We start from the raw sequence: 144,179 nt of genomic DNA on the forward strand, positions 1-144,179 counted from the left end.
AAGCGGAGCAATCGCGCTCCACTTCCACAAAACCGGAAGTGGAGTGCGATCGCTGCGCTTTCACTTTTTAAGCTGCGGGGAGCCCTGCAGACTCGCACAAGGCTCCCTGCACCCCCGACAGGCTGCTGCAGGGACTGGGGAGTGCATCTCAGTCCCTGCAGCCTCCTTAGTGATGCGATCCTAGTGATGTGATCCTAGGGATCGCATCACTGCATCTCCCCTGCCCCTACCCCTAAAGGGGAAAGTGGCCAGGGCGCCCTGGCTGGGGTGTCGTGATGCCCCAGTTTGAAAACCCCAGGGTTATAGGTATGACTATTTTCCTGCAATTGTTGTTCTGTAACTAGAATAGGCCTATACAACATGCAGCATAATGTCCCTCTCCCTGTCTATTTGCTGCCCCTTTGGGGAATTCCAAATACTCATTGTTAGAGGCTCTTTCCATACCTTTGCGATTACATCTATGGCTTACCTAAGCCCGTCAAGAGTGGAAATGCCAGTTTGCCCAGCCTTTTATAACCAGCCTTGCTCTACTGCCTGCCTGTGTCTGGAACTCCCTCATTATGTCAATACTGCAGTTTGGCAGAGTTGCAGAACTCAGCCAGAAGAGTGGAGATAAGTGAAGAGGAAAACTGAAACAACAAAAGCCAAAGACAAGAAAAAAAAAAAGAGGGGGTATGGTTAGGGCTGCAGAGAAGGTTAAAAAAGAGGGAGATAGCTAATAATGGAACTGAAGATTTGGGGAACAGGATACCTGGAGAAAAGGAAAGGTAAGATTTCAGATAATACTTTTTCATCCAACCCAGTCCCATGTGATGAAGGCACTCTCATGATATATACATGCGAGAGAGAAGGAAAGTGAGAATGAGAGTGTTTGATCTCAACCATACCCCTTCCCTGATAAAGCTACTTTAAAGAATTGAAAGCAATGAACCTACCACCAGAGTATAAGTAAATGAACAGATAGGAGGATGCAGATCTTTGGTGCTACAGAGAGAGTGCACACTATGGAATTTACAGAGAGAGCACAATGAAGTAAATGGGAAGGGAGTTTAATAGGGAGTAGGTTTCAGAGAGAGAAAGATATCACTATAAGGCACAGAAAAAGGAATTTAACAAAAAATGGATAAGAAAAAAGCAGGCACCTTATTGAGTTAAAGATGGACCAATATACTTTTCTGTGATTAACGTAACATAGCAATGCAGCTCTCTTTAGTGAAATAGAAAAGTGACCCTCAAGTGATTTGAGAGTTGCACACCTGTGAATAGGTCACCTCAATTCCCACTTATTCTGCTTTTGACTGACACTGTGACACCAAGATATGATGAACAAGTAGAAGTAGGCAGGAACAAAGCTGCATGCTGAATATTGATATTGACTCTTCTGAAGGCAGTTGAGCAGCCTGAAATATATGCAGAGTTTATGATAAATGTATTTGTATTACATATCTAAATCTAGACTGTACACACACACACACACACACACACACACACACACACAGAGGCTACAAGACATACATACACAGGCTACTAGAAAAGAATAAACTCAAAAATTCTGATGGAGTTTCAGACTATCCCTGCAAATGGAGATAACTTAATTTTTTTTTTTTAACCTATGGCTGACAGTAAAACATACTAAGCATTTTTGTACTGGAGCTGCTGCCAGAATACTACAACACAAATAGAAAATCTTCTGCATAATAGAAACTTTATTCTTTTTAATAAAACGCACATGTTGAAATAAACAGTTTTTAGTCTTTAGGTTTTAAAAAAAATGTGAAGAGACCTTTTATATTAGAGTTTTTCTTAAAAATATGACGTATCTTCAAATTTGCCTGAAACAATTTAGAAGAAAAAGTTTTCCCATCTACTTTTCACCAGAGGTGAACATTACAACCTATTCGCCAATTCCTTTTTATTAGGTCTATATGCTATAGTCCTACTATGTTGGCGATTGCTATTCTGGTGTAATGTCAATCTAACGGTTTCAATCCTATGCAATCCAGCAGTAAAGTGGGAACAAGACAAATTTAGCAAAATTGATAGCTGCTCCCACAATGACCCTGGCAACTCTGCCACCAGTCACCAATGTCATTGCACAACAATGCTCCTACTGGACAAGTGTAGAAGAAACTTAAGAACATAAGAACAGCCCCACTGGATCAGGCCATAGGTCCATCTAGTCCAGCTTCCTGTATCTCACAGCGGCCCACCAAATGCCCCAGGGAGCACACCAGATAACAAGAGACCTCATCCTGGTGCCCTCCCCTACATCTGGCATTCTGACTTAACCCATTTCTAAAATCAGGAGGTTGCGCATGCACATCATGGCTTGTACCCCATAATGGATTTTTCCTCCGGAAACTTGTCCAATCCCCTTTTAAAGGTGTCTAGGGTAGACGCCAGCACCACATCCTGTGGCAAGGAGTTCCACAGACCGACCACACGCTGAGTAAAAAAATATTTTCTTTTGTCTGTCCTAACCCGCCCAACACTCAATTTTAGTGGATGTCCCCTGGTTCTGGTATTATGTGAGAGTGTAAAGAGCATCTCCCTATCCACTCTGTCCATTCCCTGCATAATTTTGTATGTCTCAATCATGTCCCCCCTCAAGCGTCTCTTTTCTAGGCTGAAGAGGCCCAAACGCCGTAGCCTTTCCTCATAAGGAAGGTGCCCCGTAATCATCTTAGTCGCTCTCTTTTGCACCTTTTCCATTTCCACTATGTCTTTTTTGAGATGCGGCGACCAGAACTGGACACAATACTCCAGGTGTGGCCTTACAATAGATTTGTACAACGGCATTATAATACTAGCCGTTTTGTTCTCAATACCCTTTCTAATGATCCCAAGCATAGAATTGGCCTTCTTCACTGCCGCCGCACATTGGGTCGACACTTTCATCGACCTGTCCACCACCACCCCAAGATCTCTCTCCTGATCTGTCACAGACAGCTCAGAACCCATCAGCCTATATCTAAAGTTTTGATTTTTTGCCCCAATGTGCATGACTTTACACTTACTGACATTGAAGCGCATCTGCCATTTTGCTGCCCATTCTGCCAGTCTGGAGAGATCCTTCTGGAGCTCCTCACAATCACTTCTGGTCTTCACCACTCGGAAAAGTTTGGTGTCGTCTGCAAACTTAGCCACTTCACTGCTCAACCCTGTCTCCAGGTCATTTATGAAGAGGTTGAAAAGCACCGGTCCCAGGACAGATCCTTGGGGCACACCGCTTTTCACCTCTCTCCATTGTGAAAATTGCCCATTGACACCCACTCTCTGCTTCCTGGCCTCCAACCAGTTCTCAATCCACGAGAGGACCTGTCCGCTAATTCCCTGATTGTGGAGTTTTTTCAGTATCCTTTGGTGAGGGACCGTGTCAAACGCCTTCTGAAAGTCCAGATATATAATGTCCACGGGTTCTCCCGCATCCACATGCCTGTTGACCTTTTCAAAGAATTCTATAAGGTTCGTGAGGCAAGACTTACCCTTACAGAAGCCATGCTGACTCTCCCTCAGCAAGGCCTGTTCATCTATGTGTTTTGAGATTCTATCTTTGATGAGGCATTCCACCATCATACCCGGTATGGATGTTAGGCTGACCGGCCTATAGTTTCCCGGGTCCCCCCTCTTTCCCTTTTTAAAAATAGGCGTGACATTTGCTATCCTCCAATCTTCTGGCACCGTGGCTGTTTTGAGGGACAAGTTACATACCTTAGTCAAGAGATCTGCAACTTCATTCTTCAATTCCTTAATAACCCTTGGGTGGATGCCATCAGGGCCCGGTGACTTATTGATCTTTAATTTATCAATGAGGTCTGAAGCATCTTCTCTTTTAACCTCTATCTGACTTAACTCCTCGGTCAGGAGGGGCCGTTCGGGCAGCGGTATCTGCCTGAGGTCTTCTGCCGTGAAGACAGATGCAAAGAACTCATTTAATTTCTCTGCCATCTCTAAGTCTCCTTTTATCTCCCCTTTCCCTCCCTCACCATCCAGAGGGCCAACCGCTTCTCTGGCGGGTTTCCTGCTTCTAACATATTTGAAGAAGCTTTTATTATTCCCCTTAATGTTGCTGGCCATGCGTTCCTCATAGTCTCTCTTGGCCTTCCATATCACCTTCTTACATTTCTTTTGCCACAGTTTATGTTCCTTTTTATTCTCCTCATTAGGTCACGACTTCCATTTACAGAAGGAAGCTTCCTTGCCCTTCACAGCCTCTCTAACTTGGCTAGTTAGCCATGCGGGCACCCTCCTGGATTTAGTGGAACCCTTCTTTCTTTGCGGTATACACCTCTGCTGGGCCTCTATTACTGTTGTTTTAAGCAGCCTCCATGCACTCTGGAGAGATTGGACTCTTTTTACCCTCCCTTTCAACCTCCTTCTAACCAGCCTCCTCATTTGAGGGAAGTCTGCCCGTCGGAAGTCAAGGGTTTTTGTTAGAGATTTGCCTGGTATTCTTCCCCCAACGTGCACGTCAAAACGGATCGCAGCATGATCACTGTTCCCCAATGGCTCAGTAACGTTTACATCTCTAACCAGGTCCTGCGTACCGCACAATATTAAATCCAGAGTCACCTGTCCTCTGGTGGGCTCCGTGACTAGCTGATCTAAGCCACAGTCATTTAGCACGTCAAGAAATCCGGTTTCCTTATCGTGACCAGAACACAAATTGACCCAGTCAATATGAGGATAATTGAAGTCCCCCATGATTACAACCCTGTCCCTCCTTGTCACCTCCCTGATCTGTTTCCTCATTTCAAGGTCCCCATCAGATTTCTGGTCTGGAGGACGATAGCACGCCCCCAGTATTACATCGCTGCACAAGCCTGGTAATTTAACCCACAGAGATTCTAAGGTGGAGTCGGACCCACCTTCAATCTCTACTTTGCAGGATTCACATACATCAGCAATGTACTAATTCACATATGTCAGCAATGGCACCATGATGATATAATGGAACTTAGTACTTATTTCCTCCACCCTCCCCACAAAACCATATGGAACAAGTTCTTCTTGGCAGAATGTTCCTATCAGAGGCCTTTGTGGCCCAACAGCTAGGACAGCCGGTGACCTTGAAGCAATAAGCTCCAGTGTTTTCATCAAACAATGCCTTTAATCATATAGCAGCCAAACACAACTAGCTACAGCAGTCTGTAGCACTAGTAATGCTTGACTGCAAAATAGCCAATCAGACAGGGAAGGAAAGATGGCCGTTTTTCCAGTCGCAATAATATCAACTCCATAGCCCAGTGCTATTCAAACTGTGAGGCGCGACTCTTTAGGGTGGTGCCAGGAACTCAAAGGGAAGGCTTGGGATGTCCTCTCGCAGCGATACAGTCACACCCCTCGCCAGAATACAAGTCCGTCTTCTGCACTTTTTTTTAAAGCAGAAGAAATGGGAGTTGCTCAGCTGCAAGAGTGGCTGCTGCCGCCCCGCCCTCTTCTGAGCATGCTCAGCTTGCAGTCCTTAACCCTCGCTGATCCTTGTCTGGTTGGTTCCTAGTTCCCAGCCTGATCGCTTCTCATCAAAGTGAAATCTCTCTTTTCAACCCCCTCCCTCTTCCACTCCCTCCTTTCAATCTCCAAACTTTCCAGCTTTCCTCCCCCTCCCCAAATAAAATGCTTCCCAGGGGTCTTAAAGTTGCTTCCATGCAGTTGGCAAAGGGGGAGGGGAGAGACACGCACACACTTTACTTGGCCAGGAGCAGAAAAAGGGTACTGTTTTTAAAGGGATTTATTAATCTTGTTGTTTGACAGAAGAGGAAAGGCTGCATTTTTAAAGTGATGAATCTTGCTGTTTGAAGGGAATACTTATCAGCCATTGCTGAAGTGATTGCCAGCCCAATCCTATCCACACTTTCCTGGGAGTAAGCCCCATTGACTCTAATGGGACTTACTTCTGAGTAGACATGCATAGGCTTGAGGTGTGCATCTCCTAGTATAGGAGACAAATCAGCTTCCTAACCAAACCCTTATCAGCTCTGATATATTTTCAGGGTCTATTTTTGTTTTCTCCACCAGCTGCTGGAAAAATTTAATTTCATTAAATTAATAAAGGGTTCAATCCTATCCAAGGAGAATGGGAGAAATGACTAGTTGGATTGGGGTCCACAGGGTTGTGTGTGTGTAATGTTGGTCAGACTGGTTGTTCCCAAAGTTCATTTGATAAAACAATTCTATTGGTATGCTTACAAAGTTTAAAAAAATGAGTCCTCCTGGACCAGACAAAATCTACCTACTCCAGCATCCTGTCTCCAACAGTGACCAGCAGCTGATCATTTATAAAGCATATATATTGCTGTGTAATAATAATATATTTTTAAGATCTGCATTAAATTAGATATTAATATAATTATTGATATAGTTAATAGATACTTATTATATTATAATATTATTATATATATATATATATATATATATACATAATATAATATTATATTTATATTTAATATATTTAATATAGTTAATGTTTCTGGCCACTTCCTGTTTAATGATGTCACTTCCAGACCTCAGGAACAGACCTCAGGATGGGGAGTCACGGCCAACAGCCACAGGGATCAAGGGAGCCACTGGCCGGAAAAGTTTGAATACCACTGCCATAGCCAATGGGTATGGGGCCTACTACAAACACCCAGCAAACTCAGCCTTGCCACAGTTCAATGATTCACACATAAGTACCCAGTGTATCTGTATTAAGAACATGTTATCATCTATGTTTGTTCCTCTCTATGTGAGAAAAATAAGCATTTTGCAAAGGAGAGGGACACATGAGCAAAGAAGGAAGAACATGCATGCACAAGCTTCCAGCAGGCAATAATACATAATGGTAAGTAGTTCAATGAACAATAGCAGTGCATTTGGAAACAGCAGAGGATAGTGCAGGTTCTACTTCTGGAAAATATCAAAGTAGCTGCTACAGGAAGATAGACAAGATAAAAAACTACAGATAGGGCAATCAACAGATTCATCAGCTAACCATAATAACAGCAGCAAGACTAGATGACATACCCCACTTTAAATGACAAGTGTTTTGTTGTGAAGCAAATTCTGACAGAACAACAAAGGGATTAGTTTAGCCCCTCCCCTGATTCTAGTGGAAGTGTTTTTATTTACATAGAATAAAATGTTTATTTATTATACACTACCTTTTTCATTGGTGTAACATTATAGTATCATTGCAGACAGGACTAATCCCTGTGCAAGCATAAGATTCTGGTGAAGCCTTGCTCTTTCCTTAATACATTTCCAATTCTACGCATCTTACCCTTACCACTGTCTGCATCTGGTGTCCATCTGGCATAGCAGTTATGCTGATATAGTGTTGTGTTCTGCCAGTGCAGGAATCCTATGCCTCTCCAGTAGGCATAACTCAAGGACAGGATCACACTGTTAACCTCACATTACCACAATGCCATGGATAAAAGCATCACATTTTGGTAGTGGTAAGAAGTCCATAGAACCAAGTTTAGGCCAGGAGCCCTTTAACATAAGAACAGCCCCACTGGATCAGGCCATAGGCCCATCTAGTCCAGCTTCCTGTATCTCACAGCGGCCCACCAAATGCCCCAGGAAGCACACCAGATAACAAGAGACCTGCATCCTGGTGCCCTCCCTTGCATCTGGCATTCTGACATAGCCCATTTCTAAAATCAGGAGGTTGCACATACGCATCTATTTTATTTATCTGAAAAATTTATATCCCAACTCTCTCATGCCAAAGCAGGTTACAAAGCTCCATAATAAAAGTACAATGTATCACAACGTAAGTAGAAAACATCTTCATGTTTTTATCTACCTCTGTAAGAATAGCTGTTCATTTTTTTCAATTGCAGTCTAGTTTGGTGTCCTGCCAGCACTATTCACAGGTGAGTTGATCCAACTCCTAGACAGCCCAATCCTATTGGGCATCCCAAACAGCATCAGCTGATGAAAAGCAGTTATAAAGTATATTCCGACAACACATCCTGCAGGAACCACTACCAGGTTCAAAAAAGACCAAAGATTAGGCTGTAATTTATTCATCTATTTATATGTATCCCGTTTTCCTCTCTAAAGGGCGCTCAAAGTGGTAACCCTTACCACACTTAGGGTGCAATCCTAATCCCTTGTGTTAGGGGTTTTCCAGCACCGACATAAGGGCAATGCAGCTCTGAGGTAAGGGAACAAACATTTCCTTACTTTGAGGAGGTCTCCCTGAGTGACACCCAACTGCAGGATTGCAGCACATGTCCCATTGGCACCGCTATGCCAGTGCTGGAAAGCATTGACATAAGGGTTTAGGATTGCTCCTTTACTTGAGAGCAACTTATACTGCTTTCATCTGGAGTTACTTTTGAGTAAACACACACTAAAGATTACATCAGTGGTTCCCAGCCTTTTTACACTCATGTACCCCTTGGCAACCCATTTCCATAAACTGTACCCCTCATATTACCAAAATGTTTCTAATTAATATAGTTGCTATTTCAAATTTATGTGTTTTTAACTACTGATCCAGATCTGATAATACATAATTTAATGACCAGTAGCTAGCAGTTGGAGGGGCTTTTGCAGCTGCCTCCCTTCTTGCCTTGCAAGCCCTACAAGGCATTCTAATACAGACCTCCCTTTTCCTGCCATTACGCAACCCTTTCTCCAGGTACTGCTAAAGGTCCTGACAAGTACCCTTGGGGGCAGGGATGTGTGGTGAGTGGGGAGGCAGGTGAGGCAGAGCCTCCCCATGGAGTCCTTTGAAAAACATCACCACCCTGTGAAGTGAGACAGGTGAGGCAGAACCTCCCCACTGGAGCCCTTCGAAAAGTGCCGCCACCATGTCAGGTGAGGCAGATGAGGCAGAGCCTCCCCACCAGAGTCCTTCAAAAACTGCCACCACTGTGTGAGGCAAGGCAGGTGAGGCAGAGCCTCCCCACCAGTGTCCTTTGCCACCATGTCAGGTGAGGCAGGAGAGGCAGAGCCTCCCCACCAGAGTCCTTCAAAAACTGCCACCACTGTGTGAGGCGAGAGACAGAGCCTCCCTACCAGAGTCCTTTGCCACCATGTGAGGTGAGGCAGGAGAGGCAGAGCCTCCCCACCAGAATCCTTCAAAAAGCACTGCCACTGTGTGAGGTGAGGCAGGAGAGGCAGTGCCTCCCCACTGGATTGGAAACCGCCACCACTGTGGGAGGTGAGGCAGAGCCTCCCCACTGGAGTTGTCACTATGTGAAGCGTCCAAGCACTCACGTGCTTTGTGCGTGGGTTGTGCGTGCCTCACATGGCGGCAGTGCTTTTTGAAGGACTCTGGAGGGGAGGCTCTGCCTCACCTTCCACCGCATGCCCTGCCTGGAGGGGGGCACACGTACCCCAGGTTGGGAACCAGAGGTGGCAAGCCTTGCACTACTGCCAAGAAAACATGGAAGTCACGCTTGCAGAGCTGGTCTGCATGTAGACAGGACTAGCTGCTGCTTTGGTGAGAGGAGAAAGAGGCCACCAGGAGACTCCAGGCAACCCCTGCACACGTTCTTCTTCCCTCCCCCACAACGGCCTCAACCGGAGAAGCCGGCCGGCCGGCCGCCTCCACGGTGATTCGCCATGCCTCCTGCCCGTCTTAATGGTAAGACGAGTCTTTGAGCCTCTACCTGCGCGTGCGCCCGTTGGCCCCGCCCCTCGCCTCCGCCACGTTCCCTGAAGCCCCTCCCATCTCCCCTCGCGCCAGCCACTGAAGAGCCGGGCCGCCCACTTCCCCCCCCCCATAGATTTCAATTTCCTCCTCATGGCCGGCTCGCTATGGAGGCCCCGCCCCTTTCGACAGGCCCCGCCCTTTCCCTGCCCGATGAGCCGCTGCGGCCGTTGCTTGTACGACGAGGGGGCGGGGCGAGAACGCTGGGCCAGAGGGAGAGTTGCTGACTGAGCCGGAGCCTCCCCCCCTCCGTCCCGTCAGGCTTCGCTCTGCCCATCTTCCCGCGGGCAGAAGAAGAAGGAGGAGCGGCAGCTACGACGCACCGTTGCTGCCTTCCTGGACTCCGAGAGCACCTCCCCCCCTTCCTCAGCAGACCCGGAGCGCGGAGGCTCCTCCCCTTTCCTTCCCCTCCCCTCTCCCTGGCTGCGGGTGCAGCGCAACCGTCCTTCCTCCCCCCGCGCCCGAGGCACCTGCGCCCTTCCCCCGCCGCTGCCACGGAAGGACAAGGACAAGGCCGAGGCCGAGGCGGCCGCGTCTCCCTCCTCGCCCGCTGCCTCCCTGCAGGTAGGTCCCTCGGAACGCGGCGCGGGGAGAGACGGCGGAGGAAGAGGAGGGTCTCCTTCAGCGGTGCACAATGGAGAAGCCTGGCAGACGGGGGGGGATCGGGCCCTACCCGTGGCTGGGAGGAATGTTGTCGCTGGGTGGGTGGCGGGTGGTCGGTCTCCTCCTCCTCCTCCTGTCACAAGAGAGCGAACCCGGAGCGCCAGATCTGGCTGGCTTGGGGTGGGAGCACAGACGTTATGTGGTGCTGCTTTCCTTGCTGTGAGTCAGTCTCTGGTGTTGTGGGCAGGCTGCGTGGAGGGGAAGGGACCATGTAATACAGGAGGGTGGAAATCTCACATGTTAGCACACGCTGTCACACACTCATACTCATTCACACTCTTGCACTCATTCTCACACACACACAGACTCACACTCATTTACTCTCTCACACATTCACATACAGACTCTTGCTTACACTCACTCTCACACACTCTCATATTCACACACTTGCTCCCTCCCACTCATTCACTCTCTCTCACACACACACAGACTCTCACACTCATTCTCACACACTCATATTCACACATTCTCCCTCACACTCATTCACTCTCACACTCATTCACACACAGACTCACACTCTCACTCTCACACACACTCATATTCACACACTCTCCCTCACACTCATTCACTCTCACTCATTTGCACACACTCTCACTCTCACACACTCATATTCACACTCATATTCACACTCTCCCTCACACTTTCACACACAGACTCTCTCTCACACTCACTCTCACACACTCATATTCACACACTCTTCCTCACTCATTCACTCTCATACTCATTCATACACACATTCACACACACTCTCCCTCTCACTCATTCACTTTCACACTTGTTCACACACAGACTTATGCAAGCACACACACAGACTCTCACACTCATTCACACACTCTCTCCCTAATGCTCATACTCACTCTAATGCACACACACATCTGCCCATCTTCTTGCAGAGGAGTGTTAATGGGGTGGAAGGAAGGGGTGAGGGAAAGGTTCATGGTTTGGCTCCTCCAACCAGAAAGCAGACAAGGGAATCACAGTGATTCCTTTTTCCCCTATGAAAAGATGAGGCTCCACAGTTGGGATTTATTATCTGGATAAGAAGAGCATATGTTGCTGCTGATGCTTGGCCCTTCTCGTTCCCTCTGTCTCTATGGAATATCAAGGTAGAGTGGTCTGTTTGGATCATTACAGTACTGATTTTTTGTACTCACTGGAGAGCCAGCCGTTTCCTGTAATGCCACATTACTCTCTCGATTGTTAGGCATTCTTTTGTAGCTGCGAATAATTGACTGCAGCCTTGCAAACAATACTTAAGAGGTCTATTTTTGTAGGCCTACTCCTATGTTCGAAGGATTGGCATTACTAAGCTTGCTGCTGCGCTGGCTAATGCATCCTGCAGTCCCTAAGAGTTAATTACTTACAAATCAATGTTGTACTTTGAAAGTGACAATTTAACTTGATTTTTGTTCTGAAGAGTTTGGTAGAATGAATGCTTTAAAATACAGCTTTTATTTATTTGAAACTGTCATATCCAAAATTGTTTGATTTAAAGAAAAACACAGTGGATAGTTAATTAATTTATAATGCAATCCTATGCATATCTGTTCAGAAATAAGGTCATTGAGTTTAATGAGACTCACCCCCAGGTAAGCATGTATAGTTAGCGGCCCTGGCGTTGTTATAAGATTACTATCAGTTGTGAATTTTCACCTTATGTTATATTTTTAAGCTTATCAGAGGCTAGGCCACTTTCATTTCCTACTACTTGACACTCCTGGTTTCCGTTTTTCTCTCTCTAGCCGTGCATGTACAGTATATGCCTTCCTACTTTATGCATCTGATGAAATAGATTGTAGTCCATGAAAGCATATAATACAATAAATGTGTTACAATGCTATCCTATTGGTGATTACCCAGAAGTTAATTCCATAGTATTCAGTGGGGCCAGGTAAGTATGTATAGGATTGCAGCCTCAGTCTTAAGATGCCACAGGATTCTTTGTTTTTGTTTCTACATACTAACACAGCTATCACTCTGGAAACTGCAATTTTTGTGTGTCATGTCCAGATTATTTGGCATGCCTTGGTGCTTGACACTTTGGATTAATTCCTTTTTTCCCAGTTTTCACTGCTTTACTCAAAGGAATGTGTGCAAAGTTAAGAAATCTGCAGTTTTATTAAATAAGTTTTAAGTTTTTTTAAGTTTTTTAAAGAAGTTTAAAGAAGTTTGATTTCTCATAAAGGAAAATCTTACCACAGGTATATATGGGATCTCAATCACCAGAAGCATAGCAAACTTACCAGATAGTTATACAACTATAGTTTCAAAATGGATAAATAATAATGCTAGGCCATCTCCATAGATCTAATCTTTAGCCTATTAAAACCGTAACATTTGAAGCAGGTACAGTGTGTGCTCTCTCTCTTTAAAACAACTAAGGGTTGTATCCTATGCTTCTCTTTTGCACCTGGAAGCATAGGAGAAGGGGAAATGGAGGGTGCGTATGCATGTGCAACAGTTGCCAGTCAGAGTCCTCCATGTTCCACATAATCCTGCTTTGTAGCGATTCCTGACCCTCCATGGCAGGGGCATAGAGGACTATTGGGTGTAAGAGGGGATGGGGAAGTTTGCTTCTCTGGCACCTCTTAAGATACAACCTAAGGATTCCCACTAAAAGTGTATGCTATGGTCATGAAGGTCATGGTATGATCATGCTATGGTCACGAAGTGTATGCTATGGTCATGGGCAGGAGGTCTGGCTCAGTTGGTAGAGCTGCCGCCTTGTATGCCGGAAGATCTGAGGATGCCAGTTCGAAACAACTGGAAGTATCCGAGAACTGACAACACGCTGATATACTGATGAGCTGACCCTCGGTGGCAGAGAGGAGTTGCTGTCAAGTGGCGCGTGGGAGGCCAAGGGCCAGAGAGAGGCCAGACCGGGAATCCAGCTGGAACAAGGAGTTCTATGAAAGACTGGAACTATTTAATTGTAAAAATCCCTATGGGGGTTTAGAACAGCCTGCCTATGTAAACCACCTTGGATTAAAGTCTGAGGAGAAATCTGACAACCAAGAAAGGCAGTATATAAATATCTGTTGTATTATGATGATGATGATGATGATGAAGGATCACATACTTCAGTAGAACTTAACCTGAATCAGTAGATAAAATAAAATATAAATCTTGAATTAATATACAACATCCAGTGTATAATATTTCACTGTTTGCAGGAAAATTAACCAGTCCTAAAATGTTTATGATAACTCTTATCAATAATAGTTTTTATCAAGTTCACTTCATGGTCCCCTGTGTTCTTCCCATATTATTTAAGCTAGTCAGATTTGATATGGTTTCTTAGTAGGCCAGGCTATGTGACAAATCTTGAAACAGATCCTGCATTATAACTTGTGCCATGTAATAACTTTTCATAAAACTTTTTATGTATTTGTTTACAGTATTGAAAAAAGTGTAGTTTTGCACATTATGGTATGTGTAAATTGGACCTAGAACAGGAAAACACTTTTCTTGTTGTCTGTTGAAATAACTGTTTTAAATAGCTTCAGATGTTTTCTGTGCTGTGCCTGTGACACTCAATACATTTTAAAAGTAGGTAGTGACAAAGCATGGGTCAAAATAATTCTTGGAAAGTTATGGTGTAACAGCATATACAGTAATCTTACCAGAATCCAGCCTATTGATGTTTTGATTCCCATGGTTAGTAGAATTGCTCAATAAATCCTTTGACTGTTCTCAAAACTATTAAAGTTTTGAACAAAGCATTGTTATAGCAGCCATATAGCAGCCATTTTCAACCACTGTGCCATGGCACACTAGTGTGCCGTGGGTGTGCCACAGGAATTTGGGGGAAGGTCATTTATTAATAGGGCCAATGGGAGATGTGAGCCCCCACTGGCAGCATGGTGTGCTTTGTCAATTATCAAAAACCTGGTGGTGTGCCTTGACCATTTTAGTGCCTTGTCAGTGTGCCATGAGATGAAAAAGGTTGAAAATCACTGGTATATAGCCTTAAATATTTTTTCAAGGGGCAGAGAATAGACAGGGTACACTTTTGTTTTTCAAGATTAGGACAATCCTTTGATAATGTTGTACTGTTAACTTTTTACTGTCATGAGCAGTCAATGTATGCATGTGTATGAGGGTTGGGAAGGCTCACTCTACAAGCCAGTGTAAGAAGAAGCCATTTGGATAAGACTACAGGTTCATCAAATCCATCTTGTTTTTAAGAGTGTACTGAGCATTTTTGTGATGCCCACAAAAGAAGGGCACGAAGGCAGTAGCCTCTCCTGTTTGCTATTTAGCAACTGGAATTCAGGGCGAAACTGTATTAGAACATGAAGATTTTATCTCACTATCAGGACTTTGAGCAGTTAATATTTGAAATAAATTTGTTCTGTATACTGGGCCATGTGTGCAAACTTCTGTGTTATTAGATTTATAAATGGATTCAGAGACTAGAAATAGGTCAGTTTTGACAGAGAAGATGCAGGTTGAATTGAGCACTGCCTTTTTGAGTTCATGATTAATATAGTCAAGATTTACAACATTGACTACCTACTTTGTGGGTATGCCTACCCACATTGCAATAATTTTTAAACCTTTTTAACCTGAGTAAAATGGGAAAATCTTTGCATGTTAGTAAGTGTAAATATATTACTTCTCTGCCTCAGCTCCAGCTTGCTGTTGTGATGAGACTCTATAATGAGTGCATAATCACCTGAGACTAGTAGCGGTATAGATGTGCACTAATTGTGACACAGACATCAGTGGATAATGAAGATGTCTTTTACAGTCTGATTTTCTGATTAATACTTTAAAAGGAATCGTCTTCTGTGTGATAATGTGGTTGCTTTAGTCTCCAGTCGTATTTCATTATATATGAAAGCAATGGCAATTACCTTGTAGAAACTGGATACTTTTACATGAGAACATAAGACACTATGATACACAATAGTATCTAAATTCACACATTGTTGATTGAATCAATTCTGTGTCATACCTTTTAGGAAAATGTGAAGACTGTGAGAGAACAGTGCTCTTAATCTTTTACTCAGCTTTGAAACAACTTCAGGTCATCAGCAATATCTTGTTAATGTTTCCTTTAAAACATTTCAGGCAAAACTTGAGTCTTGTCCTGCATTCACTGTCTGTGGTAATTTGCTTGGTTTTTGTCTGGTTCTGATCAGTTAGTGAGATTTGATGTCTTTGCTTGCCAAAGTGGTGGTTTTGTTAACTAAACATTTTTGTGTGTGTCAGAATTACATTTTGACTCCTGATATCATTAGATAGGCACAATAATCTTATGTATACTAAGTAATTTGTATATGTGTGCACAAAGCATAGAATTACTTTTTACTAGATTCAGGTCTTCTTTCAAGGAGTGCAGAGTGGCAGAGTAACTTTACATCAACCCTGTGAGGCAGCTTTGGCTGAAAGGTGGTGACTAGCTCAAAACTATCAAGATAAATTCAAAGTCCTGAACTGTGAAGCTGATTTGTTGCATATGATCCTAGCTCACTATTCACCATTCATTTGGTCAAAGTGAATGTGGTGAATGAACTGGTCAAGTGAGCAATTACTGAAAGCATTACTTATTCCTGTAACGTCGTGAGAAGCTTATGCTAACTTAAAACAATAACAGCCCTAAATTAACTGTTGTGAAACAAGGGACATCTACGCTGTTATCATAATTGATAATGTAGGTAAAGGTTTCCCCTGCACAGTTGTATCCAACTCTAGAGTGCAGTACACATCTCTGTCTCCAAGTCGAGGGAGCTGGCATTGTCTGAAGACATCTTCCGTGGTCATGTGGCTAGCTTGACTAAATGCTGAAGTGCATAGCATGCTATTTCCCACTGAAGTGGTACCTATTTATTTACTTGCATTTATGTGTCTTCAAACTGCTAAATTGGAGAAGCTGAGGCAAGTAACAGGAGCTCACTCTGTTCCGCAGCACTGGGGTCTTGAAATCCTGGGCTGCCGACCTTTTAGCTGACAGTCCAGTGGCTTTAACCACTGAGCCACCGCACCTCCATAATTGATAATATACTGTATAGCAAATATGCAAAAGACAGAGCCGTTCTTACTGACTTTTATTCTGGCACTCCAGAGAGAGTTCACCTGTTCCAAAAGTTGCCCAATATTAAAATGAAGCAAATAAAATGCAATTGCTATAGGACAGAAGATGCATGTACATATGCACCCAGGGATCTGTTCAGCTGTATGAACAAAAGATAAGCTCAGCTGGATCAGGCCAAAGGCCCATCTAGTCCAGTGTTCCTTTTCCTACATTTGCCTACCAGCAGCCTCTGGAAAGCTCACAAACAGGAGAGAAGAGTGTACTTTTCTTCCACCATTGCTTCTCTGCAGTAATATTCAGTGCTATTGGATCTGGAGGCAGCACATAGACTTCATAATTAGTAGCCATTAATAGACCTATTCTCTGAATTTGTCAAAACCCCTGTTAAAGGCACCTAAGCTAGTTACCTTGTGGCAATAAATTCCAGAAATTAACAGTGTGCTGTGTGAAGATGTACTTCCTTTTGTATGTCCTAAATCTATTGCTAATCAGTTTCAAAAGAATGACCACTGGCCCTGGTATTGTGAGAAAGAGAGAAAAGCATGTCTCTATCTCAGTGGTTCTCAAATTTCCCAGAACTGTGACCCACCATGTCGTCCAGTGGGTCACAATGCACTGCAAAGTCTTCTTGGCAGGGCCTGGAGGTATTTCCCTCATCATGCCGTGCTGGCGACCCAGTCTGTTTGCCTCCGTGTGGCCCATAAAAGTGTCTAAAAGTGACTTCCCGTGAAACTGGAAGTTGCATTGAAGAACTGGAAGTCACTTCTGAATACTTCCGCAGGCCATGTGGAGGCCAATAGACTGGGTTGCAAGCTGGGTGCAACCCAGGAAAGACCTATGGACCTTCCCAATGCTTCTGGCATGACTCCAATTTGGAGCTGACCAAAAGGAAGGCAGGCCTAAGCCGTGACCCATTGTGCATAGGGTTGTGACCTACACTTTGAGAAACCCTGCTCTATCTTCTCTTTCCATATCAGGCATAGTTTTATAGGTCTGAATCATGCTCCGTGCTGCCTTTCTTTCCAAGGAAAAAAATCACAAATGTTGTAGACCAGGGGTGCTCAATAGGTGGATCGTGATCTACCGGTAGATCGCGAGGCAAAATGAGTAGATTGCGGAGTGCCGACCCCCCCCTTCAGGTGCCTCTGGGAGGAAATGCCGGGAGTAAGGCCCATTGTACTCAATGGGGCTTACTCCCAGGTAAGTGTGGCTAGGATTGCAGCCTCACAGCCTAATCCTAGGCATGTCTACTCAGGAGTAAGTCCTGTTATACTCAGTGGGGCTCAAGGTACACCAACATACATTGTACACATAAATGTTATATGTTATGATGGCGCGAACATTGTAAAAAAAAACTCTGGTAGATCTCCAGGCCTTGCTGGGTTTCAAAGTAGCTCTCAAGCCAAAAAAGTGTGAGCACCCCTGTTGTAGACTTTCCTTGTAAAGAGGATGTTCCAGACCTCTGATTGCTTTGGTTACCCTCTTTTGCAACTTTCCAGCTCTATAATATCCTTATTAAGCTGTGACAATTCCAGCTGCAGACAGTATTTCAAATGTGGCTGCACCATAGATTTCTATAGAGGTAATATAACATTAGTAGTCTTAATTGATCCATTTGCTGATGGTTCATAGCAAGGAATTTGCTTTCTTTCCTGCTTGACCTTTTCATCGAACTATTTGCTTATAGCCCCATGATGTTTCTGTTTTGTCATCAGCAGCTTAGACCCCTTCAACGTATATGGGTTGGAATTTTTTGCCCCAATGGGCATCATTGGTGTGATGATACTGAACCTTATTTGCCATTTGGTTGCCCATTCTCCTAGTTTGATTTTTACCACTGTGAATAGTTTGGTGTCATCTGCAAACATGGCTACCTTGCTATATATCCCTAACCCAAGTTTATTTTAGGAATAAATTTTTAATTTAATTTAAATTAATTTTTTAATTTTAATCAACAAATATAGTGCCAGTTGCAAGACAGATCCTTGGTGGATCTTGTGTCTCACATCTTACAGTACAGTAGATTACTATTTATTCTACTCTCTGCTTCCTGTTCTTTAACTAGTTACCAATCCATAAGAGAATCTGTCCTCTTATTCTATGACTGCTAAGTTTGCACAAATGCCTTTGGTGGGGGGCTATGTCAACATATTTTTGAAAATGAAAGTATACAGTCATTGGAATCTTATCCACATGCTTGTTGACATTCTCAGAGAACTGGAAGGTTAATGAGGCAGGAGTTTTGCAGAAAGTCTTTTGCAGATTCTCTTTCAACGAGACTCATTCTTTAAAATGCTTCATAGTTTTATCTTTATAATTGTGCTTTCCACTAATTTAACTTAAACAGTTTTTAAACTGACCAGTCTGTATTTTCCTGGATCTCTTTTGAATACTTTCTTAAATATGGTGTTGGTTAACTTCCAGTTCTCTGGTATGGACACTGATTTATAGACGGCTTACACAGTTTTGTGAAAGGATCCACAATTTCACATTTGAGTTCTTTAAGAATTCTTGGGAAGATGCCATCTGAACCCACTAATTTGTTAATGTTTAATTTGTGAATATACTCTATCTTATCCCTTCTCAGTTCTATTTGACTTAGTTTCATCAGACTCTATCCCTGAGAAGATCAGTTTAGGCATAGGTACCTGCCCTTTGTTTTCTGTAGTGAAGATGGAATCAAATAATTCATTCAACTTCTATGATCCTTTAAGATTCCATTTTATTTCCTCATTATGTAATTGTTCAACCACATCCCTGGCAGGTTTGCCGCTTTTGTTGTATTTGAATATGTGTTCATTGTTTGCCTTGCTATTCTTCGCTGCGCTCTGCCTATTTGTTTTTGGTGCCCATTACTGTCTGCTTACATTTCTTTTACCAAAGACTGTGTTTGTTTTTGTACTCCTCATTTGGGATAGGCTTTAATTTTTTAAGAAGTGGACTTAACTATTATAACTTCTTTAATGCCACTTGTGAGTGTGCTGGACACCTCCTGGACTTGATAGTAACTATCCAGCTTAGTAGTGTGCATTCTTGTTGCTTTTCCATTATTATGGTTTTAAATGAGTTCCATGCACTTGGGGAAGAGTTGAGCCCTCTTGACTTTCCCTCTTAGCTTCATTTTTACAAGTCCCCTCACTTCTGAGAAGCTGCCCCCCCTTTTTTTGGCAATCTAAAATGTCTGTCTTGGATCTCCTTGGTAACTTTCCAATTGCATGTATTTTGACCAAATAGTTCTATGATTACTGTTTCCCCAGTGGTTCAGTGGCACTTATATCCTGTGTGCCATGTAGGAATAAGTACACTAGTGGCTTCCCTCAGGTGGGTTTCTGAGGTGCAGTCATTTTGTGTATCGAAAAATTTTGTGTATTTAAAAACTTACCTAGTATGGGCAAGGACCAAGCATTACTACAGCACCTTTTCTCCTTTGATCTCTTCCTGATTTTTCTCCAAGTCAAGATCACCCTTAGCATTTTGGTCAGAAAGTTTTGCACCTGCATGACTACAAAAGGGGGAGAGCATACAAAATTGGCATCCTGACTAGTGCTTTTGCTGTTAGGAACTTCCTCTGCAAACAAACTTTCAACAAAAAGAGTATTTCCATTCATGGAAAGGATACAAGTGCAAGCGCAAGGACTCCATTCATGAGCAAAATGCTCCTTCCATTAGTGGTGGAAGCTCCCGTTGGTGGAAGTGCTAGCCAGAAGGTATACTATTGTGCGGAAGTGTCAAACCAATGTAGAGAAACCTCAGGGCTGCTGGGGCAATTAGTGAACATATTCCTTAGGTCTACATGGCTGCAGGGGTGTTTAGCCATCCCATTTTACTAGCCTTGATATATTTCACAATAGTTCAAAGTGCTTCCTAGTGGGTGAGACTTGTGAAAAGAAAGTGCAGTTACAGTCTTGATGAAAGTGATGAGGAAAAATGACTAAAATGCAGTTTATAACTTCTCATTGTCTGAGAAAGCTGTATTTGTGTGAACAAAAGCAATCCTCATGCTTTACTTCTGTAATGTTTGTGTTTGCTTCTGTCTTGTTAATGTACTTTTTAAGAATTGAGGATCATAATCCTGTTTTCCTCAAGAGGATTGCTTTTAACAAGGTGCTATAGGAATATCTCAGAATTCTTCTTTACTTACTCCCCTTGTGTAAATAGCCATTGATCTGTGGTGCACAGAGGTACCTTGGGGAGTGGAAGAGAGATCTGATTTGCTCCCCTGAGCAGTCACATTAATATGCAATTAAGGAGTAAGCTTTAAATTTACTCCTTCTATTCCTTTTTCCCCCCAACTCTACACTGTGTGAACAGGAAAGGATGTCAAGGGTGTTAACGATATAGTGCGTGTGTGTGTGTGTGTGGCCCAAGTTAGAATGTTCAGAAGCTTGTGGCAGGGCAGGGCTCTACAAAATTGAGGGTTGAGGGCACAGAGATAAAATGGAAAGCCTGCAATTTTGGCATACTTCTCTCTCTCATATATGTCTGTCTGGATCGCTGTCCTTTCTCCAACTGAGAAACTTGCTATTGTCTCAGACTGGGCTTTCAGTAGTAAATTTCAGAGATTAGCAACTCGATGGAAATGACTGCTGCTGAGATAAGAGAAGCCTCCCTTCCAATCACAGTCTCCAATGTAAAATGCTTCTGTTCTTGACTTTTGCTGCTTATTCGTGCTGACATGCCCAATGAAGCACTGGGGTGTCTGGCAGGTATGCATGAACTCCTGGAAGTTAAAAAGCATACCTGCATCTAACTCTTTAACTACTGATTTTAGGATGCAGAAGTCAGACCACCACCACCAGTAAATCCGAAAGCTACCCACCCATCCATTTTTTGAACAATATGGACATCAACTGAGATGAGGGAGAAGAGATAGGAGCTGCCAGTGGACAAGATGGACAACTCAGGAAGGGACTGCTGCAAAGTGAACAGGGATAGATTGTCTCTTGAGATTTACTTTCACCACCATGACAATCCGGCCAACCCTTTTGTTAGACAGAAGGAGTGCGAAAGAGCTGGAACCAAGAAGTGAAATGGTACTCTGTACTCTACTCTGGGCATAGCTTTGGTAGGTGGGCAGTAACATGGGCAGAACTACAGAGAGGGCATGTCCTAAAGCCAGATAAGAAGGAACTGCAGAGAGAATGGTTGGGATACATGTGATGCTCATTCTCTAGGACTGGAGAGACATCAAGCACCATAAGAAAAGCGTTTACAGTGGTGCCTCGCAAGACAAATGCCTCGCGCAACGAAAAACTTGCAAGACGAAAGCGTTTTGCGATTTTTTTTGGTGACTCGAAAGACGAATTTTTCTATGGCCATGCTTCGCAAGACGAATTTTTTTGCCTTTTTTTTGTTTGTTTGCAGTTTGCAGTGATGCCTCGCAAGACGAAATTTTCGCAATACGAAACGACTCGCGGAACGAATTAATTTCGTCTTGCGAGGCATCACTGTAGTAGCAAACTTTGTGTGCTGTATCCATTATTGTATCTGAAGGCAGCTACTGACTCCACATACGCACTGTATCTGAAGGCAGTGTGCTTGTGCTGTGGGTGTGAAGTGGTGCTCTCCAAGCTACAAGGAACTGAACTGCAACTGCAGGAATGGGGAGGTGGAGGTTTGCACAATCAGTGCTTTGTATGGACAGCCCAGTGATGGTAAGAGGCATACTGCAGCATAGGCAGTGGGGTAACTTGCCTTCTCAAGAGTCTACTGCCTGAAGTGACGAACTCACTATACCTCTTGGAATGGCCAAAATACCAGGTGTCATGACTGTGGTGACTTAGTGCCCAGAACTTGTCATGCCCTAGGCCAGGGGTCGGCAACCTGCAGCTCTAGAGCTGCATGTGGCTCTTTCAGCTGTCTGCTGCGGCTCCTCCAGGTGAAAGTGGCAAAGTGTGTGACAGGAGGCACCTGTGTTGGGAGGGCAGGCTGCTTCCCTCCGCCCCCTGAGCTCACTGCCCTCCTCTCCCTTCACCCCCACCTGCCCCGCTTTGGTTTCCCTTTTCAATTTTGCCCCCTCTGCAGGCTTAAGGTCCCCGTTTTTCCCTTCCCCAACTCTCCAGCAGGCTCAGCCAATCAGCATCCAGCAGGCTTCTGGCTTTTTCTGTTGGAATGGCTCAGGGCCCTTCACTGGTTGAGCACTAGCCAATCCTGAGCTGCCTTCCTCCTCAGCCATTGCAAGCCCTTGCAGCCCGCCTTTCCTTGAGCAGGTCCCCACTCAGTGCAAGGAGAGGCTTTTCTCCACAGCAGAGGAGACATCCTGTGTGTCTACTCAGTAGTAAGCCCCATTACAGTGGATGAAGCTTGCTCCCAGGAAAGGGTGCCTGGGATGGCAGCCTTGGCACCTGCTCCTATGTGTGTCTACTCAGTTGTAAGCCCCATTACAGAGGATGAAGCTTACTCCCAGGAAAGGGTGCCTGGGATGGCAGCCTTGAAGCCTGCTCAAGGCTAAGCGCAAGGACGGGTGAGTGGGAGCCCACGCAGGTCTGTTCCAGAGTAAGCCCTGATGTAGTCCCTGGGCTACTCCCAGGAAGGTGTGGAGGGCTGTAGCCTCAGCCTCCTCCTGTGCAGGTCTACTCACAAGTAAGCCCCGCTGTAGTCAGTGGGACTTCCTCCCAGGAAGGTGTGGAGGGCTGCAGCCTCAGCCCCCTCCTATGCAGGTCTACTCACAAGTAGTCAGTGAGGCTTCCTCCCAGGAAAGTGTGGAGAGGACTGCAGCCTGCAGCCACTACTGAGAAGGCCCTATTTCTTGCTGCCGCCCCACGTACCTCCTTAGGCGGCGGCGGCACTTGTAAAAAGGCCTTCTCTGATGACCTAAGAGGACGAGCCGGATTGTACGGAAGTAGGCAATCTCTGAGATACCCTGGCCCAGAGCAGTATAGGGCTTTAAAGGTCAAAACCAGCACCTTGAATTGGGCCCGGAAATGAATGGGCAGCCAATGCAGCCCCCGGAGAAGCAGGCTGACAGAGTCAAACCGCCTAGCTCCAGTGACCACACGGGCCGCCGCATTCTGCACTAATTGCAGTTTCCGAACCATCTTCAGGGGCAGTCCCACATAAAGCGCGTTACAATAATCTAACCTCGATGTCACCGTGGCATGGATCACCGTGGCCAGGTCTGCACGATCCAAGTACGGCCGCAGCTGGCGCACCAGCCGAAGCTGAGCGAAGGCCCCCCTACACTTCGCTGGCCTCGGGTAAAATCAGACAAAACTATAGTCAGACACCCCCCTAAGTTTAACCCCTGACTTATCCGAGGGTTGTAGAAAATTTAATGATTTTTGGCTCAAAATTGCTCTCGACTTATCTGTGGGATTGACTTATAGGTGAGTTTGCGTGAGTTTTACATGAGTTGCTGGTCATAACAACATTGTCTAATCTATCTGTATATTAGTATTTTTTAAAAAAGAACTTCATAAAATTTTAAATGAAGAAGTATAGTGTGAAGAACCACCACATAATAAAATCCTGCTTATGGTTTTTAAAGGCTTATGCTAATTTTGGACAGGTAATTGCTTACTCTGGAGAGGAAAAAAGTATCCCATTTATCATACACTGCTTGAAATTGAGACAAGGGGTCAGAGCTTATACAGAACAAGTGCAGAAATGATTCATCATAAAGTACAAGTAAATGACCTGTTTATTTGGGAAGAGGACTAAATTTCTTGTTGGTCTAATCCAGGGGTGTCCAAACATTTTGACAGGAAGGCCATATCAACTCTCTGACACTTTGTTGAGGGCTGGGGAAAAATGAATTAATTTACATTTAAAATTTGAATAAATTTACATAAATGAATTTATTAGAGATGGAACTTGTATGAATGAATCAAGGTCTTGCAGTAGCTCAAGGACTATAAAAGACCTTGCACCAAACAAGGCGGACCTTTCCTTTGCTGCCATTGCTTGCATCACAGATGTGAAACAGCAAGTAGTGGAGAGGGCCCTCGTCCCACAGCTCGAGTGAGAGGTCGAACAGTTGCCCTCATGCAGAGAGCAGTTGGGCCAGCATGGGCTCCAGGAAGTTTCCGGAGGGCCAGAGGCTCATTGGAGACTGGGGGCTCCCTGAGGGTTGGATTGGGAGCCCCCGAGGGCTGCAAGTGGCCCCCAGGCCGGTGTTTGGGCACCCTGGTCTAATTTGTGAAAAAACTGTATGAAGATGGCAACACAGTAGTATTTAATGTCACTTAATATCTAAGAGCCCAGTTCTATGATGGGACAGCACTGGCGCTGAAGACACAGCTCTGGCATTGAATGTTTCCTGCTTTTATTAGTCACTAAAAGAATGAAACTTACAAACTCCATAAGCTTCATGCTTACAGCGACTAGTAAAAGCAAGAAGTGTCCAAACTTGATGCTAGTGATAATAAAAACAAAGTTAATGGGTGTGGGGCTGTGGAGATAGGGTTTCCCCATATCTGTGGTTCCTGTATCTGCAGGGGGGGGGGAGATGGACGGACTGGAATGCATCTCCCGCAGATATGGGGGAGCTCCTGTTTAAGAACTGGTGGCCAAGAAGTAAAGAGTGAGATTAATAATTGTGAAATAATGATTACCTTGGCTGAGATATTTGAATCTGTAAATCCCATGTAAATCTTTAAGCTTGCCCAGTATTATACTATGATCTAATGTACTCTGTGGATGTAATTTTTTTTTTTATAAAGACATCCAGATTTAAACATAGATTTCTAAAACTCATCAGTTTTTAACTTTCCTATTGTTTCAATGCAAACGTGACTAGTTCTGGTGTGCAAGGGTTTAATATGAATCTAGACTTTCAGGTCCCTTGTAAAGTGGATAGCATATATATCTTTACTTGAATATGTTCCCCACCTTACAAGGGATCTGAAAGTCTAGATTCATGTTAAAATATATTTTAACTTATCTAATATGTTTTTACTTGTATTATGGCCAAATCCTATACAGCAGTGTTATTCAAACTGTGAGGCGCGGCTCTTTAGGGAGGCACCAGGAACTCAAAGGGGAGGCACGGGATGTCCCCTCGCAGTGATACAGTCACACCCCTGGGCAGAATGCGAGGCCATCTTCTGCCCATCTTCTGCGCTTTTTTTAAAGCAGAAGAAACGGTAGATGAAAGCAGAAGAAACACCCCACCCTCTTCTCCCTCCACTCCGAGGCTGCCGCCTTCTGTGTTCGCTGCATGTTGTTTCCAAAGCTCCTTGACTCCAACCCCCATCTGGCAAGTACCGAGTATGCTTACTTTGCAGTCCTTGCCCTTGCTGACCGTCAGAAATAAACCCTCCTTGATCCTTGTCTGGTTGGTCCCTAGTTCCCAGCCGGGGATCGCTTCTCATCAAAGTGAAATCTCTCTTTTCAACCCCCTCCCTCTTCCACTCCCCCCTTTCGATATCCAAACCTTCCCGCTTTCCTCCCTGTCCCCAAATAAAACGCTTCCTATTTTACTAGTCATCAGGACTCTTAAAGTTGCTTCCATGCAGTTGGCAAAGGCGGAGGGGAGAGACAAGCACACACTTTGCTTGGCCAGGAGCAGAAAAAGGGTACTGTTTTTAAAGTGATTTATTAATCTTGTTGTTTGACTGAAGAGGAAAGGCTACATTTTTAAAGTGATGAATCTTGCTATTTGAAGGGAATACTTATCAGCCATTGATGAAGTAATTGCCAGCCCAATCCTATCCACACTTCCCTGGGAGTAAGCCCCATTGACTCTAATAGGACTTACTTCTGAGTAGACATGCATAGGCTTGAGGTGTGCATCTCCTAGTACAGGAGACAAATCAGCTTCCTAACCAAACCCTTATCAGCTCTGATATATTTTCAGGGTCTATTTTTGTTTTCTCCACCAGCTGCTGGAAAAATTTAATTTCATTAAATTAATAAAGGGTTCAATCCTATCCAAGGAGAATGGGAGAAATGACTAGTTGGATTGGGGTCCACAGGGTTGTGTGTGTGTAATGTTGGTCAGACAGGTTATTCCCAAAGTTCATTTGATAAAACAATTCTATTGGTATGCTTACAAAGTTTAAAAAAATGAGTCCTCCTGGACCAGACAAAATCTACCTACTCCAGCATCCTGTCTCCAACAGTGACCAGCAGCTGATCATTTATAAAGCATATATATTGCTGTGTATTAATAATATATATTTAAGATCTGCATTTAATTAGATATGATTAATATAATTCCTTGATCTGAAAGGTGCCTTTGATTCTGTGGATAGGGAGCTTCTTTGGTCCAAGTTGGAAAACATGGGGATTGATAAAAGATTGTTGCTGCTGATTAGGTCCCTCCATCTAAATACTTCATGCAGGGTTAGACGCTCCTGGAGTGGGAATATAACTCATTCCATTGCTACTAACAAAGGGGTCAAACAGGGCTATGTCTTGGCCCCCATGCTTTTCAATCTGTTTCTAAACGATCTTGCCCCATCCCTGAAGGAAGTAGATAGCCATTGTCCGAAGCTTGGCGCAAGTCAAGTGCTGCTACTTCTGTATGCGGATGATGCAGTACTGATATCCCATACTAGGATTGGCCTAAAACATCTGCTGAATCGCACTGAAGAGTATCTTTTGTCCAACAAATTGCAAATCAATTATGCTAAATCTAAGATAATGATATTTGCCAACAGATGGAAGGCTTTTAAATGGTCTTGTAATGGCAATAAAACGGAGCAGGTTAAGCATTTCAAGTACCTGGGAATCAACTTCCATTACAGGCTCACTTGGGCTTTTCATCGTAAGGCAGTGCAGAACGCATCCAAACTCAGCTATTTCCCGTTTCTTTTTTACCTGCGACAATGGTTATTTTCCAGCCGCTCTGGAGGCTTTTAAGGTGAAGGTTCTTTCACTGGTTCTTTATGGCTCTCCCGTCTGGTATAAGGCTATTAACCAACCTTTAGAACGCATTCAAGCCTCCTTTTTGAGGAAGATTTTGGGTTTACACAGGTGCGTTCCCTACTCGGTTCTGTGTCTCGAGGTGGGATTAATTCGGCTAAAGACAACTGCTTGGCTAAGATTACTGAAATTTTGGTTTAGGATTTTATTTAACCCTACTTCCTCTGGTCTAATGCACCAATTATTGTCGTATTCAGTCCTGCCATTAGAGATCACTGATCTTCTAGCCAAACTCAAGTCAATAGGGCTGAACACTGCAGAGCTAGGCATGATTGGCTGTGATGCTGCTTACAGAATCGTCAAAGAAAGAATTATTGATATTGAATAACGAACTGTTTAGTGCCACCAGAACCACATGCTCTCCACTCTATCTCCATGTTCCAGTCAGTTTTGGGGAAAAAGCCTCCTTCTTTTATCACCTGGTGTACCCACGGGCTCAGAGAGCATTCACACTTGCAAGATGTAATGCTCTTCCATTGGCCGTGTTATTGGGCAGGTTCAGTGGTATTCCCTACTCGGAGAGGAAATGCAAGTGTGGTAAGGATTGTATTGAGACCATAACACATACCCTTTTCTACTGCCCACTTCATGACGTTTCACGCAAGAAATATCTAGGCCCTTTGCTAACTAGGATGCAGGGCTGGGAGGACTCAATCATGCTTCAGTCTCTCCTTTCCACACCTGACTCTGAGACCCTTGATAGGGTTGCTTCCTTTTTATCTGGGGTAATTGCCAGGCAGAGCTCTGGAACTCTGGGCAGTATGTGAGGAAAAGACTGATGTCTATGTTGTGTTGTCTTTGTATATTTTTGTTTTGTTTTGTTCTTTCTCTGTATTTTATGCCAATAAAGGTCTTACGGATACTGATACTTATTAACATAAGAACATAAGAACATAAGAACAGCCCCACTGGATCAGGCCATAGGCCCATCTAGTCCAGCTTCCTGTATCTCACAGCGGCCCACCAAATGCCCCAGGGAGCACACCAGATAACAAGAGACCTCATCCTGGTGCTCTCCCCTACATCTGGCATTCTGACTTAACCCATTCCTAAAATCAGGAGGTTGCGCATACACATCATGGCTTGTACCCCATAATGGATTTTTCCTCCAGAAACTCGTCCAATCCCCTTTTAAAGGCGTCTAGGCTAGACGACAGCACCACATCCTGTGGCAAGGAGTTCCACAGACCGACCACGCGCTGAGTAAAGAAATATTTTCTTTTGTCTGTCCTAACCCGCCCAACACTCAATTTTAGTGGATGTCCCCTGGTTCTGGTATTATGTGAGAGTGTAAAGAGCATCTCCCTATCCACTCTGTCCATCCCCTGCATAATTTTGTATGTCTCAATCATGTCCCCCCTCAAGCGTCTCTTTTCTAGGCTGAAGAGGCCCAAACGCCGTAGCCTTTCCTCATAAGGAAGGTGCCCCAGCCCCGTAATCATCTTAGTCGCTCTCTTTTGCACCTTTTCCATTTCCACTATGTCTTTTTTGAGATGCGGCGACCAGAACTGGACACAATACTCCAGGTGTGGCCTTACCATCGATTTGTACAACGGCATTATAATACTAGCCGTTTTGTTCTCAATACCCTTCCTAATGATCCCAAGCATAGAATTGGCCTTCTTCACTGCCACCGCACATTGGGTCGACACTTTCATCGACCTGTCCACCACCACCCCAAGATCTCTCTCCTGATCTGTCACAGACAGCTCAGAACCCATCAGCCTATATCTAAAGTTTTGATTTTTTGCCCCAATGTGCATGACTTTACACTTACTGACATTGAAGTGCATCTGCCATTTTGCTGCCCATTCTGCCAGTCTGGAGAGATCCTTCTGGAGCTCTTCACAATCACTTCTGGTCTTTACCACTCGGAAAAGTTTGGTGTCGTCTGCAAACTTAGCCACTTCACTGCTCAACCCTGTCTCCAGGTCATTTATGAAGAGGTTGAAAAGCACCGGTCCCAGGACAGATCCTTGGGGCACACCGCTTTTCACCTCTCTCCATTGTGAAAATTGCCCATTGACACCCACTCTCTGCTTCCTGGCCTCCAACCAGTTCTCAATCCACGAGAGGACCTGTCCTCTAATTCCCTGACTGTGGAGTTTTTTCAGTAGCCTTTGGTGAGGGACCATGTCAAACGCCTTCTGAAAGTCCAGATATATAATGTCCACGGGTTCTCCCGCATCCACATGCCTGTTGACCTTTTCAAAGAATTCTAAAAGGTTCGTGAGGCAAGACTTACCCTTACAGAAGCCATGCTGACTCTCCCTCAGCAAGGCCTGTTCGTCTATGTGTTTTGAGATCCTATCTTTGATGAGGCATTCCACCATCTTACCCGGTATGGATGTTAGGCTGACCAGCCTATAGTTTCCCGGGTCCCCCCTCTTTCCCTTTTTAAAAATAGGCGTGACATTTGCTATCCTCCAATCTTCTGGCACCGTGGCCGTTTTGAGGGACAAGTTGCATACCTTAGTCAAGAGATCTGCAACTTCATTCTTCAGTTTCTTAATAACCCTTGGGTGTATGCCATCAGGGCCCGGTGACTTATTGATCTTTAATTTATCAATGAGGTCTGAAACATCTTCTCTTTTAACCTCTATCTGACTTAACTCCTCGGTTAGGAGGGGCCGTTCGGGCAGCGGTATCTGCCCGAGGTCTTCTGCCGTGAAGACAGATGCAAAGAACTCATTTAATTTCTCTGCCATCTCTAAGTCTCCTTTTATCTCCCCTTTCCCTCCCTCACCATCCAGAGGGCCAACCGCTTCTCTGGCGGGTTTCCTGCTTCTAACATATTTGAAGAAGCTTTTATTATTCCCCTTAATGTTGCTGGCCATGCGTTCCTCATAGTCTCGCTTGGCCTCCCCTATCACCTTCTTACATTTCTTTTGCCACAGTTTATGTTCCTTTTTATTCTCTTCATTAGGGCAAGACTTCCATTTACGGAAGGAAGCTTCCTTGCCCTTCACAGCCTCTCTAACTTGGCTGGTTAGCCATGCGGGCACTCTCCTCGATTTAGTGGAACCCTTCTTTCTCTGCGGTATACACCTCTGCTGGGCCTCTATTACTGTTGTTTTAAGCAGCCTCCATGCACTCTGGAGAGACTGGACTCTTTTTACCCTCCCTTTCAACCTCCTTCTAACCAGCCTCCTCATTTGAGGGAAGTCCGCCCGTCGGAAGTCAAGGGTTTTTGTTAGAGATTTGCCTGGTATTCTTCCCCCAACGTGCACGTCAAAACGGATCGCAGCATGATCACTGTTCCCCAATGGCTCAGTAACGTTTACATCTCTAACCAGGTCCTGCGTACCGCACAAAATTAAATCCAGAGTCACCTGTCCTCTGGTGGGCTCCGTGACTAGCTGATCTAAGCCACAGTCATTTAGCACGTCAAGAAATCCGGTTTCCTTATCGTGACCAGAACACAAATTGACCCAGTCAATATGAGGATAATTGAAGTCCCCCATGATTACAACCCTGTCCTTCCTTGTCACCTCCCTGATCTGTTTCCTCATTTCAAGGTCCCCATCAGATTTCTGGTCTGGAGGACGATAGCACGCCCCCAGTATTACATTGCTGCACAAGCCTGGTAATTTAACCCACAGAGATTCTACGGTGGAGTCGGACCCACCTTCAATCTCTACTTTGCTGGATTCTATCCCTTCCTTAACATAAAGGGCCACCCCACCTCCAACACGCCCCTGCCTGTCCCTCCTGTAGAGTTTATAGCCCGGGATTGCGGTATCCCACTGATTCTCCGTATTCCACCAGGTTTCCGTTATGCCCACTATGTCAATATTTTCCCTTGTCACCAGACATTCCAGTTCTCCCACCTTTGCTCGTAGACTTCGGGCATTCGCATAAAAGCATTTATACACGGAGTGCCCCAGGATGGGCTGCTTATTCGCTCCTTTGTCCCCGCATCCTCTCATTGTGCCAAACCGTCTATCACATCCCATCACCCTACCTTTCCCAATTTCTTCTCCTACCCTGCCTTTGTCTTGTTGTTCTCTAACCTCCCCATCCTCATCCCATAGGGATGAGGAGTCCCGAACCGGATGCCCCTCGGCTCCTGTCGGCCTTCCCCCAGGGATCAGTTTAAAAGCTGCTCTGCCACCTTTTTAATGTTATGCGCCAGCAGTCTGGTTCCATTCTGGTTCAAATGGAGCCTGTCCCTCTTGTACAGGCCCCGCTTGTCCCAAAACATTCCCCAGTGCCTAACGAATCTAAACCCCTCCTCCCTACACCACCGTCTCATCCACGCATTGAGACCCCTGATCTCTGCCTGCCTAGCTGGCCCTGCGCGTGGAACAGGTAGCACTTCAGAGAACGCTACCTTTGAGGTCCTGGCTTTCAGCTTCCTGCCTAAAAGCCTAAATTTGGCCTCCAGGACCTCCCAGCTACACTTGCCCACGTCGTTGGTGCCGACATGCACCACAGCCGCTACCTCTCCCCCAGCACTGTCTACCAGCCTGTCTAGACGAGAAGTGATGTCCGCAACCTTCGCACCAGGCAGTTATTAATATAATTATTGATATAGTTAATATATACTTAATATTATATTATAATAAATATAATATTATAATTATTATAATATTATATTTAATATGTTTAATATAGTTAGTATTTCTGACCACTTCCTGTTTAATGATGTCACTTCCAGACCTCAGGAACACAATGGGGAGTCATGGCCAACAGCCACGGGGATCAATGGAGCCACTGGCCGGAAAAGTTTGAGTACCACTGCTATACAGTGCTATGCTGCTGGGCACTGGGGAAATATAAGATTGGGCTAATAGATTCAGATGGGCAGATGCATCCGTATGTTCCCTTTGTCCCATTGAATTGACTGGATGCATCTTTTGATGTGGATCCCTAGGTTCCCCAATTCTTGTACACAGCAAGCGCCTTGATTGGAGGTGAAAACTACAATTTGAAGGACCATGTAGGTCATTTCACACATGGCAGACATTCATCAGTGATGTAGTGGTCATGACAGTTATGTGATGGATATCACTAATGTAGGAAATGGCTTATAACTGGCGTCACAAACCCATTTCATACAGTGGGATGAATAGCATTCATGATGCCTGCTGAGGGCTGAAGGTTCATTAGGCAGGTAGTGATGTCATTAAACAAGTCAATACCAGAAATAACTATTTTTTTCTCACTTAGGAATTAGCCTCAAATGACAGAAAATATGCAAATTTTGATCATATTTCAAGATATGGAAGAGCTCAATTATCAGACTGCCCTTTTAGCAGTGTCACCTCAGCAAAACTCAACAGCTGAGAGCTTGAGGGCCAGATAAAAAGCTTCAGTGGACTGCATCCAGCCCCTGGAGCTTGTTTGACATCCCTGGCATATAACCTGTAGGTCTATAGATGAGTGTTTTTAATTGCCTATTTCATTGCATGTACATGCAATAAGTTCCTGCATTAGATAATGATGATATAGTGTGTTTGGCAATGGTTCCTTAGTACACATACCTCTAATTGTGTGTGTGTGTTTCATGGCATTTGTTTCATTCTTGGTTTGATATCCATTCTTGTGGATCAAAAAAAGTCCATTTGAAATACAAAAGTAAAAACGCGTGGTGATAAACAGCATGGCAATTCTACTTCTATATTCACCTGTAACAGTTGTGTTTTACAAATGACCAATATGCATTCTTGATGATGAGAGGAAAAGCTATAAAAAGAATGAATGAGGTGTTTAGATTTTATAAGACTTTTGAATTGCCGCTGTTCATCTTCAAATAAAGACTTGAATTAAACTTGGCTAACTGTGCAGTTGAGGGGACAATAGATGGTTTTGGAATGGTTAACTATGAAAATTTCAATATTGGAAATTTGGTCTAATACATTTGGGAAACATTAAATGAGTTATCTTCAGTATCTCTATTGATACAAACATATAATTTCAGCATTTTATTACATAGCTCTTTGCTAGAGGAAATCTCTGCCTTTTTGCATTTTTTTGTTCTCAAAGAGACTTATTTGTGTTTACTGAAATAAATTAGGAGTTAATTTCATTTTAGAGTTGTATATATTTGTAATTCTGTATTGTTAGGTTTGTATGAATATTTTTATATTGTTGGTTGGATGATGTCTTTAATATGATACAGGTAGTTAAAAATTGATTCATCCAGATTATTACAGATAGCTGAAATATAATTTTGAAAGCCCCAGGTCCTGCAATAGGCTGTTTTGCCAGCACACATGAGAGAAGGCCCATGTTGGGTTTTGCAGCCCGATGTGGGGGACAGGATCTGGTGGAGGAGGCCTCTGCCAGCCCTGCCCCCCTCCTGTGCTGGTTCCTCCCCTGTCCTGCTCCCTGCCTTTTTACCTTACCCTGAAAAGCCACACCGTCACCTAGTGGTGCTATTACTACCAGAGGCTGGTTGTCATCCTTCTGTTGCTGAGTTCCAGCACTGGCACTCCCTCCTCTCTGGGTGCTGTGACCATGCTTTGCAGTTTGCGACACTCAGCACTGGTGGTATGAGCCTACTGCTGGCACTAGAGCCCTTAGGCTTGGGCTCTTAAAGAACTAGAATGGAAGAACAGAATTATCTGTAGGATTGTGTGTAGTTTGCATTTCACATTTAAACTACTAGGCAATGGAAAAATAAAAGTGAGTTCAGATATTCAGGAAATCTATAGTATGACAGTCCCACATAGCCTTTCAAAAATAAATTGCTGTTAAATTGTGTACTGCTCAATATCTTCTCACATGTTTGGAGCATGCTTATAGAGGATGGAGCATGTTTATAGAGGCATAGTTTTGAATGAGAGTAAAAAAGTTATCGCACCAAGATTTGAGTACTTAATACTGCGCCCTGTGAGTGTGTTTGTGTATATTTATCTACTTTATCTCCCAAGTAGGCATTCAGAGTGGCTATTAAAATGGTATTTTGTACTGCTTACTAATGTTAAATACATTTTTTTATTCTCAGAATGCCATCTACAAATAAAGTGAAGCGTGAATTGTGATTGGAGGAAAAAAGCTATGACTACTGGAATTTTTCTCATGTAAGTGTTCTTGTTAATTGTCTTTTTATTTGAACTATTTACAAGAAGGTGAGTGTAGTGGGTTGGAGTGTTGGCCTTGGACCAATATGTTTGCTTAACCATATAGTTTGCTGGGTGACTTGGAGCAAAAGATACCTCTCAGTCTAACCTACCTTTCACAGTTGTTCTGGGGATGAAAAAGGAGGATGAGTAGCCACATGAATGGCTCTGAGCTCTTTGGGAAAAGGGCCATATATAAATGTGAAATATGTTGTAAATTTTAAGCACAAACTTAAAGTCTTTGTAGCATTTAGGGTAAAGAGAATAAAAATGAACAGCCAGCAAATTAGGTAGATTTATTGTAAAAATGTGAAAGATAAATGGGAAGTATATGAGTAATGAATTATGTAATGTTTCTAAAGACTAAAAAATCTTTCTGTGGAGTCTTATAGTCCCTGCTTTGCTTATTATATTTTGGTGACTCATTTCTGTAGATATTGAAGCTCTTTTTTCCTTTCTTTAAATGCCTACTGCTTAGTTATTCAGGTAGTAGTTTAGCTCAGGTGGGATTTGGTATATACATTATACCAGGGGTGCTCAATAGGTGGCTCGCGATCTACCGGTAGATCGCGAGGCAAAATGAGTAGATCACGGAGCCCTGTCTCTCCAAACTGTTAATATGTCAGTTTCGTCTAGTGACTAGACGAAACTGACATATTTAGCTGACATGTGTGCTTCCTGAAGCATCTGGTGGGCCACTGTGGGGCACAGGAAGGTAGACTTGGTGGGCCTCCTCTGACCTGGTCCAGCAGGGGCTCCATACATCAAAGGGGGTGTCTGTCAGACGCTTCCTTCCCCCCGGTAGATCTCCGGGCCTTGCTGGGTTTCAAAGTAGCTCTCGAGCCAAAAAAGTGTGAGCACCCCTGCATTATACTAATGTTCTGGCATGCTCCCAATTTAAAAAAAATGTCCAAATAGAGCTGAAAGTATCCCATGTTCCATCCTAGGTTCTTTAGGTACATAGGATTTTTCCAACTTTTGCCAGAGATGTTTCTGTATGTTTTTTTTTCCTGCACAGATACATAAGATAGCAAATGAGTCCATTCTGAGGATTGGTTCAAATTGGGAATTAAGGAATTGAACCTTTTAACCTCCAGCTTGATGATTGAGGACATGGGGAGAATCAGTGGCAGCCTTATGGGTGACATAGAAATGGGGATGACAGATGTCATGCTGGCACCTCTGAACAGGAAAGCAAGACACAGGAGGAACCATGATGGAAACAGCTATTATAATAGCTCAGGTTTAGGGCTACCTCTAAGCCAAGATCTTGTCATCTTGACCAATTTGGTAGAATGTAGTATATGAAGTCGAAAAAATTGTAGCGAAGCTGTTTTTACAAATATGCAATTATACACTGTTATAGCTTACTGCATTGTAGTGTAGTGCACATGGATGTTCTGTGATGTGGAGCATATGCACAGTGTGTTAATTCATTCAGTTCTGTTTTTGACATGACTTGCTCCCTCTTGCCAGCTGCTGCATGCCAGCTGCATGTGTGTTGATCTTTCACAAACTGCTCAGCCCAGAGTAGAACTGGAACCTCTTCTGCTCAGCCCAGAGTAGAGCTGGAACCTCTTCTGCTCACTTTAATTATTAGCTCCTTAGTATCTTAGCCCAGGTCACAAAGCACAATGTCAGTGGGGTAATTGACACCCTAAACTGAAAAGTTGAATCCTAGGCAATCACTGACTCCAGTTACTGTATTAATAGTTGTTTTCCTTTTAACTTTGCACATGCTCAGTGGTATATTTGTCTTTAAATGGTTTTAGAAAGACCTGTCCTCTTGAGGAAAGTACTTGTCCTAAGATGGCAGAAGTTTTGTAAGTAAATACTAGAAACTGTACATGGTTCATAAATGCCCAGGAATCGGAATTATAACTAACAGCATTTGCTGTGGAAGGAGGTCCGGGTGTGACCTGCCACAATTCTCTGCGTCTGGGAGGGACTGAACTGTGGAATCTTCATGAAAATGTTAGTACTGGAATTGGTATGATTTTCTCTGCTGTTTACTATTGTAGTCATTATGACCAAATTGCATATTAATATGTAGTTTGGCTTGGTGTGTGCTTTAAGAAAAAAACTTAAATAACCCCAGAGGAGGGAAAGATTAGGATTGTACTGTGCAAGCTTTCTATAAGTTTTCCTGCTTATAGCATACTTTTAAATGAAAAAACATGCTTGACGCCACCAGTAAGCAGAAAAACAAAGGTAATGGGCATACGGGGGGTGGGGCCAGCGGCTCTAGTGGTGTGGTGTTGTGTTGTGGTATGTTATGGCTTTCATCCTAAGATGCTGTTGTACTAGTGGAAGCTCAGTTTTTACTGAACCCCCCTCTTTTTGCTGCAGCCCACTATGCTACATGTCATCCAGTTTGAGAGTCTTTCTCTTTCCTTATGGGGGGCAGTAACAGAGGGAAGGGGGAATGAAAGAGCATAATTTCCTGAGTGGAACTCAGAGACTGAAAGTTAGGATCCAAGTGTATGCGAAATATATAGCTTGATCGGAGGCATTTTCATTTAAAGTAAAATCTCAGTGCTATGTCACTAAAAGAGTTATGTTAGCAGCCCAGTCTTTGCAAGTTTAGAAGAGCCTGCAAATTGTTATTGGCAAGAATGGGAAGTGCATATTTTATTTAGGAATTAGCAAATATTTCAATTTGTATACCTTTTGGTGTATACTAATATGGAGGTCATTAAATTGTTGGGTGAATATGCACAACTTCATATAAGTCTGTTTAAACCAGTTAATAAAATACTTTAATCATGCATCCAGTGCTATGTATGATATACACCTGTACTGCCTAAGATAACGTCCCACTTCCTATGCCTATTTAATACATTCCTTTTGTTATTACAGAAGCACTTTAAATACTGGTAAATGGTGCTTATAGAAGACCTACTGAGAACATATTTTGCTATAACTGCCACCAAGGAAAAAAACTGCGAATGGGATGAATACACAAGCAGTGACTGCCTACAGCAGCTTGCCAACTCAGAGTAACTAGCTGGAGCACTTACCTAGTGATGTTTCCCATTTGAGTTTGCCTGTCTTGACTGGAAAAAGAAGTTCAAAGTGGAGTACCGTAAACTTGATATGGATAGCAAAAAGAAAGACAAGGACAAACCAGATGATAGAATGGCAAGGCCTAGTGGGCGATCAGGTCACAATCCACGGGGCAGCAGTTCTTCAAACTCTGGAGTCTTAATGGTTGGACCTAACTTTAGAGTTGGAAAAAAAATTGGATGTGGCAACTTTGGAGAGCTACGATTAGGTAAGAATGTTTTATTTAATTATTCTATTTATCCACCCATTTGTATTGTGCTTTTGGTCTTCAAAGAGGCTCCCATGATGGCTTACAACATGTAAACAAATACAATGCAATAATAAAACTTAGAAGTCTACAGCTATAAACAAATTCCAACCAATCCAGCTGAATAAGAAAAACCGCTATTAAGAGCAGGGAAAAACACATACTGCAAATGAGGTTAAACTTGCATAATGTCTTTCTTAAACAAAAATACTTATATTAAGCAACCATTGAGGTGTATATGTCAAAATTTCCCAAACCTCTCTCACCGCACTGTTAGTGTCTCAGTAATTTTTTCACGATACCTCAGGCCAAAATAAGTGCAGTCATCCCTCCTGTCTGCAGGGGATATGTTGCCACTCCTCCCGTGGATACCAGAAACGGTGGATAAAAGCAAACCCTATTTAAAAATGATTCATAAATCACCCCATTGTGTAAATGATTTATCAGCCTCTGATTAAAGTCCTCTTGTCTGTCTCCTGTGTCTCTATGCTGTTTGTGCGCTTTACAAAAATTAACAGGAAGCAAGTTGGAGGGCTGAAAAGAACACAGCACTAAGCTTTTTGAACTCTGTGATAAGTGTTGCATTCTTTTGCACTTCGTGCTTCTTGTTAACACTTCCTGATTCTTATTAGCGTTTAGTAGAGAGCACAGAGACATAGGAGTATAGTGTCAGAAGGTCTGCAGTCAGAAACTGGCAAGTCATTGGTGCGATAGGTGGATTTGTGAACCATGGATAAACTAATCTCCCAGTACAGGATCTGTGAATATAGAGAGATGCTTGTACCTCAGAAATTTAAACTATTCCATGATACTCCTATGAGTTCGCCAGGGTGCCATGGTGCATAGTTTGGGAACTGTGAATGCACTTTATGATGTAATTTACAGTGCAGGTTGCAGTGTATGAACTAGTGAAACTATGTAAAAGTGAATATTATGGTAGCTGACTCACAGTATTAGCTGGGAATGGTATAGAAAGATGTTCAGTTTGGACTATGATACACACAGGAAGCTGGACTAGATGGAACTATGGCCTGATCCAGCGGGGCTGTTCTTATGTTCTTACAGGTAGCATACACATGTCCAACATTATGCTTGCAACACAATTTTTCCTTTTTGCTGCCTAAAAAAAATGTAGTGTGCTAACTTTTTATTCACCTGAATTATGTTGTGTCTAATTTGTGATGGTGGCATGAATCCAAGAGTACAGAGATTGTAGGCTGGCTCTTTTTGCGATTGTGAGGTAGATTTTCTTTTGTCATAGTATGACTTGGATCCATGAATGGAAGGCCAAAAGTTGGCATGATTCTGTAAATGATTGCACTAGTGGTAATTGAAGACTTATTTCGCCTTGCAGCATATTGAGGGTTGCATTACAGTATGAGAATCATTGTGCATGCAGAAGATAAAGAGTTTTGTATGTAAATTACTGAGCCATAAAAAGTTCTTGGAAGACAGCTTATTTAAAAAGTAACCAATAACTGTTGAGGGAAGAAATGGTAATTAATACATTCTATAATGTTTTCTATAAAGACCTGGAAAAAGAACTGATCCCTTGATATATTGGCGAAAGATGGCACTGTAATGCATGTGTAGTCTAAATGCTTTCTCCTATTATGTCTTTCTGAACAACCCACAGATACTGAAAATCTGGATTTTTGGCAGAGCCTCTGCAGGCTTCAGAAAGCTCTCTGGAGGGGACTGGAGTGTAGCTCTGGGCTCCTTCGGAGGGTTCAGGTGGGGTCAAGTCTGGCTTAACGTGGGTACGGGGGACCTGCGTTGAGCAAGATCTGTAGATGTAAAATCTGCTTATAAACAGACTCCACCTGTATATCATTTCTCAGATTAAGCATGGCATTGTTGCTTTGTAACTGGTACATTTCTCTTTTGTTGATTACAAAAAAAAACCCAAGTAAAACATATTCATTCATTTAAATTTTATTCATTCATTTATAAAACTGTTTTTTTGGCCTGCAAAAATGTTCAAAATATACCATTGCAGATACTCGAGTATAAGTCAGTCTCACAGATAAGTTGAGGGCAGGGTTTTGAACCAAAAATCCGGGAATTTTCTATGAGCATCAGATAAGTTGGGTGTTAAACTTAGGGGTGTCTAATTTTACTCAAGACCAGATTCTGAAAAATAACCTGCCAGTAATTGTAACCTAAGAACTGTACAGTTTCTAAATTTATAGTATAAGATACATTTTTATTCAACTTTTTAAACTCTTGTCCCCCCCCCAACTATTTTGCAAACACTGTCAGAGTAAGTGCACTGTAAACAACTTACCAGTAGAACCATTAATAAGATCCTTCTTTAAGGTGCCTAGTGTGGTAAGCCAGAGGCTCAGCATATAACACATAACTGAGAGTGTGCAATTCAGTTTACAGCAGAAAGACAAGCAACAAGGAATGAGTGTGAGCAGGCGGAACTACACATAGTTGCAACCTGATTTACTCAGGAGTAGACCATTGCTCTCCATGGGTGTTATTCTTAAGTAATGATGCACTGAATTGTAGCCTCAGACTATTTCAGATGGAAATGAGGATTACATCCTGGTGTTTTAAAAAACAAAACTGGATCTCTGCTAAACATTTGCAAAATGCAACAGGGTGCAGAAGGGTTGGGTGTGATCCTGCCAAAGAGAATGAGGTATGCTGATTTAAATGGAAGTGTTGAACCCTGGCTTACTTTTTTCTCTGAAGGAGTGAAAATGTTAACTTTGACTCAGCTTGCCCTGGAGCCTTGTTTCCCTGGAGACTGATTGCCTTTAACCTGTTTGAAAGGTGGGGGGAGATTCCGAGTCTTGCCCCTTTTTTTGCATAGATTAACTAGGTACTTATGCAGTACTATGTGACATTCCCCCTTCTTTGTAATGGAATTGCCAGGAGGGAGCAAGGAAAGAACTTACTAATGCTCTGCATTCTCCTCCATGTCTGGGGATTCTCCAGGTTGCAGCGACATGTCTGAGCAGCCCTAACCCATCAGTGACCCCTAGATAAGACGAGGAGATGATCTGTTGGCAGAAATACCTTGCCTTATAGGCAAGTATCTATAATATGTGGCCCTTGTACTGAAAAGTTTAGAGACCCTTGCTTTAATACATATTGTACTGGGGGGCCCATATCCGTGGATCCTGTATCTGTGGTTTAAGGTATCCATGGATGTGGGGATGCTTTCCCCCCCGCGTGCCCGTTAAGTCATTTTTAAAAGTTATTGGGGTGAAAATTGGCTTTGTATATGCTGTTGCAGCTGGAACGATTAAAGGGAATGCCAGTGAGGTCAACAGGAAGACCTCACTGCTGTTCCTTCCTTCCTGCTGGCTGAAAAGCAACCTGTTTAAGCAAGAACGTGCGCCCAGTAAGTTTTAAAAATAGTCTAATGGTCTAGGGGAGTGCACAGGGAGCATGTGCGGGGAGTGAAAATCTACTCGAAAATCGGGGTGGGTGGGAGGCATCTGCAGTATCTGTGGATCCCCAGTATCCTCAGGGGTCCAGAATGGATCCCCGCGGATACTAGGACACTCCTGTACTTTGCCTGTTTCAACTTCTTAAAAAAAGGCATGATCCAAGACACTACTTTTCTGATAGATATTATTTGACTGAAGTACCTTTTACCTGCCCAAAGAGAAATGATTTTCAGCATTTCAACTGTACATCACAGTGGTTCCTAAACATTTAGCACCGGACCCACTTTTTAGATTGAGAATCTGTCATGACCGGAGGTGACATCATCAAGCTGAAACATTTTGAACAATCCTAGGCTTCCATCCTAACCGCACTTACCCAGGAGTAAATCCCATTGACAATCACTGTTAAAAGTATGTACATAGTAACCTGTTAAAAGTATAGATATGTAACGTTTCCCAAAATGCAGTCATATACCATGGTAGTATCAAGCATAATATATTAAAAATAAAATATTGAAATGAGTAGGGACCCACCTGAAGTTGACTGGCTACTCACATTTTGAGAAACAGTGGTACATCACATTAGTAACATATGGGTATCCATTCTGATCATATAACTAATCCAGAATTTGATTATTTACCATAAGTATGTCAGCAGCATTTATAGATACTGGACGCTGACACAAGAAAAAACTGCATGATCAGAGGAGAAAGATGTTACTGATGCAACAGTCAATTTTTTGGCAACTACCATAATGCAACAGAAGTATGTTAATTGGACACAAATCTGGGATTATGGTTTAAAGAAGAAATGTATGTTTAGGAACAAGTGAGACTCTCCTCTGGATGATGTGGGCTCATCAGTAAGGTGTCTCCCTCTCACCTCAGTTCATAAGTATTTTGCTTCTTTCTAAAGCAGTGGTTCCCAACCTGTGGTCCAGGTGGTCTGTGAGACCATGAGAAGTGGTCCCTGAGGTCTCAGGGGAAAAAAAAGATGATCACCTTTGATCACTCCAGTGTTTCACCAAGTGACCGCTCCCCCACAGACCAGCATCAGCTGTGACTGTAGGTAGTCCGTTCTCTGTCCTCTTTGGTCCAGTACTTGCTGAAGTGCCAGCTGTGGGAGGGTCCGTTCTTCACCCTCTCTGGTAGTTTGGGCACTTACTCAGTGACATGCTTTCCCGTGGACCACCAGAGAGGGCCGAGAATGGACCCCCGCTAGTAGCTGGCATTTTCAGTGTCTTGCCGAATGCTTCTCTCATGGGCTGCCAAATTGAACTGTATTTTTTTGTGTGGTGGGGATGGAGGGGCTTGCACGTGGTCCATGACAATTCCAACATTCGCCTGAGTGGTCTGTGGTCTCCTAAAGTTTGGGAACCACTGGTCTAAAGCAGGGGTCATCAACCTAAGGCTGCAGTTTTCAAGCTTTCTGGGAGTATGAAACCTGCAGTAAGTGCTTACAGGGTTGGGGAAGGAGGCAGCAGGGGTGGGGGAAGGCAGTGATGTGATCCCCAGGATTGCGTTGCTCAGGGGGGCTGCAGGGACTGGGATGCACTCACCAGTCCCTGCAGCAGCATCCTGGGGATGCGGGAAGCCCTGCGCGAGCATCTGTAGGGCTCCCAAGCGTGCTGAAAGTGAAAGTATGATTTTGCAATTTTTCCACTTTCACTTTCTGCATGCTGGGGAGTCCTGCAGACGCTCGCGCAGGGGTCCTTTGCTTGCACAAAGCCTCCCATCCAATTTGCCACATTCTGAACAGGGCATGGCAGAGCTGCCTGCCAGGTTCATGATGTCTCTCTGGGCACCACAGGGACTCCACAAGCCTCTGCCATGCACTTCTCAGCCCCTTCTGGGAGCTGAGCAATATCATTGCCAAGCATCCGGCTCCTTCGCCTGAAATGGTTGCTAACCCCTGCTTTAAATCTTCAGTGTTGCCAACTCCTGATTCATTTCAGAAGTAACCTGAGAGACTGCTATAATTGCACAGCAAGATATGGTTTTTTAATCTTTTAACTTGTTCTCCAAAACCTCAAGGCAGCTTCCAAAGTTTAAAGTACCTCATCCGTCTTTTATTCGTGTCAGTTCTAAAGTTGGATAGCTCATGTCATAGTTTAGTGTGAATGAATTTCATTGGGTGTATGATTATATGCCTCTGGGGCATAAGTCATGGGTGTGTCCTCGGTGCAAGGAGCTCCAGGGTCTCAGGGAACGCGTCCGCTCCCTTGAAGCCTTGGTGGCCGACCTGGAGAAGCGCAGGCAGGCAGAGAAGGACCGTGGGGAGACTTCCGGGGACGATCAGTCTTCGTCCCAATCTCAGGCGTGCAGCTCCTCGGCTGCCCGGGTGGGAGGTCTCGGGACTGGAGGACGTCATCCTGGAGAGGAGGGAAACAATCCCCTGGGGGGACCCCTTCTCCAGGGCATGGGCCCGTATCCGAACGCACTCGGGATACTCCTCGGCGGGAGGGGGGTCGGGGGCTTCTTGTAGTGGGGGATTCGATTATTAGAAACATAAAGAGGGGGGTTTGCGACGGATGTGAGGACCGTATGGTGACTTGCCTGCCTGGTGCGAAGGTTGCGGACATCACTTATCGTCTAGACAGGTTAGTAGACAGTGCTGGGGGAGAGGTAGCGGCTGTGGCGCATGTCGGCACCAATGACTTGGGCAAGTGTAGCTGGGAGGTCCAGGAGTCCAAATTTAGGCTTTTAGGCAGGAAGCTGAAAGCCAGGACCTCAAAGGTAGCGTTCTCTGAAGTGCTACCTGTTCCACGCGCAGGGCCAGCTAGGCAGGCGGAGATCAGGGGTCTCAATGCGTGGATGAGACGGTGGTGTAGGGAGGAGGGGTTTAGATTCGTTAGGCACTGGGGAACGTTTTGGGACAAGCGGGGCCTGTACAAGAGGGACGGGCTCCACTTGAACCAGAATGGAACCAGACTGCTGGCGCATAACATTAAAAAGGTGGCAGAGCAGCTTTTAAACTGATCCCTGGGGGAAGGCCGACAGGAGCCGAGGGGCATCCGGTTCGGGACTCCTCATCCTTATGGGATGAGGATGGTGAGGTTAGAGAACAACAAGACAAAGGCAGGGTAGGAGAAGAAATTGGGAAAGGTAGGGTGATGGGATGTGATAGACGGTTTGGCACACTGAGAGGATGCGGGGACAAAGGAGCGAATAAGCAGCCCATCCTAGGGCATTCCGTGTACAAATGCTTTTATGCGAATGCCTGAAGTCTACGAGCAAGGGTGGGAGAACTGGAATGTCTGGTGAAAAAGGAAAACATTGACATAGTGGGCATAACGGAAACCTGGTGGAATGCGGAGAATCAGTGGGATACCGCAATCCCGGGCTATAAACTCTACAGGAGGGACAGGCAGGGGCGTGTTGGAGGTGGGGCGGCCGTTTATGTTAAGGAAGGGATAGAATCCAGCAAAGTAGAGATTGAAGGTGGGTCCGACTCCACCGTAGAATCTCTGTGGGTTAAATTACCAGGCTTGTGCAGCGATGTAATACTGGGGGCGTGCTATCGTCCTCCAGACCAGAAATCTGACGGGGACCTTGAAATGAGGAAACAGGTCAGGGAGGTGACAAGGAGGGACAGGGTTGTAATCATGGGGGACTTCAATTATCCTCATATTGACTGGGTCAATTTGTGTTCTGGTCACGATAAGGAAACCGGATTTCTTGACGTGCTAAATGACTGTGGCTTAGAGCAGCTAGTCACAGAGCCCACCAGAGGACAGGTGACTCTGGATTTAATATTGTGCGGTATGCAGGACCTGGTTAGAGATGTGAACGTTACTGAGCCATTGGGGAACAGTGATCATGCTGCGATCCGTGTTGACATGCACGTTGGGGGAAGAATACCAGGCAAATCTCTAACAAAAACCCTTGACTTCCGACGGGCAGACTTCCCCCAAATGAGGAGGCTGGTTAGAAGGAGGTTGAAAGGGAGGGTAAAAAGAGTCCAGTCTCTCCAGAGTGCATGGAGGCTGCTTAAAACAACAGTAATAGAGGCCCAGCAGAGGTGTATATCGCAAAGAAAGAAGGGTTCCACTAAATCCAGGAGGGTGCCCGCATGGCTAACCAGCCAAGTTAGAGAGGCTGTGAAGGGCAAGGAAGCTTCCTTCCATAAATGGAAGTCTTTCCCTAATGAGGAGAATAAAAAGGAACATAAACTGTGGCAAAAGAAATGTAAGAAGGTGATACGGGATGCCAAGCGAGACTATGAGGAATGCATGGCCAGCAACATTAAGGGGAATAATAAAAGCTTCTTCAAATATGTTAGAAGCAGGAAACCCACCAGAGAAGCGGTTGGCCCTCTGGATGGTGAGGGAGGGAAAGGGGAGATAAAAGGAGACTTAGAGATGGCAGAGAAATTAAATGAGTTCTTTGCATCTGTCTTCACGGCAGAAGACCTTGGGCAGATACCGCTGCCCGAACGGCCCCTCCTGACCGAGGAGTTAAGTCAGATAGAGGTTAAAAGAGAAGATGCTTCAGACCTCATTGATAAATTAAAGATCAATAAGTCACCGGGCCCTGATGGCATCCACCCAAGAGTTATTAAGGAATTGAAGAATGAAGTTGCAGATCTCTTGACTAAGGTATGCAACTCGTCCCTCAAAACGGCCATGGTGCCAGAAGATTGGAGGATAGCAAATGTCACGCCTATTTTTAAAAAGGGAAAGAGGGGGGACCCGGGAAACTATAGGCCGGTCAGCCTAACATCCATACCGGGTAAGATGGTGGAATGCCTCATCAAAGATAGGATCTCAAAACACATAGATGAACAGGCCTTGCTGAGGGAGAGTCAGCATGGCTTCTGTAAGGGTAAGTCTTGCCTCATGAACCTTATAGAATTCTTTGAAAAGGTCAACAGGCATGTGGATTTGGGAGAACCCATGGACATTATATATCTGGACTTTCAGAAGGCGTTTGACACGGTCCCTCACCAAAGGCTACTGAAAAAACTCCACAATCAGGGAATTAGAGGACAGGTCCTCTCGTGGATTGAGAACTGGTTGGAGGCCAGGAAGCAGAGAGTGGGTGTCAATGGGCAATTTTCACAATGGAGAGAGGTGAAAAGCGGTGTCTTCATAAATGACCTGGAGACAGGGGTGAGCAGTGAAGTGGCTAAGTTTGCAGATGACACCAAACTTTTCCGAGTGGTAATGACCAGAAGTGATTGTGAGGAGCTCCAGAAGGATCTCTCCAGACTGGCAGAATGGGCAGCAAAATGACAGATGCGCTTCAATGTCAGTAAGTGTAAAGTCATGCACATTGGGGCAAAAAATCAAAACTTTAGATATAGGCTGATGGGTTCTGAGCTGTCTGTGACAGATCAGGAGAGAGATCGGGGTGTGTGTGGATAGGTCGATGAAAGTGTCGACCCAATGTGCGGCGGCAGTGAAGAAGGCCAATTCTATTCTTGGGATCATTAGGAAGGGTATTGAGAACAAAGCAGCTAATATTATAATGCTGTTGTACAAATCTATGGTAAGGCCACACCTGGAGTAGTGTGTCCAGTTCTGGTCGCCGCATCTCAATAAAGACATAGTGGAAATGGAAAAGGTGCAAAAGAGAGCGACTAAGATGATTACGGGGCTGGGGCACCTTCCTTATGAGGAAAGGCTACGGCGTTTGGGCCTCTTCAGCCTAGAAAAGAGACGCCTGAGGGGGGACATGATTGAGACATACAAAATTATGCAGGGGAAGGACAGAGTGGATAGGGAGATGTTCTTTACACTCTCACATAATACCAGAACCAGGGGATATCCACTAAAATTGAGTGTTGGGCGGTTTAGGACAGACAAAAGAAAATATTTCTTTACTCAGCGTGTGGTCGGTCTGTGGAACTCCTTGCCACAGGATGTGGTGCTGGCGTCTAGCCTAGACGCCTTTAAAAGGGGATTGGACATGTTTCTGGAGGAAAAATGCATTATGGGGTACAAGCCATGATGTGTATGCGCAACCTCCTGGTTTTAGAAATGGGTTATGTCAGAATGCCAGATGGAAGGAAGGGCACCAGGATGAGGTCTCTTGTTATCTGGTGTGCTCCCTGGGGCATTTGGTGGGCCGCTGTGAGATACAGGAAGCTGAACTAGATGGGCCTATGGCCTGATCCAGTGGGGCTGTTCTTATGGGTAATGGAAGGAAATAAATGTAGAGAGCAGGAATGCTTTTTGATAGGGTTAGATAACAAGAGAAGGCACCTGGATGCAAGTCTCTTGTTATCTGATGTGCTCCCTGGGGCATTTGGTGGGCTGCTGTTAGATACAGTAAGCTGGACGAGATGGGCCTGATGGCCTGATCCAGTGGGGCTGTTCTTATGTTCTTAGATATATTAATAACTTTTGACTATATTACCTGGAATATGCAAAGAAGTGTTTGCTGGTACATCTGCTTCCCATCAGATTAGTTTGTGGGAGAAAACCCCTACAAGCAGCCATTTTCAACCCTTTTCAGCTCACGGCACACTGTCAAGGCACTAAAATTGTCAAGGCACACTCCCAGTTTTTTACTTACATTAAATTACTACATTACAATTAATTTTTAATTAATATAATTAATACAATTAAATCATTACATGGCAAAGGGCACAATCCTAACCAGGTCTGCTCAGAAGTAAGTCTATTTTGTTCAATGGGGCTTACTCTCAGGAAAGTGTGGTTAGGATTGCAGCCAAAGACTGGGGGTGGGGGGAATGTGCCTGTGGGTTTTACTTCTGAGTAGACATGCCTAGGATTGGGCTTTTGGTTGCACTCTTTTTTCCTCAAATACAGGCAATTGGCAATCTCTCCCCCACCCACAGGCACATCCCCCCATCTCATAATTGCAGTTGGCACCTCTTCTGCTGTCCCTCCCCTCACTTCTCTGCACCTTCCAAAGGTCCAGAATCAGTTGCCTCACATTCTCCCCCCCATTGCCTGCTCCTGTATTTCAGAAAAAAGTGTAACCAAAAGCATAATCCTAGGTATGTCTACTCAGAAGTAAGTCCCATTATAGTCAATGGGACTTACCCCCAGGAAAGTGGGGCTAGGAGAGGAACGTGAGAGCCCAGCCCAGCTCAGACATGTCTACTCAGAAGTAAGTCCAATTTTAGTCAATGGGGCTTACTCCCAGGAAAGTGTGGATAGGATTGTGGCCCAGTGTCCTTCCTCTGAAAGGCAAAGGCAAGGCAGGGAGGGTCCGGCTGGGGAGCTGCAGGCAACTGTGGCAAGGAGAAGGGACTTTTGTGGACCCTCAGCCAGCCCATTCTTAGGCTGCTGCCCTCAGCAGACTTGCTGGCTTCCTACCTGCTTGCCTGCCCCTGGCTCCCTCACTCTGCCCATACCTCCTCTAGGCTTCTCTCGCTGCCTCCTGCCTCCTCTGCCGCCCCTCCCACCCAGCACACATAAGAACAGCCCCACTGGATCAGGCCATGGGCCCATCTAGTCCAGCTTCCTGTATCTCACAGCGGCCCACCAAATGCCCCAGGGAGCACACCAGAAGAGACCTCATCCTGGTGCCCTTCCTTCCATCTGGCATTCTGACATAACCCATTTCTAAAACCAGGAGGTTGCGCATACACATCATGGCTTGTACCCCATAATGCATTTTTCCTCCAGAAACATGTCCAATCCCCTTTTAAAGGCGTCTAGGCTAGATGCCAGCACCACATCCTGTGGCAAGGAGTTCCACAGACCGACCACACGCTGAGTAAAGAAATATTTTCTTTTGTCTGTCCTAACCCGCCCAACACTCAATTTTAGTGGATATCCCCTGGTTCTGGTATTATGTGAGAGTGTAAAGAGCATCTCCCTATCCACTCTGTCCTTCCCCTGCATAATTTTGTATGTCTCAATCATGTCCCCCCTCAGGCGTCTCTTTTCTAGGCTGAAGAGGCCCAAACGCCGTAGCCTTTCCTCATAAGGAAGGTGCCCCAGCCCCGTAATCATCTTAGTCGCTCTCTTTTGCACCTTTTCCATTTCCACTATGTCTTTATTGAGATGCGGCGACCAGAACTGGACACAATACTCCAGGTGTGGCCTTACCATAGATTTGTACAACGGCATTATAATATTAGCCGTTTTGTTCTCAATACCCTTCCTAATGATCCCAAGAATAGAATTGGCCTTCTTCACTGCTGCTGCACATTGGGTCGACACTTTCATCGACCTGTCCACCACCACCCCAAGATCTCTCTCCTGATCTGTCACAGACAGCTCAGAACCCATCAGCCTATATCTAAAGTTTTGATTTTTTGCCCCAATGTGCATGACTTTGCACTTACTGACATTGAAGCGCATCTGTCATTTTGCTGCCCATTCTGCCAGTCTGGAGAGATCCTTCTGGAGCTCCTCACAATCACTTCTGGTCTTCACCACTCGGAAAAGTTTGGTGTCATCTGCAAACTTAGCCACTTCACTGTTCACCCCTGTCTCCAGGTCATTTATGAAGAGGTTGAAAAGCACCGGTCCCAGGACAGATCCTTGGGGCACACCGCTTTTCACCTCTCTCCATTGAGAAAATTGCCCATTGACACCCACTAGTGTGCTGCAGCACAGCGGTTGAAAAACACTGCCCTACAGAGTTACATCTTTTAGTAGGTGTCTACTAAGCTGTTTCTGGTGACACATATGTAAGATTTTTGAGTGCCACTGTAACCGTTTTGAACAAGTTTGCTCCTCTCTACCTTCTTTAATGAAATTTGCATCTTTTTGTGATAATACAAGTTTTGAACAAAACTAAATGTGACTTTACAGTTTAAGAATGTTTATAGTCATAAGTGTGGCATCCTGACTTCTGCTTGTGCTTTTGGGAACTGGGAAGGAAAGATCACTGCCTCAATGGAAGGAGCATTTGGTTCATGCAAGGTCTCTTTGTGTGAGTGGAATGTTCCTACCATTCACAGAAAGTGTGTCCAAAAGTGGAAGTGCTAGTTTTGATGGATACTACATGAAATCAGTAAGAATGTTGGACATATGTAGATTTACTAAGCATTATGTTCAGTATTTATTTTTAATAATTAAAATTGGAGTGAAGTTTGAGGCTTCCTCAAACTTTTGGTATAAACAAACTTCCTATGATTATTTTTACATGAGCTGTAAATTGTGTAGTTATCACAATGTTAACATGTTGCTATTCACTTTCTAGATGTGCATTATAGTTTATGTATGGTGTAGCTAAATTGTTCACTGTCATGAGCTATCCATTTTCAGATAATACATTTTAAATATTGAAATAGTAAGGTACATTAATAGCTCAAAGTAGCAAAAGAAGCTTAACATGTTTTCTTATTGGACACCAAGTTTTTTATTGCTTGGCAGCCCAATCCTATGCATGTCTACTCAGAAGTAAGCCCCATTATAGTCAATGGGGCTTACACCCAGGAAAGTGTGGATAGGATTGGGCTGTAAATTATCTTTCTGAGATCCCTTATAGTTTGATATTTGTACTGATGAAGTTCTGACTTCATTGTTTGGTAAGGTGTTTGACAAAGTGAGGTGAATTGTAATTATGTGGCTTCCTAAATGTTTAAATGTAGGTTTGGCTAATACTGTACTTCCATTATTTAAGAAAATGTTATAAAGTCTTACATTTATCTTTTGTCTTTTAAGGAAAAAATTTGTATACAAATGAATATGTGGCAATTAAGCTGGTAAGTTGACTCACTCCTTAATACTAGATATACAAGAACTTAAGTTTGTGTTTTTGAACTGATGGACTGTAAGCCTGATTCATACATAGAACTGGAATCAAGATTTAGGAAGCAGGTTGTAGGATTGTATCTGCCTTTCCTACATTGCATAAGCATTCCTTTCCTAACTAGGTCTTCATGTAGCATATGATAATAGCTAACTCCATTTGTTTATGATTGGTTTGAAATTGCTGTTAAATGCCCTGATGGAAGTGTGGGATGTAAATATTTTTTAAATGGATAAGCAAATAGTTAAAACTGGCCTGGTTACTTACTAGCCCTTATTAAAATCAGTTGCCTAACCAGGGAGCAAAAGATAGTTGCTTCCTAACTGGGATCCTGCTATGTCCACTTTAAACTGAAGTAATGCAATTTGTTATCAATAGGTTAAAAAAATTGTTGCTGATCTCAAGAGTAAGGGATTTGGTAGAAGGCAGTCTGTTTTTGTTTTGTGGTCACAGGTATTTCTGTTGAAGCCCTAGCTTTAGTGACAGTTGGACACTATGACAGAATAGTGGATTTCATAATAGGAATGCTCCAGAAAGACTTCCAATTAGTAGAAGGAAAGGTTGGATATAGGATATTTGGTTAAATATTTAGAATTTATGCTATTCATATGGACTTAGACCTAAACTTCATCTTGAGGGTTAAAACTTCTTTTGGTTTCTGAAAGCGTGATGGGGTTCTAATCTGGCAGAACTTTTCACCAAAGTTAGCTGCAGTCTTAGTATAGCAAAGCTGTAATACATGACTTATGTAACAAACACACCCTTTATTAGATTATGATTTAATAAATTTCCACATGTTATGTTGAGGCATTAATAAGGCATATTATATAGATACATGGGAAACTGTATGATACTTTCAGACTACTGACCTATATAGATAAGTATTTTTACAGTGATTGGTAGGGGCTCTCTAGGACTTCAGACAGCAGTCTGTCCCAGCATTACTTGATAATGTGAAGGATTGAATCTGAGACCTTTCACATTCAAAGTATGTACTCTGTCACTGAACTACAGTACTATTTATTCATATTTTAATCTTATTGAAATCTTTAATATTCAGGTAGCCCACACACTGGCTACACAATAGTAACATCAGTGGAGTTAACTTTGTAGTTTGAATGAACAATTTTTTTTGTTTGCTAATCTGTGTAGCTTATTTTCAAGCTACCTGCCATCGCTCAGAGAGTTGGCTCAACATTGCAGTATTGGCAGCTTCCTAGAGACTTCAGTGTTTCTGCAAGCAGTTTCTGGTGACCAAAAGTACTAGTATTACGAACTTCACGCCCTATGTTATTTCCTACAGGAAATAACACTTATTACCCTGATGATAGAAACTAAGCAATAAATTTTGCATAATATAGATTACATATAAACAGATAGAGGATATGGATTGTCTCTATGCTCAGGGCCATGTACACAAATCTCTATTTATTATCATAGCTGGTATCTGAGAGACTGCTGTTAAATAAATGCCATTTATCCTGTGCAAAGTAGGAACAAAGTAGGACTCTTAAAGTAGGAACATATGTTCTTATTTGTTCTGAAAATGCTTATTGAGGCAACCATTTTTCCCCTGGATCTTTGAAACAGCATAATATTGAAACTCTTGTTGCTTTTGATTTTTTTCTCCCCTTGCTGGTGGTAAAAATGCTGCTGGAATGCCAGCCTCCGCACTGCTGCTCTAAAGACTTTAACTAGCACTATACTTCTTGCATTGTTGTGAGCCTAGAGGCCCACACTCTTTTCCATTAGAGGTTCTAGTTTCTCACTGTGCCAATTTAACAGTGCATTTTTATGAGCAAAGTTGCTAATCAGCAAGTCATTTTGCTGGTGATCAGTTGACAAAATTAAATGTTGTTATGGGCAACTAGCAGTATAACAAGTGCTGAATTTGTTAGGTTCATGATCAGTAGTAGAAGACAAAGCTTATTTAGTGAGGCAGGCATTTGTAAGAGAGAGAGAGGCACTTACCAATATGGCTTGAGCTTTTAACTGATTGCTGTTAAGTGAGGTGCTTGCATATCTCCTCCCATGTAGAATTCATTTATATTTTGCAAGCCTTTTGGTTCACTATGGCCAGTCCCACAACTTATTTTCCCCTGTTTTGATCTTCAGGCTATTCCAGCAGTTTTGTATTGAATAGATCTAAGTCTTTGGTTGTGGGAACCCTTCAAAAGAATCTTTATACATTCATGTTTAAAACTTAGGGGAAAGCTAACAGACAGTCAATCTTCGTGCACTGCCTCCTTGTTCGAATATTCCTTGGCATAGTCTTTGGGATAAGAAGAGGTCCCTTGCACTCCCTACTTCAACTTGGCTAAAGTATATTAAGGTGGAGTAATGTGAAAGCAGTGACTATAGGAGCTTCAGGAAAAGTAGAAATTGGTACCTGTTTCTGCAGTTTCAGAAACAAAGAATGGAAAAAATGTTGCACATAGTGTGCTTATTTGGTCATGTATATTAGGGGAGATGAAGTGTGTTGTTTGCCTTGAACAGTGATTGCTGTAATAGCCGTTAACACCTTGGGGCAGAACTATCCATGCAGTTAAGACATGCATCTGTCCATGATACCTGCAAATGACATGTGTTTCTTCACAGATGAGAAATAATTTTGGCCTTGTAATCACTATGGAATGCTTCCAAATATAAGTGCATTTTAATCCCATCTTTAAATTCTAATGTTCCCTCTTTGTATACAGGTGAGCGTCGCTTAGCAATGTTCCGTCCAGTGACAGCCCACATATGTGACGGCTACCACTGGTCCCTTTTCACACACACCCCCCATTCTCCGAAGCCAAGGAAAGCTGTGCTCCCTTCACCTCTGGAGGTTTATCTGAGCCTTGCAGAGGCAGCGCACATCCATGTGCTGCCTCTACAAGACTTGGACTGGCATTTCAGCTAAAAGCATGTGACTTCAGGTTTCCTGGGAAGTCGCATGTTTTCACCCGAAACAGACATTCTGAGTCTTATAGAGGCAACACGCGGATGCCTCTGGAGGTGAGGGGAGTGCGGCTCCCTTTGCCTTTGGAGGCTTCGCATAACTTCAAGCCTCACTTGGTGACAGGAATGCCAGTCTGCATCCCTGTAGCTAAGCAATGTACAACTGTATATGTAAGTGAAAGAACTAGTGAAACTGCAGTTATGTTACTGGGCATGGAAAGGAGCAGTTTTGAATGTAATATCAAATACTGGTGAGATGAGGTATAAACATCATATTAATCTTAAAGTACTATAATAAACAACTTCTATGAAATCCCTGAATTTCTGATCCTTTTATTGGAAAGAAAACATGTACAGATAGGTAGATTGCTCTTAGTCCCATTGTAATGTTTTCTGAATATTCATAAAATCACCCCAATCTTAGTTCATTTTGTCACTTTACATTAATATGTTTCTTTGAAATCTTAGCTTTTAAAATGTGAAATACCTTGATTTCCACAGGAGCCAATGAAATCTAGAGCACCACAGCTGCACTTAGAGTATAGATTCTACAAGCAGTTAGGATCTGGAGGTAGGTGTAATTTCGCCAGTTGTAGCCGAATGTGAGCTGTTACAAGGAATATATATCTTAGTATATAACAACAGTACGTTTTAGTTTTGTATGCAAATGCTTACTAAATAGGATGTGTGTGGATTGTACCATATAGTGTTTGGTTTAATTGTGGTCTGGCAGTCCAATCCAACTTAAATCTCTGCATGGTGACGCAGTGGTGCCAGCACAGGCTGTGCTACATCCCGTAGAGGATTTTTGGCTGTTGGAGGTCTCTTCAGAGTAAGGGAACATTTTGTCCCCTTGCTTTGGGGGGTAAACTCCAGCAGCTACAATGGGTCAAGTTGAACCTGTTCCAGCAGTACTGCTGACCCAAGTCTGTGTTGATCTGAGAAGCCCAGGAACAGGGTTTGTATACAGTATGCGTCCTTGTTGCCACCTCATTCCACCCTCCCCCCGCCTGTTCAGTGTTATCCTTCTGCCCCTGCACTGGACTTACCTGCTTCTGCAAACTTCCTGACAACAGCCAGTACACCTGGGCCTTGCACTGTCACAAAGCACTTTATAGAGCAGGCCCTCATTAGGGTTGGGACATTAGTCATTAACAAGTAATACTGACCATTAGTGTAAAAAAGGGTCAAACTGCATGTTTCAGTGCAAGCACGCATAACATTAGTCTGATTTTCCATTCTGTGTTGAAAGTACCCTGCTAGTTTTTGTACCTATGGTTACTTTGTAAGCATAGATTGCAAACCTTCTGAGCAGAGGGGGTCCAAAGAAAAGCAGCTGGGTTAAGCACATCTTTCTCCATGCTGCCTCCTGACAATGTTTTGCAGTAGAAAAGGGAATGTTAAGTGATGGTTACATGATGCGAAGTTTAGATGACCTGATTTTTTTTTATTTGATGACACACAGTATGGAAATTAACTTTCCCTATTTTCCAGATGGAATACCTCAGGTTTACTATTTTGGCCCGTGTGGCAAGTATAATGCCATGGTGCTGGAACTACTGGGACCTAGTTTGGAAGACTTATTCGACTTGTGTGATAGAACGTTTTCTTTGAAAACTGTTCTTATGATAGCCATACAATTGGTAAGTATAATTTTGATATTCAGTGGTCTTCAGGACAACATTAGTTGAACCTTGAACAATACAGAATCAAAGAGATGTGACGTCTGTTTGCTTAAAGCATATGTTTGGAGAGTAGTCATGTATTACTTGTAGATCAGAACTTTTTTAAAAAAAATTGGGGGGGGGATTATGCCCTACTTTTCTGTGTACCAGCTCTGTGGGTACCAATTTCCTGGAGGCCACAGCTCCCAGAAACCGCTGTTGTGTGCAGAGATAGGCAGCTTGCCCCACAGTTATCCTTGCAAAAAAGAGGCCTTTCTGGTTTCTTATGTGTCTTGATGTCTGACCGGTACTGCACTGTTTGATCAACCCAACTGTGGCAGTCACACCTTACTGCTGGTGCTCTGCTGCCTCCGCCCACTCCATATTTGGGCGAGTCTGGACATGCAGGATGGTGCAGTGAAGGCAAGTTTCTCCTGTCATGTTGTGAAGTCTCACAAGCAGTATTTGGGCCACTGGTTGAAAAGCAATGTTGGATCATACTTTTAGGTGCTTGAAGATAAAATATTTATACTTATGTTGTTAAGTATATTTATATATTTAGTATATGTAAGTAAAAATAGATATATAAACTATATTCATATGGTTGCTTATATGTATACTTGAGCTAAGATTCAGCATAAAATTTGCTTTCAAAACAGTATATACTTACTGATAGAAAACTAGAATTTTTCACTTACAAAATCTGTAGGTGTTTGTCTGCTTCTGGTGTTTCTGAAGAAGGGCAAATACCAATGCAGGATACTAGCATCTTCCCCAACCATGACCACTGGAAGCTCTTCTGAAACTTCCTCTTTCTGGGCTTCTGAGATGTAACGACATTGAAATTGTGTGTGACTTTAATGGTTAGAGATTTGCTTTTTAAAAAAAACTCAAACCCGCCCCCACTTTTTTTTTTTTAAAGGATGGTATATTTTATACCTGGTACAAAATACCAGGTATACAAAATACGCGATTGCCCGATTCCATTTTCCCTTGTTTATCCTTTCCCAATTCTTCTTAGTGATTATTCCCCTCCTATTCCCAACCTAGTGGTGGAATTTCTAGCGGTAGTCTCTAAGGCCAAAGTCTGAAGTTAATATCTTTAAAGCTGTTCTATTTTATTATGTTATTTATTCTCTGTGAATTTTTTAATATGCCAATAAAGGTATTGAAGTGTGTGTACCTGGTACAAGTGTCTGCACATAAACAGTGCAGACACAGATTTGCAGACTATTTATGGATCTGTTTATTAGCCATTAACCATGTAATTTACAAGATAGTGCTGGAATTGGCACGTGGGTTGAATTCTTACATTGTATGTTGCCTTAGCATTGGTTATTGCTAAACATCTCAAGAGTTTTTTTCTTTGACAGGAGTCAAACACGAACATGTTGGCCAGTTCTTCCATAGGATTTTTAAAGTTTTTGGAGATTCCTTATGTATTGGAAGGTAGAACACAAATAGTGCTACTTTCATTTTACACACCCATGGCACAGCATCCACCAAAGTAGAAAAATTTGATAAAAGGAAAGTTTCTATTTTTCTAAGTCGGTCCATGATTGTTACTTCAACATGGAGAATAGTGGAGAATAATGACACTTGCTTTTTGTTCTACTGTAATCCTAGTAAAAAAATTTAATTTGTTCTCTTTGATAGATTTCTCGAATGGAATATGTTCATTCAAAGAACTTAATATACAGAGATGTAAAACCTGAAAACTTCTTAATAGGACGACCAGGAAACAAAACTCAACAAATTATTCATATTATAGATTTTGGTTTAGCTAAAGAATATATAGATCCTGAGACAAAGAAGCACATACCGTACCGAGAACACAAAAGCCTTACAGGAACTGCTAGATACATGAGTATCAATACACATTTAGGAAAAGGTATGTATTCCTTTTTAGAGTACAAACTGCCTTTATATGAACTGGCATATTCTCAAGTTTCTTTTGTAAACTGTCATCATCTTGTTTCCATTGAAAAGGTTTGTATGGTAGATCGGTTTTGCTTTATCACTTGTTACTGAGGCATATTCAATAGAGTTTAAAGTTCGAAAGTACTCACCCCACTAAAAGTTATGAAACTTTTCAGAAATTACCACTTGCTGTCTCTTCATTTTTATGATCTGCTATGTTGAAGTGTGGTTGAAGTAGTCCAGCTGCACCACTTGTTCCTTTATTAGTGTAGTTGTCTTTGTTGTTGCTGTAGCAGTGCTTCTATCCATTTACAGCATACTGGACTGCATAAAAGCGTTTGTTGGGTAGTGATAAGGGCATGGCACTTCCTGTATTTACCAATTTGTTCAATGTTCTCTGGACTTGCATCCATGGAATTGGTGCAGTATCTGCAGTCATATTCCATAGTAAGACAGAATTAGTACTTACAAGTGATAAAACTGCATTTCAGCAATAAAACCTTGGATTTGTCTTGCTGGAATGGAATGGTCTTGGAGGGAAGAGTATGTAGCCTAGTAGTATTTTTACACTTTCCCATAGTACCTATCATGAGTGAGTGTCTGATTGCAAAGCTATGTTGGTCAAAGTGGCATGCAAAGAGCTGGAGAATGGTCAGAAGGTACCATGTAAGGTTTTAACTTTATGCTTAGCCAAGCTGAGTTTTTCAGTACAATGCTTTTTCAGCATACTTATCTCTTGAGATAGACCAGCCATGCAAGAGAATAGTTGGGATAAAGAAAGAATAACTAAGAAATGTCTGAAGTACTGCACAGGAGGCCCTTTTATGTCTAGAAGCAGCTTAGTTCTGCAGAATGTTGTCAAGAATACTGAGGCTCCAATCCTATTCATACGTTCCTGGGAGTAAGCCTCATTAAATATAACGGGATTGGCTTCTAAGTAGACATGCATAGGATTGTGCCTCAAAACTTTTAATTAAGTCAAACCATTAGAAGTAAGCATTTAATTTTATTATAAATTGTCTTTCTCAAATATGATGGGATAGAGAAGGAACAGAGAAAATGTAAACCTGCTATTATAGTAAACATTTTTAGAATGTCTGTATTGGGTACTTCTATTATCTAGCAGTCACAATCTAGAAAAGCATTCTTTTATTTTTGGTTGTGCAGTGCTTAAGGGGAAAGGAACACATTAAGTTTGTGATGTTCTCTTGAAATTGGTACTGAAACTTTCACTTGGAGTGTGTGTGTGTGTGTGTGGGGGGGGGGAGGAATTAAGTAGAATCTTCTTCAGTTGAACTTGGCTGTCTGGGTCTCCTAGGAATTTCCATGCCAGTTAGGTAGATGCTTGCTTAAGTGCTATGTCATGAAAAATAACTATAGGTCCAACCTTGTTATAGATGGATTTTTTTATACACGGATTTGACTCAACACGAATGGCCATTGTAAATGAGAAGGAATGTGCTGATCCCTGGAGAAGGGGAAAAATGCATCCCTTTAAAACAGTCCTTTACAATAAGGGAGAGGGTAGCCAGTTAACAATCCATCAATCATTCTCTCTCCAAGCAACCCCCTGCCTTCCCTCTGAACATGTGAAAGATAATCCTTTCTAAGAGCCTGGAGTGAGACTGATTGTTGGATTGTCCTCTTAATGACTCTATCTTAACATCACAGAAGTCAGCAAGGCACTTTTAAATCACCTGAGCAAAGAGACTTTGTTTTTTAAATTGATTTGCTATAGTTCAATTTTTGCCATCCACATAAGTTCTGGGAACAGAACCATCATGAATAATGAGACTCAACCTGTATTCAGTTCTCCTTATTAGTTGGTGTTCGGTTCCTGGGAATTCAGCAAATTCCAAATCCATGGATACTGAACCATTGATATAATAGGATCAGTGGGGTTAGGAGGAGGTGCCAGTGGGAGACTTTCTGCTAACTTACCTGCCAGCAGCAGTGATCTTTAAAATGGTGCTCATTAGTAGTGTGGAGCCCTTTAAAATGGCCGTAGGAAGCTTTAAGAGTACCAACTGCCGAGGAGACTGTGGATAGCTGAGAACAGACACTTTATGAATGGTTAGTCAGCTGTTTTTCATCCTGTCCACATGCATTGCTTACCTTTTTATCTTTAGGCCAGTGGTTCCCAAACTTTTTAGCACTGGGACTTGCTTTTTAAAATGACACTCTTCTAGGACCCACCTAGCTTTATGAACTAAAAACAACCAGTTTCACATTAACCAGCTGTGGAAGCCTTTCTTTTTCTCTTTTTTACAATAGTGGGGGTGCCTTCTGGAGTGTTTGAGCTCAATATTCATCAAATCAGGACCATTCTGGAGCCTGTGCATTTTCCTTTACCTGGGCTTTGTTAAGTACTGGGGCACATTGGCCTTTTCACGAGTAAACTTGCACATGCAGCTCAGTTTTGCTTTCCATAGGGCTCAACATATTTTCCTTGTCAACTATCAGCTTGTCAGTTATCAACCCACCTATAATCGGGTCATAACCCATAGTTTGGGGAAACACTGCTTTTGGCTACATCTCTCCCCACCCTCAATTCTAGCAGACAGAGATTGTAAGATGCCACTGCCATTCTTACCATGTTGCTTTCTACAGCCCAGCACTAATGGTACTTGCTAACTCACTATTTTAAATAAAATCAATATACCCTTTTCACATACATGCCCCAAGGCAGTTCAGAGCATAAAATTTTAAATAATTATAAAAACTGAACAAAAATAATCACAATCAAAAACACACAAATCCAACACCAGTAAAAATTCAGTTAGATAACAGGAGAACAAGACTATCTTCTCTTGACACCCAAATGCGATATGAGAGCTAGGTCTCAGGGTAGCATCCTCAAGAGCAGGGTTTCTCAGACTTTGAGGGAGCTTTACTCACTCAGTAAGTTCTTGCAGGGGAGGGGCTAGGGCAGAGACGTGGTCCCCAGGATCGTGCCACTAAGGTGGGCTGGGGAGGTGCTTGTGATTTACTTTGATGCAGGGCTGCTGGAGGCTGCAGGAGGTGCAATAGAAGCGGGCGCAAAGAACTTCCGTTTTGCAGAAGGTGATTTGCGCCCATTTCTGTTGAAGCTTCCAAGCATTGGCAAGTGCTGTGGAGGGCTGCATAGGGCTCTCTGCACCTCCTGCAGCCTCCAGCAGCATTCAGAGTAAGTCACAAGCACCCCCCTCACCCTCCCTTAGCTGCGCAATCCTGGGGATCACTTTGCTGCCTCCCTCCCCTTCCCCTGCTCCTTAAAGGGATGGGGGAAGCATTACATGAACTGGTGGGTTGCGACCCACCTGTTAGAGAACCACTGCTCCAGAGATCTGTCATTAAATAAGACTCTGTTCCCAAGTTCCCAAGGAATAATTTGTGAATTCAGGAGCACTTGCAGCAGGACTTCAATATTTGAGTAAACAGAAGCTTGAATAATTGCAGGTAGTCTTTTTTTTGCTTGTTTCTGTATTGAAAAGCTATGTGGATGTAGAGGCTGTTGGTTTAGCTTTCTTATACGACTTCTCTAGGAATTTAGATTTCCTGCTCAGAAGAACTTGACAGTCCCTCCTGCAACTTTTGGAATACTACCTTCTCCTTTCCAGCTTTAGATGTTGTAAATGTAAGCTGGCATCACGACAGTACTACAAGCAGCTTTCAGAAGGGAATGTATGGAATAGTTTTCTGCTTCTGCTTTCTTCAGAGAGTGTATTTGTGTCTCCCATGGCCACTGTCGAGAACCCAATCGTATATTAAAACATGGAGTCCTTTTGACAATGTATTTAGCTGTTCATTTTCAGTCCTTCCTCCCCCCCCCCCCAATTAAGAGCAGCAAACTTTGCATATTGTCTTTGAATCCAGGACTCCTCTTTCAGTTGCGAACTGTGTTCTAAAGGCAAAGCTGTTTCTTTCTTGCTTTTAGGAAGGAGAGAGAGAGACTGCCTAGTAATTTCAGAATCTAGCTCCTGAGACCTTTTTTTCTTTTATCTTGATTGTAATGTTGCACTGGCATAACAATTTTGAAGCAGCTGACAAGCCGAGCTGAATGATTCCACCTGCCCTTGTGTAAGCAAGAAGCGTCTTGGCTGCCCTCCATGTGAGAGATGGAGCTGCTTGTCAGCCTGCATGGGAGAACTGGAGGCCAGAAGTGAGACCAAACCAGGAAGATCCATTCTGAAATGTTGTTGGTTCTTGAAAGAGAGAATCTCTGATTGTAAAAATCCCCTTGAGGGATTTAGAAACGCCTTCCTATGTAAACTGCCTTGAATAAAGTCAATCCAATGACCAGAAAGGCAGTATATAAATACCTAGTAAAAAAAATAAATCAGAACCCTTTCAAAATCCAGAACAGACTATTAGTTGTAATTAATACCTTGTTTTCTGTACTATTAACTTGTGTTGTGTGCTTCAACAGCTGTAGAGTATAAAGTGTACACCTTTATAAAGTGTATACCTGTGTAACTGTAAACATTCATGTATTGCTTGGGTATGTGATAGCTTTCAACTTGGTTAGTCTTTAATATTTTCAATTTGCTTTTTCAGAGCAAAGTAGAAGAGATGATTTGGAAGCTTTAGGTCATATGTTCATGTATTTTTTAAGAGGCAGCCTTCCATGGCAAGGCTTAAAGGTAGAGTGCTTAATTCTTTTGTCTTATTTCTTCAAATATTGTCATTTTCATAAAATGTTTCTAAAGCAACCAATTTGATATATTTTCAAACTTAGGCAGATACACTGAAAGAGCGGTATCAAAAAATTGGAGACACAAAGCGAGCAACCCCCATAGAAGTACTGTGTGAAAACTTTCCAGGTAATTGGTTTTGTTGTTCAAGAAAAGTCTGTGTAGATGACTGTGCCAACTTTACATTGGTCATTAGGTCAAATCTTAAATTGCTTGTACTTGTGATAAGGAACCCGGTAGCACATCAAATACAAACCAGTTTATTTCAACATAAACCTTTTGTGTAATACTTTATGACAGGGGTCTCCAAACCCCGACCCGGGGGCCAGATGCAGCCCACAGCAAGCCTCTTTCCGGCCCACAGCCAACCTCTTGTCCCCTGAAAGCCTCTGGCCCACTCAACTGAACATGACCAGAACTGTGCTCTGATTGTGTCTGGAGGGTGTTCTGAGGACAGAGAGGTTGAATCAATGAGCCCAATCATTCATTGGTTCACTCATCTAAGTTCCATCTCTTATTTATTTAAATTTTATACAGTGGAACCTCTTTAAGTTGTCCACACAAGGGACTGGAGAAATTGGTCAACATAGAGAGGTGGTCAACATACAGGGGAAAAAGGCATTTAAATATTATCATGTCTAGCTCCCAGGACAACAAATGCAAGGCCAAGTTTATTATTTAGATTGGATTTCTAAAAAGTTTTACTGCAAATATCAATGAGAATTGATCCTCTTGTGATGCTTACTATTTATATCATCTATATCTATATCAAGAGACAGAATATACAGCCCACAATCAGTGTTTAAAAAAACCCCTGGAAATTCATAAGCTTAAAAAAATTGTAAGTTAAAAATAAATTCTTGGTTTCATAGCAGACAGGCAGACCAATGCTATCCCTTGTCAGCCCGTAGCATGTTACATAGTCCCAACAGCTGGAAAAAAACCAAAAACACTTAGGCTGCCTGGCCTCCACTGGTCTCCTCAGATTCACTAAATGCCAGAAGGTGTTTGATATGGTCCCTCACTAAAAGCTGTTGAGAACTCCACAGTCAGGGAATAAGAGGATAGTCTTCGTAATTGGCCAGGAAATAGGGATAAGCAGGGAGGTGGACAAGTTTGTGGATGACACTAAACTTTTCTGAGTGGTGAAGACCAGAAGGGATTGTGAAGTGCTCCAGAAGGATCTCTCTAAACTGGGAGAATAGGCTGCAAAATAGCAGTTGTTTCAATATAAGTGTAAAGTAATGCAGCGGTGATGGGAACCAAAGTGAAAGGATAGTGGCTTCACTATGCACAAGCAACCTCATGTCCCTCACAACTTGGTACATGTCCAGGTACAGTCAGCAGCTGGCACAGTTCTGTTGGATACGTGCAGTGTGCCCACTTATGAAAACCCTTTTGCACACGCGCTAGCAGGCGTAGGGGAGGGATTGTTGCGTGGCTTCTTGCTTTTCCAAGATGGGACAAACCAGACAAAACACAGGCCCACAGTATTGCGTTCAGTGGGCAACTTATGGAGGGTAAATTAATACTCTGTGCAATGGTCAAAGTGGTCAAGTTACAGCTTAAGGAGGTGGTCAATATAGAGAGGTTGGTCTCCCATAGTGTATATGCAGTGTCTGTCCATACTGTGAAAATTAGGTCAACTTAAGGAGGTAGTCAGTATAGAGAGGTGGTCATCTTTGGAGGTTCTACTGTATTTAAATTTTTTTTGGCCCTCCACACCATGCCAGATATTTGATGCAGCCCTCTGGCCAAAATGTTTGGAGACTCCTGGTCTAGACCTTTAAAGAAAGAATGAAAATGGTCATGGAATATGAAAAATGCAGAGGGTGACGGTTCCGTTGAGACACTAAATACACGAAGTACAATAATATTTTTACATCAACCATGCTTGGTAATAGTTTATTCTCTCTTACTGAACTTAGTTATTTCACAGTATAGCAAGACAGGAAACCTTGATCTTTGTTCAAACCAAATTGAATACAATCAGATTTCTGGATAAATTCTAGTACAGCAGTTTCCTGCTGGAGTCTTCCTTTGTAATTCCTATAAATGATGACTTTCAGATCGTCAGCAGTGTGTCCTAGGAGACTGAAATGTTCTCCTATTAGTTTCTTGTCCATTTATTCTTCAGGCAAGTAATGACTTTCTCTGCTGTGCTTGTTGCTGTACTTTACCTTATAACAGTCACTGCCTGTGCCTTTTCCACTCCAAAACCCTCTGAGTCTGCCTTTCACAACTGTCAGGTCAGCAGGGGAGGATAGCCCTTGCTTTCTCAATAGCAGAATGGCACGGGAGCTTAGGGAGGTAGCAAAAGAAGCAGGCGATCCCAAACAGAGCCAAAGAAGCATACACAGGCTTGTTTGTTGCAGAAGCATGTATTGGTAAAAGGAGCAGGCAGAAGAGTAGTCAGTCAAATGGTCCAGAAGTCAGGGATACAGCAGGTCACAGTCACGAGAAGGCAGTCCAAAATCAGTACACAAACAAGCAGCATGGCATGCAGAAACTCGACCACAACAACCCACACCCAGGAGTCTGTGCCTGCCCCATATATAGTGGGGCCAGCCAATCAGAGTAGGGCGACCTCATAGTCATAAGACAGTCTTGTAACCCACTCTGATTGGCTGTCCAGTGGTGCATTGCACCATTCCTCCATTGCCTGTGTGACTCTGCACACATCTCCCCAGGTCACGTGACTCCCACCTGTAACAAGTGCAGCTGATTGCATCAGCATACATATACAGTACAGTGCTGCTGTTCCTTTAATTTACATTTCATACCGGGGCTGGACATCAAGGCCCCTCCTGCCACACCCTGGGAAATAACAATCTCAAGCCTGGGATGCCAAAAACCTGACAACTGTTTTTTTCTATACCTGTGTACAGCAGTAATTCTCATAACATGGAGGATACTTTCGTGAAAAACTGAATACTGCGTGAAATTGCACTTTAGGAGACCTCATGAAAGAAGTCCAGAAACTGGCACTCATTGGTGTGTGCTAGCCACAATCCTTTGCTCCCATTGGCTGCAGTACCTATCAGTCACACCCAGAACAAAGAGCTCAGTAACAAAATAATGCTTAAGGGAGCAGAATTTGAGGAAGTATTGCTGTATATATGCCTGCTCAGTGATTTCATTTCATGCAACTGAAAGTGTATGCTGAAATGAATTGATTAGTATTTAAGGTGCTATAAGACGCTGTATTGCAACAACTAATACAGCTACCCTCTGGAAGTTTGTACTTGTGATGTTAATCACAACTGTGCATAGTTCTTCCTTCTCAGCAGCACTGTCTTGGTGCAGTTGCTGATAAATATTGGCAGGACAAGTAAGGTAGGTTTCCTGCTTCTTTCATCTACCTGCTAAACAAAAACTGGTATTTCTAGAATGTAATTTCTATACAATCTCTATGATGGGATCTGTGCCTGTGCAGAGCAACCTTGGAAATGTTTAAAGCGTTAAAATCTGAGAACTGGAGCTCTTCTGTCCTTCCAGAAGGAGAAAGTCTCTGCCTAAAGAGGTGGAGCCACTTGGTTCTAACCATCATGTGAACAGCATTGATGAAAATAGCTCTGCAGATTCACTGTGAACTACTTGGGAACTTGAGCACTCTTCCTTTTCCCCTTCTAGTTTCTTCTTATTTCTTGGGTGTTTGTCTTGGACTTTATTTTTCTCAAATTTTTTCTTGGCTGACCCCTTCATCTTAGGTGGTGGTTCCCTTCAAGGTCTGAGACATGGAGATTGTGACTCAAATTTTTTTTAAAGTGTATCCTGTAAAATAAAACTACAGTACCTTTCACAGACAACATGACTCATGTTTGTTTTAGTTTGGTGAGGCCCACAGAGTTGACTTGCAGAATCACTGCCAGAAACTAATGAAGCAAATGTACTGTAATAGGAGCATCTGCTTGTTGGCCTCTGGACAAGGTACAAATAGCACCTGATGATCAACCTGTTCAACTCAAGGTTAAGGGCATGGCATATCTGCCATCACTACTTGATGGGATGATAAGTTGAATCTTAGATCAGTCTCTGCCACCGGGAATCATCTCACCTAGTCAACTGACCCAGTGGTGAACTACAACGTTGTTTAGTAGGCACACCAAATCTTTTACAGACCAAAAGTTTATAAGGATTCAACAAGAGTGGGACCATCCAATGAACAATAAGAAGCAGTCCTTAAGGAGACTTCTCCAGTAACATTGGAGTTGCCAGTTTCTTTTACCCTACCACTTGTGGCAGTCGGGGAGGTGGAAGATCAACATGTTGTTGTCTCTTTTTCATTTGAGACCCTGCTCTTAAATGGATGAACAGCAGTCTACAGGAGATGTTACCAATACTTCTTTCACCTGTCCTTGGATCTCTCCAAACTGGAAAAATTGAAGATTTTATTCTTGTATGTCAGACTGCTATATGCTACAAATACCTGGGGTCACAGAAGCACCTCTCCCTCTCCAGTGAAAATAGCTTCAGTTCCAAGAAGTCCACTGGATACCGCCTCCTTTTTAGACCCAGGTGACTGCAGGGAGCACCATCCTATTTTATCTCTAGAACCTTACATTGGATCAAAATTGGCCTGTCTCAATTTCCACAGTTGCTCAACGCATTCACTAGGTTCCTACCACCTTTATTGGAGTTCACAGCATTGTTACTCTTCAAGGATCTGGAAGGTTTAATGTGAACTAAGATGGTGTTGCTATTCTGAGATTGTACTGAAAACTTGCTGTCTAGCCTAGAGCTGCTATGTCAATATGAGTTATCAAAATGTTGTCTATTTCTGTGTTCCAATATTTGCAAAATAGGTTTTCTCTTAGTGTGGAAGATACAAGTACCTCAGCATGTGTTTTTACTAATGATTAATTATGAACATTAATTATTCATCTAGAGGAAATGGCTACATATCTTCGTTATGTGAGAAGACTGGATTTTTTTGAAAAACCAGACTATGACTACTTAAGGAAGCTCTTTACGGACTTGTTTGATCGGAAGGGCTATATGTTTGATTATGAATATGACTGGATTGGTAAGCAACTGGTAAGTATAACTGAACAAGTAGTTTTTAATATTGTTCTGAAATTCATGGTGAATGTAAGTGATAGCATTGACTTCAGTATAACACAGAGGCGCTCAAATGTTTTAGCACCGGGATCCACTTTGTAGAATGACAATCTGTTGGAACTCAGTGGAAGTGATGTCATTAATTTGGAAATGATGTCATGGCTGGAATTGACATCATCAAGCAGTATAATCTTTTGACAATCTGAGGCTGCAATCCTATCCAAACTTACCCTGGAGTAAGCTCCATTGACTATCATTGTTAAAAGCATATACACAGTAGTCTGTTAAAAGTACAGATCTGTAACATTTCCCCAAACGAAGTCACATTCCATGGTATCACCAAGTCTAACTTATTAAAAATAAAATATTGAAATGAATGAATGAACCCACAGATTGAAAGAAACTGGTATATCATATCTAGTGCTGTTGCAGAAAAGATTCCTATTTTCAGTCTCTTCTGAAGCCTTAGCCAGATATTTTAGGTGCCTTTCTTTGTGCCTGAGAGGTATACTTGATGTTTGTCTTGTATTGAATGTATAAAGTACTGTTTACTCTTTTGAGCAGTAGAGCTACAGTAAAACTATAAAGACTACACTGTATCGTGTTTTCATTATATGTACCTGACTTCTGTTGCTCTATTTTATTTGAATGACTTAATCAAAGGAGCTAATGAAGTCTTGTTTATAGAAATTACCAGTGAATTTTCAAATTCATGTTTCTTTCGTTTACAGAGGAACTTGCAAAATGAATATATTACATTATATTGGGTGCTCTTGTGTGTGTATGGTGAAACATACAATATATGGGGCCCCCGTATCCGCGGATTCACTTATCCATGGATTGAATTCCCCCTGTGTGCGCCCTGAGTGCATGCCCCCTCTGGAGGTGAGGGGAGCAGAGTTCCCCTTGCTTCTGGAGGGTTCTCTGAGCCCAGCAAAGGCCACGTCCATCTGTCTGTGACCTCTTCTGCTCTCAGACTGAGCTACACAATAATTTTTTCCCGTAAAACTGGAAGTGACATTTCTAATGCCCTTGAAAGGCGTTAGGAAGCTCAGGGAAGCCAACTTATAATGCCTTGTAAGACATTAAAAATGTCAACTCCACTTTTTTTGTAAAGCTCTTCATTGTAAAGCTTTTCATTGTAAAGCTCTGTCTGAGCCTGGCAGAGACTGCTGGGATGGATGTCTGTGGCCTCTGCTGGGCTCAGGGGACGCTCTGAGGGTGGGGACGCTCCGGAGGGTGGGTGTAGGCGCCCTCTTGTATCCACAGATTCAGGTATCCACAGGGGGTTCCAGAACGGAAATCCCACAGATATGGGTATTCCTGTACTAAGTTTGAAAAATTTACATTGGTTTAAATGGAATGTGTAATTTGGTCTTTGTCAAATAGTGCTTTGGCTGCACTGGTGAAATACTATGGAGCTTCTGTTTTAGGCTAATGCAGTTGCCCAGTCAACCTTTGCTAGTGCATTCTAGTTTGCGCAGAAGCAAGTTAAAACAATTTAATGAGAAATGTCTGTTAAACTTTGACAAATATTTGAGAACCCCTTAAATCAGAGGTTCTCCATCTGTGGGTCGCGACCCATTTGGTGGGTCATGACCCGATTTTGGGTGGGTCGCGAAAAGCTGGATGACACCATCTTGGATACTGGCAAAATGAGCTGGGCGGTGCCATTTTGGAAACTGGAAAAATGAACTGGGCGGTGCCATCTTGGGTATTGGCAAAATGAACTGAGCAACACCATCTTGGAATCTGGCAGTGGGTGCCGATATTTTTCAAGCCTGTATCAGTCCTGCAGAGAGAGAGAAAGAGAGAGAAGCTTCTCTCCTCTGGGTCTAAAAGAGCAGCACGCGCAGCTGCAAAAGAGTGAGGCAGCACCTGTTCCATTTCTCCAGTGAGCATGGCTGTACTGGCAGAGCAGAGCCTGTCTCTTGAATTTCAGGTGGGAGTCTGAAGCTGCCCCTCCCCCCCTTGCTTCTTGATGGGCTCCTTTGCAAAGATTCTTGCACAAAGTCTGGGAGGGAGGATTCAGGGCTCAGAAAAGGATCGTCCCTCCCACAATGAAGGATTCACTTGGTGAAAGTTTTGATGTGCAGCAAATAAAGAAACTAAAGCACTGAGATAACCAGGAGAGGGAGGGATGGGGGAACTGGAGAGAATGAGCTGAGCATGTATGATCTGAGGGCTAGGAGAGAAATAGGGTGGGAGAACTGGGGAGAGTGGGCTGAGCATGTGTGTGATCTTGGCTAGGAAAGAGGGAAGACTCCCGTCTTATAGGTGTGCAGACGAGTCTGGTTTTGCTGGATCTGTAGGAGGCTTCAGAGTAGTTAGTTTGCTAGGTGCCATGAACACTGGTGGGCATATTCAAAATATATCAATTCCATGCTCAACACTAGCTGGAAGCAAGCACACCCTTCACAGACAGCTTGTTACGAGAAGTATATTGAATTTTACAGGTGGAATGCTTGGTAGCCTGGGACACAGAATTGGGAAAAACTTCTGTACTGGAATGTTTTCTCTTGTCATTTGAAGTTTTTGAGTTCCTAGGTGAGAACCTGGAAGTGATGTCACTTCCTGCTTAATGATATCACTTCCGACATTGGCACCACTGTGATGGCACTTCCTGCTTGATGATGTCACTTCTGGGCATGGCATCACTTCCAGGTCAATGACATCACTTCCAGTGGGTCCCAGACAGATTGTCATCATGAAAAGTGGATCCTGGTCTAAAATGTCCAAGAACCACTGTCTTAAATGGCTACAGTCTAAGCCAGTGGTGGCCAAACTGTGACTCACAAGCCACATGTAGCTCTCTGACATAATATGCAACTCACAGAAACATGTTGACTGAGCACCTTTTCTTATCATAATATAAAAGATAAATTTAAAAAATCAAGCTTTATAATTTACTAGATACGACCTGAGAGTCTACTGAATTATATTGTGTGTTTAATGTTCATGTTGAATATATTCATTTAAGAATTTAGTTGCTTAAGTATTGTGGCTCTCAAACACTGAAGTTTATTGTATGTGGTTCTTATAAGTAAGTTTGGCCACCTCTGGTCTAAGCTGACACTAGGTTAATCTTTTATAAATAGGTTCACATAGTTATCTGCTTGCAACCAACACATTCTTAACATCAGTATCCTGTGAGAGGGGGGAAAGATATTTAGCACTTATGTAAGTTACAAAGCCATCTCTATGTGATAGTAATTCTTACTTGGCAAAGGCTGCCAGGTGAATGAGGTTAATTGCATGAAGTCTTCTTAATCATCACAGTTGTGCTAAATGTTGATACATTTGACACAATATATCCTTGCTCTTTAGGTTTCCCCTTTCAGTTTTCCTCTTGATTTGGGGTAGTGGTGGGCTTTGGGATGAGGAAATAGGAGGGAATGTGTTGGAGTAGAATGTTTTGCTTTTTTCATTGAAAATAATTTGGAACACTAAGTTTTTAAAACAGTTCTACAGTGTGTTTTTCCAAAGTAAATGTTGAAGCTTTGAAAGTCTGCAGTTTTATTTTCCGATATTCTGATTATTGTTTACAGCCTACTCCAGTGGGTTCAATCCATTCAGATCCTGCAATATCTTCCAACAGAGATGCACATCTACACAGGGATCTTAAACAGTCCAAAAATCAGGTATGTTGTCCATCAGTGTGTGCCACCTTTGTACTGTAATATGTTCACTAAAGGTTTTGCTGCCAGAATAACAAAAATACTGAGTTGACTGCTTTCTCAGTGTTAGCATTTAATACAAATGTTTTGGCATTAGCTTTATACAAAGGCCTCTTCAAAAAGAATAGTAAAGTTAAAGTAACTCCTAATGTACTTTTTGTATGTAGCAGTGTGTAAGTATAAATATAAAATTTAGTTGGAACCTGTATGTTTATTCTGTACTTAAACCATGTTGTAAACCACCTGGGTCAATTAAGGCATATTGAAAGAACTGTTAGTTGCAGTTCAGAGACTGGGAGTAGAACAAGAGGGTGAGTATTCCCCCTCTTCAGAGTAAGTTTCCCTTAGCTACTTTAACCATGCTTAAATATTAGCACTGATGTTAGCTGCAGTTAATCCATTTTTGCCCAGCCCACAGGTGTTCACATTTGATCCCTGCTGCGTATATGCAATGCTAGGCAGAAATGGCTTAAGACTAATCACGGTTCTGTTCAAGTTTTTTATATTTTCCCCATAGCTAGAGCTTAGCCAGAACTTCATCTAAATTAAAACTAAGCACACATGGAAATTCTGATTTCAGCTCAACAGTGGTTATCACGTTACTAGCAAAAACTTACTTTGTGAGAATTGAATTGTTGCTATTGTCAAAAAACCTGAATTTTAAATTGTATAGTACAATTTCATAAGTGTTCCTTCCTGCAGTAATTAGGTTATAGTCTACCTTGGGCTATGTTGTACTTCACTTTATATTTTGCTGTTCAGCTTGTGTTGAACTATATTGGTTGACTTTAAATGAGCTGGAAAAAATATATGGAAAACCAAATATTGGTAGTCTCCACCATTCCCACAGTGGCTAGTAATTTGCAGAACCAAGATGGTGGGAGCTACCTGAACCATTTGAAATGCAATCCAGCTGATGACTGTATAGGCCTGACTCCATCTATTACTTGGTTTTCCTTAGAAAGACAGTTCTTTAAAGGCCCAAGATGGTGGAATGGGCATGATCCTCCTGAGGCACAATTAAATGACTAGGGTTACAACTGAGTGTAACTTATAAAATATATGGTGTATCCCAGAACATAGAGGACAATAAATGTAGATTATATACTTTGCACATGTAATACATGTGTATATTGAATATTCCGCTTATTAAGAATTCCTTCTCTGCATGATTTTTTAAATAAAAGAAATCAAAAGTACATTAGTTTCAAGATCACATTTAACACAAAAAATTAATGTGGTGATGTACGTTACTACTTCCATCTTGCTGAAGCTATCTTAACTTTTAGTATTTAAACATTAAATATAACAATGACAGTCTGCTAGTTGAGTATGCATGCAACGGATGTACTGAAGATCTTATATTTTAAGGGGTGCATTGTTCAAATAGACTTTCATTTGTTCCATGATGTGTGTTCTTAAAGAAACTTAACCCAGCCCAAATACCCCTTCCCCCAGGTATTCCTGTTCTGCATGAATTTCATGTTTGAAGTTTTTGTTATGGTTTGGAGAAAAAACTTTAAACATGTGTCTTTCTGCATTCAGATGCAGAATTGCTACATGTACATAGATGCCCAAATGTGTTCCTGTGATTTTTATATAGTTGATTAGCAGCATGACGTGTTTAATATGTTCTGGGTTCTTATTCCTCCTCTTCCATGCATGCTTAATGCATTATATAACTGGCAGTCGACAGACCACAGGGCAGCTTGGGACCCCCATCAGGCCAATCCCCATCACTTGAGAGCTCACCTAGCAGCTGACAGACATGGTGGCTCGGTACAGGTATTTTCTGTTCTTTGCATGACTCTTTCCACACCTTGATGTCTTAGAAACATGTGGCATGTGTTTAGTTTTCTCTTGAAGTCTACTTTCTAACTATGTCTATAACCGCATTCTTTTGTTTAAAATAGCCGTACTGAAAAAAGTATGTTCATACTCTTCTCCCCTCCCCCCTGACCCCAAATAAATAATAAAAATTGACCATTTCTACAAATGCTTGTAGAAGATTAGCCATCTGGCTTTTCAGAGAAAACTTGTTGGTTCAGTTTACCATGACTTCAGCTCTCCAGTGATCATGTAACACTGTTTGGTTTTAGAAGCAGTAATACTGTTGGTGTCAGATGAATAGTAGTGTCAGATGACTAGTGAACAGTAACTGACTAGTAGTACCATTTTGCTCTTAAAAGGTAATAAACAAAACAATGCTTGTATGATATATAGAGGGCTATATAGATTCAGTATTGTGTTACTGGAGCATGATTTCCAAAGTATTTGAGAGTTAGGCTGGTAATGTTGGTATTTATGCTTTTTACCCGATTATTGCAAAAACAAGATTTCAAATATGTTGCAAGGAGAGCAGGAAGTTGCATATCTGATGCTGAGCTTGTGTAGCCCTTCCTTCATCTAAAGAGATGATCACCATATAACAGTGGTTCCCCATCTTACCAGGGTCATGGCATTCCTGCAGCCTCCTCTTCCTGGCTCAGCCAGACAACGCCATCTTGGATCTTTCAAGATCCAAGATGGCAGAGCCTGGGACAACAGATAGGAGGGAGCACTGGGGACATCCTGTGGCATCTCTGGGAGTATGCTGCGATTTCCCAAGGCAGTAGTTCCTAAACTTTATCATCTGATGGTTCATAACAGCAGAGTTGCTGACACTTTCAGTGAGTGAAACCTTATCTTAAAAATTTCATGCATTCCAAAAGAGTTATTTTCAATGTTCCTCAAAATTCCAGTATTTACCACTGGAAAGGGTGAAAATTGTCCTGAAGGAGGGAAACGTAGAAACTTTTGTTTTTCCTAATTTTTCTGGGCCTTCACATCTTTAGTAGCACCATGTACAGGTGAACCATTCCAGGAACCCTTGTGAATGATGAAATCCATGGGTCTCACAGCCCTCTATAGAGGCAATGGGAGCTGTATTCTTGTCACCTCCAGAGGATGTTCTGAGTGCTGAGGAGGCTGTATGCAACCTGATGGCAGCCATATGCAGCCTCCTGATGGCCTTAGAAGGCATTCTGAGGGCCAGGAAGGCATGCACAGCCTTCCACAGCTGTCAGAACACCTTCTGGAGGTGTCTGGAGCACAGCTCTGGTTGTCTCTGGACGATGTATGTGTGGCTGACCCCACAGGTTCAGAATCTGTAGGTAGTGAAATCCATGGGTCCTAAATCTGCAAATATAGCAGGTCCACTGTACATGTCCAAAAGTTCTTGTTGCAAGATTTCTCCATCTCCCACTTGCCTCTATACTTACAGGAAGGTTCAGGAGTGCAAACCTGCTTTCCACTTAAAGATCTCTAACTGAATTGGAATGTAAAGAGTTATGATTTGGAATATCAATTTACTTTTTCTTAATTTTGCCAATGAGTTTGTATTTAACCCAGACTTATGCTTGTGAAACATTTTCTCTACTCCCTTTAAGAATCCACTCTTGAGAGTCATAAGACCTTTGAAACATAGAATATGGGGTGTGGGCTGGGCTGGGCTGGATAGCAGCAAGAATCCTTGAACTTTGGGTATGTCACCGTGCATGAGCAGGAATATCTTGCGACTCATGCAAGTTACTTTTGAATCAAACTTGTTTACTTTTTACCCCACATAAGGGAAATATGTGAAGGATGTACATTTTATATTTTAAGATTTATATGCCACTCTTGTATAGACAGACCCAGAGTGGTTTATAATAAGTTAGGCAAAATAACAATGTCAACAAAAGCTAATTGCTATAGAGATAATACCATCAACTCCTAATCCCATCATCCCTTTCTAGCCCTATCTCAGATAGTGATTGAAATTACTAAGAGTTTGAAAAACTGATTCAAGCAACCAGTCATAAAGGAAGATCAAGCACAATAGAGATTTTTAATGTTAAAGGCCTTCTACAAATAGTCACATCTTGACCAAGTGTATGGTATGCAAAGGCATTCTATACCAATTCGGTATAGAATTGGTACCGGCCCAGCTGGTAAAGGGAGGGGTTTCCGCAGACCCAGTTTCACCTAAATATGGAGGTACAGTATCAGTGAGGAATTTAGTCTTGACTTTGTCAAAGTAAATATTGGATGGTATCATAATGTATTAAAGGTAGCAAAAATAATTATGGATTTGATAGCTTTTAAAAATGCAATTCTCTTTCAGAAAAATTGAGTGGCAGAAGGGATGCTTCATTGCACCCAGCTTCCCTTTCCCTCCAGATAAGGATGTGGTTAGATGCAATATTACCCTACTGATAGAGTTCTGTCCCCCACAACACTCTTAATTTCCTATGTTCAAGTTTTTATTACTAATACTTGTCCAAAGAGTACTGAGTATTTTTCTTAGAGGCTCTTAATTACTAGATGGAGACTGTTGCAAATCACCTGTACAGGAAAAGGTTGCCTTTGGGTGCAATTCTATCTTACGCTGGAACAGGCAAGCCAGGAGGCTTGCACTGTATCCAGTGCGAGATAAGTCACCACAGTGGCTCAGCTGAAGGTAAGGGGAAACTCTTCCCCTTATTCCCAGGTACACCACTGCAGCCCCTACAGGTCTCCTCGGACTTGTGCCACTTCCTGTGGTGGCACAAGTTTGAGGAGAGCGGAGCCGCTTGAAGCTGCTACACAGTACTTGGGGAACAGGGCTAGGATCCAGCATAACAGCTGGATCCAAGCCCTGCTTCCCGCCTGCCCACCCCGGGGCCTCCCACGGCCTGCCCTCCCCCCTCCCTGGAATGTCTCCGGAATACCAGCCCAGCAGACTCACAAGGAGGCGCAAACATGCCTTATGGTACATTTGTGACCCTCCTGGGCTGTTGCAAGGGACTTGTGCCGGCCCAAGGGCAAGACAGGATTGCGCCCTTTCTTTTATAACTTTTCTAGCTATAGTCAAGACTTGTTGAAGTCTGCTATTATTTCCTACTAAGCAATAATAAACAGAATCTGTTTTTCATACTCTCAGTAATTTCAGTCACCACCTGAGATAGGGCTAGAAAGATATGACGGGGTTAGGAGTTGAACTGTAATGGTATTATCTCTGTAGTCTACAGTTTGTTGAAAGGAAATGAAGCAGTTAAACAAAAGGGTTTGTTTCATATGTTCCAAATGTGTTTTGGAGGCCCAGCACCCATGATATGCATGCTTTGTTACTTTGAAGTGCAGCATGGACATTTTTTTTTTTTTACAACTGGTATGCTAGTCATGAGCTGTTGATCTCCATTAGCAGGACCCTGTAATATATAATGCAGCTCTTACTTTTGCTCTTAATATCCAGGTTGAAAAAGTATGCATCTTTGCTTTCTACATAGTAGAGATGATGGCTAGTGACACTATAATGATGCAGTCATTTGGACTTGTATTTGTATTAAGACCTGACCTCATTGTGTTTATTTAGCACACTGTATCAAATGCTGGGATCTCTGCTATAAACCTTATTCTCTGTCAACAATTCAGAAGTGGTGTCATTGTGATTACAGGATATGAGTTCTGTCACTGGTATTTGACTCATAAACCACCTTTTAACAAAAAAACTGCAAGGAAGATAGTGATTCTGTGACAAGGAATTATTTTTAAAGCTAGGCTTTTGGAAAGAATTTCACGTTTTTGAAATAGCATGGTAGGTTGACCATATGTATGTGTTCAGTAAGGTCTAAACATAAAATCTCAACTAAACAAGAAATCTCTGATCTCAGATACTTGTTTCCTTGGTCTTTGGCCAGACCCTGTCTTAATGGTGCACTATGCACAGCTGTGTATAGAACTGTACACTTCTGAATGGATATTAGAATGTCAGTTACAAAAAGGTGTCTCATTGTGTCAGTCTACTTAACTTTCATAGCTCCTGCTCATGATCACTGAAGTCCTAAAACGTCTTTGTGATAAGAGGAGCGGAGCTTTATGTGGAAAAATAAGATCTTGGTTCTTTCATTTCTCTCTTGGAAATGTATGTGCTGATCCTTCAAAAATACTTTTGTACATTGATGATCTTGGATCACATTGTTAAGTATTGCAAATATGAAGCAACTAAATTCAACATCTTAAAATGGAAACCTTTATCTCTGACTTTTAGATAGATTTAGTTCACTACTCTCATGCCTAACTTCAGTAATTTCTGGGGTGGGCGTGGGGGGAGATCAGCAGGCAATCTGTAAGTAGTGATTATGGGTTTTTTAATCTCTCTCAAAACATGCAGTTATGGTGATTAGGGAATTTTGACCTTAGTTTTATTCTGAATTTTTAGCTTAAGTGAAAGAAAACAAATTACTCAAATTATGTACAGCTAAATTGACTGGTTAGAATTTTTAATTTGAAGCATTAAAAAATTATTTCAGATGGTCTTTTTTCTTGTTTTAGTTTCTAAAAGTAACATACCGTTTACTGTTAGTGTTTCATTAGCTAGCCTCCTACATCCTTGTTCTACAAAAGTTTGTCTTAGTTCCTGAAAATGTCAGCTGAATAGGTCTCTGATGAATTGTCTCTTTCACAGGGCTTGCACTGCAGTAACTTGAAACACTTATAAAAGGTCTTTTAAAAATTGTGTGGGTTTTTTACTCTAGCAAATACCCAGAAGTTTTATTGTAGGAGGTTGATTTCACTTGGTGTTCAGGCTTCCCAACCATTTTCCAAAACAATGTTTTTTTAAAACTTGCTGCTGCTGTTCGGCTCCTGGTTGGCTATAATTGCTTTAAGGTGCTCCAGATTTGTTCAGATAGGTTGTCTGGATACATTGCACAATGGCAATGATCAGAAATAGATTTATTATTTTTGCCTCCCCATAGAGCAGTGGTTCTCAGACTGGTGGGTTGTGACCCACCAGTTCGTGTAAAGGTTCCCCCATCCCCAGGATCACATCCATATGGGGGGGCAAGGGGGTGCTTGCGACTTACTCTATGAAGACAGGGCTGCAGGAGGTGCGTGGAGCCCTGCACAGCCCTCTGCAGTGCTCTGTGAGGCTTGGAACATTTGGAGAAAGCAGGCACAAAGCACTTCCATTTTGCAGGAGGTGCTTTGTGCCCGCTTTCTCCAAACTTTCCAAGCCTCGGGGAGTGCTGCAGAGGGCTGTGCAGGGCTCCCTGCACCTGCTGCAGCCCTGCCTTCATAAAGTAAGTCACAAGCACTCCCCTCACCCCCCCTTAACGGTGTGATCCTGGGGATGGGGGAACCTTTACACAAAGGTTGCTCACGTTGCTGCCCTAGCCCCTCCCCTGCAAGAACTTACTGAGGGAGTAAAGCTCCCTCAAAGTTTGAGAACCACTGCCATAGAGTATATGGTAGAAAAGTATTCCACTTGTGGCACTGAAATTCCAAAGTTCTAATTGAGATTTGTTTAAAAGGAGTGTACAGATGTTTCCAAACTCAAAATAAATGTGATGTTGGTGGGACTTTGTCTCAGGAAATGGAACAATTAATATGTGATGCCAGTTGTATTGAGTTTTAAGGTTTATTTGAATTTGATAGGAGTTATAATATATGTGATAGGAGGTATAATATATGTTGGTTATCATTAACCTGTTTTTGCCTGGCCCACATGTATATACATTTGGTCCCTGTTGCGTATATGCAACACTGGTCAGAAAAGGCTTAACTAGTTGCTTAATATGAAGCTGTTTTTGGTAAGGAAGAGGAGCATTTGATAAGATTTTCTTGAAATTGATTTGTGTGTGTGTTCTGGGCTTTGGTGGTAGATCGAGGCACATAACAAGTTAAGCAAAGGTTTTTATATAATGGAAGAAAATAGTACCACTTGCTACTTAATGAAAAGGGTTATATACATTTGGTCTGGTTAGAAAAGATTTGATGAATGAAGTGCTGCACTACACTACTTGAGTTCTTCCCTTACATTACACTTTTCCTGGACAGATATCTTCACAGGATATTCCTAGTTCGTTGTGCATTTGTATACTGTTCGCTTTTAGCAAAATTTAACTTAATTTTACCCATGTGGCATTTCAATCTATCGCTCCTCATTATAATAGTGCAAAGATAGTTCATTTCAAAATCACACCACGTTCTTGCCAAACTGTAGTGAGTTCTGAAAATAGTAGTTCTGCATTTAGATGTTGTTGTTTGAAAAATGAATATCCCACCTCTTATAGATGGCTTTTTTCTACAAGCAGTTGGAGAATCATTAGTATAGCTATGCATGAGTCTTGAATAGGAAATAGCTTCTGAACTAACACCTTAATATATGCACTGGATCTCCTCAGGGGAAGAAAGGTGGGATAAAAATACAGTAAATAATAATTGCAGCTCTTTGGAATGCTATGAAACTATAGGCAATAAATATGGTCATTTGCTATTGCATAATCTTTGCAAATGTTTATAATTGCAGGTTGTAAGCTCTACAAATGGTGAACTGAACACTGATGATCCTACTGCAGGTCGTTCAAATGCACCTATCACAGCCCCTACAGAAGTAGAAGTAATGGATGAAACAAAGTACGTATTGTCTTTAAATCATGTGTTGATGCTACAATGTATGTTTCTGCCAGTTATTCCATATATCTTTTTCAATTGTGGTGCTCCTTCTTTTCAGATCTTGACTATAACTGGCAAATTACAAACTGCTTTCCATGTAAAAGAAAGTGCCTTGTAAAAGGAAGTACTCTTTGTACAGCAGCCAACAAAATGGTTTCTTACCGTTAAAACCTATTGGTTTTTTCAGACAATTGAAAACCCCACGAAGTGTAATGCTCTCCTCTTTCATGTAGCATCTATAGCACAGTATTCTGAGCACTTGTAATGGAAGTAGTAAGTTAAGAGTTGGGGTACAGGGCTAGCTGTACTGTGAGGCAATGCAGATTCCTTTTTTTGGTGCTCAAACCAATTTGGAGATGCCATAAGGAAGTATTTTGAAGGTGTGATCCTGGAAGTCATCCCTTCATCAACTGTATTCCTGTCAAGTGCACCGTTGTTTCCAAAATGGCAGGAAAGAGTGAAGAAAACAAATACTGGGCTTGACAGGGTTATAGGGGCCATATTGTGCTTCTGTAAAATTGGTAAAGTCCCATTAGGCGCATTTATGCCATCATACTTCCCATGTGGTACAAATAACACTGGTCCTCACAGTGACAAATAAGGAAATGCTAGTATTTTTCCATTGGCACTGTCTCATGGTTTGAGTGTTTGAGAATGAAAGGTGCTTGAAATAGAAGCTCTGCTTTTTTTTGTCACTTGTCCAATTGAAAAATTCTAACTAAAAAAATCTCAAGGTCATAATCCTTTTCTAGAAGGGCATTCTTCCTATATGAAAAAGGATCCTGTTAGGGCTCAGTACAGCCTTGTTTTATCCTCTCAGCCCCACACTCATCCAAAGCACACAAGGATGCTATTGGGACTAGAGGTCTGCTCATCTCCCATGTTACCACTTTAATCCAGTGGTTCTCAAACTCTCTGGGAGAGTTTGAGAGCCAGTAAGTCTTTGCAGGGGTGGGGGAGGAGGCAGCGGGGGCAGGGGGAAGGCAGCGGCGCGATCCCCAGGATTGTGCCACTCGAGGCTGCAGGGACTTGGGTGCACTTACCCAAGCCTCCTTGCAGCTCCCTGGGGTGCGGGGAGCCCTGTGCAACTTCTGGCAGGGCTCCCTGCAGCAGGCAAAGTGGATGTGGAGCAATTGCGCCCTGCCCCTGCGAAAGTGATCCTGGGGATCGTGCCGCTGCCTTCCCCCCGCCTCTAGGCTGCCCTCTAAGGGGCAGGGACCAGGGCCCTCAGGCTGGGGCATCATGACGCCCCAGTTTGAATAGCACTGTTTTAACCTATACTCTTAAGTTACTAGATGTGTGTGTCCTAGGGCACGAAAAGGAAGTAACAGGACTATTATGAGGATAACTTCACACACGGGCATGGAATACTCATATAGGAAAGAATCTTGCCCGACAACAAGTGAAAGAAATGGACAGCAGAAACTTGTAGCACATGCATGGATAGGATAAGCTGCTAGGTGTTCCTAGGACATTTCAGTATAAATCTTTATCAAAGGAATATTTGATTTCTTTATAAGCCAACTCAATAAAACTAGTGCCATGTGCTAATACCACGTTGAGCTGATTTATAAAGGAATTCGCTGTTGCCTTGATAAAGGTTTGCGCTGAAACATGTTGGGAAACAAATCTAGCAACAGTACAGAAGAATCATGCACCATATTTTTAAAAACAGAAGAAATCTTGGATGCTGTGGAACAAGTCAAGAGCATTATATTTATTGAATGATCAGGTGTTGTCTAAGGAAGGTGCTTAGATTGCAAGTTAAATATTGTACAGAAATAATTTAATACTTATAATACTTATAATTGCTAATACATATATTTATATAACTAATTTAACTAATTGTTGCAAGTTATGGTATTGGTGCCATGATAACTTACAGCCCAGTTATGTTGAATTACCCTGCCACCAGAACAACTGTTCTCATGGTGGAGCGCACTTTACATCGTTGCATGTGTTACAGTAGTGCATGTATCCATGCTCTTCTGGGCTACTGCCACAGACAACAAGGAAAACCCCACATGTGGCAGTGGCCAGGAGAGGCCCTGCCAACATTGGTAAGTTGGGGGGAAGGAAAGCGGCGTGTTGGAGGTCGGAGGGGGTGTATGTCGGTGTGAGTGACTTGCACCATATGCTACCCCTTCTAGAGCCTCCCAACCCACCGCCTTTGCCTCTTCCGACCTAATAAAGAGCTGGTGCAGGTCTGTACAGACCCATTGGCCTTCAAGGAGCTTATGGAAGGGTAAAAGAAAATATTTCCCAATTGACTCCCCCCACCATAGCATACATTGCAGTGTCTGTTTTGGTGCAGCTCCATACGATGGTGGGGATGGGGGTAGGATTGGGCTGTTTGTCAATGTTGTGTATGCAGATGCAGTCCTTTTGCAAGTATGACATTCTGATTCTTTCTCTCCTCCTTGTATTTTCTTTGTATTAGCTGCCAGAAAGTGTTGAACATGTGGTGAGTTCTAAAGTGCAGGCAGGCAGAAATGGCTCCAGAGCTTTTTCAAATCTAAAGAACAAAGTACAATTGGAAAACTAGCACAAAATAATTTTATATTCTTTTATAACTATGGGTATTTTCTAATATGAGGGAAAAATTGCTAGCTTATTGAGGAGCACTTTTGCCTGCTTCAATCCTTTTTTTAAAGTGTTATAGTCTTGGTGTACATTTTATCTAATATTTCTAAACCGATGCTTTAATATCAGTGTTTCTCTACAGTTTTACCCACTGGTGTTTCATTTTGACAAGAAAACAGTATTATGATATTTTAACATTCACAGTAATATCCTAACATCATAAATTAAAACTTTTGAATGCCACTAAATTAGAGCAGATCTTTGCACATATCTAAATTGTTAGTCATTGGTGATTTTTTGCTAACTCATAGCTGAATGTGTAAATAATTGCTCCCCTCAAATTTACACCTGTGTGCGTTTCTTGACCACAGTGATTGTGTTCAGCTCTGAATATGAACACTATGCAATCTTGACTTAAAATTTGATTTTTCTGTAGGTCAGTTTTGACATTAACTAAATAAGCATTTTTTTCCTGAAGAGTGGAAGAACTTGTCCAGCTTTCCTAGCTTGCTGTTTTTGCAAGACTAGTCTATATGAGGCCTCTCAAAGTTTAAGTCTTAAGTAACAGCCAATTTATATTTGTAATTAAATACAGGCTATGGTAATTACCAAATTAATGCAAAACATGTTGGTAAAGCCATAAATTAAAATTCATTGACACGCACAGTATAAAATTTCTGCAATTAATTTGCATGAAGAAAGTGTAAGTTTTAAAAATATGAACTCTGATTTCTACTCTGATTTAGGAAGAATATTTCAGAACTAGCATTTGTGTAAATAGGACAGTAAGGCACCAAGTCTTCTACTAGTCTTCTACTAATGGCTGTGTGTTTGCAGATAACTATCTTACATGTCTGCTTTTCTGTAAAGGTTCTTGGCACCCCAGTTACTGTTGCTAGGATAAAGCATCCACATGACAATGGGTTTTATTCTGAGGAATGCATGTGGAAGTATAGTGGCATTTGGCATTTTTCCTTGTGCAGTTGTATATGTGTATGCAGAAGATCTTGCACAACAATGAATTTATGTTCACCAATAACTTGTTGTGCATCACCACATGCAAAGCCTAGTCAGGATTCCATTCACATTTTTGTGTATAGCAACTTTGTGAGATCACTTTGCGACTGCAAATCCATATATGCAAGCAGAAAGATAACCTGGGATACGACCCAGCCCTGCATCTTTGTGTAGCATGCCCATTTAAGTGTAGACAAAATTATTCAAACAGTGCAAACATGGTTAGGGTGTTAGTAGTGGTTTTAAATAGATAATAAAAAAAACCAGAAATATTTTTTCGTGGCTGTAACGTACATGTGTGTGTGGGGAGGGGGGATAGACTTCAAGTATTGGACTTCAACATTACATTATTGTGTAGATATCTCATATGATTTGTTTCCTTGCCCTCTTTCATTGCATCTCTCAATTCTTTACAGCCCATCATTTTCTCTTCCTAAGTGTCTGTTTGTCTTATTACCTGTATTAAAGTGGAGTGTTTGTACACTCCTTAATGTTGAGAAGAGTGGCAGGGCTCTTTTGGGGGCGGGCAGGTTGTCAAGAAGATATGCCTTCTGTGATGTTCTTTCCTGGTAGCTCAGTTTCAGCATCTGCTGCAAACTAATGGTGCTCTTTGCCCCAAGTCACATAGTGGATTGAATTCCTGGGGCACAAACCTCAACAGGCCTTTGTATGTTCCTTCTAATGCAATCCAAACTCCCTTTGCTCTTTATGACAGTTGGCTTAGCAGTTGATTTCAGCAAAAAGAGTAGCAGGGTTTTGGTTCATACAGGTGACTGACTGTATGTTCGTCCTGCTGTTTTGTGTTCACCCCCGGGGCATAACTGAAGTCCTTGATTCCAGGGTAACTGTAGCAGTATGTCCTTTTCGAGGTCCAAGTCCTTGCTGATTGTCTGGTGGCTCTATATTTGTACTTTCAAGGCAAGCAGCAGTTCAGCTTAGCTGATGCCAGTTGTTGATGCATTTTTCCACTGCCCACAGTTATGTGGGGTGAAATGGGAAAGTAAGAAAGAAGAGGTTGAAAGTAGAAGATAAACACTTGGGTCCACATTTTGGGGCATATGTGTGAGAAGGAAAGACAGATAGCAATGCAAGGACAAAGGACTAATTCTTCTTCCCCTTCTCAGTTTTTTCTTTGTTCTTCTGTCTTGAAATTATGGCACCTATGTCTTGGTCTTTTCCTTTCTTCTAGTAATCTTTTTCCCTTGCTTCCTCCATTCATTGATATTCTCAATAGTACAGTCCAACACCCACAGAAATGTGATCAAAAACACTCTCATAATTGGATTTCTTAGCTATATGATGCTTCCATGATTCTTGCAGTTTGTCACCAGTTTATTTTTATAGAACTGGAACTGGAACTGGAACTGGATGCCACTTAGAATACGTATTGTAGGTGGATTTCTACACATGTTGAAGTTTCTTATGATCATTCCTATCTTGAAAATAGTTATTGGCCCTGCATTCACATTTGTTGACATCCATGCACCAACAGATAATTTCTCACCAACTCCTGATGCCAGGCCTGAAGGAGGAGATAATAGCAGCTGCCATCAGGAGAACATTTAGGCCCTGCTTTGCCCCTCAGCCCAAACTTTGCCACTCTACAAGTCTAACAACCCAAAGAGTGGGTTGCAGCATTGCCAGAATAGCTCAGTTGCCAGAGCAATGGGCAGGCTTGTTCTCCAAGTGAGCTCGCTCTGTGAAATAGCAGTCACACACTCTTCTGTTTTGACAGTGAATGTGTACGATCATATGACAGAGGAGGAGGGCTGAGGAATGGCAACCAGCTGTTTCTCTGTGGCCCCAAACATGGCAAACATATGCATGAAATGGATAGAACTTGCTGAGTTTTATAAAACTTCAGTTGTCATTTTGATAGCAGAAAATGTGGTGTGTCAAAGTTGTTATGGTTGCATTATAGTTCCCCAGTTTGATTTTGTGAGAAAATATAGAAGGAAAGTTAGTGTTAAAAGAGGGTTGTTTTACCCAAGCATTAATGTTTGCTCTGATATTTGCATAAGACACAGCCAGGGACCAGTCTAATCATGGTACGGAAAACTCTTGGTTAAATTTCAGCATTGTGTTGCTGCACAAGATATGTAGAGACAAATGTTGCATTCATACTAGAAGTCTCTTGCCCCAATGTCCTTGTGCCCTTCAAATATCTTATCTTTTGCCTTCCCCAGAACAAAAGGTTGACTCGTGTGTAGCTGATGAGTGTGTCTTCCATCTGGTTTGCAGCCCTGTAGTTTTGTATCTTGGAAGTATATTTCCTAGATTTCAAACGATGACCGGGACAATCATGCTCTGCAGTTGTATAGGAATATTCTTTTTGGGGAAAACTATCTGATTTCTCCCAGCACATCTGATGAGTGTAATCCTAAGAGAGGAGCAAATGTGCATGAGAACAAGTAGACAACGGAAGTCAAAGTTGCTGCAAGCAGTGAGAAAAAAGTCTGTAAAATAGAACTGGGAAATCTTGTAGCGCAGTCACATCTTAAAAGTGAAAGATGGAAAGGTCAAAGTTAGAGGAGTTGGGAGAAGAGGAATTTCCTTTCCCATGCCTTAAGTCTTAGTCCTCAAACTGAACACGCTTTGACAGTTCCTGTTGTAGGCGGGTAGTGGAGAGATGGTTAAATAGACTACATTGTAGGTCAGTGACATCATGTTTACCTTGGCTAAAAATATTCTTGCCTAGTGTCAAGCTAGATAATACATGAAGATGTCAGCATTTCTAGCACTCTCTTGTCTTTAGAAACAGCTGTTGTGGGGAGTCTAATCTGGATCAGGAGTGCAGTGCACTGGGAAGAGTGACTGTGACCCTTTTCCTTTACATACAATTTTACGATCAAAAATTTCACTCTTGAAGCTGTTGGTCCCTAAAGGTGTCACTTAGTACAGTTAGAGATTTGCTGGCAAGTAGCTTTGGGATGGGGGCTACAATGCTCAACCTGAAAACTGCAAGGAAAGGGAGCAAACCTTCCTCTCGGTGTGCCGTGGTGCTGTTCTAGATCAAGTCCCTGCAGATGGTTATTTCTAAAGGAAAAACAAGGTGTGGGTACATAATTAAATGTTTACTATATTATGTAGTTAATCCTAAGTAAGTGCTGTCATAGCAGAAGCCCTGAAATTAGTCAATTGCTATTTTTCACACAGTAATTTTTTGAAACATTTTATAGTCTTTGGTACCCTGACAAAATAAGTTAATGTAGACTCTAAATGTTTTCACATAACAGTTTAAGTGCATATCTGTTGTACATTTATAGACTTGAAATATTTTCCTCACAGGAAACACATACAGTAAAACACCTGGAAATAGTGTGTAGTATGTATGAAGACGAGGGCCTCTAGTGGCTGTTCAATGAAGAACACGTCACTTGGCTACTAGTGATTGTGTGGAGATTATTTTGAAGTGATCAAGTCAATTTTCAATCTGTTCTGAACCATGTACTTGCTCAGAGTATATTGTTAGTTGGTGAAGGAATTTGTGTCAATCTCATGTTCAGTTCTGCAGTGTTGTCCTTTTATTAGGAGGTCTTGTTAAATAGTCTATCAATTTAAGAATAATTTCAGAGATTAGTTTACTAGGAAAAATGTTTTACAGCCTGTTTAATCCACGGTGTTGGGGCAAAGAATTTGGGACCTGACCTTTAGTCATGGTTAAGGAATTTGGAATGTGAAGTCCGCCTCCCCCACCTTCTTTAGCTGATTTTTACTGCTATTAACCATGGTTTGGACTGAGTTGGAACTGGTTTCAGAATGTTGGTTTACAAAACAGTTTACACCTATTAATGGAATTGCTGATGTAATCCTTATGTAATAACTTGGGGATTGTTGTCGCTCAGCCTGTGGTCTGTGAGACCGAGAAGTGGTCCGCGAGGTTTCAGGGGAAAAAAATCACCCTTTGACCACTTTCAATGTCTTGTCGAGCAAGCTATCTCCCACAGGCTACCAAAGAGGGTGGACGCTGCCCGCAGTCACAACCACTTAAGTGTCAACTGTGTCTGGGTGGTCCATTCTGTTCTCTTTGATAGTCTGTAGGGGAGTGCTTGGGAGACAGACCATCCACAGCCACACATGGCCCATGACGATTCCAATTTATATATATTGGAGTTTATATATATATATATATATATATATATATATATATATATATATATATATATATATATATATATATATATAGTTTTGTGAACTAGTCACAAAAACTTGATTTGCTGGTGTACTACTATATATAAATATAAATACACACACGATTCCTATATATATATATAGGAATCGTGTGTGTATTTATATTTATATATAGTAATACACCAGCAAATCAAGTTTTTGTGACTAGTTCACTCAAATATTAGTTGCCTTTGTACCTATAATATTTACAATTATCATTTTTTACTATATAACGTAGGGTGCAATCCTAACCAGCAGTTATGCCAGTATAGGTGGCCCTGGAGGGTTGCAAATGTGCCGTAAAGCATGTTTGCACCAACGCGCGGACGGAAGCAGAAGCCTCTTGTGCTCTTGTGCCGCCGCTTGTGTCAGCGCATGCGCGCCGACATAAGCGGCAAAGGTAGGCGTGGGGAGGGGCAGGAGGGAGCATTACTGGGTGGGGGGCTGGTGGGCCCGGGGGCGGGGCTGGTACCTGGCGGTTATGCCGGATCCCAACCCTTGTCCCCGGGGCAAGCGGAGCTGCTTCAAGCCACTCCGCTCTCCTCAGACTTGTGCCACTTCCGGAGGTGGCGCAGGTCCGAGGAGACCCATAGGGGCGTGCAGCCCTTACCCACGGGTAAGGGGAAGAGCTTCCCCTTGCCTGTGGCTGAGCCGCTGCTCGCTGCAGTCCCACTTTGGATGCAGAGCAAGCCTCCTGGCTTGCCTGCTCCAGTGTGGGTTAGGATTGCGCCCTTGCTGCCTTTTACCTTTTCATTATTAGGTATTTATTGAAAAAGTATTTTTAAGCGAAGGATATTGGGCAAGCTTCTCTTTAAGTAGTAGTTTTAAGCTAAGGTTAAAGCAGTTTTTCAGCTAAGGATATGTGAGAGAGGGTATTGAATTGCTAACTGCTTCACATATCCCAAACTTGACCAGACCCAGAAATGGGTAAATTTTAAATCGTTTTATTTGGTTTGATTACAGGCATCCCCCCTTATCCGTGGAGGTTCTGTTCTGGGGCACCCTCTGTAGTTACTAAAAACCATGAATATGGAGGAACCCTGTATAAATAGCAGCCACGCCCCCCCTCCACACATTCTTGCTTAACTGGAGAATGTGATATGCAGGCAGGCAGCTTGCACACTACAGGGAGGAAACTAACAGAATGTTAACAGGAAGCTACCTATTAATTCTCTAGCTGTGTTCCTCTAGCTTGCAGGCTGCCTGCCTGCATGTCACATTCTTCAGTTAAGCAAGAATGTTTTTCTGTTAAGCAAGAAACATCCATGCTTCAACCAGTACTAAAGAAAAATGAAGATAATGAGTAATACTGGATCTGCAGATACGGGGGGGGGATGCCTGTAATTATAAAGAATCTCCTTAAATTAATACTGTATGTTCTGACTGAATCAAAAGCTATAAATTAGCTTTACTGTTACTTTATATTACATGTCAGCCATTTTCAGCAGAGGAATGGGATAATGTGGGTATGTGATATTGCACTGGGTTGTGGGGGGGGGGAGTTTGAAGAAAACTGGTGTAGAGGATATGCTTTGCCTGCAGAAGCTCTCAGATTCAACTCCTGCATTTCTAGGTAGGGCTGAGAAAGATTAACCTCTGAAACAATGGAGAGCTCTTGCTAGTCAGTTTCCATAGTACTGAGCTAGAAGGGCCATTAGTATTGTGCTATATAAGGCAACTTGCTTTGTTGTTCTTAACCATGGATAAATGGGCAGAAGGAATTCATGTTCTGGTAGGGGGTTGCTGGGAAGAATCGGTGCACGATGAGTGGCCTGTTCCTAGCCTGTTAAACATGGTTAAAGGAAAGACTGCTCCATCTGCCCTGACCATTTTTCTATTTTTTTGTACAGAGGGTTTTACTTTTTGTGTCAGTGGCTAGCAGTTGTGCAGTGTTTGTGTATTTGATTGTAAAAAACAGGGATTTCAACTTGTCTCCTTGAGAGCAGGCTTGTGTTAGACTCTAATTTTGGTAGTTCTCAAACTGTGGGTCCAGAACCATCAGTGGCTCATGACCCAATTTTTGGTGATTTGTGAAACTAGCAGGGCAGATGAGGCTATGTGCAACAAGGGTTAAACAAGTTGCTACTTGGGGTGAGCACTGTTATCTGATCACTATTACAGCCATACCATTTGGCATGTATAAATCAGGCAGCAGCCTCTAGGACAGCCATTTTCAACCACTGTGCCATGGCACACTGGTGTGTCACGAATGGTCTGCAGGTGTGCTGTGGGAGTTCAGGGGAGGGTCATTTATTAGTAGGGCCATTGGGAAATGTGAGCCCTCCCATAAGGAACATGGTGTTCCTTGTCAAAAAACAGATGGTGTTCCTTGACAATTTTAGTACCTTGTCAGTGTGCCGCAAGACAAAAGAAGTTGAAAATCATTGCTCTAGGGCCTCTAAAAAGTTTGAGAACCACTGCTCTATCTTTTTGTTCAGCATCTATATTAAACTAATGGTAATTGTCTGGATATTTGGTATGAGGTATCATCAGTATATTAATGACATCCACGTCTAGTTTATTTTTCAACCACTGGTTCTGTGTTTGGGGTCCATGACATAACTGGATTGGGCACAAAACACTTAAACTGAATCCAGACAAGATGCAGGCCTTGGTGCCTCTAAATCCCAAGAAGCAGGTTACTCATTGATATTTTTTTCCCTTGTGTTGAGGTGGTGGTCTACAGTGGTTTTTACCAGTTGTAGTTCAAGGTGCTAATTTTAGCATTTTTATAACGCCCAAACTGTTCGAGGCTACATACTTTACCTTCTGACGAAATCAGTAAAGATTTAGTCCTGTGGTATTGAGCATATATGGTTGGCAACCTTCAGTTTCGAAAGTCTATGGTACAAGCCTACAGCACCCGGTATTCCCAAGCGGTTTCCCATCCAAATACTTACCAGGCTTGACCCTGCTTAGCTTCCAAGATCAGACAAGATCAGGAAACATTAGGTCCCTAGTGTCTTTTTTTTAGAAAGAGTCTTATTGATCACAGATTCACACATACAGGTCATCCTCCCATATGAAGCCTGCCATGATTGAACTTTGCAAGATTTTAGACAGTAGGAGCAGTTAGGCATTCAGAGACCTTACATAATATTAATTTTTAAATATTTTTCACTTTTGTGGTTCTTGTTACAGTGAAGACCTGAAATCTGTCATTACTAGTGCTAGCTAGTAAAAACTGGAAACTTTGGATGTTGTCTGAAATTTCTAGTATTGCCTAGGAAGAAGTAGAAAGTACCTTGCCTGTCAGGAGAAATTAGTTCTGAATTGTCAAAGCTGAATTGTCAAAACCTCAGAGCAGCATTCAAGGTTTGTAGAGCTTTCTAGTATCTCCTAATCAGAACTGGAAACTATTGCATCTTTTGTGAACAGCTAGTTCTGACGAGGGGAAAGCCAGACACTCCAGTTGCCTTCAGATGTTAGCAAGGTAGCAAAAATTGGTTTTTCCTAGCTGGAGCTAGTTCTTTCTATCAAGCATGGTCCTTTCTAGTTTTGACTAGGCAATACTTGGAAACCAGTCAGAAATAGTAAGAATGGGTTTCAGGTTTTTATTGTAACTCATACATGTGTGTATATACACACACATTCAATATACACGTCAAAATATAAGGTACTTTGATGTTTTCAGAAAAATCTGAAGATGTGCTCTACTTTGCAATATTTAGAACTGCTAAAGAGAGGGAAGTTCTTCTCCCTCTTGCACAACACCAGAACCAGGGGACATCCACTGTTATAACAGACAAAAGAAAAGATTTCTTTCCCAAGGTAATCTGTGGAATACCTTTCCACATGATGTTGTGATGGCACTGATCTAGATCTCTTAAAAAAAGGTTTGTACTGACTTATGGAGGAAATGTCTATCACAGGTTCCAAACCATGATGACAATATGCAACCTCCAAGTTTTAGAGTAGCCTATCTTGTTGTCTTGTGTGCTTCCTGAAGCATTTGGTGGGCCACTGTGAGATACAGGAAGTTGGGCTAGATGAACCCTTGGCCTGATCCAGCTGGGTTCTTCTTATGTTCTTATGCTCGAACAGGGACGCTGTCTAACCCATATCCAGTGTTACACTTGAGTAGTCTAATAATGAGCATTGTTGCCTGGTAACAACATCCTATTGCTATGTTCTTCATTCAGCATGTCTCAGTTGAGCTTATTGGTGGGATTAGATACTTCACAAGAAGCCAGACCAATATTCCTCAACTACATAAAGATAAACCATGCAAAAGACGTTTCTACATAATATTCCAGTTTTAGCCACATAGTACTTTCAGAACACCTGGAAACCATAAATTTCAGATTTATCAAAAAAATCTTTGAAAAAAAAAGCAAACCACAAAACAATTAAGCTCTTACGAGCAAAAGTTCAGGTGGGGGTTGGTGACATTATCATACCTAGGTAGACTTATGTGTGCATCGAATGAAACGGATATTCCCTGCTTTTTTACAGATAGTATAGCCTGATGTTGAGGAACATCATCTACACATGTAACCTGTATAGACAATGTTTACTGGACTGTCTATATAGATATCTCAAAGATAGTGTGATGTATTTGAAGTTTGTTAACTTTTGTTTGCAGTCAGTTAATATAATTTATTTACATGCCTTGGCCTTAAAAAAATCCTTCATTTCATATTTAGAATAGGACCTGATCTATATTAAGATGTCTTTATTCTTTCTGTACATATAATGGGTTGTTTGTTACAATTGCAGGTGCTGCTGTTTTTTCAAGCGAAGGAAAAGGAAAACCATTCAGCGTCACAAATGACTTTGGAGGAAGGCAGACCCTGGGGAATTATTTACTTGCTCATCTGCTATCTCGTGACAAGTCATCTTTCTTAGTGACCACGTTTTTCTGACACCCCTCCTCCAGTGAGAAGGTCGTCATACATGCTTTGGATTGGTTGTCCGACATTCACATTTTAGTTTGGATCATCTCTTCTGGAAGCTTTAAAGCTGGGTCAACATGAGTACTTGACCGCTAAGAGACTGGACGAATGAAAAACAAATGCTGCTCTTTCCTCAGCAAACTAAACTGTCATAGAAAACATTAGCAGTGTATTAGCTGAAGACCAGATATTTAATAAGCTGGCATGTGCTGAGGTTTTGTGATGCCATACTGAAAGCAGTTGATATTCAAGAGAACAATGCAAATGATAGCCTAACTTCCCAAGCATTTAAAATAAGTCTTGCTTTAAGATTTCTTTTGTCAGTAACACCTGCATTGACCTTTTTGCCCTGCATTGCTTTGATGGTACTGCATTTGCAAATCATTACCATTAAATCCTATCGGAAAACATGGTACAGTCACTGCGCAGTGGTACTGAGACAGAAGCAAGATGAGGAGCCATCTGATGACAAGAATCTAAGTGCTATAGTTTCTGGGGGAAGGGGGTGAATCATTGTCAGTAAAATCTGGGTTTCAAAAATCTGCTTTTGTTGTGCCTCTAATTGAGATGCTGTGTAGTAGAAGTGGCAATAGTGCTTGTACTGAAATACAAAATGTTTTGTATAATGCAAGTTGTGCTTCCAGTTATGATTGACACCAAGGCTGAAATGTCGACAGAAAGATGCTTCGGGGTTGTAAAACACACACACTACAAGGAAATAACTGTGAATGTGGATTAGTGGAATGGGAATTAAATCCAAAATTTTCCCATCTAAAGCTACTGCTGAATGACATCTTTAAAAATGATGGTCTGGATGTGCCATGTATCAAATTGCTATTTGATAAGACAAGCAGTGGAAATGGGTTGGATTTAAAACTGCCTTTAGTGAATGCTTGCCTGTAGGTCCTGATCACTGCTGGGGTTTTTGGAATTTCTTACCTTTTGGCAGAACATTGCAACTCTTCTAAGACACAGTGGATAGGATTGGTCAGGTACTTTCCCCATAGTTCCTTGAAGTGCCTGTATTATGAACGAACTGTTCAGTAGAAAAGGCAGCCCTTTCCATTTTTTTCAGATCTGCTTCATTTAAAGCCATAATGACAGAGGTGTGCTTTTGTCATGTTTTAGCTGCCAGTATCATAAGGAGTTGGAATAAAGGAAGGAAAATGGCTGGACAGATTTGTTGACCAAAATTCAAATTGTGTATGTCTTCTTTTAAAGATAGCCTCCTAGAGCTAACTTTTAATAACTTTGTCTATCAGTGCATGCCTTTTGGCATACTTATTTATTTTTAATCTCTTGTGTAACATTCAAAATGTGTATTAAAATGGATAAATGCACACCTTTGAATTCATTATTGCATTTACAGGGATTGTTTTATAATTTATTTTTTTTCTTAACAGCCAAAAGTGCAGTGCATTGTCTCAAATTAGGCGCACATATGAACACATTGTGTAAAGCTGGTCATTGTTTGTCACAGTTGCTGTTAATGACTTTAGTAAATCCTTGATCTAAAAGCTTGAACCTGACTTAAAAAAGCATAAAGTATATGACTTGGCCAAAAGTTTCCACTCTACCTGTTTGTATTATTGATAATGTCTTAAACTCTCAAGGAGACTATAAATATTTTTTTATTTTTATTTGAGTGGAGAGGTAGATGATTAACTTGGCCATCCTAATGTGAACACTTTCTTTGCAGTATTTGACCAAATTTCTTTCTCCATAATGTTTGTAAATACATGCAGTATCTTACCATACACCTGTTCAGTGTCATTCTCAAGGGTTTCTTTGGCCTGTACAGTGTTTATATGATCTGAGCTCCTTACACATAACAGTGTGTATATTAATCCAATTATGGACTTGAAGATTAAATAAAAACAAAACCTGTTTGTTTACTGCAAAGACCAGAATCTAGACATTGCTATTTAGCAATATTTTTAAGTACTCCATTTTACTGCTAAGGAGCACCTTGTCCTAGCAACATGCAACTTGGTCAGTAGTCAGTTATGCAGTTATGTTCAGGTTAAGCCAACAACGTTTGCATTTATATGCTTTTCCCCTGTCTAAACTAATGAAAACAACATTTCCTGAATGTCTGAATAATAAAATACATCCCTGTTTAAAATATGTAATGGATGAAGAAGAAAAAATAAAGGTAGTTTTTTTATTGTTTGTTCAATTTTTTCACATTAAACTGCTGAAGACAAGCATTAGCTGAAGTTGACTACAAGGGACAATTTTCCTATGATTTTGCAAACCAAAGTCTGCGCTCCTATAAAAGATTAAAATGTTTTAGAAAAACATTGCACTGTGAGCTTGATAAAGCAGTGTGATGCTAGAGCAGGGGTGTCCAAAGTTTTTGGCAGGAGGGCCACATTAGCTTTCTGAAACTGTCAGGGGCTGTGGGGAAAAAAAGAATTAATTTACATTTAAAATTTGAATAAATTTACATAAGTTTACATAAATGAATATATTAAAGATGAACTTATATGAATGAGTGAAGGTCTTGCAATAGTTCAATCCCTATAAAAAGCCTTGCACAAAGGAAAGCTGGCCTTTCCTTTGCGGCCGCAGCTGCATCACAGACATGAAAGAGCAAGCAGTGGAGGGAGCTCTCATCGCACAGCTCACACGAGAGGTCAAACAGTCACCCTCACGCTGATAGAAGTTGCATTGGGCCAGTGCAGGCTTCAACAAATCCCCAGAGGGCCAGAGGCTCATTGGAGACGGGGGTCTCCCTGAGGGCGGCATTGAGAGGCCTTGAGGGCCGCAAGTGGCCCCAGGCCCGGGGTTTGGGCACCCCTATGCTAGAGGAATAGCTGTATAGAACTTCAAATTTAGTTGATTCTACTGACCTTAAAGTGCTGGAAAAAATTTGAATTTCTGTTGTACCTAGTAAAAAGACACAGAGGACACTCTGTTCCCGAACCACTATTCAGAGTGTGATACCACAGTCTTCCAAGACTGAAGTATGCCTGTGTGTGCTAGTAAAAAGACAACTATGCATACTATATAGCAGTGCTTTTCAACTAGTGCTTTTCCCCACGTCCACAGGGACTACATACCACTGCTGTGCCTGACCTGACCTGACCTGATAAAAAGTAAAGGTGGGTGAGATTTCAGACCATCAGCAGCAAGGTGTGACTATGTGGGTGACTTAACACTGTAAAAGATCCACGTGAGTTGGGCAATTCCGGGTGGAAGAACAAGCAGGAAGTAGCAAGAAGTGGAGAAGTTTCTTCCTTATTAGAGGGTCAAAAAGGAGTGATCCACTTCTATTTCTGCATGCAGCATCTGTTTCTGGTGACAGTGGTAGCTAGAAAGTTATGTGCAAACTCAAAAAAAGATTGAACGTCCCTGCTATATATAATACTACATATTCTATATGTAGCATCCCCCAAACTCTGGGTTGTGACCCACCAGTGAGTTATGATCCAGTGTGTGGTGGGTTGTGACTAAATGCTCAATACTACACAAATGAAACTTTACTTAAAGTTCTTGGAGGTCACTTCTGGATCTTTCCAGCCCCCATCCCACTCCATTGACCTCTGTCATCCTCAGAATGGCTCCCAGGTGGAACTGGAAGTGATTTCTGTTTTGCAGAAGTGACTTCCGCGGTTGTGTCCAGGAGGCATTCTGAGACCAGGAGGCAGAAGCCAATGGAATGGGTTGTGGGCAGGTACAACCAAGAAACAGCTTCCAGGGACTCCCAAGGTAAGGCTTTTTCGCAGCTTTTAGCATTGGATTGCAACCCACCCACACAGAACACAAGGTGGGTAGCAGAGCTCAAATGTTTGGGAACTATGCTAACCAGTGTTCCTTGTTGGCATCCTTCAGTCTCAGAAGACTATGGTATCATGCTCTGAATAGTGGTTCTGGAACAGTGTCCTCTCCAGTGCGCAAAGCCTGGGTAAAGTAGATATGGAGGATAGACTTGTTTCCCATGAAGCAAATCCCCCCTCTCCACATCGCTGAAATGGTCCAGTGGAAAGGCAGAAGCCAATACGGTTGGTTCCAGTGGCGTCGCAGGAGTTGCCAGAACGTGACTGTGTTCAAGCATGAACTGCCTCAGGGACTCCGGCTCCGGATTTTGCCTCAGGGTTGACTCCTAAAGCCTTTTCCATAACTGGATGTAGCCACAAGGTAGTGGAGGTTTGGGATCAGAGTTTTCCTTCTCTCAGAAGAGCTGCCTTCCCAGGCTAACGAATCCCATCTACCTGGTGGCTGTTTAGTCGCCTCTTACGACAAATACAGCCAAACTGAGGGCCTATTCTTATCTCCCAGCCCCCAGGGGTTAACCAGTCTGGGTCTTTCCAGCCCCGATCCCACTCCATTGACCTATGCTGGCCTCAGAATGGCTCCCAGATGGAACTGGAAGTAATTTCTGTTTTGCAGAAGTGACTTCCACGGTTGTGTCTAGGAGGACACAACCACTAACCAGTGTTAGTGTACCAAGAAATATGGGGTCTCTTTCATGACCAGATCATGAATTGACCCAGTTGATATGAGGATAGTTGAAGTCCCCCATGATTACAACCATGTCCCTCATTGACACCTTCCTGATTTGTTTCCTCATCTCAAGGTCCCCTTAAGGTTTTGATCTAGAGGATGATAGAATGTCCCTGCTATTACATCACGCTGGTAATTAACTATAACTCACAGTGATTCTGTGGTGGAGTTGGACCCCCTCCTCAGTTTTTTTTTATTTTTTATTTTTGCTGGATTCTACCCTCTTCAGGCCAAAACCTGAATAGGAGCACCACTGTAGTATGATGTAAAAAGGCATCAGAAGTTGGTGCCAATCTCTGTGTGTGTTTACCATTTTGATGTTGAACCTTTTAGCTCCAGTGAGAATCTGAGCATGCATGTGAATATTATATATACAGTGGGGCCTCCTTATCCTTTGGCACCCATGGATTTGACTCGATGTGGGTGCCGACTCATGCTCGCAACCTTCCAGATGTGACTGTAAGTGCCTTCTGGTCATGTCTGGAAGGTGTGGTGAGCATAGGGAAGCTGTGTGCTGTTGGGGCTTCAGAAAGCCTCCTGGAGGCACCCAAAAGGCACTTCCAGTTTTTGCTGAAAACCAGACATGTCTTCTGAGGTGCAGGGAAGCTGCGTGTGGTGTCCTCGCTCCCCGGAATGCCTCTTGGAGGGCTTCTGAGAGGCACTTAGGGTTTTTCATCAAACCAGAAGTGTCTTTCAGAAGGCTCTGGGATGCCTTCTGAGGAGTGAAGAGATTATGTAGGGCCTTCCTGCAACCTCAGAACATCTCCAGAAGCACTTCTGGTTGCATCTGTGCCCCCCCCCCCCCGTTTTGAATATCTGTGGATTTTTGTATCTGGCGTGGTGGTCCTGGAACAGATCTCTCATGTATACTGAAATCCGATAGTCCTTTCAATTAGCTGTAGAAGAATTCTACTTATAGATAAGTAACATTGTATTTAGAGTGCATGAGACCTTGTGCAGCACATAGTTGAAGAGACTGATGGCCCAATCTGATTGGGTCAGCCTAGAGTGTGCAGTGCTGCTGGCTCAGTCTGGGAAAGGTAAGTAAAAATTTTTTTTACTTTTGTATTCGTAAACTGCCTGGTTCCCATTGGGTCTCGACACCAGCCCTTTGGCTGGAGTAAGTCTGAGGAGACTCTGGGGGTAGGTTTGTGTCAGGAAATGGAGGATACAAGCTGGCATGTGCAGGTGCCACAGAGAAGAGATAGAGGACCCAATCTAGGGTTGCTCGTTTTTGTTAACTATCATAGGATTACAGCCTAAATCTTGCTGAATGCAGTGGGCTTGCTTCTGAGTTAAATAACACCATTTTCAAACACCTCTAGCCTCATCCTATCTGAGCTTTCTGCAGCTGGAACTTTCATTCTGGCAGCGCAAGGCCCTTTACAGCGGCATGAAAGTCAGGTTGCTGTCACATGCTTTTGGACTGCTGCTGCAAATGGTAAGAGATGTGGCATAAGAAACATAAGAACAGCCCCACTGGATCAGGCCATAGGCCCATCTAGTCCAGCTTCCTGTATCTCACAGCGGCCCACCAAATGCCCCAGGGGGCACACCTGATAACAAGAGACCTGCATCCTGGTGCTCTCCCTTGCATCTGACATAGCCCATTTCTAAAATCAGGAGGTTGCATATTCACATCATGGATTGTAATCCTTAATGGATTTTTCCTCCAGAAACTTGTCCAATCTGCTTTTAAAGGCATCCAGGCCAGATGCTGTCACCAGATCCTGCGGCAAGGAGTTCCACAGACCGACCACACGCTGAGTAAAGCAATATTTTCTTTTGTCTGTCCTAACTCTACCAACACTCAATTTGAGTGGATGTCCCCTGGTTCTGGTGTTATGTGAGAGTGTAAAGAGCATCTCCCTATCCACTCTGTCCATCCCCTGCATAATTTTGTATGTCTCAATCATGTCCCCCCTCAGGTGTCTCTTTTCTAGGCTGAAGAGGCCCAAATGCTGTAGCTTTTCCTCATAAGGAAGGTGCCCCATCCCAGTAATCATCTTAGTTGCCCTCTTTTGCACTTTCATCGACCTGTCCACCACCACCCCAAGATCTCTCTCCTGATCTGTCACAGACAGCTCAGAACTCATTAGCCTATATTAGGCTAATTTATATTAGGCTATAATATATTAGGCTATTTATATTAGGCTATATATGGGGGCGGAGCTAACTCAACGAAGTTGCAGTGAACTTTGGGGGCTACCAAAGAGACTGCGAAATAGATGTGTTTTCATGTGCCTAAACAACTAAGGCACGCTTCGGTGCCAGGAAGACGGTACGAAGAGCTGAGAGCTTGAACGGGGGGTGGGGTCCTTAGAAACAGGCAATTTCAAGGATTTCTCTCTGTTTTGCTCTGTGCTGAATCATATCTATCCCGGGCGCCATCTTGGAGAAGCTCGGAAAGTTGAGAACTTGCCGTCCCACGGCCTAGATACAACAACATTCCAGTGAAAAAAGCTATTAAGAGTAAGTGAACTTGGCTCGTTAAAAAGTTAATGAATATGATGATTTTTGTACTGATTATTAATTTCGTTTGGATTAATGTTTGTTGTAATTGATGGCCACCAACCTTGTGTGTAACCTATGTAGTCCCAACCCTAAGTCTATCCAATTTTCCTTACCTGTATCTGTATTAAAGCATTAATATATATATATATATATATATATATATATATATATATATATAAGGCTATATATAATTAATATATTAGGCTATATTAGGCATGTATGGCAGCAGCTATCAAAGGCTCTACTGCCTGTGGTAAATAGATAGCAAGTGTTTGTCATGGGTGGGGAGGGAGAGATCTAGAGTGGAGAGCTTTGGAACAGAGAGAGGGTGGATCCTGGTGACCAGCATGCGCCAGGATCCTATTCCTCTTCTTTCCTGCCCTCCTCCTTTCCTTGGATTTATGCCAGCTACATAGGTGGTGCAGGTCCAAGGAGATCCGTAGGCCACTGGAATGCCTACACAGAGAAAAGCGAAAAATATTTTACCTTACCTGTCCCAGATCTCTTAATTGCCCTTCCACCACTGGATATAGCACGCACCAAGTTGGTGTGGCTGCGTTGTTTCCGATGGTGGGCAATGGGGTTGGGCTGCAAGTAGACTAGATTAAAACTGTTTGAGAATAAACCCATCAGATTTATTTATTTTTGGAAACTTTCTGGGTGGCTGCTTGCAGTATGACTGCCTGTGGATGGGGAATTACTAACCAGAAGAAATAGGATTCCCAAATGGAAAAGGGGAAAACAAGAAGAAACCATTGTATTACCAATGTCAGAGATGTATTTAATTTATATAACCCAGAACATTAAATTCCTTTTACAGGAAGATGATGTGTGTGACCTTCGCGGTTCCGAAATAACGGAATGTTAGCACTCCAGTAGCTGCAATATATGTTGAGCCGGTGATAGCTAAGTAGCAATCTTGGCGTGGCATAAATACACAATGAAATTGTCAAGTCATATTTCTGAAATACTTCATGTTAAGCATTAATAAATGTAAGAGCTGACAGTGAAATGAGATGAAATTTGTATCATAAAGGTCAGGCTTTGTCTATAAGGCACTTAAGGCAAGCCTTTATATATCAAAGTGATTAGTCCAATTTTGTTGTAACAGAAATGTATTACACCAACTAAGAGACTGCATGTATTCTTGATGGGCTTTGCCTTCCATGTGGGTTTAGAAACCTTGTGCAATCATACTGATCTGAAAACAGACCCAACTTATCTTTCTCATTTAATTGACCTCAAAACTTATGGATTTCATTACTTTTCTATTTTGTTTTTGCTGCCTGTTACTTGTTGATGCAATGCTATAACAATAAAAAAGTAAAATTAGCACATAAAGCAGTTCTAGAATAAAAACAAACAGATGGACAATAAAAACTAGCCATTCAGCAGAAGCCTGCTGAAAAAAGGAGGGTATTTTCAATAGCCATGGAAGGCCATTGGGGAAGAGGCAAGATCTGCTTCCCCACAAAGGGTATTCCAGGGCCTGGGAGTGGCCAGGGGGAATATCCCACATACATAGGTTTGACATTGATGGTGGAAAACCTCCTCAGCAAATCAGACTCTGAGGGCAGGCTCAGATGGGAGAAGGTAGCCCTTCCAGTATCCTGATCATAAACTGTTTAGGATAATAGAGGTCAAAACCAGCACTTTGAATAGAGATCAGAAATGAACACAAAGCCGAAGAAGCTGTTGTAACAAGGACTGTATGATCCCAATATCTGGCTCAACAGCCTGGGCCAACTGAAGTTTCTGCATGTGTGCCACCCCAAAAAGACATGCTATAGTAGGAGTGGGGGGGGGGATGTCATAAAAGCTATTGGGAGGGAAGTAAAAAACATTTTTTGCTTAACTCCATATAAGCCTACAGGCTACCAGTGGGTCTCCCCAGACATATGCCAGCCATATTGGTAGCGTATGTTTGAGGAGAGAAAAGGGGCAGCAAGGTTTTAAAAAGAGGGGATAACATCCAGCATATGCAATTGCCACTGGATCCATCCCTCCCTCCCCCTCCCTGCTCATGACCCCCTCCCCCCACACTAGCTTTCCTACCATGGAGCAGGCTTCTGAAGTTGGGCATTGCCACTTTGCCAGTGGTACATTCTGTATCTTGTTGGTAGCAGATTTATAGAAGCGGGGCAGTATCCTGCTGCCATAAACCCAGTGCTAGGATTGGGTCGTATGGCATCCAAGTTGCAACGGATGGAAGAACTTTATCTGCAAAGTGTCTGGCAAACAACCACAGCAGTTATTCAATCTCCTTTCTGCTATGTGGACTAGGACAGTGTTTCTCAAACTGTGGGTTGGGACCCACTAGGTAGGTTGTAAGCAATTTCAGTTGGGTCCCCATTCACTTCAATATTTTATTTTTAATATGTCAGGCTTGATGCTACCGTAGTATGTGACTGCATTTGGTGAAATGTTATACACCTGTTCTTTTAGTCCTGGGTAAGTGTGGGTAGGATTGCAGCCTAGGATTGTTAAAATTTTTCCTGCTTGATGATATCACTTCCAGCCATGATATCACTTCTGGTGGGTCCTGACAGATTCTCTTTCTAAAAGTGGATCCTGGTGCTAAAAGATTGAGAACCACTGGACTAGGATATATTAACTCTGACTACCCAAAATAATTTTACAGAGTGACTCTTGAATGGATGCAGTGGTGGAGAGAAAGTAAGTCTTCTTTGCTTTCATAACTGCCATAGAGTCGGCTTGAAAATGGATTCTGATCTGTGTTCAGTCAGATTCATAGTGAATGTTTCACCAGTGACACTCTAGTCTTTGTCCCTGTTGATCCATAGCCCAGAAAACCAAGGAGCTCTACTAATTAGAAGAGGTTGTTTGATTAAACATCTAAATCCAATTAATGTGAATAAATATGAAAGTAAAATATTATACAGATGCCATTCTGACATTTATTTATTTTTCATATCTTCACACTGCCGTTCCTCCAAAGAGCTCAGGACGGTGTACACAATTGCTCCCCTCCTTTTGTCCTCACAATGACCCTGTGAGGTAGGGGAGGCTGAAAGAAAGTGACTGGCCCAAGGTCACCCAGGAAGCTTCATGGCTGAGGGGGGAATTGAACCTGGATCTTCCAGGTTTAAGTCCACCTCCCAAACCACTACACCACCCTGACTCTCCATAAGTGCAACCATGTGGAAGCATAGGGATACTTTTTGCACCCCAATTCAAGAGTTTGGTTAAAAAAAAAAAAAGACCAATTATTGACCAACTCCCCAAAGAAATCCAAAATGAGTTATCAACACAGCGAAGAACCAGTTGAGCCACGCAGGTCAGGATATTCTGGACCTGAAACAGTTGAATGTGTGTTTCAGCTCTTATTTATTAACTTTTTATTTTAACAGTATTTATATACCACTTTATTCAACAAGACGTGCATGATAAACCGTAGCTTTAGATGATATTTCGATTGCTGGACTGTTCCATCTTAGGTTGTAAGTGGGAAGTTGCATGTTTGAATACTCGTCTATATTATTATTTTTTAAATGTTTCTGCGCATACAAAACAAGCATGTCAAGGACAAGGGTAGTCTAGGGGTGTCCAAACTTTTTGGCAGGAGGGCCACATCATCTCTCTGACACTATGTCGGGGGCCAGGAAAACAAAGAATTTACATTTCAAATTTGAACAAATTTACAGAAATGAATATATCAAAGATGGAACTTATGTGAATGAATGAAGGCCTTGCAATAGCTCATGGTCTATAAAAGGCCTTGCACAACGCAAGGCCAGCCTTTCCTTTGCTGCCACTACTGCATCACAGATGTGAAACAACAAGCAGTGGAGGGAACCGTCGTCCCGCAGCTCACACAAAAGTTCAAACAGTTGGCTCTCACACTGAGAGCAGTTGCGTTGGGCCAGCACAGGCTCCAGCAAGTCTCTGGAGGGCCAGAGCTCATTGGAGACTGGGGGTTCACAGTGGGCTGGATTGGGAGTCTTCGAGGGTTGCAAGTGGACCCAGGGCCAGGGCTTGGGCACCCCGGCCTAGTATTTTGGGCATGCTAGTTATGTATATACAGGGGCATGCTGTATAAGCATTCAGGCATGTAATTCTCCTGTAGGCTGAGATAGTTCAGTGGAAGCTACTTTCTGTGATCTTCTGATGGTGTAGCTTGGCTCTCATAAAAGTGATGAGATTTTATAATTTTGGCAATAATTGGCATCTGCTGTCTCTCACACATAGTCCATTATCCACAGACGAAAAATTGGATGTTCAGCCAGTGGTGTAGCTAATGATTGTGCAGCCTGGTGCTAAGCTCAAAATGTTGCCTCAGAAGTGATGTCACACTTGGGCTTTTTAAAAAGTAAAAAGTGGGAGGAACCCACCTCTTCCCCCAGTTGCTCACCACCTACTTGGTCTGCTGCCTCCCCCAGTGGCATAGCTAAGGTATCTATCTGCTACCTGGGGTCAAAGAAGATTTTGTAGCCCCCCATGCATGATAAAATCAAATTTAATTAAGGAAATAAATAAAAAGTTATTGGTTCCATGCTGTATCATAATAACATCTTATTGGCACTCAGAACAATCAGTCTCATAGGTCAGTTTGGAGTGAAGCAAATCCACTTTTTATTCCACAAGACAGTTGTGTTTTCATTTTCTGGTTAATTGGTCATAACTTTTGATAGAATACAGATATCCCTGTGCAGTATGTTTCATTGTAGTCTGCATTAAGTTACCTTTCCAATGATATATAACATGATGGTATCATTCATACATACCAAGATTTTCACAATTTTGGTCACTAGTGACAAGCTCAGCTTGTTGCCCCCTTAAAGCTTGATGCCCTGTGCAACTGCTGTCCCCTGCACCCCCTTAGCTATGCCACTGCCTCCAGCAAACGCATTTTAAAAATCATGTTCAAAGTTATTTGCTTGTATGAAAAAAGGAACATTTGGCCCATGGCCTGTGCAGATACATCATAGAAATGTGTCAAGTGAAAGCACTAAACAAGGATATGCTTTTGAAGGGGGATGTTTTCATAAACTGTATCACACAACAAGGGAGATAAATAGGGTGCAATGTTATGGCATTGTATGACAAAGGTGGGAAGCCCTCTTAGTAAGGTAGTTCTCAATTGTTTCGTTTTCCAGCACAATCCTTTAGTACATAATTACTCAGTGATAACTGACACACTGTTTGCATTCCTTTGAGAGTTCAAGGTACTTCCACTGGACCGCCCTGTTGACCTGCAATTCTCCTTCCGCAGGCAGACATAAATTCCACTCATCAGTTCTGCATCTGTAGTAGTGAAATACAAGAAGTTCTCCTGTACTACACTCATCCTAAGATGAGGTTTTGCAGTGACCACAACCACCTCCCAATAGATAGTGGGCAGCGTGATGTCCTACAGCTTCTACCAGAATTGCTTTTAAGCTTTCCCAAACAATCTCAATGTTTGGTTCAGCAGTAGTGTCCAACGTGACAGGTGCTTGTCATGACAAATGAATTGGAGAGTCTGCTGGTCATGCTTAGTGGTTGCAAGGAGCAAAGGAAATTGCTCTTGGGAATTGCGATTAACGGTGCGGTCATGTGCCATTAAAGCTTAGATCTGCCATAAGAGGTGGTGATGGCTACCAGCTTTGTAGACTTTAGGATGAGATTATACAACTTCATGGAGGTCTACTAATGGCTATTTGTCACGATAGCTGTACAGAACATCCATATTCACCAGCAGTATGACATTAGGTACTCAGTGCAATGAGTACCCTAGTTTGTCTACTGACAGCAGAGGCTCTGCTTTATGATTGGCCACCAGATGAGATATGGCTAGTTGTGATATGGGATTTGGCCTATCTATAGCAGCTCAAAAGTTATAAAGCTTTCTCCCAGCGAAACTCATGAGTATATACTCATACTGTAGGTTTTCCACTGGGCCATTAATACTTTATGTATTTTGTCAGCACAATCTGTATTGATTGGCTGACAGTGTATACATTTTTTTAAATGTTGCTGCTGCTATTCTAGTTATTTTTGTTGCTTATTATTGCTGTTATTGTTTTAAGCATAAGCTGCTTTGATTAGATTGCATTATACTCTATAAAAAATCACTAACATATCATACTGGACATAAGGAGGGAAGGAACCAAGTACACCACTGTGAGCTCCTTAGAGGAGCTTGCTTGCTGGCTTCCTAAAGCATGTGTTTGGCCAGCATCTGGTTGCAAATACAGAAGCTGAAGCAAATAGGTAGAACTTTTAGCAGTGTTTTTTTCTGGGCTGATCTCACCACTTCCCATTTCCACAGTTAGGAAAAGTAATTTTCATCTTCACATTAAAACAACCAGCTTTATTTGTTAAGAGTTCAACTATCGGTTTTGCCACTTGATGGCAGCATTGTATATATTTTTGAACCTGATTGTTCTTTCTGCTTCTGCCTGGTTAAATACTGGCCATGTAAAAAGATTGATAGCAATGCAAATGTATTTATAACCACTAGAGATAGTCACCTTCCACCCCAATTAGCCTCTGAATTGATTTAGTGAGGGAAAAACATCTATTACTGAACAGTCCTACGGATTTGTGTGGCATTATTTCAGTATGTTTGGGGGGGAAAATTGTAGGAAAGCTAGACCCTCCATAGCTAGATAAGCTTAATATGATACAGTGGCAAATAAGAAGCCACTTTATGTTAGGCTGGAGACTTATGGGCTGTGTAAAATGCATCGATTAGACACAATTGCTTAGGTGGAATTTGCAGAATGTACGAAAATATCTCCATTCTATCGATAGGTTTTTGAGAGATTTATTCATGAGGAGTAGTTGGGAATGAAAGCACCGATGTACAGAAAAAGTGTGTCTTTCTGCAAGCTGGCAGAAATCAATTATGGTTTTGAAGTGAAGTCTGCTTCTCAAACACTGTCCTTCCTCCCCACCCCCCAGCTGAAACACATCTCAGATGATCAGAATGGCAACTTCTCTCTGTAGGAGGGGAAAAAAGCTTTAACAATCTCATAAACATGTTAGCAAAACAGCTACTCGTGTGAGACTGCAAGGAGGAGGGGGATTTCTGTTGAGAGATTTACTTGGTGAAAAGCTAAAACACAGTTTACAAGGCTGTGACAGTTTTGGACTTGTCAGAAAAAAAAAACTTTTTGTGTATAGAAATTAGCCTGGACACATTTAGCATGGATTCATTTAACTTTTTATTGCTTGTGAAAATGCTGTTTGTTGAAGTTTGGTCTTCTCTTTGCAAATGCGGGATTGAGTTCAATTTTTACTTTAATATGAAAGGGATAAATCACTCTTATTTCATTTTGCTCTGGGATGGCAATTTTTGACTAATCTTGGGCTTCCTGATGCCATCTATAACTTGCAATGTAAAATGTTTTTGGGATATTGCTTGTCTGGAAAAATATTCACTAAGCCATTTTCCAGCTATAATATAAATAAGCCGCCTTGCTCAAGATAAGACGTTCAGCATGAACAGACATGAATGGCAAACAATTCAGTTCTTCTGTAGTATAGTTCCATGAAGTCGTATTAGTGTATAGTCCATCAGGCTTCGGTCTGGGAAATAAGTGCTGTGGAGGAATCGAGGAATTGCTTGTATCTTCTTTCTAGTGAGGTGGATTTAAGCACCTCTTGCAGACTTTGATTTCAGTGTAAAAAAAGAAATCCATCACAATTCAGCAGAATGAAAGAGGACTTCCACCCAAATTTGGGGACAATTTCTTCATGTTCAAACCAATGTGAACATTGTCCATAGTCTGATCTCATTCTGGGAATGAATTGGTGCTCTCTTGAAGGGGGAAGTTTACTCTCCTGTTGCACCCCCTGCAGTATTTCTAATCCCCCTCTTGTTTTGACCGTATAGATTTTTGTATGGGTGAGATGTGTCCATCTTCCCTACCCACTTTCCTATTTCACTAGCGACATTGCTATCCTGATGAGAGGGTATCATAAGAGAGTCAGATAGTGCTGGATGTGTGCAGGAAGCAAACTGAGAGACCTCTATGTTCCCACCAAGAGTTTTCCCTAACCCTACATCGTTAGCAAGAATTTAGCAGCAACCTGTTAATGGCTGTGGCTACAAAGCATTCTGGGGCACTTCCGCGGCCGCTCCAAGGCATTCTACGGCCTGCCAGTGCTTCACTAGCTGGAGAATAGCTTCAGAATGGCTGTAGATGGCTTCAAAGTGGCCCCTGCAAATTCAAAATGGCCACAGCAAATGCAGAGAATAGCTTGCCATAAGAAATATTTGCTAGTTGAATGTACAACCCAGCAACAAGATAGCAAACAATAAAAAAACGGAGTTGTGAGTGCGATGTGTGGAATTTATGAACTGCGGATAACTGAAACCAGAATGTTTCTATTTAATAAATTTTGAACGAAAAATATGAAATTCAAACTTTAAGTTCAAGTGCTTTAGACTCACTAGCCTGTCCTGAATATGAAACTTCATAAGGTGTCAGTTGTCACATATTAAATATCACTACCTCAGAGGCTTTGTGGAACTAAAGCCAAATATATCTACTAACAGTTGCAGTCAGAGATGAAATACTGTTATGGGTCACCTATCAAATGCTGACCAATACAAAATAACATTGCATATTAATTATCAACTGCTAAACATAGTAATCAGGTATAAAGAACTGTTAAATACAAGTAACAAACATTTGGTAAATGTTTGGAAAATAATTTGATAATGGAGTATAATCAACAGCAAAATTTGCAAAGAAATGTGAGGATAAATTTTGGAAGCAAATTCATTTTAACTTTAGTGCCTGTGCTCTGGTTCTGTGTGGCTGTGCTATTCTCTGGTTACTAAAATGTTTCCTTTTTTCTGAGGAGCGTACGGTGATTGTTGAACCACAAATTGTGCATGTTCCAAATTGATGGTGTTCTTCAAGGCTTGGTAAACTCTCCAATGGACCAGCCTCAGCTTACCCTATACAGGTGTGTGTCAGTTAACAACAGGGACACGTTCTCCAATCCCTGTTATCCAATTAGGTTGTTAAGCAAACATTCAGCTCAATCTAGTGCCTATGTTGTGTACGCCCTCAGACACTAGCTGGCCGCGCAGGCTACAGGAGACAGTCTCTTCTTTGCATTAAGAGCCTCTTTATTGTGTAAACAGACACTTTGCAGGCTATGGGAGACCTCATTAACAGTGACTCCTCATTAAGAGCCTCTTTGTTGTGCTTTGACCACCACTGTACATGTGGCCTGTTGCTAAGCGGAAGGTTGTTAAACGACGCACACCTGTATATGAACACAGCTTATATGGTAAGCAAAGTACTACTGGAACGTCACAGTGGTACTTATGGCTGGGAAATGATCACCAATTCCATCCTTCTGGAAAAATTCTTCCTTCATGTGCTAGAAGAGCATGGAACATACATACCATTGCTATGATGTCAGTAAAGTTTGGGGGTGAGAGTGGTTTAAAACAAAATGTATCACCTTTATTTGCAAGGTTTCTTCTACGGAGTTCAGGATGGCACATAAAGTATTGAGGATTGCTCAGTTTATTCTCCCAGCAGCCTACAGCTAATGGAGGTTGAATCATGCTTGATTCCCTTGTATTTGTTTTGAGGGTTTAAACTGAAAATGTTCAGCGTTACCTAACAGTCCTAAAAAGAGAAACTTACATATCTCTTCTAGGGAATGCAAAGAAGCCAAATGATTACAACAGCACATTGTGCATAATCTTAAATTTATACAGAATACCTGACTCCAGATGGCAGGTGTTTGATGTTTAAAAATAAACCTTTATATGAAGCTGTAACTTTGCATTAAATATTTGTAGTTTCATCCTGTTCTCCCACAGGAAATCAGTGGTGTTGTGAACAAAGGAATGACAATTCAACAAAGGGATACTGAGATGCTTGCAGAATGTTAACTGAGGGAGCAGAAGATACATGAGGAAAAGGAAGAAATGCTTTGGTCCTTGTAAGTTAGCACAGTATCGGAACCAAACTAGACACAGCATCCTTTTCCAACATGCTTTATTTTGAGTCACCAAGATGCTTTTCTCCACACCGAGGAGAAAGACCTGGATAACGGTATCTTTTCTTCCACGGGTAAAAAGCAGCTGGGGCATTTAGAGGAGGAAAAACAGCAGGAAGGGAAAGGTCAATAAAGCCTCTCATCATCCTGCCAGTATTCTGCTCAAACTGATACCCACCCAAGTTGGGACTATATTTAAAAAAAGAGAAATTTCAGAAAAGTTTGATGTAATTATGTCATAGACTTCATAGATTTTGGTTACCGTACTCTAATAACTTACAATGTAAGGGGAGTGTTTCTCAAACTTTGAGTCGCCAGCCAATTTCAGGTGGGTCTCCACTCATTTCAATATTTTATTTTTAATATATTAGACTTGATACCACCATGGTATGTGGCTGCATTTGGGGAAATGTTACAGATTTGTACTTTTAACAGGCTATTAAGTATATGCTTTTAACAATGATAGTCAATGGAACTTACTCCTGGGTAAGTGTAGGTAGGATTACAGCCTAGGATTGTTCAAAATTTTCCTGCTTGATGATGTCACTTCCAGTCATGACATTATTTCCTGTGGGTCCTGACAGATTCTCATTCTAAAAAGTGGGCTCTGGTGCTAAAAGCTTGAGAACCACTCTTAGGGATTTGAAGGTCAGTTCATTTTGCTTGACCATCTATGCAGACATTGATTGTCTCAATTTGCTTGCAGTCATAGTCTGCAAGGCTTGTCGGGGGTGTCAAACTTGTTTCATACAGAGGGCCAAAGTTAACATTCAGGGTACCTGCTGAGGGCCGGAAATGATGTCATCAAGAAGAAAGTGACATCATTAAGCAGCTGATGGCCATAAATCAGCACTTTGCTCTCATATAGAAGTTCATTAACCGCAAATGACAGAAGATAATATACACAAATCGTGATCATATTTCAACATATGGGAAAGCCCAATTTTCATGTGGGCCGCTGTTTCAGTAACAGTAACACTTCAGCACTGCTCAGCAGCTGAGAGCCTGAGGTCCGGATAAAAAGCTTTCAGGGGCCACATCCGGCCCCCAGGCCTTATGTTTGACACCTCTGACTTAGATAGTCGAGTAAGATTATCTAAGCCACTTCTGGAGCATCTATTGCAGATTTAGGCCAATAGGTAAGATCCATTACACTAAAAATGCATTCCATTTTGTACAAATAGAGAGAAAAATTACACAGGCCTACAAAATTGAGGGTCAGAAAAGTTTTTCCCAAACTTTATGGTGGTTTGATATGAATTTGGGGTGCCAAGTCCAAAAATGGCATCCATTTTGCCCTATCACGTCTAGTTTTGGAGATACAGTATAGCCTCTTCCTCTATAGGAAGCCATGGTGTAGGCTTCCTCATGAGGAAGCTGCTTGAACCATTCACTAAAGAGGCTATACTATATCTCCAAAACTAGATGTGATAGGACAAAACGGATGCCATTTTTGGACTCGGCACCCCAAATATACCCAGGAATTGGTGTAGTTTAAGGAAGCAAAATGTGTGTTGGCCTGTGTTACTGTACTTTCATAATAATGATTAAATATTGAAAGTAGCACATCCATGCCCTTGTAATATTAGCTCAGGGTTGTCAAATTATCAACACGCTTTCTGAAACTTTGTCAACCTCCATGACAATACATATCAAGTCAGCTGTGTTATCAGCTATGTTTCGTGCATATTGTCTGAATGAGGTTTGGAAAGTAGAGACTGGTCTTCAGGAATTCAGACCAAAATCCAGCACATTCTAGAAACTTCTTCAAAGTATATTGTCTGACGTGTCACTTACACTTTTGATGCAAACAGATGAGTTTGAACTTGAATGAACAGTCTTACACTCAATTCAATATTTATCGATACCCCACTTTCAATTAAATAAAGTAGCTTACAAAAATACAGTTAAATATTAACAAAAATTCACTATTCACAAAGACCCTTGATAGAAATGAGAAGTTAACAGTTGAAAGTTAACAGTTCTTTGATCTGTTCCCTGATCTTGAGATTGATGTCGTATAACCAGAATCAACATACCTTCAGCATGAGAAATTTGTATACCATCTGTGTGGGAAAGCTTCAAAGGATGTCAATCATGCCTGATACAAGCTGTTCTGCCTTGCGAGATCTTAATTGCCTGAGAAAACCATGCCACCAACCCATTACAGTCTACACCAAAGCCACAAAAAGGCAATTACCAGGCTGCTATAAAGAGGTATTATCTGGTTTAAGAGAAATAATGTTCTTTTCCCTGCAGGCTATGACTGGCTTATAGGAAAAATTCTGTTTATTATTATCTGCACGACTAGAAGTCCAGTACCTGACCATATACTGAATACAGTGCACAATAGCTGCAAGTGGATGAATAATCAAGGAGAACATGTTCGTGATCCTTTTTTGTTGGACTGTTCTACACAGATATATGGGACCCAGTAATGCTTAGAAATCTACACCAGGTTTTCCAGATAGCTCTAACATACCTGGAACTGAAGTAGTTCTAACCCAGGTTTTATTCAGCTCACTTAATACAAGCTAGAATTGAGCCTGTTTCTTTCTCCATGGAGATGAATAGCAAGAACTTTACAGGAGAGGGCATGGTAGCCCCACCTCCACTGATAACATATGTGTTTCAGCCCTGCTTCCACCCTTCCTATGATGACAAATGCTGAACACGAGGAGACATCATCTTCTCCATGATTGTCACCATTGGATATTTCAGGATGACAATCGTGGAGAGGGTCTCTCTCCATGTCTGTTCTTGCAGACAAATGCTAATCATGGAAGAGTAAGGAGAAGGTGTGTGCATCATTGCAGGAGATGTGTCTAGCACACGTCTGCCAGCACAATGGCAGTATGACAGTTGCACTGCTGTTAAGTGAACTTACAGCAGCAAATTGGGAGATCTGCTGCCATAGTCCCTCTATAGGATTGAGCCAATGGTTATTGTGAGGAAGCAGTGGGAGAACCACGTTTGGCACCCTAAGCTTCTTTTAGGAATTGCAGGATATAAAAACTATCACCACAATTTTTGTCAGCCCAATCTTTACGCTTGAGTCGTATGTTAAAAATGGGCCTGACTGGGTTCTAGCACTGGGTTCTAGCACAACTAGTACAGAACGTGGCTGCTCGTGTGGTTGCTGGGACACGTCGGTTTGACTCTGTCGAGCCGTTGCTCCGGCGGCTACACTGGCTGCCGGTTCTGTTCCGGGCCCAATTCAAGGTGCTAGTTTTGACTTTTAAAGCCTTTTATGGCTCGGGTCCGGGGTATTTGAGGGACCGCCTCCTTCCCTACAATCCTGCCTGTGCTCTTAGATCATCTGGGGGGGCCCTTTTGACTGTGCCGCCACTAAGAGATGTGAGAGGGGCGGTGGCCAGGAAGAGGGCCTTCTCGGTGGTTGCCCCCGAACTCTGGAATACCCTCCCCTTAGAACTGAGAACTGCTCCCTCGTTGCTAACGTTTCGGTGTGGACTGAAGAACTTTTTATTTCAAAAAGCTTTTAATTATTGACAGGCTGGCTGGCATTCTTGCTTTTTATATGAAAATCCACGGGGTTTGTTTGTTTTTAGATTTTTTAATTATTGTAAATTGTTTTTTAATGTTGTATTTTTTAAGGAGTTGTAAGCTGCCTTGTGTGCCCGTTGGGCAAGAAGGTGGGGTATAAATTAATAAAATAAAATAATAAATAAAATAGCACTTAGTTTTAATCTGCTCTGTGGCCACTGATTTCAGCCTGGAATTCTGTTCAACACTCAAGAGCAAAGGATGTCTGCTGTTTTGCATGAAGTGCAGCTCAAAGCAAAAGCGACATGGACTCGTGGCCCCACTAAGTGTTGCTCAGGGTCATTGCCAGTCTTGCAGAACATTAACAGACCACGTCATGACAGACTGGATGTATTTTATGTAAAAAACAAAACACAGTTTGTACTGCACACACCTATGTTGGTTTACTCAGAAGCAAGTCTCATTGTATTCAGTGGTGCTTGTTCCCACGTACACATGGAACTGCAGCATAAGTATGTGCAGTATGTGTGTTTTATTGCCCCCAGATCTATTGGCAAATCTTCTCCCCACCGCAGCTCATCACTTACGCACAATGCACCTCACAAATCTTTATGTACTATTCAGAGATCTTTTTCAGGCATGAAACATGATCATTTTACAAATGGCGAAGCCCAGGATATTGGGATTAAAGGGGTTGCCCAGAATTATAAAAATGCGTTGGAGCAATTGATGCCTTGCTTTCGTGGGGCTGACAAGTCTTCTTTAGCCATTTTTATCTCTACTGTGCTCTTTGTTAAAATTAATTTTCCTTTCTTTGTATTTTATGTTTGACTCGGTTTTCCTTCGTACTTATCCTTTTGAAATGCTTGTTTCTCCAATTATTTCTGTAGGTTGTTTACCAAGCTTCCGCTGCCGCCTTATGATTCCGTTTTGATGTTTCTCTCTCCTGTTTTCCACCAGCTTCTTCCCCTAATTTGGCGGAGGTGCAATTAGGTATGCATTAATCTTTTGTTTTGAACTAGCTCATTTGATTGGTGCTGGGGAGGAATTTGTTTCCATGGTAACAAAGGCTAGTAGGAAGAAGAGTGCTAAGTGTTTGATTCAGCTTATTGCTGCTGAGCTTAATTGTATGTAAAATATGGTAAAATTTGGACCATTTAGGGTGAGGAAGGATTTTGGAGGTTTGCAGAGATACCATAAAAGTATGGCTTCCTTTTCCACTCTGACTTTTGGTGACTGAGGCAAAATGGCTATTTGATGGCTATTATGAGCATAGCAGACATTATTAGTGCAACGTATCACTTGCAAAGAAGCTGATGATACAGATGTTAATCAGGCCAAATCCTTTATGTGTGCGATTTCCCCTGCTGTTCTTAACACCTTCACACCAAATTAATGGGCTCTCAAGAGTTTCACTGGGGACCTGTGAGCAATTAGAAGGAGAGGCCAGAGTGTTTTCTCTTGGCCTTGGTGGATCTTGATGTATTGATAAAATCAATGCACAAGCTACTTTGGTTTCCTTTCACACTAGGGTTGCAAGCCCCAAAGTCAACATTTTGGTACTTGAGTAGGGCTGCAGAGGTGTAACCAAAAGAGGTCAAGGGCAGAGTTTGTACCCCTGGAAATGGAGCCTGTTGGAAAGAGGCAGCCACAAGTAGGGCCTTGCAGGTGTAGAAAGCGCTGTAGTACATAAAAAGACATTACCTGTATTATGGTAGGTGTCCTCATTTTGAGTCTTATTATAAACAATTCTTTCAAATCCAGACAGGGAAAGCAGATCTTCCAAGTATTATTATACTGAGGGTCAATACTTGTATTTCCAGATTTGCAAAATCAAACATTTAGCCATGTTGAGGATGTGAAGATTCCATAGTTCTGAGCTTTAACACAACTTTCACATGGCGGGGATGTAAGACATGGAAATATGCATGTCTTTAAAAGTAAGGGTGTCTAATGGCCCAATCCTATGGTGGCCTTGTGCAGATGGATCTTGTGATCCATTAGTGTAAGACCGTGACCACCATCACATGAGCCCCTCCTACAGTGGGTGGCTTGCTAATGATGTGGGAGTAGGGAAGTGCTGCACTGGCAATGGTGGGCTGCTGAACCCATGCTGGAGCAGGTAGGTCAGCAGCAGGGATGGTTCAGGGGAGGATTGTGGGTGGTTTGGGGTGGGGACTGGGCCGGGCCAGTGATGATGCAGGGCTGGGGAGGGAGAATCTCAGCTGCAGGAGCGCACAATGAGATCCTATCCCCCTTTTCCTAGCCCAACATGCCCTCTGACTTTCCTCAGACATACCAGCTAAATAGCTGGTGTGGGTCTGAGGATACCCATCAGGTGCCAGGCAGTCTAAGGGTAGGCAACAAAAAAGATTCTACCTCTCCCAGGCTGTCTAGTCACTCTCCCTCCATAACATGCAGTGCATGCTCTGTTGGTGGTATTGCATGCTCTGGGTTAGGGGATAGGATTGGACTGCCTGTTTTATTATTATTAAGGAAATGTATTTTATCATGTTTTCTTTATTTATAGATTTTAGTTTAGTCCTGTCAGTATATATGTTGTTGGCAACCTTCAGTCTCGAAAGACTATGGTATCGCGCTCTGAAAGGTGGTTCTGGAACAGCATCTAGTGTGGCTGTAAAGGCCAATTCGGGAGTGACAATCCCTTCCACACTGGGAGCAAGTGCAGTCTGTCCCTGGTCTGTCTCCCTGGCTATGGGCCTTCCTTCTTTGCCTCTTAGCCTCAGACCGTTGGCCAAGTGTCTCTTCAAACTGGGAAAGGCCATGCTGCACAGCCTGCCTCCAAGCAGGCCGCTCAGAGGTCAGGGTTTCCCACTTGTTGAGGTCCACTCCTAAGGCCTTCAGATCCCTCTTGCAGATGTCCTTGTATCGCAGCTGTGGTCTACCTGTAGGGCGCTTTCCTTGCACGAGTTCTCCATAGAGGAGATTCTTTGGGATCCGGCCATCATCCATTCTCACGACATGACCAAGCCAACGCAGGCATCTCTGTTTCAAAAGTGCATACATGCTAGGGATTCCAGCACGTTCCAGGACTGTGTTCCAGGACTGTGAGGGGATTGTGGGTATCTGGAAATTGGAGAGAGAGCAGTGGTGAGACAAATGGGATGCAGGGGGGAGGGGGAAGAGGGGATTGTGGGTATATATGTAATATATGAAGTATTAATAAAAATGAAAGTTTAAAGTGTATACATGACCAGGTGAGCCCAGCTGTAGTTTACACATTAAGACCCATGGCAATTATTCATGGGCAATTATTGAGTAAAAATATGAATGGCAATTATTCTCATTTTACCAATGGAAAACAATACAGTTGAGAGTCTCACCAAGTAGTGAATCCATGGCAGAGAACTCAAAAATTCAGTCAGAGTGGTTCATACATGACGGTGAGTCAAATATACAGTTAAATCAAGTGAATTGGTGGCAGAGAACTCAAAAGGTTTGTAAGCAGACAATTCAGCAATGTGTGCAAAGCCACAGAGCAAGTGACTTGATAGCAGAGAGAACTGGATGAGCGGAAACCACTTGGCCACCTCATTTTATCCCTTTACCAAGACAGGTGGTCTTGGCTGTCCAAGCATATGCCAGCCTCAGCTGGTCTCAGACATGCAGAAAGAGTATGCCATGTCCTGTGCAACATCAAGCCTTGGGGGGAGGGGAGTTAGAAATGTCCCCAAATAAGAAGAAAATAGGCAAGAAGTATTCCTAACTCAGCATCCCATCCATGTGTGTGTGCTTGAGATAATGATTTTTTTTTTTTTCCAGGTAGTCAGCCATTCATAAATATACAGCTGGAAAAGAAAAGGTGAGTCCTACCCTCTTTTTTCTGCTGGTGCATGTGTATTTTTGTTTTGTGGATAACATACCTGAAAGAAATGAGGTTTCTAGATAAGTAGTATATGTTTCTTCAAACTGAGAAATATGAAATGTGTTAAGAGTTTCTCTTTGGGAATTGCTTGTGAATAATCAGTTCAAGGAACTTTATCTGTCTATAAGACCTGAATTTGTTTCTCTGTAAGGCTGTATTGGTCCTTGGGGCCTAAAAAGAGCCAATGTTGACAGCCGTGCTTAAATCAGTGCGGTGGAGTTTACTGCAGGCCGTTTTTCCATAGCAGACACATAATGGCGAGGCTTTTACTATCTATCTTCTGTTGTGTATGTTGCTGTTTGCAGATAATCTTAAATAGTAGCAATCGGCTCTTAAACTATTCCATCAAGGGCATTATGGAGGGAGAACAAAGATTTCCCCTTTAGATTTCTTTTGACATGATTACTGTTGGATGCTCACCTGCGTGCTCTTTATTATATTACACAGATTGCTTCTCTGAGCTGATGTCGCAAAGCACAACACGATTCATGGATTCTTTCATTTGATTTCCATGATGGCGTGTTTGAAATGGCAATAGGCGATACAACTACATGAGGCCACAAGGTGCCTTGGGCCGCTAGTGGAGGGGGTGCACAGAACGCCTTTTGCTGGGGAGAATACTCAATATGCACATTTTCCCATTAGAGTCCACAAAACATACATGCCGCTGGCACTGTTGTGAAATCCAGTGCCTGCTTGATCAGTACAGTTTGCTTTGGGTAACTGCTAAGACAGCCGTATATGTCAGTAAGCATAAACAGCCTGCTGTCAGTCCTGCTTTTCTGTATATGAGTTTTTATCCTCCAGCAAGGATTTGGCAAAAAGCTTATAAAACCAAGCATTCAATGCAATTTTGTTACCAAATCTGTTAAGCACTTTCAAATTTCAAACATTTAATCTTTTTTTTTTTTAAATCTAGTGTTCTGTGTACTAAACAAACATGCTGTGATCTGCAATTTATTTTCCTTGTTGCTTTGGATGCTGGTTAGTCGATCATGTAGTAGAGAGATAATGTAGTACTTGATTATGAAGATCTTTTCCCTGTTAATACTGAACAGTGTTGTGGAGCATTTGGTAAGAATCAGACATGAAGTCATTTCCTCTTATTTTCTTTGTCTCCAAGAATGAACATAGCCCTTTCTGAAAGCCTCTTAGCTGGCAAAACATATGTTTAGTATAAACTCCGTGGGGTATCTTGCTATTTAAAATATGTACGAGCAGTTATGTTGTTCAAAAGTATGTTGGAGGACCTTGTGGCACACAAATGGAGATGGCTTGCTACCAATGGATTACTGGCAACTCACCAAACGTAGGCGTTGTCATTAAAACAATTTAAAGCTTAAATCACAGATGCTCAGGACCATTTCACACACTACATAAAAATGCATAGGATTTCAGGTGGGCACTGATGTATTACTCAGGCATTTATCCTAGATTCTTGATTGGCTGCTTGTCATTGTGGAGACACTCTGTGGCAACTCAGGTTTGGTACTGTATAGACCAGGGGTGTCCAAACATTTTGACAAGAGGGCCACATCATCTCTCTGACACTGTGTCGGGGGCCGGGGGAAAAAAGAATAAATTTACATTAAAAATTTGAATAAATTTACATATTTGAGATGGAACATATGAATGAACGAAGGTATTGCAGTAGCTTAAGGCCAATAAAAGGCCTTGCACAAAGCAAGGCCAGCCTTTCCTTCACTGCCACTGCTGCATCACAGACGTGAAACAGCAAGTAGTAGAGGGAGCCCTCATCCCATAGCTCAGGTGAAAGGTCGAACAGTCATCCTCACATTGAGAGCAGTTGCATCAGGCCAGCAAGGGCTCCAGCAAGTCTCTGGAGGGCCAGAGGTTCACTGGAGACTGGGTGCTCCCCGCGGGCCGGATTGGGAGCCCTCGAGGGCCACAAGTGGCCCCCGGGCCGGGGTTTGGGCACCCCCGGTATAGACCAAACTCAGGCAAAATGACAATCTGGAAAAATAAGGAATGCTTTACAGAGGTTTATATAGAGGAACATATGTGTCTATAGGTTGCAATATGTGTGCAGAAAAGAATAGCTTACAGGTTAAAACCTGCCACCAAAAATGCTGAAAGCTGTAGCACATATCCTTTTCCCAATGTGGTTTAAATGCAACAAACTGCATTTGCAACTGGCTGACTGTTACGTGGGCTGGCCTGAGACTTGAATTTCAGAGATATATTTTCATAACAAAGTGCTTGAAGGTTATTTGCATATTTGTTTGCTATGCACTACCCTTATGAAGGATATGAAAATGTGTATATTTCACAATGAACAAAGGGCAACAGGTGTCTTTTTTTTTTAAACTGTAAGCCTGGAAATAGGAAACTCTTTAAGGAAAAAACTCAGAAGTTGTTTGTTTAATCAGCAGCTGTGATTCTAACAGCATCTTCACAGCTATCAGTTTGGAGTGGACTGTGATTTGCATATGGCTGAAACCTCCCTCTCTCTCCCTTTGGGTTTCTGTTCTGCAGTATCTAGGACTCTGAGGAAGTTGAACCTCTGGCCCTAGAAACTTCCTGTACTTCCAACTCTGGACAGTACCGTGAATATTTTCTCTTGTCTTCCAAAGGAGTACATGGGGGGAGGGCAGTGGGGACTGTCGTGGGATCGGAGCAAGCTAATTACAGGAATGCTAGTTGGCCATTGTTTTGTTAAACCAGGAAGCTAGATCCAGAAATACTCCTAAGGATCCAGGATGTGCTCCTGAAGAGGCAACACTGTTCTTGCTTGTTAAATCATCATGTAGCCAAACTGAGGGAAGGCCATGATTGAAGAGTATCAGGCAATCCATTCCCCTTCTCCCCCCTTCTCCATCTCTGAATTAGTGAGTGAAACCAAGGCAGCAGAAGTTGGCAAATAGCTGAGATTATAACAGAAATGGGCAGCCCAAGCCTATCCAGTGCTGGTGCAGCAGGGCCACATGGCCCACGCTATATCCTGTGCTAGGATTGAGCAGGCTGGAGGTCTCATTACCCCAAGTCAAGCCCTACCTTGCCCACAGTGGGAGTACTTGAATCTGCTCCAGCAAAGTTAGGAAGTCAGAGAAGCCCCTCCCCCCGCAATCCCCCACACTAGAGGGACTGGAGATCTCTAGTAGAGCATTTTCAAATCATGCGAAGATCACAGTCCCCTGGATGCTTTGGGCTTAGCCATAGCAAGTGGTGTGAGACAACTATGAATGTCTAATAAAAACACACCATTGGAATCCTTTTTATTTGGAACTCTAGAAGTCAAACAGTAATACAAGCAGTACATTTTGCTAGCTTGGATGCCTTTCAACAAGGTAATTGTCAGATCATTCAGGATGAAGAAAAACCAAATGCCACATGAACACCTATTATATTGCATATGTATTTTTAATATGCAGTTCTTTGCATAGCCTTGGATTACATGCAGGTTAAATTTCCCTTGCTGATTTATAAATATAATCTAAACGCTAGACAAAGGTAATGATATAGCAGTGTAGAATTGTTTTGTAGCAAGCTAAAGACCTCTCAGCACCTCAACACTCAAAAGTTCATTTTGATGTGATCATCCAGGCACTATGCAGATATTATGCTTTTATTGTTTTTCCCCCTATGAATACATAAATGAATAATAAGTTCTACAAATAAAAGTTTCCTACTGGGTCTGTCAAGCAAATCTTTCTGCTTGGTGCTTTGGAATTCAATCAATCATTCTCAACACTATGTGTCCTACTATGGACAGTGTTTCAACTAAGTCAGCATTTGGAACCCTTATAAATGAACTTGTGCAGAATGGCTGAGAAGGGAGAATACAGCGTTCCTTTATATCTCATAGTTTTCCATTCCGTCCTGTTTCCCTTAAAAGATATTGCCTGGATGGAATGAGGCTGTTCATATTGTCTTTCTAGGTGACTTTTTTTTTTTTGAGTTCTGCATCATTATCAGATGGATAACAATTCTGTTATAAATCCGTGTAGTGGCAGCAGGACACATTTTGACATCCTGAACGTGGCAGTGCAACTCAACAAAGTAGGGACAAATGAGAAGGGTCCTATTTGAATGGTTGATATCACTGGCTTCTAATATTGTTAGGTTTTAGAAGTCAAGAGCTGTCCCCAAAATATTTACAATAGAATTAAGAAAGGACATGTGACCTTAGATATTTTGATACTGAATATCTGATCTCTTACTTTGATATATCAGCTTTCAAATGTGGGATTACTGCTTTATGATTCTGAAAGCAAACGAAATATCGCAAGCAGTGGTGTCGCTATGGAGTGAGGGCCACACTGGGTGACGCTCACAGGGGAGGTGACACCACTATTCACCAAAAATTTTTAAATGTTGCATTTTCAAATAATTCCATCATGTTATATCTATCAATTGATGTGTAATTTCATGCAAAATGCAATTAAACTGCATTGAAATATCTCTATCAAAAGTTATAGCCAAAAAACCAGTGGTGGGGTGATGGTATATCACCTACAGCCACCGCCTAGGGCACTGCCCTGCCCACTGCATGGGAGGAGGTCCATTATAGGGGTGACTTGCTGGCCTTCCGCACCAGGTGACACAAACCTTAGTGACACCACCCACAGCCTATATTCAGTTCAGTTCAAGTTTTATTATGGTCACCGACCAGCATAAAAATGTCAATACATCCATCGTATACAACTGAACAAACAGACCATCAAAGCATCCTAACATAGGCTCTTGGAGCCTATATTCATTCCGCTGAAAGCAGAGAATGAGAAAAGCCTTCCCATACCTTAATCCAGTGGTTCTCAAACTCTCTGGGAGAGTTTGAAAGCCAGTAAGTCCTTGCAGGGGTGGGGGGAGGAGACAGCGGGGGTGGGGGGAAGGCAGCAGCATGATCCCCAGGATCGTGCCACTCAGGGGGCTGCAGGGACTTGGGTACACTTACCCAAGCCTCCTGCAGCCTCCTTGGGGTGTGGGGAGCCTGGCGCGACTTCTGGCTGGGCTCCCCGCAGCAGGCAAAGTGGATGCGGAGCGATCGCGCCCCGCCCCCGCTAAAGCAGAGGTGGAGTGCGATCGCTCCGCATCCACTTTCCCTGATAGGGGGAGCCCTGCCAGAAGTCACGCCGGGCTCTCCGCACCCCAGGGAGGCTGCAGGAGGCTTGGGTAAGTGGAGCGCGATCGCTCCGCATCCACTTCCCCTGCTGCAGGGAGCCCTGCCAGAAGTCGCGCCGGGCTCTCTGCATCCCAGGGAGGCTGCAGGAGGCTTGGGTAAGTGCACCCAAGCCCCTGCAGCCCCCTGAGCGGCGTGATCCTGGGGATCACGCCGCTGCCTTCCCCCGCCTCTAAGCTGCCCCCGACCCTTAAGGGGGTAGAGACTAGGGCCCTCAGGCTGGGGCATCGCGACGCCCAGTTTGAATAGCACTGCCTTAATCTGTCATGCACAAATTTCTATCTGTGGTCAACTTCACTTGCATCATTTGCAGAATGAGATTCAGGGTGCAATCCTATTCAGTTTTCCAGTGCCGGAGCTGCTCTGCCTATGGGGTATGCACTCCTTCGTGTGTTGGGGAAGCAGTCTTGGAGGCCTCCTCAAGGTAGGGGAACATTTGTTCCCTTACCTCGGGCCTGCATTGTGGCTGCCCTAGTGCTGGAAAGATGGATAGGGTTGGGCCCTTAATAGTAAATCTGGTGTGTGTGGGGGGGGGGGGGGGAGAGAAAGAGAAAGAGAGCAAACCTTTAAATGAAATGGCCCTCCAAAGCTGCTATTAATCCTGATGGAAGAAAAAGGACAGGTACCTGAATTTTTCTACTCTATAGATAATAAAAACTTTGGGGCTTCAAGAAGAATGATATTTATTTATGCATTAAGATCCCACCCCATTCTTAATAATAATAAAAAAAAGCCCTCATAACTACACTTACCAATATCTTCTGAGAAAAAAAAATAGTCAGACCGGTGTTTAAGTGAATATCCTGTACTTCTGCTATGCTCTGGCATTTCTTGTCATCTGCCACCAGTGTGTGCATATGTACAAAAGATTTGTGCCTTTTCTTTCACATCCTCCACAAAGGCCTCTTGTTTGCAAATTAATTACTCTTTTGAGCAACTTGCTGGCTTGGTTCCCTTTCCAATCATCTCCTCCATAAACTCCTGCTGGAGGCTTTCTCCTTGCTTGCTGAGTGCCAGGTTTGTCAGTTGCATTCTTCTCTGCCTAGGACTTGTAACCTCAAAAGTCCCTGTCACATAATTATGGCTGTCCTTGGCTGCCTTGGATGTGGCTGGCATGTAATGTTTACAAAAAAGGCAGCCTCCTAATAAAGCTATTCAACCTTACCGTTGTGCTTTTGCTGAGTCCTGTGCTACCCTTTTAATTCAGTCTCTATATTAACAAGTAGTCCCATGATTCCTTAGAAAGCACCATAGGGACAAACTTGAAGAGACATGGCATTGTCTTCTGTTTGTAATTTTTTTTTAATAGCAGTTGTGGGTGGGGGAGGCCCTTGATCTAGATCTGGGTTGCAGCATGGAAGGAGTGGGTTAACCCCTTCACCCCATGCCACAGTCCCAGTCAGTGGCGTCACTAGGATTTGTGTCAACTGGTGCAGGAGGCCTGTGCGTCACCCTATGCAGTGAGCTGGGCAACGCCCCAGGTGGGTGTGGTGATGTACCATCGCCCCGTCCCCATGGGGTTTTTTGGCTGTACCTTTTGTTAGAACACAGGTATTTCAATGTGGTTTGTTTCATTGCATTCTGCATGAAATTACGCATTGATTGATATGTAACATGATGGTCTTATTCCTCCAAATACTGATTTTAGTGATTTTGAAAACTTGTAGAGTCTCTCTCACACACACACCCTGTGTCAACTTACTAACACCTTATTGCAGCAGTTCTCAAACTTTTAGCACTGGGACCCACTTTTTAGAATGACAATCTGTCCAGGACCCATTGGAAGTGATGTCATGGCCAGAAGGGACATCATCAAGTAAATTAAAATAAATAATTATAAATAATGAAATTAAAATAAAATAATTAAATAAGGGGGAGCCAGTCCTGTTCCACCAAGTGAATCTACTCTGAAGTAAGTCCTATTGTGGTCAATGGGGCTTACTCGCAGGAAAGTGTGTGGAGGATTGCAGCCTGTGAGCCCAATCCTATGCATGTCTACTCTGAAGTAAGTCCCATAGTGGTCAATGGGGCTTACTCTGTAGTCTGCCTGTAATAACAACCCCCCAAAAAGAATCAGTGAGATTTCCAGCCCTCCCCAGTGCCCATTTTAAAGTTCTTCTATTTCAGGCATATCCATATAAAGACCCACCTAGCTTTGCAAGTGCAAAATAGAAAACTTTCCCCTTACCATTCAAGCCTCTTTTTTGTTCTTTTTAGGGGGGGGGGGGAGGCTGCCTTCTGTTTCACTCCAGCTCCATCGGATCAGGACCCTTCTGGTGTCCTCACATTCCCCTTTGCCTGGCCTGACCACCGGCCAAGGCATGTCTGCCTACTCACAAGTAAATGCGACTGTGAGGCTGCTTTGCTTTCCCTAGGGCTCCATAGACTGGGATGGATGCAGCTGAGAGGGAGGAACCTCCTTCTCCGGTGTTTTTGGGGGCTGCACTCATTGGATGAGGACCATTCTGAAGTCTTTGGAGCCTCTCAGCCTGCCTTGACTAAGGCAAGTCCGCCTACTTGCGAGTAAGCGGGGCCATGTGGCTTCGTTTCGGGCTCAGACTGGCAGCTGGGAGGGGGGAACTTCTCTGGTGTTTTTTTTTGGGCTGCATTCATTGGATCAGGACCATTCTGGTGTTGTTGGATTAGCCTGCCCTTTCCAACAGACTACGGCAAGTACGCCTACTCACAAGTAAACGCGCGATACGGCTCACTTTCACTTTCCATAGGGCTCCATGCATTTTTTTTCTTCCAGTTTTTTGGCCATATCTTTTGAACGAAAGGAGCTATTTCAATTCTGTTTTTGCACTGCACTCCGCTGGCCATTCCGCATCCGACGGTGTGTGGCATGACATGGTTGCTCCTAACCCTACGATGTTAGCGTGCCCTCCCCAGGGTGCGTCACCCCCCCAGCGCGTCACCTGGTGCGGCCCGCACCCCCCTAGCGACACCAGTGGTCCCAGTGGTATTGTTTATCCTGAAGATTGGTCCCAGTGAAAGCTTCTCTTGGGGGGTGGTGGTGGTGGTATTTAATATAAATGTAATATAAATATAAATATTCTACCTCTCCATTTTACATTAAAATGCTTATGGCAGTTAACAACATGAAATAAAATACAGGAAGCTCCTACACATCAGTTGGTTAATAAGCAAAGATTAATCTCAGCCTAATCGCGGCCACTGCCAGGTTCTACCTCTTTACTGCTGGGCTCTGTTTCTTTACCAGATTTATCCTCTTTTTTTTCAAGTTTTGGCAGTCTTGCGAAATCCCTTTCCTTGTGACATCACCTATTTCCAGCTATGAAAACTCAAGTTTTTGGATGCATTCAGCCCAGCAACTCCCTAGGTACCAATGACATGCAGTGAGGTTCAGGCCCAGGGAGGCAATACACATTCACTCTCCCTTACTTAAGTTCAGTCTCTGGAACACACTCTCCACCACCACCACTCCTCTCCCCATAAAACAACTCTTTTTAAAAACTCACCTCTTCTTCCTCCACTGGGAGCTGAGGAGAGCTTAGCACAGATTCCCTAAAGCAACCTTAAAGCTGCCTGTCCTGGTACTATACAGAGTGGCTGTTTGCACAGGCTCCCTTCTATTTTCATGACTTTTTTTTCAACACAAGAGAAGCAACTCTTCCTGCTGCCTCCCCAGAGCTTGCTGATGCAGGCGCCGTGTTATTTTTTGATTGGCTAGTCAGCTGCCCTGCTTTTTCTTTAAGAAAAATTGGGAGACACCCATGATTACAACCTATTCTGCTGAGGCAGCTCTTCCTGTTGCCTCCCCAGCTATTGATAAACATGAGCACTGTCTTTTTTATATTTGGGCAAACAGAGGTAGCTCTCCCTGGTGGCTTTAATTGCACAGACCTGTTTTGTCTCTTGCAAGTCACCATAGTGACTGAGCTGACTGGCAGCTCTCCTTGTTCGTGCTTTGTGTGCAGCTTAAAATGAACTAAGCTGGAGCAGAAAGGAGCATCTTGGGAAAGGCAAAAGTTACTTGGTTTTTTCTACTTGTTTTAACTTGTAAACTAACTCCTTTACTTTTTTTTTGAACTTGCTGGAATAGGTGAGGCTCTGCTCACACTAACTGCACGTCACTGTCAGGACTAAAACAATTAACCAAAGCAGAATTTTTAGATCATTCAGATAAAAATGGGGTGCATTGATTAAAAGCCTGTCTGCGTTCTCCAAATCTAAGCTTTTCCAAAGGTTCCTGTGATCCCCCATATCTGAATTTGCAAGTAAATAGCTCATCTCAGCTATAATGTAGAGGCAAGACTGAACTGCTCTGCCCTTGTGTGCTGTTTATTTTCTAACTCTTTTCTAGGTTCAATAAATAACATATTTGTTTGTTTTAGCGGTTAAAAAAAAACTGAGTTCTTTTTTTGTGTCTAAAATGGTTTATATTAAGGCTTTCCTAATACCCTTCAGTTTCTGTGTTAAATTGATGTTTAAATTGGAATAAAAGTAAAAACCCTGGCAGTTTAGATAATTCACTTCATCTGGTGGCCAGCTATGTTAACAATCACATCATATGCCAGCACTTACATGAGATGAAAGGAGCCCCTGGGGCACTGGAACTGCATTTTAGAAGCAGAGTGAAAATACAGTTATAGTCTGTTTCATCATTTTACTCTGCAAAATGATAAATTATTTTAACTGGAATCTGAAAGGTTATGTTGTGGGTTATTTAGGGCAGATTAGTTTTGGAAAACTGAATGTCAATTGTTGATCAGTATGCTGGACAGGAAGTGTTCAGCACAATGTCAGCAAATTGTCTTTTATTCCAGCATATTGAGCTTGGAGGAAATGGTATATTGTTAGCATATGAATAACATCAAAGCCTCACATTGCAAGATAGATTTCAGCCTCCTGAGATAAAATGCAAGGACTTCACTCTGTGCATTTAAGTGCCTCCCCACCTGCTTGAATTCAAAAGTCCCCCCCCCCCCCCAGCATAGCAGTTGACTCAAATCTCTGGACTAGGGTATTGGCCTGTGAATGTGCATTCCATCACACATTTCCAGAAGCAAATTGCCTTTTCTTACGTGGAAGATAAAAGAAGCATTTGATGTAAAAAAAAAAAAAAAAAAGGTTTGCACACAACCAAGCAGGGAATAAGTGTCCTTTTCAGCCCCTTGGTTCTAAAATGAGGGAGAACAATCCCCAAAGAGCACAGAACTTATATACAGTGACATGAGAAAATACAGTGAGGAAAACAAAGGCAAAAGATTTCTAAAAGTGGAAAATTTTACCAAATGAAAATAAAGACACCAGATCTTATATGTCTGAATTTTTGCAAAATACAGTGTTGGTCAAAGAGTTGTCAGTTGCTCTTGCACAACTTAGCTTTAGCTGCAATCCTAACCACACATTCCTGGGAGTAAGTCCCATTGAACACAGTGGGACTTACTTATGAGTAGGCTTGAACCTTCTAAATAGCTTACTGCTGGCCACAGGAGAAGAGCAGAATCAAATCAAAGGTCAATCTACTCCAGTGTTCTTCATGCCATGGGGCAAATTGATGCTGTCTGAAAGCCAGTGTTTGAGGGCATGTATTTCCTGATAAACTCATAGGGTTCCTGCTGAATCCATGGTTAAGTGGAGATTTGAGCCCAGATGGAGGTGTTGCATTCTCTTCATTGGGCTATGTTGGCACTTCTGCATAATGATAGTTAGATGTCATGAATTGCTCTTACTTAATATGAGGCTGTAAGGAATGCATGAGAAAAACTAATAGCAGACAGAGTTCTAAAGTTCAGTAAATGTATCATGGTTGTCTCCTAAGTTGTTTCCTTCATCACTTAACTGATAAGGAAATTTAAAGAACCAAAAGATACCTGGGAGAAATAGTTCCCTTGGGTTGAAGCTATACAATTAAAGACTGGATCATCCAATACTATACCAAGACTACTATATGGGATTATTGCTGGTCCTTAAATTTGTGCTGGTCCTTATTGCTGGTACTTAAGTTTGTGCTGAAGATTTTAAGATGTATCAGATGTCCTGATGTGTTGCCACCCTGCCTGATTTACATTTTTGTACATTATAAATAAATGACAGTGACCACACATTTACTGTGGTTATTCTTTGTACTTGCAATAAGGCACAAAGGAACGGCCTGAAGTTCATGAAAGGAAATCAAGCTTGCAGGCTGATGGCTTTTAGAGCATGAATGTCCCTTTCAGAACCCTGGTGGCCTATGTATCCTTTTACTGTGGAATGCCATGATTTTGTTAGGGAAACTTGAAGGATAATGTTGAAGCCACATGGCCTGGCCATATTGAAGCAAATAAAGGCAGTGCATGTGCTATTGGAGTCTTCTTCCATACCTAGCTCAGCCTGTTTCCATGACTGGAGAGAACAAGCACAAGGTAGCAAAAAAATAAATAACTGAGGCAGGGCAGTCTCAATCAGGCTGTCTCATTGTAGTCCTCCTCATGCTTCTGTGAGTCGCCTTTAGTGACTACCCTTGCCTTGTAGCACTGCATTGCTCCTTCTGCAGCTTGTTTGACTTTAAAGACCCACTTGCACCCTATTGCCTTCCTTCTGGCTGGTAGACTAATAAAGCTATGTGTCCATTTTTTCCTCTTCCTCCTCCTGCTTCAGTTGTGGGCATTGCTTCCTATTTCTTTCCATGTTCTTGGTTTGACACTGTCTCTGGTAATGAGACTCTGGGCATGCTAGTATGTACATGAGCTGCTCCTAGCCATTGCTTCTGGCAGGCCATTTTTGACAGTCTGGTGCTTAGTAGCTTTCTAATGCTTGGCAAAGTACAGTACATGGCTCCCTTTTACCTTTCCAATGTGCAGGTTGAATATTTCATCACCTTTGGATCCTGGAATATATCTGATCCAAATCTCTTCTTCAGCTCTGGTACTGAGCTTGGATCTTCACTCCTTTCATACATATGCATAAGCCTTGCTGCTGAATACTCTGTGTTCCATGTTTGGTGCTCTCCCATGCCATAATTCAAATGGCATTTAGTTGCACCTTTAATGGGAAGGCCATTCTGGAGGTAGTTTGCATCTATTAAGCATGCATTTGACCATTTATTGATCTATTCTTTTCTGCTACACCAGCGATTTTCAACAAGTGGGCCATGGCACATTGGTGTGCCACAGGATTTTTTTTTTGGAGGGGGGTCATTTATTGTAGGGCCATTGGGTGATGTGAGCCCCCCACCTGCAATGTGGTGTCCCTTGTCAATTTAAAAAAAGAAATGGTGTGCCTTGACAATTTTACTGCCTTGTCAAGTGTACCATGAGATGAAAAAGGTTGACAGTTGCTGTGCTACACCATTTTGGTCTGGTGTGTAAAGAACAGTGCATTTGTGTGAAATGCCCTGATCTTCTAAGAATCTTTCTGGGTTGTGTGAGAAGTATTCACTACCATAATCAGTCTACAAAATCAGAAGCTTTCTCCCAAATTAGTTGCTGACAATTGCCATATATTACTTGATCATGCTGTGAGCCTGGCTCTTCTCCTTCTATTGGTACATCGTGCAGCATCTCAAGAAATCATCTACCTAAGTCAGTATATATTCTTTCCCAAGGACGGTACTTTGATTGGCCCACATAAGTCACTGTGCACGACTGCTAGGGATTGGTTAGTGCACCCTTTGTTTTGACATAACTGTATGCATTGTGGTCAAAAGACTTCACCTTCACACTCCTTGAGAGGTTCCTCTTCTTTTAGATTCAGGATGGCACAGGTATCTCTGTGGCCAAATCTGCTGTGCCACAGGTCAGGACATTCTTTGTTGCTGCACTCCTGGGCAACTCTGGCTTGTTCTAACACCTGCCAAATCTAACTCATAGACTGCTCCTTGTTCAAATGTTTGCACTACAAAGACATTGTTTTTTGTTATAGATCTTTTCCCTCTTTTGTCTAATTTGGACCCACTGAGAATATTGCAATCCAGTTCCTACACAAACAAAACCTCATTGGCTAGGACTTTAATACACTGTGCATTGGCATTACGTCTTAGTTTTCCATGGTCTCTGCCATCAATTTCCATATTTACTGCAAAAAAGCTTTCCCTTGGCATTTATATCCAGTTCTTTAAAAAATCAAAATGTTTTGATGCTGTAGAATGAGTGGTAATAGCCTGAATCCACGGTCCAGCTCCCTTATGCTTCCAATTTTGTTGCTCTTTTAGTTGAAACCTGTGCTCTCTACCATCACAATTTCTGCTTGGAAGTTCATATATGTTGTGAACCCCCCTTCTTTTCTGCTGTTGCTTACTCAGTGACAGCTGTCTGTGGTTAAGGTCAGGATTGTTTAGAGTTACTCTCCTCGCTGAAATGTCCTCTATTTCCACATGAAAATTGAGTTACTTGCTTTCTATTGTCTTTGTAATGAGGAGCTACAAATCTGCCTTTGGTCTTAGCCATGTAGTCTGTGTTCTGTGTACATTCTGTTGAAGAGCTGAAAGGTTAGTTAAGTGTGCTTCACAGTCTTTTCTCCTGAGTTTAAGATTGCAGAGACGTTCAGTATAGTTAATGATTCACAGTATCAATTTTAACTAACTCCCCTCCGCACCAATGCAGCTGTGCTAACCAAGTGCCTGCTCTATCCTGGGGGGGGGCAGTTGCTGAGGTCTCCTCAAGGTAAGAGAACATTCATTCCATTATCCCGGGATATGCTTCTGTTGCCTGAATGGGTCTCCTTGGATATCTGCCAGCCATTTTGCTGGTGCAGAACCAAGAAGAGTAAGGGAGAAGGAAGAAGAGAGAGAGTGGGATAGGATCCTGGCATACGCTGGTGAGGCTGGAATCCACCCCCTCCCTTCCCCTGTTCCTCTCCCACCTGCCCCCTTCCTACCCAGACACTCCTTTGTTCCTCCCCCTCCCTACCCTTTTCTTCCCACTGCCCACCACCCACATGGGCTTACCTATACTCCCACTGGTAGCCAGCTGTGACTGCAATCAACAGTGGAACCTCTGTTCCACTGTCGTAAAGCCTAGTTGGGACTGGATCATTAATGGATCTCTTAAGCCAGTCTTCCCAAAAACTTCATTTAGGGCCTGCATCATTTCTTTTGCAGTCTTTGCATGTATGCAGTGCACATGATGCATGCTGCTAAAGTTTTTTACAATAATCCCTTCTAGCCTTTGCATCAGATTTTTTCCATTGCAAAATTTGCTCATCTCCTACAGTTGGCTCATCCTCATCAAGCACACATATTACTCCCTATTGTTCCAAATCACACCTTATATGATATTTTCACTGGGGTACTGGGCCCATAATCTGTTGGAAAAGGGGTCTATGGATATAAATTAAGCCATCATACAATGGAAGACCCTTCTCCCTACATATATGAATTGTACGGTTTGACCCCAATGCAATACAACAACTTTAAAGTAGCATTTCAATCACGTGTTGGGGAGCAGTTCAAATTGCCCCAGCATGATGATGTAATGGTAGAACAGAATACCATTTTGATGGAGGGGGAACATGCACCCACACACTTCTCCCCCCCCCACAGGTTTAAGGGGCGGTTCATTGCCCAAACCAGCCTACTGTTTAGCTTAGTTACAGGTAACATTGATACTACCAATGGGAGGGAATTTGTACTAGAAAGGCAAGGAGATGTGGAGCGAGTGTGTGTTCCTGAAGCTGCCTTTCATTTGCCAGCTACAGTGAACAAGGAGCCAGTGTTGCATCTTCACCATTCCCATGTGACTTTCAGTGCCCAACAGGTTTCTTACCCCTGATTTAACTTGTGACTATAAGATGGGAAGACAAGGTAGAAAGGCTTACAGAGTGAAGCTCTTTCTTATACTGTCTCAATGCACAAACAAGCTCACAAAATAAGGGCCTTCTTTAATGTCCTCCTGAAAGTGAGAAAATCAATCTCTGTGGGAGGCTTTTTCAATATTGAGCTGACATCTGCTTGGACAGGTGCTCCTCTAAGCATCCCAGAGCTCTGAATCTGTTATGATTGGGCCTCAGCACAACGAGCCATTCTCTCCATTGGTTCTTATTGTTTGAGTCAGCAGGAGGCCGCAGAGGACAAGATTGCCATTCACTGATGTGTTGAGAAAGCCACAATCTTGTCAATTCTGCTCCCTGCTGACATGACGAATGGAACCAAGACGAGAGAGAGAGAGAGAGCGAGAGAGAGCGAGAGCAGTGGAATGGCAAATATGTCAGGATTGCATGAAAACCCTCCAGCCAAGATTTACTGTTATCCAAATGTCGGAGGAACATGACATGATGTTGCCGCCTTTGCATGGGGTGGTTAAAAGGCCCCTTATCTCTTCCTTTCGATGGCATCATTTAAAAATGTAATGTCTTAGGAGTGGCTTGATGTGCCTGACATGTGGGGGCTGTCAGGATTGACAGTGTTGTAAGGGGATTTTACACTAGACTGAGAGGAAACATACAACACCAAACCTGAAACGATAGCGGTTTCAAGCTGGCAGATTTTATTTATACAAAAAGTAGTTGGACAAGAATATAGCCAAGGTTTCAATAGTATATAGTGTTTAGTATTGGCAACCTTCAGTCTCGAAAGACTATGGTATCGCGCTCTGAAAGGTGGTTCTGGCACAGCGTCTAGTGTGGCTGAAAAGGCCAATCCGGGAGTGACAATCCCTTCCACACCGGGAGCAAGTGCAGTCTGTCCCTGGTCTGTCTCCCTGGCTATGGGCCTTCCTTCTTTGCCTCTTAGCCTCAGACTGTTGGCCAAGTGTCTCTTCAAACTGGGAAAGGCCATGCTGCACAGCCTGCCTCCAAGCGGGCCGCTCAGAGGCCAGGGTTTCCCACTTGTTGAGGTCCATCCCTAAGGCCTTCAGATCCCTCTTGCAGATGTCCTTGTATCGCAGCTGTGGTCTACCTGTAGGGCGCTTTCCTTGCACGAGTTCTCCATAGAGGAGATCCTTTGGGATCCGGCCATCATCCATTCTCACGACATGACCAAGCCAACGCAGGCGTCTCTGTTTCAGCAGTGAATACATGCTAGGGATTCCAGCACGTTCCAGGACTGTGTTGTTTGGAACTTTGTCCTGCCAGGTGATGCCGAGGATGCGTCGGAGGCAGCGCATGTGTGTAGTGGTTAGAGTATTGGATTTAGATGAGGGTCCATCCCTCCCCATCCCACCATTCCATTCCAATTCCAATTTGGGAAAGCTTGTCACCTACGGCCTTCCATCTCCCCTGCAGGACAGACCCCCATATTGTTGCCCTCCATGGAAACAAATCTTCCTCTAGAAGGAGGCACATGGTTATCATTTAATAGGATATCAGCAGAACCTGGATTTGAGTAGGGATGAACTCGTGCCCTTCTCTTCTTTGAAGACGTTCAGACTGTACTATAATTAATGTACTTCTCCAGCTGCACCAGGATACTTTATTTCTAGATTAAATAGCACTAAGCATGAAAAGTTACAGGAACTCTTTGGTTCTGAAACACACTTGGAAAGATGATTGCTTCCACATTAAGTCCTTTCTCTGAAATTGTTATCTTCTGTTAACTAACTTTTTACAGACATCTGCAGAACAGTTGTTAAACACACTGCATTCCAGTGTTTTCTGTGTTACCTGCCTGTGATTTTTCAGACTTGATTTTTTTTTCATATTGAGAAATATTAATCCACTAGTCTGGGCAGGCAAAGTGTTGTTAGTGCTTTTAAGAGGAACTGTTCATTTAGCTCTAAAAATTCCCGCTAGCCAGTTTAACCAATTTTATTGCTTACAAGCTCCAGGCGGTTGGGGGTGTAGTCCTCCTGAATTTTCATTTATTTATAGCACACATTATTTATTTCCCCTGGGGGCTGGGGATAAGAATAGGCCCTCAGTTTGGCTGTACTTGTTGTAAGAGGCAACTAAACAGCCACCGGGTAGATGGGACTTGTTAGAAGGCAGCTCATCTAAGAGAAGGAAAACTCTGATCCCAAAACTTCACTGCCTTGTGGCTACATCCAGTTATGGAAAAGGCTTCAGGAGTCAACCTCGAGGCAAAATCCGGAGCCAGAGTCCCTGAGGCAGTTAATGACTGAACACAGTCATGTTCTGGCAACTCCTGTGACGCCGCTGGAACCAACCGTATTGGCTTCTGCCTTTCCATTGGACCATTTCAGCAACATGGAGAGGGGGGATTTGCTGCATGGGAAACAGTCTGTCCTCCATACCTACTTTACCCAGGCTTCGCGCACTGGAGAGGACACTCTGTTCCAGAACCACCATTCAGAGCATGATACCATGGTCTTCCAAGACTGAAGGATGCCAACCGCTTTATTTATGGCACACAGGTTCATTTATGGCAGCTGAAAGGCTTTCTGCTGCCACCAAATGGCTGATGGTGTCATGCTATGTGTAACACCAGTGGCAATTTTCTGTGCACCGCTGCAAGAGGTGACAGCCACTTGAAAAAGACCACCAGGCCCTACAGCTCCTGCCTATATGGGTAAGCCACTGGTGAGGGTGGGTGGAACAGGGCAGGAGTGGGCTGATTGGGTGTGTGTATTGGGGGTAGGAAGAGGTTGTCTCAGTGGGGAGAGCTCTCCTGATATCCTAACCCTTTTTTTGTCCTTGACACACCTCCTTCACTCTACTCAAACTTGTGTCAGCTAAATAGCTGTGAGACCAGGTGGCCAAGGAGGAAGGTAAGTAAATTCTTTGACTTGCCACTCCACCCCACACAGTCTCCTGCTGCTCATGCCAGCACCACTGTGCCCTATAGGCAGGATTTAGTTAGGACTGGGCTGCCCGTCATCTTCCCCCTTCATTGGGGGTATTAATAATAATAATAATAAACAGTATTTATATACTGCTTTTCAACAGACAGTTCACAAGTAGCTTTCAATATTTTTCTTTTATTTAATACTATATTTAGTTATTTTGCTTTCTTTATTTAGTGTTACTTCTGCGATATTTGGCCACAAAAGAAAGAAAACAAGTAATGGAAAGAAACCAGTGATTGAATACCCACCTCTCCTGCCCCAGGAAACAAAAAAATGGACTAAAGAAAAGACCATTAAGGCAGTGGTTCTCACACATTTGGCACCGGGACCCGCCGGGACAGAATGAGAATCTGTCGGGACCCACCAGAAGTGATGACATGACTAGAAGTGACATCATCACGCAGGAGAATTTTTAACTATCCTAGGCTGCAATCCTACCCACACTTACCCAGGAGTAAGTTTCTTTTACTATCATTGTTAAAAGAGTATACATAGTAGTTTGCTAAAAGTACAGGTCTATAACATTTCCCCCAATGCAGTCACATACCATGGTAGCATCAAGTCTAATATATTAAAAATAAAATATTGAAATGAATGGGGACCCACCTGAAATTGTCTCGCGACCCACCTAGTGGGTCCTGACCCACAGTTTGAGAAACACTACGTTAAGGGACAGTGTGCACCTCAAATCCCATAGCTGTGCAATAAAACTGACTGAACCTGCAAACAGTTCAATTACATTGGAAAAGGCCTTGTAGAAGGATCTTGTCCACATGGAAGTCTGTTTCACGATATAGTGCTATATTATGTAGCACTGAATCAAACTAGCTCCAAATGGGGAAATGCATTTTAGTTATATTTCGGGGGGATGCATGGAGATGAACTGGCAGAGCTCAAAACCATAATGGTGGCAGTAGTCCTTTTTGAGGCTTACTGGCAGCCATCCCCCCTCATTGTGATGTAATACTAAATAGAGGGAACTTTTTGTAGAAACATTGCAGTTGGTGGAGCAGCAAAATGATAGGAGGAGAAAAATGGTGAAAAGGTAAGTTTGTTTTATCACACCTTTTCATACCCTCCCCGAGCCAAGATTTGAACTGAAATGTTCTCCGTTGAGCACTTTTGGCTCAGGCTTAATGTAAAATTTGGAACCTCCTTTTTCAATTCACTTCCAGTGACTTGAGTGTTGAAGCAGTGGCTCATCAATGCTAACAGGTCCAAGTGTGGAAACAACCTGCATCTCATAATTTCAGTGGAACATGCTTGTCATAAGTGAGTATAGCACAGAAGCCAAAAAAGGCTTTGCTGTGTTGTGCTAATATTCTGTCTTCTGATTAGCAACTCTCTTGCTATAATTGTACTTTTGGCCACCAATGATTGCCACAGACTGCCATGGTGTTATAGATTCAAAATATAGAGCAACAGGAGAATAGACAGAAGCCTGTGAATGCAGGCCACTCGACCATTGTTCTATAAAAGCATGGATGAAGTACAGCCTTATTTGGAGTGTCTGTGGTAGGTGTTCTTTGGGTTTCATTAGAAATCAATTGAGATTCTAATCCTTTCATGTTGCTTTCAGTTTTCTATCTGTAAATTAGAGATAATAGGAATAAGACAATGAATTAATTGCAAAGAATAAGGACATTCTTGAATGAAAATGCCAAGATAACAGAAACTATTAATTTTGTTGTTTGTTCTCTCCAAACGAATTAACTGAAAATAAGCTGCTTTATTTATTAAATAGGAGTAAATATTATCACTTTTTTCAAGCTTCTCGTCATCTACTATCTAAACACCATTGGGGATTTTTTTTTAAACTGATCACTTGCCTTTAATGATATTTTCTGTTTAGTGGCTAATAGCATGGCATTCTTGTTTTGTTGTAAATTGGAATTTCACTAAATCGTTATGGTTGGTTCCACCGCTGTAATATTATTGATTTTTGTGTTAACAAGCAGAAAATGCTAATCGATTTCATAAAATTGCTTAATGACTTATTGGTTGGTTTCAGGTGGTTATGTTCCTTTCCGGCATAGGATACCAACCAGTTAAAGTATATCAAAGCAGGGTCAGGGCTGGCCCAAGACCTCCTGACACCTGAGGGGCATGCCAAATGCTGCCCACCCCCTTATCCTTGATGTGCCAGCCTCTGCTCCTCCTGTTCTCCAATGTTGTAGCCCAGCATTCCCCTTCCCTCCACATTTCCTCTTCCTCTCTGTCCCCTTCTTTCAATCCAGGGAGTTGAAGGAGAAGGAAGTGGAGACAAGTTGGCAAACGAAGAGGGGTGCCTCCCCACCAATCTGCTGTCTGAGGCAACTGTTAAATAGTGGGTCCATGCAAATAAAGGAAGGCTTAGAGATAACAGCTCAATATATTTATTTCATCTTCAGAATAGGACCTGGCAATGAAAACACAAGGCAAACACCCCTGGCTTTATACCCCTTAGTTCGGCCCAGTTTCCCCACAATTGGTGCTGTTGAAATTCTAAACTAGAGGGCCAATCAGACAGTAGGATTTTGATCCACCACCCGATTGGCCAGCTATAAGACTGGGCCAATCGGTTATGCAGGATTTCGACCCTGCATAACTTGCATACATAACAGCAACTCAGTTGGCTTCATGGATAGGCTGCCTTACTTTGGGTAGCTTTTTAATCTCTCTCCTACCTTTGGAGGTTTGTAGGAAGTTGCCTGTTCTCTTGATGGTTAGAATAAACTAGAAACATTATTATGGAAATTAAAAGGTGCAAGAACCTGTCCAGTCCTAAGGACAAGAAGTGAGAGCTGTGATGACACAAGCAATGACTTGTAGCGCTCTAAGTGATAACCACCTCTGTGCCATATCAAGTGAAGTAGCGCAACTTGGGCCCGCAAAGGAAATTTTCCTTTTATTTAATGTGGAGATGATTTCACAAATGCACTGTCATTCCATTCCAATGGTTTCAATTAACACCAGTGACCACAAAATATTATTTACAGAAGCTGATGCTGACCCTGCCCTTTCCCTGCTTCCAGGATTGTGCAGAGATCCCTGTTGGCCCAGTATGCTGTCTGTTCTAACGCAACATGACAATTGCAGCATTGCGCTAATCCCAAAACAGTAATTAACAATCTGCTGTGATGCTGCACCACTGCAAAAGCTTCTCAGATTTTAAAGTGATTCAAGTCTTCTTTGGATTTTCAATAGCTTGTCTGCATGTGCAGTAAACGCTCATAGGACAGGGGTAAGACTGCAGGAGCAAGTTCCTCCTTCCATCCAACACACATTCTGTTGTATATCTTCAATATACCTATGCCCAGCCGATCAAATGTGCATAAGAACTTCTTCCCTGTAGGCACACTGCAGATGTACGGTAGAATGCACATTGGGTAGGAAGCAGATCCTCTTGCCCTCTGCCCTCCATGAATTCACCCACTTCCTATGAACACCTGAAGAGAGCTTACCTGTAAAGTGAATTCTCTTGTGTTACATGGCCTGTGAAACGCATGAAACAGGAACACAAAATTAAAGGCATACTGAGGTGTTATGAGACAAATATGAACTATTCAATCCCATGTGTGCCTCCTATTGTCAATGCAGGAGTGGGCATTTGTAAAGGAGAATCAGTGAGCAGGGGTGCTTAATCCTGTCCCCACCTACCAATTCTTTTCTGGAAAGATCCACATCATTTAAGATATTTTTATTCAGCCCAACAGAGACCAAACATTTCACTGGGGAGAGGAACAGGTATTTGTAGGGTAGCTGGTCTTCTGTGCTGCTGTGTCCAGGTGCAGAATTTCTTTTGACAGATCAATTATGTACACTGTGCACAGATTGTACCTGCATTAAAAAGAAATATGAAGAACTGTGTGCAGGTACAGATGGACAAGTTCAACTTAATGTGTGAATAGCCCTTTAGTAGTTAGCTAAAATGCTAGGCACTCCACTCCTGCCCTCCCAATTCAGTTTGGCAAATGCTCAGGACTGGTTCACATTTATATGTTCAGCTCTTGATGGCTGCAGTATTAATTAGTGACTTGCCTTTGTTCCCAACTATAGAAATGATCCCTGAAAGTGAATGAGCCACTGCAAATCAACATGGCCACTGAGAGAACTTTGGTGTACACACACACACACACACACACACACACACACAGATCTCATTGGTTGATTTCTCCTCTCTTGATATACATCTGTGTGTCAGCCAACCCCTAGACCTCCTCTCATGCAGCAAGTGCAAATGCAGGAGTTTAATCTCTTTGAAGAAAAAAAAAATGATTATGCACTCCCAATAGTCAAACAACAATAGTTGTCCTTTGTATTCTAAGATTGGAAATCTTTCTTGTGGTCTCCCATAAACTCTCTGGCTTTTAAAAATGACATATTCCATGAACCAATAAACTTTAAATAGCACTGCCCTCTTGAACACCTGCTTATTGTCCAATTGAGTTTTTAACCGTCTTTTTATGACATTAAAAGTAACGCCTACTATAGAATCTCTTGGAAATGCTATTAAAGTTAAGAGCCTATCAGCATTTTCATTAGGAGCCTTGATTTCAAAGGGGTTTACAACAGTGCCTTTTCAGAATACGCCTTGGGAATATCACACATGCTTCTCTTCTCCCCCCCATGTTAGAAACATCAGCGTTTCAGTTGTTCAGATGCAGTTTTTCTCAAACTGTAAACATTTTTTTCCTTATAGAAAGGCACTTGATTTTACAGACAATTGCTCCCATGTGTGGTCTTGTTTTCTCTTATTGAAATGTTTTTTAAATAAGTGCTTTTAATAGAATTTTAATGTGTATTTGCAAACAAATGTCTGCATCTGTTTAGATATCATTCAGTTGCAAGAATCGTTATTTTTGATTAATGATGATTTTGAATAAAATGCCATTGTTCCTTGTGGTTTTTGTGAGCCTTTACAATCAGCTGTTAAAATTATTAGCCACCTCCTGCCTGCTTTCATTGGGTCAGATTTTTTCCCTCTACATTTGCCATGCCCTAACACAATTGGCCCCAGACTAATCGGTGCTTAAGCCCAATCGCATATATAAAAGATGACAATATGACTTTTCCCTCTGGTTGTTCACTCAGCATTGCTTTAGGACAGCATTATTAGTCTTCATTTGTGTACAGCAGGGGTGCCCAAACCCCGGCCCTGGGGCCACTTGCGGCCCTCGAGGCCTCTCAATGCGGCCCTCGGGCAGCCCCCAGTCTTCAGTGAGTCTCTGGCCCTCCAAAGATTTGTTGGAGCCCACACTGTCCCGACGCAACTGCTCTCAGTGTGAGGGCGACTGTTTGACCTCTCGCGTGAGCTGTGGGATGAGGGCTCCCTCCACTGCTTGTTGTTTCATGTCTGTGATGCAGTAGCGGCAGAAAAGGAAAGGCCAGACTTGCTTTGTGCAAGGCCTTTTATAGGCCTTGAGCTATTGCAAGACCTTCATTCATTCATATAAGTTCACCTTTAATATAGTCATCTATGTAAACTTATGCAAATTTATTCAAATTTTAAATGTAAATTATTTCTTCCCCCCCCCCGGCCCCTGACACAGTGTCAGAGAGGTGACGTGGCCCTCCTGCCAAAAACTTTGGACACACCTGGTGTACAGTATTAATGACGGTGGGATGTAGGTCATTGGCTGTGGTGAAGGAACGTGCACTAGGCTGCAATGATAATGTTGGAATGCCTGGTAAATTGTTGGCTCTGCTGCATGTTCCCATATGAGACAGGTCCATTTATGTGTGAATTGCAGTTCTGCTTTTCACAACATGATTTTTATTCAAATAGGGGTCATGTGCAGCTTCCTCATGAGAAGATAGCTGAACTCCTGAAACTGAGTCCAACCTACAAGGTCCTTTTCTGTATGGAACAAGTGGGACCTGTCACAAAAAGATGCAGCCTGTTCCCAGCTCTAACCATATACTGCTGGAGGCAGCAACGGGCACCGAGATGCTATCCCTGTTTTTCTAGCACAACCTGCCCCTGATTCTCTCCTTGGACTTATGCCAACAAAATAGCTGGTGTAGGTTCAAGAAGACCCACTGGTGACCAGGTGGCTTGCCAGGAGGTAAGTAAGAAAACTGTTCACTTACCTCTCTCAGGCTGTCTGGTTGCTCCCCCACCATTGCATGCAGTGTTGTCAGAGTGGGTCAGTGGCAGAATATGACTGGGGTTAGGACTGGACTCTGTGTGTGTTTTAACTTAAAGAATTAAGGTGGCTTTATACTTAGAGCAGAGAGAGAGAGAGAGAGAGAGAGAGAGAGGTGGAGTGGGCTTAGTTTTCATGGAGGAAGGAAGAGAAGCGGAAAAAATGGAGAAGATTAGAGACCATGCTGAATGGAAACATGCTATAGTGCAGTGACTTTCAACCACTGTGCCGCCACATACTGATGTGCTGCAAATGGTTCGCTGGTGTTCCACAGAAGTTTGAGGGTAATTTATTAATAGGGCCACTGGGGGATGTGGTGTGCCTTGTCAATTGTCAAAAAACTGAGGGTGTGCCTCGACCATTTTAGTGCCTCGTCAGTGTGCCGTGAAATACAAAAGATTGAAAATTGTTGTGCTAGTGTGATAGGGTTATTCATTAGCTAACCTAGGAGGGCCAGTGGTTTTTCAGGAGGAATGGGCTCTACAGGGAGGCGAAGAGGGGGGGAGAGAAAAGAAAAAGATGATAGTCACAAAGAGCGTAGTCCAGACACGACAGCCTTGCATTGATGGCTTGATGCATGTGATAAGTTGAAGAATGAAAAAGAGCCAAGAGGAGGCCCACAGTAGGGTGCTTGTTCTGTACCACAAAGAGATTTTAACCAATTTCACAATGCCCCTGAGGGAGAGGAGATCGTTTTTACTCCCAAATAGAAAGGCACAAATGATTCCGTATAGATGAACTTGGCATGCTTTGGGGTCTTGCTAGATAAGATAAGGGACCCCTGCTCTCAAGACCCTGAAGGTTGATTCTCCAGGTTCTCATCTATATGTGCTGAAAAACAAATAGAAGAAAAAAATGCCAAATGCTAACAGGGATAGAGGGTAGAAAGCGATATAGTTCATAAGCTGCATGTGAGAAGAAAGGAGACAGCTTAGAGCAGTGATTTTCAATCTTTTTCATCTCATGGCACACTGACAAGGCACTAAAACTATCAAGGCACACCATCGGTTTTTTGACAGTTGACAAGGCACACCACACTGGCAGCAGGAGCTCACATCCCCCAGTGGCCCTATTAACAAATGCTCCTCCCCCAAACTCCCATGGCACACCATCCACGGCACACCGGTGTGCCATGATACCAGTGGTTAAAAATGGCTGGCTTAGAGAGAGGTCAATGGCTAGGAAATTTTAGTTGTGGTTTCACACATACAGTTATTCACACATTCATTCACTGCAAAAGCAATTTGTATATATAGTACATGAATGGTTGTTATGTAAAAATGACCTCTGGGGCAGGGATTCACCTGGAAATATGTACCCACATAAAGCTAGTTGTATCTGGATACAGACATTCTATATCAGGTACAGCATAATATAAGAACATAAGAACAGCCCCACTGGATCAGGCCATAGGCCCATCTAGTCCAGCTTCCTGTATCTCACAGTGGCCCACCAAATGCCCCAGGGAGCACACCAGATAACAAGAGACCTGCATCCTGGTGCCCTCCCTTGCATCTGGCATTCTGACATAGCCCATTTCTAAAATCAGGAGGTTGCACATACACATCATGGCTTGTAACCCATAATGGATTTTTCCTCCAGAAACATGTCCAATCCCCTTTTAAAGGCATCCAGGCCAGATGCTATCACCACATCCTGTGGCAAGGAGTTCCACAGACCAACCACACCCTGAGTAAAGAAATAATTTCTTTTATCTGTCCTAACTCTCCCAACACTTAAGTTTAGCGGATGTCCCCTGGTTCTGGTGTTATGTGAGAGTGTAAAGAGCATCTCTCTATCCACTTTATCCTTCCCATGCATAATTTTGTATGTCTCAATCATGTCCCCCCTCAGGCATCTCTTTTCTAGGCTGAAGAGGCCCAAATGCCGTAGCCTTTCCTCATAATGTGTGAACAACCCTTTGGTCCACCTCTTTCTGGGTTGCAATCTAAATAGCAATTGTCACTCTTCTTGGTGAAATAAGAGACTATCCCATCAATAATATCATTTGAACAGTTTCCTTGAGAGAAAAAAGAAGCCTTAGATCCCATGCAACAAATAAGAAATGCATTTGTTCACTATGAAGTGGTTGTCTCCTCCTCCTCTCTTTTCAATGAAGGTGCTGTTTCTCAAATATTCAAATGATGCAATACATCTTCCACACTTTAAATGTGTTATATAGAAAATATGTAATCTGATGATGAAGTGTGGAAATGAACTGGGAGTGAAACACACACAAAGAATGAAACTGAGACCTGAGGCCATCAACAGACCCTATCTGTTACTGGTAAAAACTTATATTTTCTCATAGGCCTCTAGAGAGTCTACAGTTATTCCCAATAGGAAAATATTTTCCAATGATGACAAACAAGAAGAAAATTCATCTTGCCTCAGTCTGGAGAGGACTCCTTCCAGGAACTGGAGAAGGGGGGGGAAATTAAACCACATTTTCCCCTCCTTTCGCCCCTAAAACTCAAAACAGATGTAAAATAGCAGTAAAATCTTGGTATACTCTCAGGGAGGTAGGAGTAGCAATGCTCTTTAAAAATTTTTTTTTAAAAATCTTAAGTATAACATATATTATCTCATCACTCTATGATTCTCTTTATGTTGTGAAAGTAATATTCAAATCTGGTGTCACTGTTAGTTTATCTGTAATTATCTTAGGCTTCAATTGAAGATAGTGGGGCTTACTTTTGAGTAAATAGGCAAAAAATTGCAATGTAAGGTCCAGATCCAAGCATTCTGGCAGCACAAGGTCCTTTATGGGGGTGCGAAAGCCGGGCCACTATTTCAAGCTTCTAGGCTGCAGCAGCAAATGGACGCTGGAAGTAGTAGTGTCTCTGGAAGTCTCCATCAGTGCTGGTACATTGGTGACAGGGACAGGCCCTGGGGAGGGAGGAGAAGTAATATTGGGGGAGGAACTGGGGGCATGTGGGGTGAGGGAGAGATGGATCCAGTGGCAGTGGCATGTGCCTGGATCCTATCCATGCAACCCCTCCCTGGAATGCCCCCTAGCTTTCTTCAGGCCTACACCAGCAAAATGGCTGTCATAGATCTGAGGAGACCTATAGGTAGAGATGATATTTTTCAGTGATAACAGAATAAAAACACATAACACCTCTTTCTGCACTTCTAATTTTTGTCTTATCCCCTGGGGGCTGGGGATAAGAATAGGCCCTCAGTTTGGCTGTACTTGTCGTAAGAGGCGACTAAACAGCCACCGGGTAGATGGGACTCGTCAGCCTGGGAAGGCAGCTCATCTGAGAGAAGGAAAACTCTGATCCCAAACCTCCACTGCCTTGTGGCTACATCCAGTTATGGAAAAGGCTTCAGGAGTCAACCTCGAGGCAAAATCCGGAGCCGGAGTCCCTGAGGCAGTTCATGGCTGAACGCAGTCACGTTCTGGCAACTCCTGCGACGCCGCTGGAACCAACCGTATTGGCCTCTGCCTTTCCATTGGACCATTTCAGCGACGTGGAGAGGGGGGATTTGCTGCATGGGTAACAGCCTATCCTCCATACCTACTTTACCCAGGCTTTGCGCACTGGAGAGGACACTCTGTTCCAGAACCACCATTCAGAGCGTGACACCATAGTCTTCCGAGACTGAAGGATGCCAACACACAATTTTTGTATTAAAAAAAGCAAACAAACCCAAAACTGCAGAAAAACTGCAGAAAAAGTCATTCTCTAACACCTCTGCATGCATGTGGCTGCATGTGTTGACACTATTCCACCTACCCAGTACTCTTTGGAAGTGATTATGATTTATAAAAATGTGCTGCTGGAATAAAAAACACATAACTGTTTGGAAAGTACTGAAATCCACAAAAAACAACAACACCCCACTTTCATCCTCCTCTACCCATAGGTGATCAAGTAGATTACAAAAAAATAACATGTATTTTTATTTATCGCCTGCAGGCTATCTAATCCCTCCCACCCCATAGATGAAGTACAGCCTCTGTTAGCAAAGCTGCATGCCATAATGTGGTGGGGGGAGGGGGTTAGTCAGTCCTTTTTTTGGAAAACAGAAATATCTAAGTTATTTAATAGCATTTTTCCATTTATCCTCTGCAAAAAATA

The 144,179-nt window shown here is 42.6% G+C and overlaps 1 protein-coding gene across 4 annotated transcripts; it reads left to right on the plus strand.

Annotated features, from left to right (window-relative positions):
- Nucleotides 1-9,931: 9,931 nt before the first annotated feature.
- CSNK1G3 (casein kinase 1 gamma 3) lies at nucleotides 9,932-93,913 on the plus strand. Of its 4 annotated transcripts, none has more exons than XM_066614011.1 (15): nucleotides 9,932-10,216; nucleotides 34,174-34,249; nucleotides 37,148-37,562; nucleotides 50,602-50,642; nucleotides 54,131-54,200; nucleotides 55,124-55,272; nucleotides 56,950-57,184; nucleotides 61,750-61,835; nucleotides 61,931-62,015; nucleotides 66,775-66,923; nucleotides 70,496-70,588; nucleotides 72,314-72,409; nucleotides 78,936-79,042; nucleotides 81,522-81,545; nucleotides 91,571-93,913. In XM_066614011.1, the coding sequence occupies exons 3-15, from the start codon at nucleotides 37,385-37,387 to the stop codon at nucleotides 91,623-91,625; spliced, it is 1,368 nt and encodes a 455-aa protein (XP_066470108.1). In that variant the 5' UTR covers nucleotides 9,932-10,216; nucleotides 34,174-34,249; nucleotides 37,148-37,384; the 3' UTR covers nucleotides 91,626-93,913. The 4 variants fall into 4 exon arrangements, with proteins under 4 accessions (XP_066470108.1, XP_066470110.1, XP_066470109.1 ...); XM_066614013.1 differs by having other exon boundaries at nucleotides 72,314-72,403; XM_066614012.1 differs by having other exon boundaries at nucleotides 37,151-37,562.
- The last annotated feature ends 50,266 nt before the right edge of the window (nucleotides 93,914-144,179 follow it).

This window comes from Tiliqua scincoides, chromosome 2 (assembly GCF_035046505.1).
Source record: "Tiliqua scincoides isolate rTilSci1 chromosome 2, rTilSci1.hap2, whole genome shotgun sequence".
Taxonomy (NCBI): domain Eukaryota; kingdom Metazoa; phylum Chordata; class Lepidosauria; order Squamata; family Scincidae; genus Tiliqua; species Tiliqua scincoides.

Coding starts and splice junctions, on each gene's coding strand:
- CSNK1G3 (XM_066614011.1), top strand. CDS start 37,385: ATGGATAGCAAAAAGAAAGACAAGGACAAACCAGATGATAGAATGGCA. Junction 55,273..56,949: donor TTATGATAGCCATACAATTG/GTAAGTATAATT, acceptor TCTCTTTGATAG/ATTTCTCGAATGGAATATGT. Junction 72,410..78,935: donor GACATGGTGGCTCGGTACAG/GTATTTTCTGTT, acceptor TTATAATTGCAG/GTTGTAAGCTCTACAAATGG.